The sequence below is a fragment of the Phragmites australis genome, chromosome 13, assembly GCF_958298935.1.
Source record: "Phragmites australis chromosome 13, lpPhrAust1.1, whole genome shotgun sequence".
NCBI classification, from domain to species: domain Eukaryota; kingdom Viridiplantae; phylum Streptophyta; class Magnoliopsida; order Poales; family Poaceae; genus Phragmites; species Phragmites australis.
In genome coordinates, this window is record NC_084933.1 from 17366363 (window position 1) to 17496620 (window position 130258).

A 130258-nucleotide genomic window follows, 5' to 3' on the forward strand; every position below is an offset into this window, starting at 1 on the left:
GACGGTTGACATGTACTCATCAGAGGTTTGCACTGGATGATTTTTTCCAGAGAGCAAACTCCCTGCAAAGAATTGTCCTTATACACATCGGATAGTCCGATGATAACGTAGCTTTAAGCACTGGACTATTTGGTGTATAAAAAATTTATCTGTTTCATTTTTTGCTATCAACGCTACCAAATCGATGCGTCCTCTTTATGTTCAACCCTTATCGATGAAGAAGTAAAGAAACCGCAGCTCATTCCGCTGTACACGCATGTAATTCGGCTTGTTGCTACCTAGGAAGTTATTTCGGCTGATCTCTTCATTCCTAGCTCCCTATGTTTCACTGCCGGCATCTGTCAGTATTGTGATCCTCCGCGCTGATTTCACAAACGCACTGCAAATGATAGGGAAAAAAAAAGGCTAGGTCACGACCCGCATTCCTTGTAGCCCAGAGGTTTCCTGCCATTGCCTGGCCACCGATCTTCATGTAATCATGTTGCCATCGGTGCCGACGACAGCAATTTCACCAGCGCCTGCGCATGAATGATGTGCGTGAGATGGGTTATTCCAATGGGCGCACAGACTTCTGTTATCAAATGCGACCAACCATGATGTGTCGTTCAATCGGCTGTCTCATCATGCTGCAACCAGAGTTCTCTTTGTTGCTAGTCTGTGAGTTGTGGAGCAGCTTCGTTTCAACTAGAACCCAATTAGCCAAATGAATATCCTGAGTTTGTGCTCAGCTTTGGACCTCTTTAAACTGTGGAAGTACCATGTTTCTATCCTAGATTGGTGTTTATTTGCCAGATTGTCAATCGTAAAGGCAAGTGACAAATGTTTTTTACGAAAATAACATTTTGTCTAAATGCTATCCTGGATTCCTGACGGAGTAACAACCTAAAATGTGTTTGACTAAATTCTACAAAAAATAGTGTGTTTTAGTTAAAATGAATTATAATAAAATGATCCAGCAACTACTTAGTATGAGACTGAACTCCCAACCACAATCACATGGACCACGTGCTGTCTCACACCATATTAACCTGGAAAGATTGTACACTTGTTCAACTTGGATTTATAGTAGTCATGTGATGTTTTTGAGGCACAAACTAGAATGATGTGATACTTCAAGTTTGCCAAGTGGCCTTCGTCACTAAAAATTCAATCCTGCATGGGTAATGAGCGCCAATATCTGGCAGCACGAAGATGCGCCCGTATTAAAGATCTCACTCGTTCGATCAAGCTCAAAGGATTAAATACTGCAGCAACGGCACCCCCCCCCCCCCCCTTCTCTCATAAGAGGAGCCAAGACATCGGCTTCCACAAGTTGTCAAAGACATGTTTTCCGAGAGCCAGACGCATGCAATTGCTCACGTTTCCGATGTGAAATCTAGGTAGAAATGAGAGGTGTCGGGAATTTAGCTACCTCGTTATATTAACTTGGCACAACAAAGAAGGAACGCCGGGAATCACTTTTCTAAATTACCTGAACATTTTCGTATGGCTGCTGTTTTGCTGTGGCGCATGGTATTATTTTTAGGATAACACACGCACTACAGCTACCTAGGGAAAATCCCCGCGTGTGCATCCGTATCACCTAAAGCTCTAACGCTGACCGGTGAGGTGAGACGATGCCAGAAACGCCCCACCAACGAACTACGTGCTCGTTCACACTGTGGTACATGGTATGTAAGCACCACCATGATTGCATGCCGAAAATTCTGAAATGATTGTTATGGATAGAATGTTTGGGATCAAGTATCAGAGGAAAAGGAATAAGAAGAAAGTCTCGGATCTGTCTGGATCAGCAACCAAATTGGTTTCAGCTGAACCTACGACTGGATGAGATATGCATATTACTATTCCTGCCCTGTTCTCTGTGTACCATAATGACTCAGGCATCCAGAGAACTAGTGCCCTGTTTTACCATCCATGACGCTCATTCAGCAGTTCTGCTGTTGGTTGCTACGTTATATTTACATTGTTAGTTGTTGTTGCAAACATGTGAATGTTGATAAAACCTCCGTTTACACGTGCGGTTATTTAAGGTTGTAATTTTAGTGTAATCAGACATATAGCAGTGGTTTTATTCACTGTACAGTCATGCAAAAGTTGGGAAGACATCTTTTAGACAATGCAAAAATAACAGTATCATTCCTTATGTAAGAGTAATAATTACGTGAACAGATGTATTAGACTGCCTGGTTTATTCTGGATCACCAAAATTCACAAGATTCACCACTGTTAGTAGAAGAGAAGATGTCTTCTATGAATAAAGTGTGGTAAGAGTTTCTTCTAGAGAGGATACTTAAGCTTGCAGAAAAAGTAGAGAGGATGGAGAACTAAAAATGTGTTGATAGTAAAAAAGATTGGTCATTTGCTCTGATGGTTATATGTCTATATTTATGTGTCGTTCAGAGTGTAAATGTGTAAGCATCCCTTACAGAGATAGCCATATAAACTATTACTATACCACAGGAATCTAGGGCTAGTCGAATCGCACAACATGGGTCTAGGTAGGATGCATTTACCCATAATCAGAAGATATTATCTATTATGGCAATACAGTGATGCAAGTGGTCCTAAGGGTGTGGTACTCAGCCGGTCGCTTATTGCGGCGCCGCACTGTTCAAGGTGTCAGCCTAGCTCCTACTTGCGCTGGGATGTCAGAACGGCCTCCACTTGTATCGGTATTAAATGCCAGTCACTTCCTTACAGGTGGAGGATGGCTGGCGAGCCCCCTCTAGCTGATCTTTCTCCAAGACCCGATGACTCACCCCCTAGTGCTCCGAAGGACTGGGGCTCCAGGAGGCCGGGGCTCCGGAGAGTTCTGAAGCCCGGAGATCCATAAGGCATCTGGGGACCCATGGTCCACATGCGTAAGCTGACGGGCTAGGGGCGTCGGGGATCCTTAATGACAACCCCCAACAGTAGCCCCTCACGAGGGCGGCCAGCGGAGCGGTCAGCCTCACGATTTTTTGGGAGCAGGACCTCTGGCGGTTCCTGGCTCCATAGCCGATGGCTTATGGTCGTTTATATTGCTTGAATTATTTTGGAAGTCCAGTCCAATTGGTTTGAACTGATCGTCCGATGACACATTTGAGAGGGGGCATTAAATGCGACCCGCGGTTAGTGATGTGGTTACGCCTTGTGAAGCAATAGTAGAGCATGTGGTGCCTCATCATTGGAGGGTCGTGGGAGGAGGGGCGGTTTCACTCCCCCACGATCATGGCCTCGTGGGTAATAGGACGGGGTGCACGCACATTTCCCTAGAAGGAAATAACCCCTCCCTTAGCTTTATTAGGAGAGGGTCTCGACCAAGAGACCGCCTTGCTCTGCACCTCTGCTGCCATTTGCATTTGCTTCAGTCCGCCCGCTCTATCGGCCATAGCACTCCCATCTTCCACCACCGTCCAACGCTTTTTGCCACCTCATAAAGACCCTCATGGCTAGTTATGGTGCTTAAGGCAGGGCTAACATGTCGTCAATGAGCGGGGTCGTTGATGTGCGTGGGGCGGTAGTCATTCAGGTGGCGCTAATTCCTTTGTCGCTGCCTGGTTCACCGCTAGGCGTGGATCTCCGCCGCGCCAGTCGGAAGTATCCTCAGCTGACCATCTGTTGGGGGAATTCGTCGTCACCGAGACTGAGCTTGACCGGATGGTCGCAGAGGGGAAGATCCCCTCCAAGTCCACTGCCCGGGCTCCATGGGGCGAAATGGTTCTGAAGCCTTTGGGCCACGAGACCGTGGTGTTTGAGGCCTTTTTTGACGCGGGCATTGGCCTTCCAGTCGTGCTACTCCTCGAAGAGGTGCTTTACTACTTCTACGTGGAGCTCCCGCATTTGTTGACCAACGTCATTGCCCACCTAGCCATCTTCGAGTGGGCCATGCGGGTAGAGGGATGCGAAGGGAGAGCGGACCTTTTCGCCTTCATTCATGAAGCGAGCTGCCAACCGAAGGTACAGATGGAGGACCAGGAGAAAAAGACCCTCAGCTTTGGCAGCGTGAACTTCCAGCTATGGCTGGAGTACAACGATGCGTTTCCAGCGAAGGCTATCAACAATTGGTGGTACATCGGATGGCTGGACCAGTGGTTTTATTACGATGTTGGCTTCGGATCCCCCCTCCACTCTACGAACTGGGCCATTGAGTACGTTCAGACCCCAGTGGCGAATATCTCCCATGCACAGTTTGCTTCAAGGTTAACGCTTCTCCAGAAGGTGGCCCAGAGGATGAGTATGCGTGATCTCACGAAGAAGTTCACAATGCTGCGCGTTCGACCCCTTCAGGCAGGCTGGAATCATGTCTTCAAACAAGGTGGGGAGGACGAGTTGAACGTGTACTCCGGGCCAACCATCAATTTTTGTGAGTCCTCTTTGTTGTTTAGTTTGGAGTTCGTAGATGTGAAACGCCCTTTTCTTTAAAAGAATTTCCTCTCACTGGAGAGAGCTACTGAAATCATGGAGGAGTTTTTGGGCCCGCCAACTGTCATGGAGTGGGACTGGCATATGGAGTTGGTCGAGAGCTGGGAACGGTACAACCACATCTGTCTCCACCTCGGGGTGGCGGCTCTGCTTGGCCGGGCCTGGCGGAGCCCCGGGTCGTCGGGAAGCGAGGGCGCGGGGTTTTTGGTGTCACGGCCTTTGCAATTCCTGCGAGCTCTCTCTGGGCTCCGCCCCCGCCTGCCTCCGAAGGTTCACAGGCTAGCTCGGCGGCTGAGTCATCTGAGGCGTCGTTGGAGGGAACGAAGCGTCGGAGGCAGGCCGGGAGCACCAGAACTATAGGCGGCCCGACTGATGTCGAAAGGGCCTGGCTCCTCTGGACCCTTCCAACCACGGAAATTGATTTTTGATCAGCCTATTCAATCTGATTCTCGACACTTTATTTTTATTAGTTTTTCAAACCCCAACCAAACTAATAGTTTAGCACACTCTTTGTTGCTACTATGAACCAGCGAGGGAGGTGGTGGAGCCACCCTGGACTTTCACGCAGCATGAGGCTTCACCAACATCTTCGATGATGAGGATGCTACAGGCTCTTTGTTCTCTAATTATAAAAAAGTATTTGTTTTCTAATTATCAAGAGAACGTGAAAGGAAGAAGGAAGAGATGAGAGAAATACCTTCAAGATGTGAGAAACTAAGTGGAGAAGTGTCTTGGTTTGCATGAGATGAGGTATTGCAACAGTTGATGTGTCTTGAACTTGATTAGCACATTGTCGGAGGGTTAACTCCTGTCGCAGGGATCCTGAGGGACCCCTTTTTAGAGATTCGGCCGGGGGATGATCCTGAATAAGTTTTCCGGAGAAATAAATGGATATGAATGCGATGGCTGGCGGGGTGAAATGATCTAATGCGAAACGAAGTAAATGCACTGGGGGTTTAGACAGGTTTGGGCCGCACGGAGGCGTAACACCCTACTCCTGTGTGGATGCTATAAATATCCTGAGAATGTCTCTCAGGAATGTGCTAGTTACAAGAATGTTTGTCTATCCTAGAGCTTGGGGCTCCTTGTTCTTCGGTCTATGTGTATCTATTGGCTTTTGGGTGCTCTTGGACTTCTCGATCTTCTCTACTTCCTTAACTTCTTCAACCGTGCAGAGTTTGCCAGGCTTTTTCCGCTTGTGCACTTGTCTTCGCTTGTCGAGAGATTGTCTTTGTCCGTGCTGCCGGCTGCTTTAAATACCCGCCGGCAGTAGCATGCCCCGAATGGGAGGGCACAAGTTCCAAGGCACCATAAATGGAAAGGGAGTCATCATAGCCTCTGTGCGAAGTGACGGGGGTTAAAAACACGCCCCGCGCCCGGTCATCAGTCACCATGATGGCGCTGGCAACGGGCGCCGTGGAGAGAGCCCACCGGGTAGCCGCAGAGCGGCCCGACGTGCCCGTCCTGTCTTGTTCTCCTGCCACAGCAGCGCGGTAGACGGAACGCCTCGAGCCTTGCGATGCTATCCCGAGGCGCACCGGATGGCGCGGGATGAGACCCATGCATTTAATGTCCCCACGCCCTTCTGCCAGAATATGGCAGGAACTGACACCAAACGTGGCGGGAGCAGTTGGAGGTGACAGGCCACGCGCGCTCTTAAATGCGGCCTCGGGCCTTTCACCTATTGACACCTCATCACTGGACCCCTGTGGGGGCCACTGACGGAGGGGTTTCCTGGGTCGTCGGGGAACCGAGTGCTCGGGGGTCACTGTTCACCTCCCCGAGCACTCTCTTCCGAGAACGCCCTTCCTTGGTCCTTGGGGAACCGAGTGCTCAGGGGCCACTGTCCACCTCCCCGAGCACTCTCTTCCGGGCATGCTTGTATGGATCCTCGGGGAACCGAGTGCTCGGGGGCCGCGGCTCGCAGCCCCGAGCACTCTCTCCCGGAACTTCCTTCAGTGGGTCCTCGGGGTACTCGGGTGCCCGGGGGGCTACTGCTCGCAGCCCCGGGCACACCCCTCCCGGTACTTGGTTTTCCTGGTCGTCGAGGGACTTGGGTACTCGGGAGTCACTATTTACCTCCCCGAGCACTTTCTTCCCGTCACTTATTCTTCGCAGATCATCGGGGAACCCGGGTACTCGAGGACCACTGACTGTGGCCTCGAGCGCCCTCTCCCGGGACTTAATTTTTTTTATCTTGCGAAGGTGACCCCACGGGATGACGCCACGTGGCGGATTGCTGGCCTGGCCTCGGGATTCGGGGACCCCTGGTTCCTGATTCACCGACACACATGTTTGTAGATGCTTATTCTTGTTTTTGTCTAACTCGAGTTGGCGGTGTTTGAAATTGGCGAATTCTTCTATATACACAGAAATTTTATACACATCGGATGTTTCGGTGTTCACCGAAAGTTCCAGTATGGGCAGGGTGTACTCGTCGAACTATTTCTTGCAGAGAGTAACTTTTCAAAAAAAATTGGAGATCAATGCATCGAAAGGTCCAGTGAATGTGGTGGCTACACCGAAGGGTATCACCGGAGCATTTTTAGTGTTGAAGCAGAAATGAAAGCAAACACCGGATGGTCCGATGATGGACTTTGAGAGCGTCAGAGTATTTTCTGCAAAACGGAGATTTTTTGCACCAAGTTTGATTATATACACCGGATAGTCCAGTGCTGAGATTGTGAACACCGGAGAATTCTCCAGATCTTTTGTTGCAAAGAGGTGGCAGAAGGGTGGTTCGATGGATTGGCACATATCGGATTATTCGGTGATGGATATGAGATCACCGGAAGCTTTCACCAGATCTTTTTCTGCAGAGAGCAAAAAATTTCTAGAACAGATAATGTTACACTCACCGGATGGTCTGGTGTTCAGGAGCATAACACAACGGAATATTCGATGTTTACGTTTTCTGCAAGATGTGCTCTGAGTTGAAGTTTTTGATTTTGTGCTAAATTGGAGATGTTTTGGAGTGTGGAGAAATGTGTTTGCTTGTTTCATGGTGTGCAGGTGATGGATGTAACTTGGCAGTCGATGACGAGTGATCAGGGTTAAGTGGGTGGTTGGTGCCAGATGATCAAGGAGGACCAAACAGAGTTAAGGGTGATGCTAGTTGTACACATGAAGGTCAAGCAAAATATAAAACGGAGGATGAAGATGGTGTGTTGATAAAGTCAAGCGAAGGGGATACCGGTGCAAGGGGATTGAGAGCAGGAGAGACTTGCCAGCTGTCAAGATCGTAAGACGGAAAACAAGCGTCATCATCAGAGCGCTTACTTCAGGTGGAAGCAAGTGAGAGCTAGTCACACTTTGAGAAGCGTGTTAGGGTGTCGTGGTTTGACATCAAAACTGTGGGAGGACTAGAGGTGTACGTGGCACTATCGTGAAACTTGCATTGAGGCGAAGCTAAGTTGTAAAGGCACCGCAGTCATTCGATGAATAGAGAAGAAAATAGACTAAAGTACCATCGATGGTAGATAGAAGTGTACTACAAGAGAGTGGTATTTTGAGAAAAAGTTAGGAAATTTGGGGGTCAAGTTTTCTAAACCTATAAATAGAGGGGTAGGACTATGAGAGAGGAAGAACCTATCATTTAAGCCCCTTGTGCTACCTATATTAGAGCATTGTGTTAGAGTTTTAGTGGAGATGAGGATGAGTTCTTAGCCTATGTAATATGTGAAAGTTTTGAAAGAAAAATATTTATAATTCACCTAAAATAGGGCTGACATTTTTGAGTAATAAAATTTATTTTGTTTCATATGCTTGAATTCTCATCCTTCTAGTTTCCCTCTCTTGGTTCCCTTGCCTTGTATGTAAGTTTTTTTCTTTTCGGTTTTGATTTTGTTTTTGTTTTTGGGCTAAAATTTTAGCATCTTATGAGATCATTCTTCTTATTGCTGGAGGTATAAAATTCGTATACATATGCTTATGTGATTGTGTCTAATTCCCTTACCTCTAGACAATCAATTTGAAGAGTTTCAGTTGCTCGGTGTTTATCTTTTCTTGTTTCTTTGCTAGTTGTGATCTTTTAAGTGCTAAGACACATGGATTGATCTTAAATGAAACATATGGTTTGTATAATATCTGTGAAGTCATGTTTGTCTCGATTTTCTCTTGTTAAAACTTCTCTTTATTTTTGCTTCCGCTTAAGTTTTAAGGTGTGTTGGATGATCCAAATAAGAGAAGACCATCGATTTCGTAAGAAATTTGTATTCACCTTCTTATAGTCGCCGATCTCATTCCTACAAGATGCCAGACGTTAATTTGCAGCGGATAAGTTTGTGCAATATAGCATATAAATAGTGTAGTGGTGCGATACACATATAAAGATCTATTGCTTGATTTTAATTTTGTTAAATTATTATATACTAATATAATCTTGTATAGCGTCCGTGAATTTTGCTTATATGCCCTTCAACCAAACACTGGGGTACCGATAAGAAATGAGTGCGTTCGAGAGAGAGATTAAGTTCATTGTAGGCTTGGGAAGCATTGGGATTCTAGGTTCTGCTGTGCATGTAGCAGACTGTGCCAGAGGAGTTTCAATTGCTGGTCACTATGGCTTCAGAGAATTCAAGACGCCTGGACACATGCTTAGGTTGTCTTTGAATGGATCGAATGACAATGGTAAACAAAGCATTACAGTCAAATGGTGACCACATATTTACGTTAACAAATGGAAAGTTGTATGTGACACAGCACTGCTTCTTCTCCTTCCACATTTCAATTCGCCAGCTCTAATCTAATGGATGACAGTATGCACGCATAGTATAGGATGACGTGCTCTCTTTGGTGTATCATTTTGTCTCAAATAGACTGGATTACAGAAGGATTAACGACTCATTTGGAAATTTGGACAATTAGCGAAGTCTCAGGACAATAGGAATCACAGTATCTCGAAAGTGGGGCTGAATCAATTAGCGTCACTTGTCATCCATTTCAGTGAGGGAAGGAGAGTAGCTCAGTCACTCCACATACATAGGCGTTGCTTAATTTCCCACCCCTTCCTCTGCATTGCACAGCCCGCCGTGTCGGTGTTTCAAACGCCAACCACGGTAAAATCACATACTTATGCTCCAAATAACCACAAAAAATTCTAGAAAAATTAGTAGATACGTGTTGAACGGTGTTTCAGAATTCTGAAAAATTTAATACTAAAAAGGGTTGGGCAGAGGGGAGAACAAATACTGGGCAGAGCCTGGTCGATGTTTCAAACACGTACCACCAATCGTGGCAAAATCATTTCTTTACGCTCCGAATGACCACCAAGAATTGAGAAAATATTTTTCTAAGAACGTTAGTTACATCTGACAATCGTCCTGTCATGCCAAGAGAAATGTTGGCGGGACTCTGGTCGGTGTTTGAAACACCCACGAGGGTAAATCACTTCCTCAGTTCCCTACTCTTCAAACCACCATATGAAATTCTAGAAAAAGTTCTAGGAATGGATATTACATAGGAGAATTAGTCACAGGGAGAGGTGAAAAAGGTGAAATTTTGGCCGCGCCTGGGGACCAGGAAGATCACACATTCCTCATCTCCAAACCACCACACACAATTTACAATTGTCAGACTATTCTTTGAAATTTCAAGGTATAATGAAATAGGAAGAGGAAGGAGTAAAAAAGAAAATTATTGGAAACGCCTAGTCGATGTACCAAATCTACTGGCCTTGGATTCATTGTGCCTCTGGGACTTGGAAGAAAGCTACGATGGTAGTCACACCTTGAATATTTAGGTAGGTGAGTATAGCGTATAATTCTTGACGTTCTAAATATAACACCCCCAATAGAGATGGAAATGGATTTTGACCATCCAAACTTTATTTTTTTTACCATAATGGGTCAATTTTGGTCTGGACGAAATTAGCGAAATTCGCAAAAAAATTTGCCGATTTTTTCCCTTGGCGGAGACTAACACGCTTCTCGTTTTGATTGTTTTGGGGATTGAAGGAGTCGGCCAAGTAAGTGATCGCCTGCTAGATTTTTGGATTACTGATGTGAGAAATCATTTATGAAACGCACGAAATTCGGACTAGGATTTCACCCTGTCATGTTGAACAGGAAAAGGGAAAAAAACAGTAGAATGCAAGGACTACGTGAGCAAGCTGATGAGGAGGTAGAAGAAGGACATGACAAGTGGGCCCGAGGGCAAAATGGACTATCTACCACGTCTCTTTCTCCTTTCCAGCTGAAAATGCTGATTTTAATAAGGGTGGTGGCCATCAGCAAATAACCACAATTCGGTGGTGTCTTCCCTCAACCATAAAAAAATTTAGTGACTGGAGCTGAAACCCACTATAAGAAAAATAAGCTTTTGCCACAAATATATTGCAACAACACATGAAGTATGGCAATAGATAGGTGATATTTCCATGATTAGAGTTTTCGTGGCAATAAGTTGATTATATTGCTACAAATTTTTAGTGTTATCATATTTTTAACTTTCGTTGCAAGAGGTTGACATGTATCACAACAACAACAAAAATATCGTTGCATTAAGAATTGTTGCAATATACAAATACTATTACCATGATTTTTAACTATTGACATGTTTTATATTCATTCCCATTTTGAAGAGAGGATAAACTGATATTATCTACATTCAATATATAAAGAAATAGCTTTGGTGTGGTGGTAAAGTATTGTGCTTGCAATGGAAGGTCTTAGGTTTGACTCCTGTTCATAGCAGCGAAGGCAACCATAAAATTCTCACAATTTTAATTTACAATAATTTTATTGCTACAAACAAATATCGTTGCAATAATGATTTTATTGCCATACTAAAGATCGTGGCAATAGTATTTTTGTTGCCATGATAATAGTCTTTATAAATGTGGCCTATTGCCAAGTTGGTTTAGTGGCAACGTAAACAATTATTATAACAAAATGAAAAATGTGGTAAAACTTTAGAGCACGCTACTACTTGCCACGGCTGCCAACGATTTTGAAATCGTTGAAATATGCACACATTGCCACGATTTTGACCGTTTTTGCAACGATTTTTCGCGATGGCAAAAGCTAGATTTCCTTATAGTGTCGAGGAGCAAAACTTGCCTGCCAAATATGTAGCATCGTCAAGAAACCAAATCAGTACAGGTAGTAGTGAAGTTAACATGGCACGCTGCCGCAGTGCCAGAGATCATGAGTCATGGAACTACCTACTACCACAGTTCACTCATTAGGCAGCCGTGTTCCATGTAGGCCTCAAATGGATGGACAATTCTAGTGTATACTACATTTATGTAGTTCGCTTTGGGTGACATCAAGGTCGATCGTCCTTCCATAGGAAATCGAGAAAGTAGCACGGCCAAAGGAGAACATGTACTCCTGATGTTCTGAGCCATGCCTATAAATTATACAAGCTGAAGAATGAGTAGTATAGTTCCAGATCGCTAGATTGTCAGCAAGGCACTTCACTTTGTGTTGGACTTGGAGCACAAGAACGAGTTAGGCTGCCAAGAGGAAGCATTGATCAAGCTGAGCGCATATACATGCCCAACAAAATGCAGCAAGAGAGGCATTTAGGCTTGAGAGGCATCAGGAATCGGCAACGTGCAGGATGGTTCTCAATATCTTTCACGTCTCTACCTGAGAGAGGCACACTAGCTTTCATAAACACTAGCATGTCACAGATCACAGATGACATAAACAGTAGCACAACCTGATGTTGTAAAACGTTTGGTTGGTGCTGATATCGGGTGGAAACTGGGGTGAAGGTGAACTGCGGTCTGCATGCTTTGAGTCTAGTTGAAAACTCGAGGTACGAGTATTACGTGGGGTTCAGTCACATCTGTCTGCCACCTTTTTTTTTCGATGAAGCACACCTGCCTGCCTGCTCGAATGTACAACTCGGGCAACTGAAACTAAACGTTATTTTCTTTGCTCTGAATTTGGCGTAGCCTTGGTTTTAGCACAGCCAAATTTTGGCTTGGCTAGTTTGGAGCACAAACCAAGCATGCCCATTCTGCCTCGCATCATATAATTCTAGACCGTTGATAAATATAGCACAACTTGAATTTAATGGGCTGTGTGATATTTTTTAGTTGTAAAGTGGAATGATGTGGAGCTTAGGTCTGTACCACCAGTTTTCAAAGTGAACATTTTCTTTAATTACTCAAAGCCTGGCATCCTCTCTCAAAGTAGAACTGAGTTAAATACCATCGTCCAACTTCACAAATTCAAGTGCTTACGAAGCAGTCCTGCAGCAAGCACTGACTGCAATGATGTTCACTAAATCGAGTCCAGAAAGTAGTGTGGTCGTTTTAGTAGCATTTTGCCGCAGAGCGCATGTGATTTCTGAAGTTTGAGACGCGTGGACGCGTGCAGTTGCATGATTTCTTGGAACAACTATATCAGCTACTGTAGCTGTACATGGCGATTGAGAGGTCAATTGCGTGGGGTGGGCAGGACCTACGAAGAGGGATACAAGCTGGGGGTGGGGGTGACAAATTATCGGAAATTCAATTGTATCATTACTTCTCTACAATGCGAAAATGTGGCGAGACAATGTGCTGGATAGGCTTAGGAGCATCGGAAATTCAATGGTATCAGTACTTCTCCACGATGCGAATGTGGCGAGACAATGTGCTGGAGGCAAGGCATCGACATGTTTTGCGTTCAAGATGTAGAGCGTGCTCGGTAGAGCAGTCGAGCACCACCGTAGGCAAGTTATACCGATAGAATCAGAAAAACAAACACAACAGCAGGCAAAGATAGAAAGGGGGGGGGGGGGTGTCATTGTACAAAGAACAAAAAACAGAAAATAGACAAGACAAAGCTAACCAAAAAAAAATAGCAGGCAAAGATTCTACATCCAAGTACAGAACAAACAACGAGCTCTCTTTTGCAAGGCAAGGAAAGCAATAGCCAATCAAGCGGATGCTATCTTCTCGTTTCAGCATTGGATTTTTCATTTGATTGCCGCCCTTCTCCTCCCTTTTATGTGGAAAACATATACTAGAAGCTATTAATCAGTTCTTACGTATTTCAAAAAAAACATACGTATTTCAAAAAAAAACATTTTCACATGTTGCCTTATTTGAAGTATTCTTCTAAAACTTAGTTGAAGTCGGGGTTCTCTGATTTCTCAACGAATTCCTCTGGTTCTGCAAACGCGATTACGATTAACGACAACCTATGCTAGAAAAATCAAATAATGCTAAATGAAAAACTAAATGAGCCCTAAAGGATATCACACTATGATAGAAAGATAGATCTCGAATTTAGATGAATTTAGGCAAAAGAATGGCCGGAATCGAAGTCAGAACAGAGAAGTTATGATTCCCGGAAGATTTAATCTAAAATTAAATTGAGAAATTACAAAATAGTACTATTCATGTGTGGACCCACAAGTGGGACCCACTGAACTATCTTGGGGGACCCACTTAACAGTAACTGTGTGGGGCCCATTGTTAAGTGCCATGTGGGTCCCACTGGCTCGGGTTGGACTGTGCCTTAGCTCGGGCTTGCGTAGAGACAGCCCACGGCTATCGTGGGCTTACGCAAGGTGGCCTGTAGACTTGGGCAGGTTGTGCCAAGCCACACTACTAGGCCGACCAGTCAATGGCCGAGCTGGGCTTGGCCTGCACGGCAGCTCACGCTGATGCAGCTAGTGGCCCGTGTTGACCGGGAGGTGCACCGACCCGGTGAGGATCCATGGCAGAGCTTCGTCAGACAATTCACTGGAGAGAGGAAGGGTGAGCCTAAGAGCGACTAGGGCTTACCGCCGGGGAGCTCTAAGGGATGGGGAACTTGGTCTGGGGGACCTCAACGTCGGCTGGGCATCGGAGAAGGCCCATATCGTAGCCGGAGAAGCGGCAATGGTGCAAATATTGGGTAGAGCCTCCCCTACACTACAAGCATCTCACATGCAGAAGAAAAGGGCCTAATGCCCTGGGGATCCTTGGCACGAAGGCTAGCTCACACAGTGGGAGGGAGGAGGGTGCTGGTGGTGAGCTCTCTCGCCACCAAGGGGACCCTTAGCTCCAAATCAATGGGGGAGTCCGCATGAAGGCAGAGAAGGTCGAGCTACGGAACTAAAACAAAGGGAGGCATGGGCTACCGGAAGCTCATCAGTGCTTGGTCGGGAAGGGTAGAAGCTAACAGTGATGGGGTTAATGGCGGTGGTGCAGTGACTTGGCTCTACAGCGTATGCTCCGCACAACCATTAGGCGAGGAAGGGTGGCTCGGATGGCCTTCGAGCTCCTCGGGTAGTTCTCCTCCTCTCATTGGCTGCCGGTAATGGCGATGATGAAGGATTTAGGCAGTGGCGGTGGATTTGGGGGAAGAAGGAAAGGAGAAAGGGGGAGGCCAAGCTTCATCTTATATAGAGAGAGGAGGGAATAAAGAGGCGGTGGCTCAGTGTACAGGGTGGTAGTGCCTACCAGAAATCACATAGCGCGTGTGATAGCGCAGCTACCAATCGGATTGTGGCATCGGGCTAGCCCACGACTTGCACGTGCTTTTTTAGTGAGAGGGAGAGAGAACGAGAGTGCGGTGAGAGCAGAAAGATGAGTGGGCAGGTGTTGGGGGTTGTCATCAAGGACCCCCGATGCCCCTAGCTCCGCCAGTCTAGGCCTGAGGACCATCAGGCTCAGGACCACTCCAAGACCCCATGGCAAACTCATGGACAGTCTCCTTCTTTCTTCTTTCTCTTTCCTCCCTCTTCTTCCTTCTTTCCTTCTCTTTCTTCCTTCTCTTCTTTCTTTTTTCTTCTTCGTTTTTCTTCCTTTCCTTCCTTTATAGCTGAACAACCCCTCCACCACAGCCCCCTCCCACGCCCCCTGTACCTCCCCCCACTACGCTACCAGCAGGCGGCGCTCCGACCGGCGACCAGTTGAGGGGCAGTGCGACGGAAGGCTGACAGCACAGCAGCGAACCGGGGCGGCGACGACTGGACGCCACAGCGAGAAGCGACGACGGCGGTCGGGGGCTAAGGCAGAGAGGCGGCGGCAGCGACCAGCGGGAAGGCAAAGGTGGCGACGGCTAGGGTTGGAGACAGGTGCTCAGGGCCGTCAGGCCGAGCAAGCGGCCAATGTGGGTGGTAGCCTATCCTACTAAGTCTTATCCTTTTTCTATTTTTTTAATTTATCCAACGGTCTAAACTCATTAGGCTCATCACAAATTCACCGAGTGCCCAAACGTGACGTTTGATAGCAAAATGGAATTATCTCGATAAGATCTACGCATCGATGGTCTTCTATCGTCCAACTGAGCGACAATTTAAAAGGTCACATTATTATTATTATTATTGAGTATTACAGTTTTCTACTATATGAACTGCAGAACTGCAATAGAAAAGTGTTATCTGCAGCAGTGTTCACTGAAACTTTCAATTTGAGGTGCTTCGGTAAAATTAGCAAGCCCTTTCGATTGCAATTTTTCCATGGAAGGGGATTTGCGTGGACAAACCATGGGTGGCTACAATGAAGCACGCTTTATTTTTGACTGCCGGCACAGGCAAAAAAATATATCTGAACTATGCAATTTACTTGAAAATGAATTATATTGTTTGTGTCAGAAATTGATATGCTCCCATGTCAATTGACCCAACCTCAATAGAGCGCCCTGCTGGCTCAGCTATAAAAAAGGGCTTTGATATGCTGCAGCTTGGCCTCAGTGGCCTTTGTAAAATTCACTTCAAATTACTAGATAAAAATGAAATCTATAAATTCTGAGTTATAAAATTCAAGTATAATTCATGATTTTAAAAAATTACAGCATCCTTACATAAGCCCAAATTATCTTGAGTTTTAGGTTTCTGATAAAGGCGAACTGAATTTGATCTGAGTTCCAATATCCTGTGCAAGTGCATTACATTGTGTCAGTGGTGCAAGTGCATTGTATTGTGTCAGTGAGTAAATTCAGATTTGCTGCAAAGAGTCATGGGCATTTATCTTACAATTGCTCGGATAAAAGAGCCTGTCCTTAAATGTAGCGGAACAGCCGATATATACTGAGAAATCAGAACATCGATTTATTCGTCTACGTGAGAGCAAGTAGGGCGCTCAATGCTATGAATTTATCCGCCAGCTCCAGAGCCATCAGGTGAATATGTGAGGCCAAAGGTTGTAACGGCTTCATCAGGAGTCTTATGGTATTAGGGCTGGGAGACGTAGGGAATCACGACTTGCCGCAGATGCACTGCATTGCCTTCTTTCGTCTGCTTCACGTAAATGTGGCTCTAGATAGTCAACTGAAAGGTAAACCTGTTGTAGGATTCGCGTACATATGCCTTAGTTTTTTTCCTGAGGTCGAACAGCGTGAATTTTTTTCCTTTTATCAAGAAGTAGAGGGTGTGAACTGTTACAATAAGGTATACCTAGCTAACGACTGTCTCAATTGCACCTTGGTTTTTTTTTTATAGTACCGGATGGATCCTCGGGGTCTTCATTAGAGACCTTTTAACAAGGTGCGAACGTCAGGGTTCGAACCCACGGCAGCTAATGAAGGCTCCCGTACCTTACCACTGGGCTAAGAGTCCGTTCGCACCTTGGGTTCTTATTACCCCTGTGATGCTGCCTATGTGGCCTGGAAGGAGGACACTTCAAGTATTCTCGTCCGATTCATCTCTGCTCTGAAGCCACTCTCCCCAGACTGTGTACATGAACAGCAAGGAGGTCTCCTACTCTCTTGTCGTTGCCTGGTAACCCATCTTCCTGCTGCCGATGTCCACGGTTCCAGCAGTTTTTGCGCCACGAAGAAATGGTGTGACATGGGCTGATAATGGACAACCGTGCATCGTGCTGTGGTTTCTTCTTGCGCTATTGTTCTCTTTTTGTTGGTGCCGGCAGCATATGATTCAACCCCTCCCCCTCCCCCCCCCCCCCTCCGGCCAAAAAAAAAGTAGCGCGAAATGGTATGCTTAGTTTTCTTGGTTTATTGGTTTATTGGTTTATTGGGTGGAACTATCCGTAGGCTGGCTCATTAAAGTTAGTCTGAGTCTCAAATATCTATTATTTATATAATAAAATTTAATAAAAATTTAGATCCAAACTCAGGCTAAAGCTCAGGGTGTAATGGACCTGGTTCCGCTCCTGATGTCAATCAATCTCATGTGAAGTCTTAATATGTGACCGAACTCCAACAACAATCATACATGGACCACCTTTTACCTCGCACCATGAAAACTCTAGCCGGATGATACACTTAACACAGCTTGGTTTCTTCGGTGAGCTGTGTGACATTTTTAAGCGGATAGTAGATGCATATGATGCTTACTCTGGTCCACCAGCTTACCAAGTGACCGTTTCCTCTATTACTCAGAGACAGGCTACCCTTATGCAACTTACAACTGGATAATTTGATCTTGGACATGTCACCGCTGCTATCATCACCAAACTTGATGAATTCAAGTGCTTACAAAGGCATCTTGCAACAAGTAGTGTGGTAAGTATGAGTAATGGCTTGTCACTACAAGTTGTCGCAGAATGCATGTGCCTTCTGAGGTTTGTGATGTATAAAAACGAGTGGTGTGGTATGTAGCAGCATATTGCACTGAACAAATATATCAACACCTATAGGTTTAAAAGGTAAGTGAGAGGCAAAGTGCGTGCAATGGGGTACAGGATAGGGCTTAGGAAGAGTGACACATGACAAGTTGAGGGATGGCAAATTGCCTATGGAAAAGCTAGGGATTTGCCATGACCTATATAGGATTGGAAGGTATCAAGAACTCGATTATATCAACGATTTGCCCTGTCTCGAATGTGGCGAGATAATGCGCTTAAACCTTGTTGCAGCCACGCTTATGTACAGGGTGATTGGTTTTTCCATGAGACCGTGATCGGTTTTCTAAAAAAACTGCCAAACCAGCCCCAAAACCTACCAAAACCTTCTCTGTTCGGGGACTTGTTCATTGTTGAGAGAGAGCTAGGGTTAGGAGTGAGTTAAATCCACTAAATCTAACTATTTGAGAGTGAAATTCATGGGGGATTTGGATCCTCCCCTCACTTGTGGGTTCCCAACTCTTGTTCTTCATTTTCATAGTTGATTGTTTGCTTGTCGTCGCTAGTGGTTTTTTCCTGTAAGGGGTTTTCACGTAAATATTGGTGTTTACTCTTAATTCAGCATTGCTCTTGCCATACGTGTTGATTGCTCATAATCTTGCTTGCTATTAGTGTCATTTGATCAAGTTTATGGTGTATGTATGTTTGGCATATGAGGTATGAATGTGTTCTTTGATATGTTGATGTTAAGATGATGAGAATTAATGGTGTAGTAAGTTAATTGCTGCAAGTATATTGTTGTTGATTCATTGAACAGCTTGTGGTATGTTGGTTTGAAGCATAGGTGTTGTTTTTATTTATGCGAACAAGATGTTGGGTGAAATACTTGTAACATAAAGCTTACTAATAGCTACCTTCCGCTTCCTCTCTACGCTCACAATACCAGATTGCGGAGGCAAATTTAGCTACAGGACTGTGGTTTTAGTCACAGGATATTGAAATTTTTTATCCGAATAATAGTTATTTGCAAACAGACATCACGCTCATTAAAATATTAATATTCTATTGGACAAGAGGGAGAAACACAGTAAAATGTCAGGTTTGCCCTTGGGCTCATTCGTCATACTCTTCTTCTAACTCTCATTTCTCTCTCACGGCACGGGGGGCGGCCTCGCTGGAACCCGGCCGCCATGCACGGGAACTGCCCTCCTCGGCGTGATCAGGCCGTCCACCGGCACGACATCACCGTATTTGGCCTTCCCTTCGCCGGAGCAGGAACGGCTATCCTCGGTCCAATAATCGTCCATGTTGTGTGGGCAGGTTCCATTCAAAGAGATGGCCGTCGGCGAGCTCGTCTTGGCCCTTGGTGAACCTTGTTAAGGGGAGGGCGATTGAGCCTGGAATGGTGAGAACGACGAGGAGTCGATGATGCTTTATTCTCGTTTCAGTATTGGATTTGTCACTTGTTTTCCCCTTATTAATGCGAAAAACAATAGACTTGTTAAACAGTATTTATGCATGTCCCCAAAAAAATCATATGTTGGACCGTAGGCATAAGTGACTGCTAGCATTTTGGTGCAAAGAAGACTTTCCTAGAAAAATCAAATTGCTTCAGTGAGCTCCAGAGAAATGAGAAGCACCACGAGTGACCTTCTATTCCACTAGAATCATTCCAACTTGCATCCAAACAAGAGCAAAGCACGACACATTTCAGTGCGCCACTGTCAGGAAGAGACACATATAAACAAGCAACAGGTACATAAATGGGCTAGGACACTACCCAGAAATCACTTGCTGATGAATATTCAGTACAGAGGAACTCTCCTTTCCGGCCAAAAGACAACCTAATCATTCAGGTATAGCTAAATATCGTCTCAGAGATAGGTATCTTAAGATTTGACTAGAAAAGCATGGGGCACGCGAGCAATAGAGGTCATCAGTGCTCCAGGTGGAAAACACATTCAGTTAAACGCTGCAGCTTGCTTGCATCGAGCTTCTGGTTGGTCTGACCCTTTGGTTTTCTGACAGTAAGCATCTTGGTTGCCGCATCCAAACTCCAACCATTTTGAACAACATCTGCATTAGCGATAAAGGCAATTATTGTCATCAAATTCTGAAGTAGGAAAAGACCAACTGAATAGCATTAGCAGAATTTGCATAACTAGCAGCACTACTATTACAGAGGCCCTCCCCCGCATAGTGGTTCGAAGATGCTTCCGCATTTAAAAAATGTTTTCCCAACACAAGAACAGTAATTTCTATTGGCAAACGCAGCAAACTGCAAACCAAAAAAGGTAGCACCCACTAGTCCCTCTGACTTTATGCTCCATGGCAGACTGCCAGTCAACAGTAAACTGAAACAGATGACAGGGAAGGCAAGTGGATACTGGTATACCTCATTGCCGATAATAAATCATACAATCCAAAATTTCTATCGTTATAAAATCAAAGAAAGTTAGAGCTAGTGTACAATACTATTATCATCCCAACTAAGAATGTGGGCCACAAAATTTAGTCTGTGAACACAGAAAAAATAGCAGCACTTCATACCATGCAAATTCAAAACAAACTAAGGTAGGACAATATGGATTTAGTGTCACAAACGGAAGCTTTCTACTTTGTGGTAAAATCCATTTAGAATGACCAAAATGCATCAGCTGGCCCAAAGAAGACAAATAACTAACCGATAACAAGTAATAGATCACTAGGTTGACATGAGAAAATGTTTTTAGAGATACCATCAGAAACCTAATGAAGCATATCAAATCACAACAAATGTAAAACACACTACAAAGCTGTCCATATCAGAAAACATGCAGAATACACATGATTTATGCATAAACAGTATAAAGATCAATAGGTATAGGAAGACTAATTCTGTTATCTATTATATTTAAAGGACTTCTCAGAAAATTATCGGATATATAACAATCCCGTTACATCAGCAAATATTTATGACTAGAAAGTATGAACTCTTCAATAGTTCAGATAAGCATCAATAATTTAGCTTCCCAACTTAAGGAAAACACATTTCTAGTCCAACGATCTAATCTAAGCTAAGTAGAAAAGCAGTGCCAAGTGAGAAGGTACTCAGTATATCCCAACTAGCAACATTAGGATAATTCCTAGTTTTGCACACTGGAACTTAGTAAAAAGGCAATCAATCATATTCCAATTCCCAAGTCAACATAAAGGAACTTGATAGCCAGCTGGGTGGATCGAAAAACATACAGTTTGTAGCATCTTCTTCACTCATCCCCATGAAATGAGACACATCAGCAATGCTGATTGTCGAATATGCAGAAGTCAACAGCTGGAATATCCTCTTTCTGTAGCTTTCTGCATCATAAAAAACAAAGATCAAATACCTACCATAACTAATTACGCAATCATAAAGAAATGGTAAGTGTGTAAGTGCTGAACAATTTCCTCCTTATCAGGCAAGCAAAACGAAAGCATTCACCATGTTAACAGCCTGGAAATCATTTTCTTCTGGCATATGTCAGTGGAAGAACATCATAAAATAGTTTAACCTCTTTATTTGTACCACAATTTTTGCCTTGATGTTGTATTAAGTGCTTTTCTTGGCATTTTAATAGCCACATTTGCCAACTCTGGATATAATAGCATTATATTCAAAAGCTTCTCTCGAGTAAACAATAGCTATGCATTACTGCATAGTATGTGTCACAATGCATCATCTCTGCAGCTTCATCTATGCTGTCGCTTTAGAAGCAAATGGGTATAAAGTTGCAATATTCAGCATCAAACCACAGTCATCATGGGGAACATGATTGAAATCACTAGGCACTACAACGAAAATGATTAAGACCAGCTGGCTGTGTTGCCTTGGAGATATTTGGTAGACAAATTTAACAACCAGGGTATCACACCACAAAGTTCCCCTACAAACTTCTCCATCCTCATTCATTGAGGATGTCTAATTCTCAGTGTAGCCTTAAAAATTTACAGGTAGATTTCCCTACCATTAATAAACAAGGACCACATATTCATCAGTCTCTCCCCAACCCACGCCACAAAAAAAAAATCGATAAAGAAAGCTTTATTAACTCTTATACACCACAAAATTATCACAATTCTATGGAAGTGCAAGAAAATCATGTGCCATTCTAAAGATTAAAGAGTAAACACAAGTGCAATACCTAGGAAGGCGGTGATGAAGTCAGCAAGGTCAGGGCCCCACTCAAACCCCTGCGCAGCCGTGTAGACACCAGCATAGTCACGGTTCCAGAGGCACTGGCCGATCCTCCAGATAGCGGCGAGCTCCGGCCGCGCGTCCTTCACCTCCTGCGGCAAAGACTTCCAGAGGAACCTCGCACTGTTCCTGCTCACGGCGCAGCCACACCACACAGCATCGTCATTCACGAAACCCTAGCCCCAAAAAACCCCAGAAAAGATAGGGGCAAAGAAAAACAAGGGGACAGTGGATCGCATGCATACAGGTCGTTGAGGTAGAGGTGGGCGAGCAGGTGGACGGCGTAGGGCCAGTCGTCGGTGGCGGCGCCCCGGGACGCGGCCTGCGAGTCGCATCGGGAATTGCGTGAGGAGGCGGGCGGTCAGGGAGGGAGGCGCCCCTTCGATTGCCCTAATGCGAGAGGATGCCAGGAGGGGGGTGGCGGGTACCTGGAGGAAGTGGTCGTCGCAGAGGGGGGCGAGGTCGGAGTAGGACTTGTCGAAGAGCGCGGCGCGCACGGCGGAGATATCCATCGGCGGCGGCGGCGGAAGAGGAGATCCCAGCGGCGCAGCAGGGGAGCGAGAGGGTTTTGGCCTTTGGGATTGTGGAATACTGGGATTCGAGTGGACGCAAAAGATAATTTCTCCCGAATTTTAGATGAAAAAAATTGGAAAAAGAAAAAACACATAAGCCTCGTATTTACCTCTTATATGGCCTGTACGGCCCAACCTGTATAGGTGGGCTTAAAAAAGCCCATCTTCTGAATCTCAGATTCTCAGTGCCGGGGCATAGAATAGATCTCTAGACCATTTTCCTCTAAGAAAAATATATTCCTCTGGTCATAAATACAATGGCTAAATATATGTGTTGCAATAAAAATATAAATATTAGATACGATAATATTAAACACAAACTCAAGGTATGAAGATGTTAATATGGTATGAGAGCGTCGCACAAACTCAAGATATGGAGATATGAATGTCGCACAGGAGCATCGCTAAACGAATATGTCGGGAGCAATAACGTAGTTTAATTTCAGATGGGATCCGAAAAAGTAGAAAAAATTATCCACTAATTCTTCTCCTAATTTATTTATTTATTTTTATTAGTAAAATGAGTCTCATATTCATCGCCAGTAACGAGGTAGGGAGACTGTAGGACGAGAATGGATGATCATAGGTAAATTATTCGAATTTTAAGGTTTTATTATATAGGATGAGTATGAGAAGAGGTGACGTAGAAATCAACTCGTGTTTTATACAGTGAGACATGTTCTTTTGGATAATACATGATTTTTAATGTATAGATTTAACCACTATTTTTTATTAAAATATATTTATAAAATCCATTGAATTTATGATATTATAAAAATATTTTTCAAGATAAATCTACACATCTAATTTTAAAGTTTACAAACTAAAGATTTTTAAAACTATTGTTAGTCAAAGTTTTAAAAATTTAATCAAATATTTTTCTAAACGATATGTATTTATGATTATATGGAGTATGTGGAATATTTATTTGGTTTATGCTTCGGTTGCCATTGCCATAGTATTTTTAAGTACTCCCTCCTATTACGAATATTTTCTTTTGTACACTGAAACAGTCCTTAAAGCACATCTTTGGAGATCAATTCTATTGCCATTCTATTGTGATATGTATATAAAACCCAATACATTTTTAACATTGTGCAACTATTTTTCAAGGTAAATCTACACAAATGATTTTGTTTTATGTTTGTAATCTAGATATTTGAAAATATCCTGTTGACATTTTGCAATGAGTTTTTAAAGAATGGTTCATGGTCGAAGTTGTGTCCATATTTGTGACCATAGGTAGTACTTTTTTTTCTGCTACTTCATATTGCAGTGGGTTGTAATCATCTTTTTTTCGAGATATCGAATACTCTTCCTAAAATAAACAAAGACTCACATAGTGACACGATAATCGCAAGCTACCTTAACTAGATTGGAGCTTCCACTCAGGAAAGAAAAATGGTTTCTAGCGTGTGCTGGATATCGCCAGAATTTGGTACGAAATTTGGTGACTTAGATGCAAAACAAAACAATCGACACCAAAAATCTCACAAACCACAAATTTCACGGAGAATTCAAACCAAAAATCTCACAAACCACAAATTTCACAGAGAATTCAAACCAGTAAAGAAGCAGGAAAAACAAGAGCTGAGAAAATTCCTTGTAATCCCATACGACCCGTTTAGGGCACGGGAAAATTTTCCCAATCCCTGCCGGGAACTGAGCCGTAAAATTCTTGTCCCATATGACATAAGCCCTTCGTATAGCCGCTATGTGAAGCAAATAAGCAAACGCCAGATGCTGAACATGACGCAAGTAGATGTAAGTTAACACAGAAAATACAAGACGATGGCATCCAACTCGGAGGGCAATTCAACAATTACGTTTCCACATTCACGATTTCCAACCTCATAATGGAATCTTCTGAACAGGATTTGATGATGACACACTGAGGCTACAATGCACAATTTGAACGGTATCATGTTTCACAAAAGAAAATGGAAGAATAACCTAGCTACAAAATCATAACTAGCCTCATCCCCCACACTGAAGTCACTATGTCAACTTTAAACATAATAAACCTAAGCAGATAAAGTTATAGCGGAAGACAACATTAATCTTGCAATAATGAATGTTATAGCATTCCGTCATTGGTAAGCCAGCCAATCTACTCCTGTGGAGGAGGTCCACGGCCTCGGCCTCCACGTCCGCGACCACGCCCTCGGCCCTGACCCCTGCCCCTGCCACCTTCTGCAGTTAACAAAAGATTGAGAGATAGTTAGAGGAGAAAAACAATTCTGGAGATTACGAAGGTACTCCGATTTGAATAGCTCAAAGAGGAAAAATAGCATAGCTTTAGTTGCTGAACAAACCATCTTGAGATAGAAGCTGGACAATGCAAAGAATAATGGAAAAGGATTCATTGAAATAACATCACTTTCTAGTTTCTAAATGAATCCAAAGCAGAATAATGGCAGAAGTTGTACAATGAAAGGTTTATAAATATATTTTGTTTGGGGTTGCCACCAGTAGCAAATTACTGGTTTTGCACATCTCATGTACAATTAGCCATAAGAGCATGTACAAATAACCTAAAGAGCATATCATAGATGAAGCAAAACCAAGAATCTACCAAACACACAAAATACCATTTTCAATCACAAATTAATTATATGTGGAACTAACAGCAATAATAATCCATATTTGATCACACAAGTGCAATTAGCAAGAGATATAGAAAGTATAGTCGAACTAAACTAACAACATAGGACAGATTAGAATGCTACACCCAAATCAAATTTAAACAGAACTAACCATATCCTTGCGCAGGCGGTGCATTAAACTCCGCATCATCATATCCACCAGCTTCTTCCATTGCATAACCATCACCGCCATAACCCCTTCCAGGCCCAAAGGATCCACGCCTTCCACGTCCTCTCCCTCTGCCACGGTATCCACGTGGAGCCTCCTCTGGGTATCCATTCTCATCATCATAATCTACACCTCCATTGCTGAACCCTGCCACACAATTATCCCAATGCAATGTGGATAACAGAGATCAACACAGGGACCAACCATAATTTGCAGAGACGTTAACTTTACAGTCATCAAGCGGAAATAGGCAGATATTTACCTCTTCCCCTGCCCCTTCCTCGGCGACCACGTCCCCTTCCACGCCCACTTGGTACTGCTTCTGCAGAAATTTCCAAGGAAAAAATGTTGCGCTTTATAAACAAAAGTGAGGGAAATGTAAGTTTGCTAATTAACAACAAGCATACCTGCATCCTGATCAAAGTCAGTTACTGGCCTGACCTGATCAGCTGGTATCGGTGGCTGGTAACTGCAAAATACAAAAGTAATTTTCGTGTCACATATGTTTCACAAGAGATAAACAGCATGAGAATCTGTACAGAAGAAGTTCATAGCAAGGTACTAGCAGAAACTACTACAATGGTCAAAGTAGGGGCGGGGTAATGTTTGCAGTAAAATTGCCTATGTAAATCTGAGATTACAAGTTATTAGCATGTATAAGTGTACACACTGTCTACTAGCAGTCATACATTTGTAACTGAGAAAGCCTAGAAAAAAATTTGAGACAAAAAGTATGTGATACAATGAATCCTATCATAAACAACTTACTCTCTATATAAAAAAAAGAGCTATTCATGGTAATAATTCAATCTTGCTACAATGGAGGATACAGTTGAACATAAAAGAAATCATATGAAACTACAACTCTCCATTAAATTTTGAACAGACACGAAAAAGGGGGAAAGCGCAGTTCTACTAACCCAGGAGACGATGTATCCAGCTCTTTCTTTGACAACTTGATGGTAATTAAGGACACATGACGGGTGGTCTCAAGACTGTCATGAACACACAAAGGAATCATGTCAAAAACAAACCATCCCTTCCAAAACAGAAGGGATTATAAGGAAAATACTGAATGCTCCCTACGTGACAAGGCCTTCTTCTAATGGCTCCCAGGTGTCAGTTATATCAAGTGATTCAATAGAGGTATTCTGATGGAGACCAGCAATCCTTCTCTGCTCAGGGATAGCATAAATAAGTCAATATAACTGACATAATTATGCAGTGTATCTGGTATTATGAAACAATTTTACTAGTTGTAATTCCACCTTAAGAAGCTCCACAATGACAACGGTCTTGTTGATCGCCCTTCCCATAGCTTTGATAACGATTTCATCTGTTGCATTGTCCTATAACAGATTGGGAATGAGAAACCAAAACAGTTACTAATTTACTATATAATTCAGGAAAAACAACAATAGATGTTCTACGTAATTCAAAACATGTGCATATTCCTCAGACGACAGTTCTAAAAATTTAAGAAGTCAACGTGCATAAGCCAAGGGGCAAGATGTTTTGTTTCATGAGCCCAGCCTCGGCACATCCTCATAATGCTATCTCAACGTCCATAAGGAACAGTAATAAATAATCCTACTGCCATGAATCCTTGCTCGATAGTACCCATCTCAAACAGCCATAAGAAACACTGGTGATTAAATACATGACAAAAACTCATCTTATGGTAGTACGTTAATCCACTAAACCCAAACTGAGTAGCTTAATTAAGTAGTGGATACCTAAAAGATGCATCTGCAAACAGGGACCCCACATACCCACCATCGACAACGGTGAAGCGAAGCATCGCAAGGGCAAACAACCCCTGCCTACACAGTCCAAAATAACAAAACAAAAGGTGCTCCGCAACCAACGCCTACAGATAGTTGCTAGTAGTAGCCTCTTAACGGGGCGCGTAACCGCAATCGAGCCCTAGAACAGTACAACATCCGAATTCGAAACCCCAACCACAAGAACGCCATGGCTACACCTCCCGGTTCGCGTCGCACGGCTCGCACACCGCAACGTGCCGAACCCGCACTAAACCCTAGCCAAAATCAGGTGGGAAAAAAGGCGCGATTTGTTTTTCTTCCTCCACCTAGCATAGACCGAACGGGGCAACGAAGAAGAGAACAGCAGAGCAGACTCGAGCGGGCGAACCTGGAGCAGGGCGAGCGCGTAGGTGATGTAGTTGCGTGGCCGCCCCTGCGCGGTGATGCGGATCTCGTTGGCGCCGATGGGGGACTCCTCCCGCGGCTTCTCCACCCTCTGGTACCGATCCATCGCCGCCCCCTTCGAACGCCGCTGTTGCTAATCCCTCCTCCTCCTACTACTCGCCGCGAATCCTCTCCTCGAATCTCCCTCGCGTGCTCGACGGTTGGCTTGGGAGTCGCGGCGTTGAACTCGTGGTGGTTTCGAGGCAGAGGCGTGGCCGTGGTAATCTAGGCAAGGAAGGGGGGGAGGGAGGCGGAGGCGGAGGACGGGGTGGATAGGGTTTCCTTGCTGGGTCGGTCCGAGCGGATCCGACAGGGACACCCGGCTTGGGAGTCCGGGCCCGGCACGCCCGGTCCGTTGGTTGGCCGGTCGGCTTTGGACACGTTTGGTTCGTTGGGTGGGGGTACTCTGCGCGCCTGGCACGCGTCGCTGCGTGCTGGGGCGTGTGGAATCCGAGGCGGAGTGGAGAGCCGATCTGGGCCGTCGGTTCGGGATCGGATGGTGGGCAAGGGAGTTGTACTTGCCTCGTCATGACTAAGGGTCTGTTTCGTTCTCTCATTTAAATTTTTCGTGAACAGTGATTCTTTAAGTAAGTAGCTTTATGACTGAAATTTATTTTCTAGTGATTTTCTATGGAACTGTTTTTTTCATTAGCTTCTAAGTTAATTTCAAAGAATTTTTTATAGACTCTACTCAGAGAATAAAAATTAAAAATTATTATTTGACAAAGCTCCTTCTAACTAAAATCGAAAAACTACTTAAAAACTCTGCTAAACTAACAATAAGCAAGCATCCTAGAGTTCGCGAACCGTGAAGGTTACACGGCCGTTTCTTCGCCTGTCAGACGGTGGGACACGTATCGTAGAGACCGAAACTGACATAGCGTAACACGGATTAGGATTACAGAGCTCGCAGAGCCTGTCTGTAATGCTCCAACCGTGGCTCAATTCACTGTTACAAATCCAGATCCTATTTGGGACGCACAATCCACTCGGATTAGCAGAAACTTTATGCAACCAAACAAAGCCATAAGCTGGATCTAAATATTGTTGATGCATAAACCAAAACAAAGGTCAGGCGTCGATCCAAATTTGGCGAGAGGAGAGATCATGTCGAATGATCATGCTCCTTGTGTACCCTTCATGGGACGAAAGGTTTTGGTGCGCGCGATCGATGAACGGCTTAAAAACACAGCGGTTCACGCATGCCTGCTGTCGTTTTAATTAGTCCCGTACCGGGGAGCAAAGCAGCCGCGGCTAAACTCAAATCGGGAGCCGAGCGCACGCAGGACGTGCCGGCATGACGGCGCAAGCAGAGCGCGAGGTCCTATCTTGTGTGCTGCTGGCATGTTGTGCGGCAAGCGCACCTAGCGAACCAAACATGAGAATTGAACAAGCCACAGGATCTGACCTGTTAGACGCATGACACATGCGCCAGGCTAATTCGCTATTTTTTTTTTTGAGCTTTTCTTGAAAAAACGATTTTATATGGTTTTTCCTTTAAAAAGATTTTATATGTTTTTTTTACACCAACATGAGCAGAGTAGAGCACTAGCATCTCACAAGCCATATAAGGTCACACCAAGCCTGGTCCTGACATTTCGGTGGTCCGAGGTAAGATTAAAAATAAGGCCTTATTATTAAATATAAATCGTTCAAATCTAATTTTTTCAGTTTGCTTTTGAACCAATATATACAGTATACATATACATATGGAGCCTTTAGATTTTGAGGACTCAGGGCGGTTGCACCGCTCGCCCCCCCCCCCCCCTCTGGACCGGTCCTAGGTCACATCCAACCGTTTTTCTTTGGAGATGAAAATCTCGTTGTGGGGATTTTTATTCTTTTCAGCGTTTCAACGGTTTTCCTTTACAATTCCCGTCACGAAAGAATTTTCGAGATTATTTACTTCAGGACGGGATTTTCTCTATTTTCACTTTGTGATTTTCCTTAAAGCGAAGCAGTCAGACATAAAAAAAATAAAAGAATAGGAACGAAGAAGAAAATAAAAAAATAAAATAAAAAAATAAAATAAAGAAAATATAGTTAGAGATAATCTAAGATCCACGATCGGTTGACCACAGGAACACAGAACCTTTGCAGCGCGCCTTCAGTTGTTAATCATTTTTCTCCTCTCAGCAGGTGCAGTACTTAGCGAGGACACGTGGAGATTAACGCCATTGGGCCGGATACAGAATGGGCCTCCATGAGGAAAAAAACATGTTAAGATTACAAACGGCGACACGCAAGTATGTTTTTATCAGATATCTACTACACAAGTTCATTGATATCAAGTACCAGCAGCAAATACACACAATTCCCTATAACCAAGGAGCAGCCGCCCATTTCTTCCGGTCCTTCACCAAGTGCCAACAATCTATGTACCTAGCCATTTTTGCCCTATATTACACAACAATCTTGTGTAGAGTATCGAATTCGTGCTCCAATTCTTTATCGAGGAAACTTGGCTCGTTCTAGCTGGCTCCTTTCTTCGCCATCTGTTTAGCTGTGTGTCAAGGAGCTAAGAATATATTGCACAACGGAAACCCATCTTATCCTTCCACATGGCTACCTCTAAGATATTAAGAAGACAATAAAAACAAGAGTACACATGAGAAAATATATCTTTGATAAGGCACCCAGAAGATATAGTACTCGTAATAGAGACAATCCTTAAAGTGTATTTATTTTACAAGAATCTATCTATTCCTGATTAGAAATATAATAGACATTTGCTGTAAAAATACTCCTTTAGGTCTTGATTTTTTCGTAACATTGGCTCCTTTCTTTGCCATCTGTGTAGTCGTGTGTAAAGGAGCTAAGAATATAGTGTACAACGGAAACCTATCTTCTCCTTCCACATAGCTACCCCTAAGATATTAATAAGACAATAAACCAAAAGTAAATATGAGAAAAAATATCTTAGATTTTATGAAGAAAATTGAAAATTTGAACACGTGATAGGAAGGAGCACCGCTTATACCACAGTGCATAGATCATGCGTGTGTCCCTTTTTTTCACACACGCAGAAGATATATTACTCGTAATAGAGACAATCCTCACAGTGCATTTACTTTACAAGAATTTATTTATTCCTGATTAGAAATATAATAATACATGAAAGATATTTTCTTTCTGTCATAAGATATTAAATTAATAACAAACCCCTATTGTAGAACGGTTTGCAACCCCTGAATGAACTACCGAATAATCTAGCAAAAATAGTACAAATCGCCTAGACTACTGATTTTTGGTTTGTATACTTGAACAAATAAAATACAAAAATCCTCAGCTAATCTCCATACGTGCTATTACTGCTCTGCTTCCCGCCATCACCACGACGAAACAGAGGAGCGGAGGCGGTGCCGGCAGGCGAAGCTCCGGAGCTCGACGGCGGCGGCGACGTCCCGATGGTCCGTGAGCCCAGAAAGCGCCCGTTCCCGTCGCCGCTGAGGAACCCGTCCATGATGGCACTCGTCTCCGCCCCTTGCAGGATCCTGGAGTACTCCAGGTAGTCCATGACGTCGCCGGCGGCCCGCGACTCCAGCAGGGCGGCCGGCGCCGCCGCGCTCGCCGCGGGGGCGGCTTCGGCCGCCTCGGCGTCCCTGGATCGGCGCGCGGCGCCGTCCTCGGGGAAGTTGAGCTTGGCGCGGCTGCCGCGGAAGCGGAGAGCGGCGGCGTCGTAGGCGCGCGCGGCGTCCTCGGCGGTGGCGAACGTGCCGAGCCACACCCGCACCGCCTTCTGCGGGTCCCGGATCTCCGCTGCCCACTTCCCCCACGGCCGCCGCCTCACGCCCCGGTACCTCCGCGCCGGCGCCGGCGCCGGCGCCGGCCCCTGGCCGGCCACCTCATCAAGCTGCTGCTTCTGCTGCTGGGCGGCAGCGTCCGCGCGCCACGGCATGACCAGCGCCGGCGCCGGGCGCGGCGCCCCGCGTCCGCTGGCGATGACGTGCGTGAGCGCGGACACGATGGCCGCCGTCTCCGCCGCGAGCGTGTGCTCCGAGCACACCGTCGACGTCGGCGGCATTGCTCTCTCCCACAACCTCACTGCCGCGCGCGCGCACAGCAACGCTCGCCGGCGCAGCGCGACGATTCCTACTTACACACCCTTTCCTTATTCTCTCAGAAAAAAGCAGAGACACGAATCCCCAGCCCTTGCACGCACACCAACAGGATTAACGCAACCAAAACAGAGCATGGCGCAGAAGCGAACTTGGATTAAACCTGCAACCAGCAGGCACGGCACGAACGACGAGGCATGCAGCGTCCTCTTCTTGAAGCTACCACTGCCAAAGGAGAACATCACAAGCCGACCTGGGCAGACGCTGCTTGGCGACTAAGGATGCGATGATCTGTACGCGTCAGAAGCAGACGAAGGCAAGATATCATATGTTTCTTAGTCGGCGACAGAGCATAGGATCATCTCTCGAGGAAGCGAAGCACTCGACGTCTCGACTTCGCTTAGCAGCGAAAAAAAAAATCGCTGTTTGTTTAGATTTTTTAATTTACGGGAAGAGGAGATGTTCTCTTGGTCTTCATTTTTTTATTATTTCGGAATTCTCATTTTCTCACAGCAAGAGGCTGACCACTGCTGACGTTGGAGTGCATACGTAAGCTTTCTTTCCCCTGTCCTTCTGAGAACCGTCGACAAGTGGGTGACGACGTGGCAGAGGAGCCAGATTTTTCACTCTTTTTCCGGGATGGGAAGGAGTTGGGGAAGTAAAAATTCTGTCTTATAAAAAATTCTCTTTATCATGATATATATCTATTTTTTATCTTTTCTCTTTAATCTAACTATTAAATCATAAGATGGATAATATAGATATGATCTTACAAGGATTTTTTTTGACAGTACCCTATAGAATTTGCTTCTAGAAGTTGGAGGAACACGTGATGAGTAACGGGTGGTCCGCCTATGGAGAGCTTCACAGATAATTAGTGCGGAATAGATAAGCACTCCCAATGCTTAGGCATTAAATATACTTCAAGTAGATAAACTCTGATGTGATAAATAATTAAAAGAGGACAGAGAATAAGCTAGCATCTTATGAAAGAAATAAATTAGGCTCAAAATTCAAGAGACAAGAAATAAATAAATATGCATCGGAGAGATAGTGTCATCGGTATATATTCTCATAATTATTTATTGGTTATAGAAATCTCTTTAGGTACAAGTTATAGACATAATGTATTGTGAGATTATTTTTTATTATATGTTTATTGTATTTTCTCTTCTTAAAAAATAGTTATAGGCATCAAGCACTGAGAGTGACCTAATAATCGCATTATTTAGATGGTAATCGTGTGATGATCATGGATTGCGCGCGTGACGTATCTGTTTTGTTTGGATTTTTCTTCTTCTGTTTTTTTAGAGAGAAATACCTTTTTCTGTTCTTCTGTGATCGGAGGCCAGTGGTGCGTGTGTAGGTACGTGCGATATGATGCGTTAATCTCTACGTACTGGTCATGAGTTGCTCCAATAACTTGTTAAGAAATTGCTAAAATTTCACTAAGAAGAATGGCACTAAAAGGATATCATAGTTCCACTCCAGGTTCCGATCAATAGAATGCCATCCTCTGTTGTTTCCTCTTTTCCTTTGTTTTTTCGAGCTTTTTTGTCTGCCGTTTTCTTTGCTGCACATTTGTCTTTTTTTTTATCCATAGCGAACTTGTCGCGACATCTCAAATCTTCTGGTCACCACCGTGCACCCCTACCCTCCTTTCTTCTTTTCCAATTCCAATTCGACGTGAGCTCTGATCTTCAGCGGAATTGATCTTAGCATAGCTCAACGCCTCGATGTTTGCATCCGCCGTAGAAACTCCGTGGATGCAACCTTATGTTGGTTCCATGAAGCTTGGGGAGGCCTTGCTGTCTAGCCTGAGCGAGCTTCACCTCAAACTAAATAGGCAGCTAGTGTTGAGCCGACGAAATAGTCCGGGTGACGTACGGAAGATTCTGATTTATTTCGGATTTTTTCAGTTTCTCTGGCGTGACGTTACAGAAGAGATTACGACGTGCTCGTCGTCTACGAGATTCTTGTTGGACCCTGGTGATCTTTGGATGGACGCTTTCTTCAAGCTGTGTGTAGTTGTAGGGCTAGTATGTGCGTGCGTTAGGTGTGTGTGGAGTGGGTGCGTGTGTGGAGTGAGTACGCGCGTTCATGTTCAGATACTACAGCTGTATTCAGTGGTGGAGAGTCAAAAAAAAGTAGCTAGTACCAAATAAATAAGAGTCTCCTCGGTTTTGTTAGATATGTTCTTCAAATGATTAAAAAATTGCCCACACCTTGCATGCATGTTTCTAAACCTTGTCAAACAAAGTACTACATCTGTTCTTTTTTATTTTTTTTATGACATTGACACGATCTTTAATACACATGTTTAACATTACTTTTTATAATTATTTATTAGTGAAATTTGTTAAATATATAATCATATGAAAGTATTTTTTATGATGAATCCACTCATATTATTTGTATGTGTCGAATCCTAACTATTTTATGTGTATTAATAGTCAAATTTTCTAAAACAATATTTATTTGAAAAAGAGGTAGTATAACAGTGAGATTGGCAGAGTACATCACACATCCTAGTGCTCTGGCTGTGCTATTTAGCGGCCAAATAAGGCAAGTCCCGGTCCCTCCTGTTTATTCTTTTTTTACCTTTTTTCTAATAAAAATTGTGTTCCAATCAAAAAAATTCAAAGAAAAGTTAGGGTTACATACCTACCCGATGCACATGGCCCTAGCCCACATGTGGCAGAGCTAGAGCCAGGTGCGACCTCTGTGGGGGAGGAAGAAAGGAGATTGGCACCCTCGTTGGTTGCCGACACTGCTCTGTGAACTCAAGGAAGGAGGGAGGGAGGGCACATGCTAACAAATCTAGATTCTCACCATGATTTTTTAAGAAAGCGAGGGGAGGAAATAATAGGAGGAGAAACGATGAAAACATGGTTTAGGGCCCATGGGAGGGTGTTGGCAAGAGAGGTGGCCAGTTGTGCACGGTCGAGTGAATAAGCGCAGATGCTTAGAATAGAAATTTTGTAGTGCTCCCTACCCTCTTACCCATGGGTCATGATCCTCTGATTTCAGCCACCATGACTTCAGTTTCATCTCAATCATGCGTGGGATCCAACAGAGGAAATGGGCTCAGTGCTATTCTTATGTTTGGTTCGTGCTTCCTCTCTCTCCTCCCGTCAATCTCCTTACGAGTCACGAACCCCCTCGTTTTTTGCTACAAGGCTTCACTACGAGACTCCCCAAATTTCACAGAGACAGACCTCACGCACGCATGAACACCATGGTGCCAGCCTCTATTGCCCTGCTCTTGTCCTTGCTCCTACTCCTGCTCCCCATGGACACAGTGGCAGCGACGACCATGGACCTAATCGAGAGGGAGATGTTGTTCTGTGTCATGAAGGCTGTGTCCTCAAACCGGAACTAGCGCGTCATGACCGGGGCTTGAGTGCAAGCCAATCGTCCCTAGTGCGAGTGCAAACTCAAGCGCCAGCAATGTGGCCACGGCGGCATGCATGCACTTCACATGGCTGGACTTTAGAGTGGTCAACGCGACGTGCAAGGATGTGACCACCTTCCCTATCGAGGTGTTCTCCCTACCCCACCTCCAGTCTCTCTTCTTCCTCGATTGCTTCACGAACCCGCCCACCACCACGACTCTCACCTTGTCAATGCCCCGTCATCCTCTAGGCTTTCGGTCTACAACAGCTCAACATTAGGGCAAACCCATCGCTGTCTGGGACAATGTAGTCGGAGCTGGCCAGCCTTCGATCTCTCCAGGTGTTCACCATCCCCCAGAGCGGCCTGGTCCCTGGCGAGATCCCACGGGGCATCAGCGGGCTCATGTCACTAGTGTGCCTTAACCTCAACTACAACTCGGCACTGGGCCAGTGCTGAGCCAGATTGGTGAATTGAAGAGCTTGGTCGGTCTGGGGCCTAAGCTACAACTTATTGTCCGGTCGCATCTCAAGTCGGATTGATGAGCTACAACAGCTGCAGAAGCTGGACCTGGACTCGAACAACGTCACCAGCGGCATCCCGAACACACCATCACCAACCTGACTTCTCTCACCTTCCTGGCATATCTATGATACGAAACATCGCGGTCACGAAGAAGACGAGGGGAAAGAGGGATTTTCCTCCATTGAATCCTACTCATAGCTATGATGAAATTGAAGCCACGGTGACTTCAATTTAGCTGAAGTTAGAGGATCTTAATCTCTTATCTAACCCCGAGGAGGATCAACTCCTCCCTAACTATGACAAAGATATCATGTATTCAAATAACTATGAAAACCATATAATTTGCCAATAGCGAGATTATCTCAGGCTGCAACAGGATCCTTGTCATTGTCAACATGCAACCAACAATTGGATATGAAGATGACAATCAATCTAGCCTTGATAATCGTTGCCGCAACGTCTCGGTAAGGAGATATCTGAAGTGAACAACTTTAAAATAACAAATGGAACGAGAAAGTTAACACTTTTAAATGACTTTTAAATGGTACAATTACTTAGTGTGATGTGATTTATTTTTCTCATTAAAACTCAAGCGAGAATTTTTGCGAGAGCCACCAAACCGAATAATTCTTTTGCAAAACCATTTGATATTCCCCTGAAATTTCAGCAAACCGAATAAATCTTTTGAAGTTGAACCCGTGTTGCTCTGACTCTCTCGCCGTCTCGCGGAGCAACTGAACTCCGTTCCTTCCCCATCTCGCTCTCGCCGCCGTCCCCCACTCGCTCTCGCCGCCGACCCATCTCGCCTTTGCGGTCGTCCCCGTCCCGCCATTAGCCCAGCCCAGCCCGTCCCCATTCCCCCTCGCCGCCGTCGCGCTCCTTACGCTCGCCGTCTCGCCGTGCCGCCCCGCGTTACCTCCCTCCGGATCCTTATTCTCTTCCTTCCGGCCGCCAGCCCGCCACCACCACCCTTCTCCACACCCAGGCCCCGGCGCCAGCCTTTTCTAGAGCTGAGCGCGACCTCCTCCGCTGCTGTTGATCCGGACGTCCTCGGTATGCCGTTATCTCACTTCTTCCCGATTCCTGAACCCACGGTTCCCTTCAGTTTGTCTAAGATTCAACATTCCACCACTGCGGCATGCTAATTGCACCCCCCAATTGATCAATTTCTGTTTTTTCTTTCAGATCGCTGTCTTGCCGGTCCACTGTCCAATAACTAGCGTCGCTAATGGTATTTAGAATCCATTTCTTGATATCTTCTCAACGAGCGTGTCCGGAAGCAATGCCTTTTTTTGTGATCTTGTGATATACATACTGAACTCATCGAATTATTTGGCTTTTAGGAGGAAGAACACATAGAGCCGCCGTCGTACATCCACATCGAGAGCAATGATTTCTCCTATAGAAGGTGAGCAGCTCTACGATATGTTATTTCTTTCCAATTGGCCCACGGCGGTTTTATCTTTGATGAGACTGGTAGTGGTAGGCATCCGGTCATGTCGTTTTAGATTGTTACGCAAATCTTGTACTTTGTGTCTTGCTGTTTGTAGGCACAAGCGGCAGAAAGAGGAGGATATAGCTGTGTGTGAGTGCCAGTATGATATCTTGGACCCGGAGAGTCCGTGTGGGGAGCGGTGCTTGAATGTCCATACTAACACGGAGTGCACACCTGGCTATTGCCGCTGTGGTGTGTACTGCAAAAACCAGGTTGGATTTTGTTGTCTTGGTATTAGTGTTATCGTTGCGAATTTGTTTGATACTGTTCTGAATTATGATCTGTATTATTTGATGTTTGAATCCTTTTATCTAGGCTACTGCGATGGAAAAACATGTGGTGTCTATGAACGGTTTTTTGCTTTCTTGCTTTTGCTGATCTGGTCCTTAGTTAGCAGCATAGTTGCTAATTTGGGGAGCCCTAATATATAGTCTGATGATTTGTAGGATAATATAGGAAGAACTCAAATATTGTGACTTGATTTTGAACTTTTGTGATATGAGAGTTAACCTTTGAGTTCGTTGACTTCACATGTCACATTACTGACTTATGGATTCAATATTTTTGACTTTTGAGATGCCCAAAAAGCCCAATTTTGGGGATCAAATTCTAATTTCAGAAGTCCTGGCCCAGTTCTACAGATTCAAAATCCAAATAGGGTGCTAAATTGCAATGCTGGGACAGTAATTCGTTTCTGTACCTATGTGCTGCATCCACTATTGATTCATGCATGTATTATTTTTTATAACATGGTGCAGTGATGAATTTTTTCTAGTAATTGTGTTAATGTTTTGTATGAGTTGACATAATTTGTTTCCTAAAAGCAACCTTATTCTAGAATGTTCTGTATGCTATTCCTTATTTTACAGTTTAGTGATAGTTGTGTTGATACTTCGTCAATCTTTGTGTTGGAAGCGGTTCCAAAAATGTCAATATGCTAGGACAAGGCTGGTAAAGACTGAAGGGCGTGGATGGGGTCTTTTGGCTGATGAGAATATTATGGTGACTGAATTATAATCGATTTTTATTTTTCTTATATCTTCCTATATACTCAAGTAAATATGCTTAAATAAGTGGCTTAATGACAATTTCAGGCTGGTCAATTTGTTATCGAATACTGTGGAGAAGTGATATCATGGAAGGAAGCCAAACGGAGATCTCAAGCTTATGAAACCCAGGGTCTGCAGATACTATCCTTCTTTCAATGTTTGAATTGCGGTACCTTTTGGTTAGCTATAACATTTGTCTGCTATTACTGCTAGGTTTAAAGGACACCTATATCATTTACCTCAACGCTGATGAGTCTATTGATGCAACAAGGAAAGGGAGTCTTGCCAGATTCATCAACCATTCATGGTAAGTTAAGTATCAAACGCACAAGATATTTGTTTTACTCTTATTTCTTGTGTGTGTGATTTGATCATTGAATTTTCCTGTCATTGACATTAAAGTGATTAGATCTAATAGTTTCTTATTGAAGCATACAGCCAGCCAAATTGTGAGACAATAAAATGGAATGTCCTTGGGGAAGTAAGAGTTGGAATATTTGCAAAGCAAGACATTCCTTATGGAACAGAATTATCCTATGACTACAACTTTGAGTGGTTTGGTGGTGCGATGGTGCGGTGCCTTTGTGGAGCTGCCAGCTGTTCTGGGTTTCTTGGGGCTAAATCACGTGGTTTCCAGGTGGGTGAACAAATTATGCTGTCTATATATCTTCAGAACCAAAGAGAAGCACACATTTCATGCTTGACACTTGGATTTGACAGAAGGAGACATTGCTATCCGCTTTCTGACTTTCCGATTGAAGTATCGGGCATATTCTCTAGCTGATATTATTGAAGATTGCAATGATTGTTGCCCTTTTGTTTGCCGCATTTGCACATGTGCTGGCATAATGCATTGAGTCTTTGTGCAATTGTGCTATCTATTATTGGTTGGAAGATTGACATTCTGCACTATGGTCTGGTCATTGTTGCATTTCTTTGTAACTTGATATTTTAAATGTGCAATACTCACCTAATGTATGCTTTGTTGATTGGCATGTTGCAGGAGGCCACATACCTGTGGGAAGATGATGATGACAGGTTGGCTGCGTTTGTTTGTCTTTATGTTAGCCTCTGTAGAATATAATAGTTGACGCAGCTGTTGTTTTGAAAATTTGTTTGACATGGCCTGATGAGAAGCTTTAATTTCCCCCACCCAGTCAATTTCTAAACTTAGGTTTACTTGAATAATCTCTGAAAGAAGTTTTATGTGCTTGTCTCTGATAGTTAATAATTTTATTTAGCAATACCATGTTTTTGGTTGGTTAAGATAAATAGGAAGAAAGGCAGAAAACTTATTGAATGACCTTTGCAGAAACTCACACCTGTAAACAATATTAATTCTATTGCATATCTTGATTTGTCATCACAGAGAAAAGATACTATTTGTGAAGACTATGCATAGCTCCGGTGTCCAAATCTACTTATCCTGACTAGTGAATCTTTATCACGTGATGTGCTGAAATGTTGATGGATGCAATGATTTTTTTTCTTGAGGGATGGATGCATTGATTTTGAGTACCAATTAAGCAGCAACTACTTCCCATCTTAATTGGCAGGTTTTCTGTTGAGAATATCCCTCTATATGATTCTGCTGATGACGAACGTACAAGCATTAGTAAGGACATCCTCTTAGCAAACAATTGCCCAATTACCCAATATGGCAACAACAACACGGTCCATAGTACTGAGACTCCTGTGACTGCAAGCACGAATGAATTTGCACCAATGGTTGTTGAACAATTGATTGCAAGCTCAAATGAATTAGCCCCGATGACTGTTGAACCATTGACTGCAAGCTCAAATGAATTCACACCAATGACTATTGAACCATTGAATGCCATTCCAATGGGAGCTGATTTTGTCGAGAATGGATCAGTTGAATATAGTGCAGAAGACGCTCGGGATGCTCCTCAAAATTCAGTGCAGAAAGTTGCAAATAACCAGAACCAAACTGAGTCTCAAAACAACAACCATTCAGAGTTGGTCCCTGTGAGATCCTCACCCAAACTTCCTGGTAGAAAAGCTAAACGTGGCCCTCGCAAGCAACTGAATATTACAGATATTTGTGACCGGTTAGCATCATCTGTGGCGCGTGAAGAAATTTTGTATTGTGAGGTAAAGATCCATGGTTAACTTCCTTCTCTTGAAAAAGTATAGTGGTAAATGTGAACTTTAAGATGCTTATGACCTTCGATCAACCAAAATTTTCAGGAAGTGAAGAACCAGGCTGCTTCTGAAATCGATGCCTTGTATGACGAGATAAGGCCGGCGATTGAAGAGCACGAGAGGGATAGCCAAGATAGCGTTTCCACAAGTCTTGCAGAGCAGTGGATCGAGGCCAGCTGCTGCAAGTACAAAGCTGATTTTGATCTGTATGCTGCGATAATCAAGAACCTTGCCTCCACACCTCTAAGATCGAAAGATGTGACCCCGAGCGAACAGAATGGATTGAAGTACTTGGAAAACGGTCCATGATTCAGCTAAAAGTGTGACTATGCGACCGCATCCTGACATAGTTGAGGTTTTATTTGTTTGATATTTATTTAGATAGAGAAACGATGTAAGGCTACAAAGTTATATTGTTCGAATCATACACCTTCTATCTCATTTATCGGTAATGCTGAAAGTCATTGCCAATCTTCTGTTGTATTTCAGTTTGACTTCCATCGATTTTGGTTTGACCAAATGTCTGCATATTCTTATCTGGTTGTGCTCCTTCTGCCCAAGCTTTTGGCAGGATCTTTTATCGACGGGAAACTGAAATGCACTTTGTAAACATTTCTGCATTGCAGCCTAGAATCATCGCTGTCCAATGCACATGACGACGAACAATTATGAGGAACGACATGTCTTCAGATCAGTTGCGAATAACTAGGTCGATCTGCTGGGGTGTGCACTCATATGACAGAGCAATCGAGCACTGAATAAGCAAAAGAATCTCTTCGCCTAGGTGAGTCGCAACGCATGCAACCATGTCATGCACCTAGGTGGTGAGTTCGAAATATAGACCAACGGCAGGAGTGGATTCATCGTAGAAACATTGGAATTCTGTAGTCATGATCAACTTTTCTAATTCTATTAGGGATTTTTTTTTATCTGTACTACTTAAAAAATACATATTAGTTTTTGTACCCACATGTATCATGCCTCGATGTCTTGCCCTGCCCTACATTCTACCCTCGCTCCTGGCCTACGCAAGCCTCCTATAATTACCCACCACTGTCATTACGCGTACCCTCAAAATATTATTTTTCTTTTCTCCTACCTCTCCTATTCTCCTGCGCCCGACTCTTCTGTTCTTCTACGTCTGACTCCCCGCGACACCCGACTCGTCCCCACCGTCGCCACCAGATCCCTTGCGGATCCTCCCCACAGCCCTCGATATCGCCCCCGCCGCCGCCCAGAGCCCACTCCTTGGTGCCACCACCCCGCTGCCCCCGACCCCGCCGCCGCTGCCGCCGCCCAAAACCCCGGTGCCCCCTCCTCGCGGCCAACACCGGTGCGCCCCTAGATCTGCGTCATCTAATGCCCGTTGAGCTAAACAGACGGTTTGGTATGCTTCACGAAGAAGGGAGCCACCTACTGTGTGGTGTGCCGACAGGGATGTGCCATCGAGGTGGTGGTTGCGCATGGAGGTGCTTCACCGATGGTGAAGACGCGCATGTCGAGCGTTAGTCGTGCGCGGCGACACGCACTAGTGCGGTCTCACCCGGCGCAGGGGCTTGAGTGCAGACTACAACCATCAAGCGCGACGCATGTCGGAGGATGAACTCCTCAAGCGGGGATCCGGAGGGACCTCCTTTGAGATTCGGCCGGGGGATGATTCTGAATCTACCTCATACGTGAATTAAATGGGAGTATATGGGAGATGCAGGCGGGACGGATGATCGGATGCTAGAGGAAATAAATGCTCAGGGGATTTTAAACAGGTTCGGGCCGCACGGAGCGTAATACCCTACTCCTGTGTGTATGTTATAAATGCTCTGGGAATACCTCTCTGAGGATCTCTTGTGTTACAAGAGATTTCTGTCTAAGTCTAGAGCTTCGTGTATCCTGTCTTCGTTAGCTTGTCTGCGTCTGTTGAGCTTCGTGAACTCGTCTCCGTCTTCTAAAACTTGTCAAGCATGTTCTTCTCCGGGGTGCCCACCCCTTCTTATATCCCGTCAGGGCGGCCTGGCGTGCCCATAAAGGAGGGTGCGAGTCCCAAGGCGCCATAAATGGAAAGCAACCAACATGGGCTGTAGCTTGACGTTACGGGGTTTTGAAAATGCGTTCCTGACCGGTCCTGTCGTCATCATCCCACTTTTTAGCGGGTGCAGCAGGGAGGGTCCACCGAGCAGCTATCGAGCAACCCCGCGTACCCGCTCGGTCAGAGCAAGCCTGACACAGCAGGGCGGCAGGCGATATGCCTTGAGCCCAGCGACGATATCTCCAAACCGCACCGGATGACGCGCGATGGGACCCGTCGTATTAAATGCCCCCACGCCTCCCTGACGGGAGTTGGCAGGGACTGACAACAGGCGTGGGGGGAGTGGTTGGAAGTGTCAGGCTGCGCTCTCGCTTAAATGCAGCATCGGGCCTTTCACCAACTGACACCTCACCGCTGAGCCCTTGTGGGGTCCACCGGTAAGGGGCTTCTCAAGTCCTCGGGGACTACTGTTCATAGCCCCGAGCGCCCTCTCCCGGATATGTCTCTTCTCGGTCCTCGGGGAACTCGGGTACTCGGGGACCACTGTTTATGGCCCCGAACACCCTCTCCCGGAATTGTGCCTTCTCGGGTCCTCGGGGACCACTGTTCATGGCCCCGAGAGCCCTCTCCCGGAATTGTGCCTTCTTGGGTCCTCGGGAAACTTGGATACTCGGGAACCACTGTCCATGGCCCCGAGCGCCCTCTCTCAGAACTGTATCTTCTCGGACCTCGTGGAGATAATCCCTGAGGGAAAGCGCCACGTGGTATTCTGCTGTCCTGGCCTCGGGACTCGGGGACCCCTGGTTCCCATGTCACCGACAATGCCCAAAATGGAGAGAGGCCAGACACACATGGCAGAGAAAATCAAAACTCGCACGATTGAGGAGAGGTGTAGAGGTGGCTGGCGGCGTAGGTCATGCACGCGTGGCTCTACGGTGGTGACCTTGCGGGCGAGCGCAGTTCGGTTTCCCTGGGTCGATTTGGAGAGTGGCCATGGTTTGCAAGCTCCGGTGAGAATGATGAAAATTGCTTTGGCCATGAGAGACGGGAGAAAGGTGCTGGCAGTTGCCCTTGTTTTGAGAAGATAAAAAGGAAAGAAGGAAGGACATGTGGTGTCGATTTTTCTACTAGCGTGATAGGGAGCTGAACGGTGTAAAGGGTGCTCTGCAGCAAGTGGGTGTTGCAATGGAAAAGATAAGGGATAACAGCAAGTGGCATGTATGTGTGGGAGAGAGAAGAAAAGTGCATGTGGGCTACCGACTAACCCAATTGATGGTTGTTTGCACAGGCTCCCGTTACAAGCTCTCAATTGACGATGATGGCTGGTACCCATGAATTGGGGTGATTGTTTGCGCAAGCTACCAATTGACGATGATGGCTGGTTTTAGAGGGGTCAACAATGTTATCGTGTGCAAATTTTTGGCTCCCGTTATAACGCACGGACATTCAACTAATTCACAATAAAATCATCATCTCCAAACTATAAGTAACATCATTTGGTCTATGATCACCTCTGGACATTTCATTGAAAATTCTAATCAATAAAGTGGTGCTTCCTAGCCTCCCACCCTCTCCTGCTACCTATCTAATAAAAAATTGGAAAGAAATTCTATCTCCTCTGACCCCCTCTCACCTAATAAAAACCAGAAAAAAACCAATTACATCACCCCCAAACTCATCCAACTGTATCCGCCGCAACCACAGCTCTTCGCAGTCACCCCCACCTCTTCACTGCTGCCATTAGATTCGATTGTCGCCCCCACCTCTTCACTGCCGCTCTTTTCCTATCCGGCGAGCCATCCTCCAACTCCTACTGGTGCACACGAAGCGTGGTTTTTGGCTACAGCTTGAAACCATACACTGACTCCTGGACGCGCACACCTAGTGCAGGGACTTGGGTCGTGCCATGCCGGCATAGCCTGACCCCATCGTGTCTCGTGCCATGCTTATTATGCACGATTGGCCTATCGTGTCGTGTCGTGTCGTGCCGGCACAAGTCAACTCCAGGACAGCCCAAGCATGGCCCTCGGCATACCGTGCCATCGTCGTGTCGTGCCGGTCTAGGCACGACCCTACTCCATGTTGCCTGACAATGCTTATATATTATCTTTTATCATCTCATACTTATGTCTCTCATGCTCACACATGCTACATGTTGCTTGATAATACTTACATATTTATCTCTTACCATCTCACACTTGTATCTCTCATGCTCACGCATATCTCTTAATGTCTCATGCTTTGTATCAAAGAGATTAGAAGATACCCACGAGAAAATGGTCATACAGATTGTGTCATGCCGGCACGTGCATAACCCAAACCATCGTGCCATGCCGGTACGCCCACCGTGATAAGGTCCTAGGCACGGCACAGCCCTCATGTTCATGTCGTGCTGGCCCAACCCAAAATATTTTGTGTTGTGTCGTGCTTTGGGTCGTGAGCGGCTCAAGAATGGTATGGTCCAAGTCCCAGCTCTACATGCACCTAGCCAACCTCCCTCTGGCGCGGCCTCCCACATGTGCTGCTCCATGCGCGTTCTAGCGGATTGGAGCGGGCACCCAATCCGGGCGTGGATCGTCTTCTTCTTCCATCGGTAAATAACCATACCTTGCTTGGGGGTGGATTCCCTTATACCCAATCAAGTTTGAACCTTTCGATCTCCATTCAGTTGGTTGTGGAATTATGTGGTGCATGGTACCCTAGGAGTCCAATCCATCCATTCATATCTTGATTAGGTTGCTCTGCCTCTTCTTGAGCGCGCAAGGTTGATCGATCTCAGTTGATGCCACATTGTTGGTGTCCATTTGAGGTGTTGGTACAATTTGTCTTCCAATTTTTTTGGGTTTTAGCTTAGAGTCAGCCCCTGATTGCATCTCGTGGTTCTCTCGTTGGTGGTGCATTCGCTCACCTTGGTTTTGTGCCTAGCTCACGCCCTCTCTGCCCTTATATTTGGTTGGTATCAGTTGCTATTATCTTGAGAAAATTTAGGTTATTACAATGTTATTGTGCTACTACAGATTTTTGACTACATTCAAGAGGTGCCGCATTTAGTGGGGCACCAAGAAAATATTGGGGAACGGGTAGGCTACACTAGCACAAATCAAAATTTCTCTACCATGTTCAACCAAGAAACCATATGAGTAGGGGATCATAGATCGCTACCACTAGATGCGCAAAGCAACGAAAGAAGAGTTGGAGTAGACTGATCCAACTTCGTGTGCATCCTCGACCAGCTCTGACCACATGCACCACATCCTCGACCAGCTCCAACCATGGACACTGCGTCCTCGACCAGCTTCACGACCGCGTAGAGGAAGTAGTCGATCACGTCGATCACCTCATCGACCACGAGTGTCCAAGGTTAGTCCCTGATAATGATTTCAGAGTATGCTGGACAACGGATGCATGAACAGCTTTTGAAGAATCGATGTGTGCGCGTACAATAGACTCAGGGACACATGGAGTTTACAGGTTCAGGCCTCCCAAAGGATAATAGCCCTATATCCTGTGTGTTGTGTTATGGAGGATCTCAATTGGTTGCAGAGATAGTTCTACCTGGCTACCAGACTTGATCTCCCACTCCTTTACAAATGGGGTCCTCATCCCTTTATATAGTAGGGAGGAGAAGAACTTGTGTGTGGGTCCAAACAGAAGACCCTCTCATCCTGATATCTAACCCAAGCCATTATTACATAGGACCGTCCCCAACCACTTGCTTAATCGGTCTGTTGACAACGTCCCGTCTGTCGTGCGGTGCCACGTCGACCTGCAAAAGTCCCACTCTGTAGCATTTAATTCTATGAGACAGGACAAGGCCCCTCTACGCCGTCCATGACTTTGTCCACTGTAGTTGGCGCCTGGGGAAGGAAAAAACTTGACTGTATGTCAATAAATGCAATTGGACATGTTGTGTCAGATCTGGTCCTGCGACCAGTGAGGTCGATCGCGGGTTTATGTGATAGTGCACGGAGACTGATCGTGTGTGCCTTGTACTGGTTGTGGAAACCATACCCTAGTCATGTGACCAACTAGTTTTAGGAAATATATGCCTCTAGCCGTTATATCCCTCGCGGGACTTGTTAGCAAGGGTACCCCTTTACTCAATACATCGATAGTAGCCCCGAGCTTCCTCGTGACCGTGGCCCGGTCTGGTTACACCACTTGGGCCCCGGGCGGACGTAGTCTACCTAGAGAGTGGTCATTGACGCCGTCAATCCTCATAGTGCAACTCTAAACTTCGCGTCACATGGGGAGGTTTAAATGTCCCAAGAGGGAAAAAGAGGGTATGAGAGAGATATTGATTGCCATTGGACCTGAAGGACTCTTGGTTCCTTCTGTGCGCCCCCTCGGATTTTGAGCGGTTTTGAAGGCCGCGCTGGTAGGGGTGTCGCTGCGATTTAAAAAAGGAGGAGTGCTTGATGGCCTTTTGAACCACCCCCTCTCATTCCTTCTCACCCTCAAGCTTTTAGTGCCTAGAGTCCATTCGCCTCCATCCTGTCCTGCATTTTGCCCCGTAGTGTCTTCAGGCCCTGAGGTCATGGCGTATTCCCCTCCCTCATCGCTGGAGAGGTCGATGACCTCATACGGCTTGGCGGGGTCAGAGTCAGCTCCGACTCCGGATCCACTGGTCGTGGTGCTTCTGGAGGTGGCGGTTTCCACGAGCATGCTTACGAGGTTGACGCCGGCGACCATCAAGCTCACGCCCTTCCAAAGAAGGCCACACCCTCCGGTCCGTCTCGATCTCCTGCACAGGCGGATCCCTCGGCCGAGGTCATCGATATCTCCGATGACGAGAAGGGGGTCGATTGGAACCTTCTAGAGAAGGAGATCGATGAAGAGGAAGAGTCGGAGATGAAGCAAAAGGGAGGTCTACAGGGTGCGTCGGTGCCGGTCAACAGCCCCAGAAGGGTCTTTGCATCGGCCACATTCCCTAGACCTTATGCCGATCATCGTCCGATCCCGGAGTGGTGAGTTGCTGCTCTAAGGAGGAGTACAAGAGATTCCTTGACTCATTCAAGGGCAAATAGAGGCGAGAGTTTGGCGGACCCTTTCTGTTAACTTTGCGCTAGCCGCTTGAGCCAAGGAGGATAAGGCAGGCATGTAATAGGATAGTTAGTCCGATCTGATGCAACTAGTCAACCTGTAACCTAACCTTTCCATGAATGAAAAAGCATGAGGGTTGAACGCATGTTCTTGTTATATTCACATGCTACTCAGGTTCTTGGTGCGCGAAACAAGACACGGCTCGGCAAGTCTGTTGGGGGGCGAGTAGCGCTCGGCCCTAGTGAAGACTTGTGGTCTAGTGGTCATTGTCTTCGGCCTCCTGGTCGTTTGGCATCTTGGTCAGTAAGTTTCGTAGTGTCCATCGAGCGTGGTCGCGTGCTGTGGTTGGCGAATCAATATGTCGGTAGCTCGTGGCTTGGTTGTGAATTCCTGCAAAATAGAGAGTATGGGTTTTCTTTTTTTAATTTAAGAACTTACAAGTTGTATTTCACGCTTATCCGGAAGATCCTACAAAATAGAAAGGCAAACCTGTCTTCGAGTGACCCTACACATAGAACCTGCGTAACAAGGCGATGTTTCAGGAATTATGTAATTCACGGCCGTCCTCCATGGCTACCTTGATCGTGCCAGATCGGGTGATGATGACCAAGAGAGTGGTCCCATGATATCGAGCCCTAGACAACGAAAAGCCAAGAGAGTGGTATGGTTTGCAGTGCCTAGACTGGTAGGTTGGTATTTCGGTCATGGTACTGACACGACTCGCACCGTTTCACCAGCTCGCAGGCATCCTGGAGGGCAGTGGGCCAATAGAAGCCTTACCGGAATGCTTTTCTGACCAGGGTGCGGTATGAAGGATGGATACCATATATGCCTCCGTGGATATCAGAGAGCATTATGATCCCCTCTTCCCGAGTGATGCATTTTAGTAAAAAGCCGTTGCTCCCTCGATGGTAGAGGTGTCCCTCTACTAGGGAGTATCTACGGGCTTACCACGATACCTTTTCTAGTGACACATCATCGTTAGGGACTGCTCGATTTTGAAAGTAGTCTAAGATCTGATCTATCCAGGTCGTGCCCGAATTGAGCAGGACGACCATATAGGACAACAGCACCGAAGGAGGCGTTGCCTCCAAAGGTGTTACCTCGAGTGCTTCGTCTCCGAGCAGAGCATCCCATTCACATTGGCCTAAGATCGTGGTGGATGGTTGTGAGAGTCTTTCTTCAAAGACTTCGACCGGGACAGGTTCATGAGAAGAAGCTAGATGAGCCAGGTCATCGGCTAGGAACTTGTCCTTGCGAGGGATGTGCTTGATCTCAAAGCCGACGAAGCGTCACTCTAGTCTTCTCACTTCAGCGAGGTATATCGCTATTATCGGGTCAGAGTACTAAAACTCCTTTTGCACCTGGTTCATGACTAATAGCAAGTCCCCTATCGCCAATAGTCGTTTAATCCCAAGTGTGGAAGTTGCTCGCATTCCGAACAAGAGACCCTCATATTCAGTAGTGTTATTAGTGGCTGAAAAATATAATTGAACTACGTACCTGAGGATGTCGTCGGTAGGTGAGGTTAGAACCACTTCAACCCCGACTCCCTTTAGTGTGAACGATCCATCAAAGTGCATAGTCCAATGTCCGTCTGCCTCTGGTCGCTGCACCTGCTCGGGCTCAATGGACGACCACTCGGTTACAAAATTAGTCATCGCCTAGGACTTGATAGACGTTCAGGGGATGAACTGGAGATCGAATCCCTCGAGCTCTATTGCGCACTATGTTGTTCTTCCTGTCACATCTCTATTATGGAGAATTTCTCTAATTGGGAACGAAAAAATCACCTTGAATCACCTTGATTTTGTGAGCCTAAAAGTAGTGTATGAGCTTGCGAGAGACCATTAGGATGGCGTATAACAGTTTCTAAGCCTGTGGATATCGAGCCTTCACGTCGTGCGGGACCCCACTAACGTAATACACTAGTCGTTGGAGACCTTCTCGCTCGACGACCAGGACCACACTTGCGACTTGTGGTGTTGAGGCAACATAGAGCAAAAGCTCCTCGTCGGGTCGAGGCACGGTCAGTATGGGAGGGGAGGAGAGGTACCTTTTGAGCGCTTGGAATGCCGCCTCTACCTCCAGCGTCCACTGGAAGTGGTTGTTTTTCTTTAGTAGTTTGAAGAGCAGCAATCCCTTCTTCCCTAGCCTTGAGATGAACCTACTCAGAGCAGCAATGCATCGTGTTAGTTTCTGAAGCTCCTTTAACCTGGTCGGGGATCTCATCTAGTCGATGGCCTTGATCTTGTCAGGATTCGCCTCTATCCCTCGATGAGACACGAGGAATCTGAGCAACTTCCCTAACTGAACCCCAAATGTATACTTCTCCGGGTTCAACTTCATGCACTACTTTCAGAGATTATCGAACGTTTCTTAAAGGTTTGTGACCGTGTCTGTCTTGGTCCTGCTTTTGATAACAACATCATCCACGTATGTCTTGATGTTTCTTCCGATCTGTGGTTAGAGAATGAGTTGAATACATCATTGGTTTTTAAGCCAAAAGGCATTTTTACATAGCAAAAGACCCAAAGGGTGTAACAAAAGCTGTATTTTTCTCATCTTCCCTAAACATACTAATCTGATGGTACCTCGATTGAGCATCTAAGGAACATAATAGACCACTGCCAGCCATTGAGTCAACTAGCTGGTCAATTCGGGGAAGAGGGAAAAGGTCATTGGGGCATGCCTCGTTAAGGTTGGTGAAGTTGACGCACATTCTCTACTTGCTATTGTGCTTCCAGACCATGACTGGGTTAGCTAGCCATTCTAGGTATTGCACCTCCCGGATGAAGCCTGCTTCTAGGAGCTTGTCGATCTCCCTACGAAGCACTTCCTTTCGGTTGGCTGCGAATCGATGCGCTTTTTGCTTTACTGATCGCACAAACAACTTGTGCTCGATCACATTCCTGGGGACTCTGGGCATATCAGACGTATTCTATGAAAAGACATCCGTATTCACCCAAAAGAAGGTGATGAGTGTGAGTCCCTATTTAGGGTCTAGTGCAGCCCCTATCTGGACTGACTTGGTCAGGTCGGTGTCATCCAGGATCACTGCCTTGAGCTGATAGTCTAGGTGGCAACAACATGAACCTGTACTGGTCACCCGCTGGGTTTAGTGGTCACAGGTTGCGATCCAGGAGTCAGCTCGACCATGTCAATGCTCCTCTTATCGCAGTGCAGGGCCGTTTTGGTGTTGCCAACAGTGGTGATGGCCCCTGTTGGCTCAGGGATTTTGATTGCTTGGTATGCATAGTGGGCAATGGCTATGAACTGGGTTATCGCCGGTCGTCCGAGGATCGCATTATACGTGGTCCCGAAGTCGGCCACATCAAATAGGATCCTTTAGATTCTGAAGTTGTCCTGCGAGCCGAAGGTAACGGGCAGCTTGATTTGCCCTAGAGGCTTAACCGAGGAGCCCGGGGTGATCATGAAGAAGGGTGGAGATGGCCTAAACGAGCTCCTCGGAATCTATAGGGTGTTCAGCGTGTCGGCGAAGAGGAGGTTGATCGAGCTCCCTCCGTCAACGAGTACTCGGCCCAGCCGGATGTTCTGCACCGTGGGTTCGACCATGATGGGTAGCGACCAGGGAGTCTGACGCACGTGGGGTGGTCGGCCTGGCTAAAAGTGAGCGAGACCTCCGACCACTTCAAGCGCGGGTTCGAGCCCAATGCAGTCGCCCACACCTCCCGGACCATCGACTTATATTCCCTATTAGAGGAATATGTCGCGACGCCTCTAAAGATGTGGTGGACCATGTGATCCGCCTGCTGGTATACCAGTGCCGACTGGTCGGGGGTGACCCCATCCTCATTGTCCTTGCCGTGCTTGTGCTTGCGCTCCCTGAGCTCTTAATCGATGATGCCTCGAACGACCTTGCACTCGGTCCGGTCGTGGGTGTCTTTACAGTGGATCGGGCAGTAGCCCTAGCCCTTTTCCCGTCTTTCTTCTCGAAGCACCGGCATGTTAGGCCAATTTGCTCGACCGCCAAGACCTCGGGAGGTCTGGCCTTGCACTTGCTCTTCTTGTCCTTCCGACCGACCCCTTTGAAAGAGGTGGGCTGGTCATAAGCAGGTCATGGCATGGCATCGATCTACCACTCTTGGGCCTTGGCGCCTTGCGCACACTTGTCCTTGAGCTCGAAGAGCTCGATTGTGCTTCGGATTACCTGGGTGGGCAGCTTCTCGACCATTTTATGGTATTTGACCCCTTGCTTGAATGCTATGATCACAGATTCTCCCGTGATCCATGGAATGGTGTTCCGGTGTTCGGTGAAACGTCGTATGAAGTCTCGCAGTGACTCTCCTTATTGCTATCGGACCTGATATAGATCGTCCTCAACCCCTGGTCGGGCATAGGTCCCCTGAAAGTTGGGACAAACTAGCCGCATAGGTTCTCCCAGGAGTGAACCAACCTATGGAGGAGGTTAATCAGCTAGGACCGGGCAAAATCGGTCAAGACGGTAGGGAATTAGTTGGCCATGACCTTTCCATGGCCTCCCGCAGCCTACACCATGGTGGTGAAGATTTGCAGGAACTCCTCCGGTTTGGTTGAGCCGTAATACTTCTCCGCTAGGAGCGGCCAGAGCTTGTCCGGCCAGTGCACCTCCTATAACCGGGCGAATAGGGCATTACACCCTGTCCCATAATGGGGAGCCACTCGTTGTCTGGCGATGGCACGGGCCCAGGGGGAGAGACAGCAGTCTCGAGGTTCCGGCGATGGGGTGGAGCCATCCGATGCCTCCCTGCAGGGGGAAGATGTGCGATAGGTATGCTTGCCCCCTTTCTTCTCCCACCTAGGGATGAAAACGGACAGGATAAATCCCGTTCCGTTCCGATCCGTTTTCTATATTTTCTTGTCCGTTTTCGATTCCGTTTTCGAAAGAAAATGTGAAAATGAAAACGGTTATGGGGTTTTTCCGACCGTTTTCGGATTTCCCGTTTTTAATCTAGAATTTCCCGTTTTTCTAATTGAGATCAAACTTCACAAATCACAATGTAGCCCACATACCAAGCCTGGTCGGCCAATCCAAACATAACCTCTATCCCAAAGTTTAACCAGATCCCAGTGGTCCAGTCTCAGTCGGCTGCTGACCTATCGATGTTGTTCAAGCTCTTGCACCACCTACAATCCTAGTCTTTGTATGATTGTATGTTATGCCGAGTACTCGAGTTCGACATGATAGTTGTTTTTCAGTTGATATTTATGTCATTATGTGGTTTATCTGTGTATGATATAAATTACTTTTGTTGGTGTGAATTAATTATGTGTCGCGCCGATGCTTGAAATCATTATTCCACGGATCAGTGTTCTCATTTTAAATTATCGGTTCCTGACTGATACCCGTATATTTATGTTCGGATTGGTTCGTTTTTGATATCCCGACATTCCCGAGTTCGTACCCGTTTCCGGCTTTCCCGTTTTCGATTTCGTTTTCGAGAGAAAATGTGAAAATGAAAACGGTTAGAGGGTTTTCCCGACCGTTCCCGTTCGTTTTCATCCCTACTCCCACCTAGCCCGATCCTTCTGCTCTTTAGTGGCCACCTGGCTCTGGATCATGCCACGGAGGTTACGTTGGCAAAGAGAGTTGTGCTGAATGGAAGGTTGGTTGTCCTGATGTGGTGGTGGTCCACTAGTACCCCCTGTGGTTGAGGGAGCATGAGACTTATTCCACCACGAGCCCTGCCGTGACCCTTGGCAACCGTGACCCTCACCGGCCTTTGCAATGGGCACGGTGCATGTTGACGCGGTCTGATGTCGAGCAGTCTCGACCAGGAGGGCGAGATCACGCACTCACGGTGCCACAGACGAGCCCTTCGGTATATGTACCGATGGGTGGCTAAGGAGCACTTGCAGGGTCTGTAGGTTCTACGCCAACGTCATGGTCTCGTAGTTGAGACGGTGGGTGCGGAGCGATGATAAGTCGCAAGGGGGGAGCCCCCAACGCTTGGGCGGCGCGATGGCCTAGGCGATGACGTCACTGTAGACTACGTCCTGTGCAGGGGCTCCTCGGGACGGCGTTGGGGATGCGAGGGCTGTCTCGAAGCACTTGCCTATCCGGTGGCAGACTGGTTTCCCTCTAGGCATATAGCCGGGGGTTCACCATCGGCGCTTGGGATGTGAGGGCCTCTAGCGCCCCCTACTGCATGGTCCGCCATGCAGATCTCGCGTTGGGTCTCGGAGCTCCCAGATTCTGTCTCGGTGTCCCATGCCTAGAGCACACCAGGTTCATCTGGGTGGTACCCGATGACGAATACCTTACGGTGGCTGGGGTCCTCGAAACGGGGCTCAGCGGTTGCCGTGGATCCCACCATGGGTAACCTGATCAAGCTTTTTAAACTTGATGAAACGACGAAAATGTGCCCATACCTGGCACGCCAAATATTGAGGGTTAGTCCATGACAATGATTTTGTTGTATGCTGGACAGCGGGTGCGTGAATGGCGTTTCAAGAATCGATGTGTGCGCGTACACTGGAATCAGAGAAATGCTCTCATGGTATTAATTGCTTGCCCAACTCCTACAAAATTATTTTCACTCCATCGCTATCTTGCAGTTGAGAAATTTAGTATGGGCGACGATGAGGCATGATGTGTATCTAATGTCATACTATTATGTGCTTCATTGGTCAGCATTGAGTTGTAGAAGCAAGAAATCATTGATCTTCAGGGACGTGTTTCTCCATGTGAGGTACAATGTCTCTTACAAATTGTTATATGAACTTAGCATTTTTCTACTCTTTAGGATGGTTCAAAGCATTGCTGATATTGATCTCCCTTGTATTTTCAGGCTAGTCCACACGAAGAAACACATCCCTGATCTGACCCTCTGCTTCATTAGAGGTTTGCAATTGGAGGAGGCAGCTGCAAAACTGAGATTACCAAAGGTAATGTGAAGTATTTGACTAATTATGTATGTAGCTAATTACATGACGAATGTTGCTACAAAATTGCCACTTTAGAGTGTTAATGTCATGTAGCAATGTTGTAGTTTGCACATGGCAGATTCATCATTGAAGATATGTGCGTACATAAGTGAAGAGAATGAAAGTAAGAAGAAGAGATGGAAGTACATGTCACCTGTCTTTCTTGCCACGACTGTGTATGTAGTTGCACATGTATGTTTTGAGAGGATGCTAAAGGAGATTGGTGAATTTAATGATGATGAAGAACAATATAGAATTAGTAGGTGCTTGTTGCGAGATACATACGACAGGTCGAAAGTAACTTGTTACGATCAGTTATGAGTTACTAAACGCTCATTTCATAACTTGTGTGCCATGTTGTGAGAGAAATCTAGGCTCTGTGGTAGTGTGCACATAAATGTTGAAGAGAAGGTGGCAATGTTCTTGCATGTGCTGGGACATGGTGTGAAAATGAGGGTGCTCCGCACCACATATAAGCAGTCCTTGGAGACTATTAGTATGCAGTTTAAGAAAGTGCTATGAGCTATTCTCTTATGGAGTGTGGATATTATCAAGTTTCATAACCCTTCAGTTGAGAATTCTGAGGATTACAAGTGGAAGTGGTTTAGTGATGCCCTTAGAGCACTTGACAGGACTCATGTTTCAGTATGTGTTCCATTATCAGCTCAAGGGAGGTATAGAAATAGGAAGCAACAAATTACTACTAACATGTTTGGTGTTTGTGACAAAACATGAAGTTGTGTATGTCTTACCCGGATGGGAAGGTTTTGCATTTGATTCAAGAGTATTGCGCTATGCTATGACTCGACAGGATCCTTTTGTGGTACCAAGGGGTACAATCCTTCTCTAGCTGAATAGATAATTAATCGCTTTGATAGTTTTCACGCTAACTTTGTTTGTTTCTGTTAGGGAAGTACTACTTAAGTAGATGCTAGGTACACAAATGGGTTTGGATTTCTAGCATCATATCGGTCCACTCGCTATCACTTGAAAGAGTGGGCTGCAAGTAACAATGAACCTAGAACATAGAAAGAATTATTTAATTTGCGACATGCTTTAGCTAGAAATGTCATAGAGAGGACTTTTGGGTTCCAATAAAAAGTCCTCTCTATGACATTTGGGTTATGGTAGAAGAAATGGGCTACACTGCGACATATATCTTTCTTTGATATTAAGGATCAGGTACATGGCACGGCAAGGTGCTTTGCAATATAGGTTCCAATAAAGAGCGCGTTGCAAACTATTCTAGGTTAAATGATGTATCATGTGGTTGTTAATGCAGTATATCAGTTCACATGTTAAGTGTTGTCTGGTGATGCCAGAGAATTCAATGAACGAAGCAAACAATTCCAAAAATAGTAGATCCAAACACGTTCAGAAATTGAATTGCATCAGGTTTCCATTAGGCAAATTCAGCTTGCAACCAAATAATAGAATTAAAATTACAGACCAATTCTAATTCCTCAAAAATTGGAATTGGTTTTCCAATTCAGAAAACCAATTCAATTCCAGAAACCAAACATAGCCTAAGGATTCTAGTTGATACCACTTTGTAAATAGAAAATCGTCTTAATTAATCTTTACTGTATAAAACACGAGTTGTTCCTATGTCACATCTTCCTCCTACTATACTTCAATCTAATAAAACCCTTAAAAATTGAATAATTTACCCTCGTCCACCCTTGTTCTCCAACCTCCCTCGTCCTCCGACCTCCGCTCTAAAAATTGAATAATTTACCCTCGTGCACCTTCGTCCTCCAGCCTACTCTCTCGTTGCCTGCTATGGATATGAGATTTGTTTTATTAATAAAAATAAATGAAGAAATTATGAGAGGAATTATTAGATAATCTTCTTTTCCGATCTCATTTGAAATTAAACTACGGCATCGTTCTCGGTGTATTCGTTCGATTGTGCTCTCATGATGTAACATATCTCCGTACTTTAATTTTGTGATTAATACTACCGTATTTAATATTTATATTTTTATTGCAACCTACTGATATTTTTTTCTTGCATTGATGGGATTAAGAAAAAAATTAAACAACTGATATGAGCCCGCAAGTCAGCGAGAGACCGAAAAGTGTCTTCTTCCTATAAGCCCCTACACGGAAGAAATAAATTCCCCTTAGAACTCTTATTCCTCCGCCGGAGTCTTCTCTCGTCGACGAGCGTCGCCCCCCTTCCTCCTCCTACCGGAGTAGCGTGGAGTGGAGATCCATCCGGACTTCGATTGCTTCCTTATTTTGTTGGTAAGTAACCCTAGCTTGCTTGGATGGATTGCTTTTTCGTTCCGTTCTGGTTTGCTCGAGCAACTAAATCCGCGTCATTATTTCCCTCCACGCGGTTAGCTGCGGATTTGTTTGCCGCGTAGTACCCTACTAAGTACTAATGCAGACCATCCATCATGGCTGATGTCTCGATTAAGTTCTTATATTTCTTGAGCGAGCAAGATCAATCTCAGTTGACACCATTGGACTTGGTCCCAATCCAATGTGTGGGTGCAGTTTGTGTCTTTTCAAAATTTTGGGGGTTTAGGTGATTAGACCTGTAATCTTTTAGAACCGGAGTGTTAGGTACAAGTACAACTAACAAGCGATTTAGATTGCACACTTTTGCTGCTGTTAGGTGTTTGGATTAAGTTGATGTAGTACTGTCTGTTAGGCAAATGAGATAACCCGATGAAGTTTTGGATGAAAGGGTTTCAGTGTGGGATAATGGCACTATCGATTTGTTGACTTATAGCTTTGCTTGCTGATTGTGTTGAAATTACTATTTAATACGCGCACAATTCCGTGTGTTATTGTTCGCTGCCTTGCCTGCTGTAGTAGCGCATCTATGCCTGGCTGTTTCTGGGTGAGTTTATCGTTTTTCTTTGTTTTCCATTCTGGATATTAGTAAATTCGATGGAGACTGTTAATGTTGGTTCAGGTCCAAATCATGGGGAAATTTATGCATGGACAGCCACTGATATCTCATAGTGGTGTAAGTCGACATCACTATAGTCTTGCAGCTGTTGCTGTTGGCTTGGGAATAGGAGTTGCTGGGTTATGCAAGGTACTGCATAGCGGTTTGGCCATACCATGGGTTTCTCCGAGGAAGTTCTTTTCGGGGACACAGGAAGTTTACTACGTTGGAGGTCTACGAAATCTTGGCAACAATTGCTTTCTTAATGTTATCCTGCAGGTAATTCTTTTACGCTTACATTAAACCCATAATACATTGTGCTTCATGTGTGGTATTGTCATCGGTTGGAGTTAATGCTAAGTAAGATTATGTTTCCTTGGCAGGCACTTGCTAGCTGTGATTGTTTTGTTTCCTTTCTAGATAATTTGATCGGGACTGATGACTTGCTACCTGAGGAAAAGACTGAAAGAATGCCTCTTATCTTTGCTCTAAGTTCCCTATTGGAAGGTAATGTTGTTCATACGGACTATTGAACCTTTTATCATTTTCTAGATTCCCACTTTCTGATCCAGTCGCAAATCTAGAATTAGTGTCCATTGCCCAATACAGCCCCTTTAATGCAGGATATCTTGGGGTCCTTCTATAGAGTTTTTGGGACTTGTATGTAAATCTGTACTGTACATGTGTTAAGCGCAAATATCTAGTGGGGTCCTGTGTCCCATAAGCCTCAGAGTGCATCCACCAATGGTCTAATCTTTACAGTTTGTAATTTTTGAAAGTCTTATCCCCAATGCTTTGCATCTAAATGTTCCCTGACCATGTTAGTGTACTCGCCATGGTTGAGTTGAGGGGGCACCCTGTATGCTAATTGGGCTTCGAGGTTGGCCCAAAAAAGTGGTGGGATGCTCTCAAAACCAATTCACTTGAGTGAGACAGAGGAGAGTGGAATTTCGTGTGTAGGGGTGGAATCCATAGATCTACTTAGTCAAATTTGATGTAAACTGTTTTCAATGTTGAAAACATCTTCGAAGAAATGAAAAGGTACCCTAAATCATTAGTATCCACATATGCTCCTGGCCCCTATGAAGAAAGATGTCAATTCCCAAAAGCAGTAACAATAGCAATAGCTGTAGCAGTAGCATTAGGAATTAAAACCGTCAGGCCTCGTTCATCAAAGTTGCAGTCCTTAGGGGCCGTAAAAGAGCCCAGATTCCCCGCAATTTGATGGACCTCATGTAATTTGCGTTGCTTGGTAGTTGGTACGATGACTTGCTTGCTGCTCATAGTTTAATCCGCATGATGACGTATTTGCTGCTCCATTTAATATCAATATTTGAGAAAGATTAAATGGAATTAGCCCCAGTGCTAGATAATGTAAAAGTATGACACTCTATTTTCCTTGTTGTCCACCAATTGGTTGTAAACACCTTTGGGTTTGTAACTCATAAAAATTGTATTATTGTACTTAAGATTTGCATGTTGCAGAGTTGAGCATAGTGCGAGATGAAAGAGTTGTATTGAATCCACAAGGAGTAATGCATGCTCTGAGTTTATATGTTAGTCACTTCAATTTGACCAGACAGCAGGCATGATATTTACCTCTGTATCTTCTCAAGATCTATTTTTTTCTTTACCTTCTGTATAAGATGTGCAATTGTCTTGATAACTATTTTGCCCTCATAGGATGCTTCCGAAGCTTTTCTTCATCTTCTGATCTCACTGAGGGATGAATTTTCCTGTTGTTATGTACCACATAGTTCTCTGGCAGACATCACCCTGTCTCACTCCAAAGTATACAATCAAAGGGAAGGTAACCAGCCTGAATGCAAGCGCTGGAAACAAAATCTATTTGGCCCCTTTGATGGGACTATTGGCAGCATCTTGTCTTGCAGAAATTGCTCGTCTGTGGTAGACTCCTATGCTTCTTATTTTGTAACTATTAAAGTGTGGCTTATAAACCAGTACCCTGTTGTTGTTTCTGTAGCCGGATACATTTTATTCCCTCTGCTACTAAATACACAAGACATTGACACAATCTCCAACGCGTCGCTCTATTTTTTCAGTTTTTCTAGCTGTGTAGTAAATATCATTAAAATTGTTATTATGGAAGTGATTTTGATGAAAAAGCTACTGATGTTATTTTCATATTACCAATCTAAATAATTTTGTACATTTTAACAATCAAAATTTGAAATTTTTGACTGTTCTCTATCATGGCATCTATTTAGTAATTAGGATTTTCTTTAAGTTTGGAAACTTAAATAGTCCTTTCTGTCATAACTGTTGATGTTTTGCCTTTGTTGTTGTTTATGTATTGCACAGCTGTCATTGGACTTTGAGAATTTTCACTGCTTGCCTCTCTCACCAGTGCTTAATACAAATGGAGATATTGTATGTCTGAGTGAACCTTCCTTTTTTTTTTTTAAATTAGGATACTTCATTTGCTACTTTTAATTCATGCATTACTCGTTCGTGCTTATTAATATTACTTTTGTCCGTTTCGTTTGTCTTATGGCATGGCATTTAGATCAGTGGGTGTAGTTTGGTGGATTGCCTGAAGTACTTCACTGTGGTGGAGCATCTTGACAATTATCGCTGTGATCGGTGTTGGCATATTGCTGCTGCCAAATATCTATCGCATAAATCAGAAGTTGATGAGGTAATTCTTTTCTACTTGATGTATTTTAATTCTGTCTGTGCACTGGAAATTTTATGACGCCCATCTTTTGTTATGAAGTTCCAATTTGCTTTGTTGAGTTTCACAACTTAACCGATATCTTTGTCAGGAAAAAGTTGACAAACTTCACAACTGTGTCGACTATGGCACTTGCAGTTGCAGGCATATGTTTTCCCCAGGGGAAATATTATGTTCGGCATCTTCACAAGGAACGAAGCAGTTGATTATCAGTCAGTGCCCGAAGGTATCCACAATCGAAATACTTGTTGGGACTTACATGAACTGTCTTAAAATGGCATAACACCTGCAATACTAATGTTTCCTTCCAGATTTTGTGCATTCATTTGCTACGTGCTTCAGTCAGTCTTGATGGTGAACCCGTCAAGCATCAGGTATGCACCGCGTGACATGTGAAATGTGGTCACTTCATCGCTTCATATAAATTACCTACTGAATGGTCCGTACTTTGATTGCAGGGGCATATTTCTTTTCCTTTACTTCTCAATCTATCCCCATTTGCGGGGGGTACATTGAGCACTGGACAAGGATTTGGACCTTTGGCAATGAACGCGCATAGAGATGGCCAGCAAGCTCTCCATCTGTATCGGCAACTCAATATGCGGATGCCCTTGAATGTGTTACCTACTGGTGGGAACCTATCAAGTCAGCCGTGTAAGGAAGAAGGAACAAACAATAGTGGTGGCTCAATTTATGTGGTTGGTTAATCTATTTTTATACAAATTATGATGACATTCACAGTTAGCTCTTGATCAAATTTAAGCTGTGTGGTAACTTCATTTGACCTCTTGTCATTTTCAGGGAAACATTCATGTGGCTAATAGTTCGTCATCTTCATCACCACCGCTGCCATTGCCATCATCATCAAGGAGCAAGTTATATGGTCTCTCAGCCGTGGTGGAGCACTATGGGAAATGCGGAGGAGGGCATTACGCTGTTTACAAGGGAATAACATCGAATTCTAATGCTAATGATCCAGGGCGACCTCCTGCAGGTCTTGGCAAGCGGTGGTTTTACATCTCAGATGGTCACGTATCGCAAGTTTCAGAGGATGATGTTTTGGGTGCGGAGGCCACCCTCCTTTTCTATGAAAGATTGTAGAAACTTGTTGAGTAGCAGATATACTCGGAGATGCATCATAGAAATTGTAGGGCAATTTTTTTTCCAAGAGTCTGTTTTTTCATTTGAGCAAATTTTGTTGGGTGGAGAACAAATTAGGCCTTGTTTCGTGATATTGTAAGCGGCAATCCACAGATTGTGTAATTTTTTTCCCCAACAACAACAGAGTCTTTGTACAAAGCTAAGTTAGGGTAGATAAGAGATGAAATCTATAATATTCAATTAAAAAGATGATAATATAAGATACTAGCAATAGTAAAAAATAAAGTAGTAACGGTAAAAAAGACTAAAGTGTAAGTTATGATTTTGATATATGTATTTGCTAACTTTTATATGCTTCTATTTGTGGATAGTTTTTTAAGAATATTCTATTTTTAAGTTTTTTTTACAAACTTATCACATATTAGGTTTGATCGATCACTGTCTTTCTTCATATTATCAGCGCGTCTTAGTATTTCGCTGTGCATAGGTGACTCTGGAGGTCTTCATTGGATATATCTAAACTATCTCAACTGATGTTGAATAAGTTTTTTTTTCTATTGGTGCTACTTTTACCCTATCACGTATATAATCATTTCAGATCGATACTTTCTTGTATGGCTACAAATCTATTGCATCATACGCATATCTGCTATACTTAATTGTTGGATAGACTTTTAGTTAGCCAACATTCGGCGTCATACAACATCACGGGTCGAATCGTGGTCCTATAGAACTTACCTTTCAGTTTTTGTGGTATCCTCTTGTCACAGAGGATGTCAAAAGCTTAGCGTCATTTCATCTATTCGGCTTTAATTCTATAACTAACATCTTCATCAATAACATCATCCCTTTGTAGCATCGATCCTAAATATCAAAAGATATCCTTTTTAGGAACCACATCTCCATTGAGACTAACACATTCTCCCTCATACCTAGTATAATTGAAATCGCACTTCATATACTCCGTTTTGGTCCTACTAAGTCAAAAATCTTTCGATTCTAAAGTATATCTCTACAACTCTAATTTACTATTAACCCCTTATCCTACTCTCATCAACTAGCACCACATCGTCAGCAAAGAGTATACACCAAGGGATATATCCCTGAATGTCCCTTGTGACATCATCAATCACCAAAGCAAATAAATAAGGACTCAAAGCTGATCTTTGATGTAGTTCTATTTTAAGTGGGAAGTTATCGGTGGCACCTTCACTTGTCCGGACACTTATCACAACGTTATTGTACATCTTTGATGAGGATACTGTACTTTGTTGGGACTTTGTATTTCTCTAAGGTCACCACATCATATTTCTTGATATTTTATCGTAAGCCATCTCTAAGTCAATGAATACCATGTGTATATCTTTCTTTTGTTTCCTATATCTCTTTATAAGTTGCCTTATCAAGAAAATCGTTTCCATGGTCAACCTCCCAGGCGCAGAACCAAATCGATTTTTAGTAATGTCCGCCATTCTTCTTAGGTAATGCTCAACAACTCTCTCCCATAGCTTTATTGTTTGAACATCAACTTAATTAATTAGTACAATTTGAATATCTCCTTTATTTTTGAAGATTGGTACTAATATACTTCTCCTCCATTCTTTGAGCATCTTGCTTGACCAAAAAATTAGGTTGAAGAGCTTAGTTAGCCATGCTATCGCTACGTCTCCAAGACATCTCCACACCTCAATGGGGATACTATCAGGGCCTATCGTCTTGCCTCCTTTCATCCTTTTTAAAGCTTCCTTAACATCAGCTTTATGAATCCTTTGTACAAATTTTCTATTGGTATCATCAAGAGATTTGTTCAGTTCAATGGTAGAGCTCTCGCTCTCCCCGCTGAACAGTTCATCGAAGTACTCTTGCCATCTAGTCTTGATCTCATTATCTTTCATTAGAAGTCGATCGATCCCATCCTTGGTACATTTGACTTGGTTGACATCTCTCATCTTTCTTTCACGGATCTTGACCATCTTATAGATGTCCTTTTCTCCCCCCTTTGTACCCAACCGCTGATAAAGGTCCTCATAAGGCCGACCCCTTGCTTCGCTCACAGCTCGCTTTGCAGTCTTCTTTGCCACTTTGTACTTCTCCATGTTGTATGAACTCCTATCAAGGTGTAAGCATCTGAAACATTCTTTCTTCTCCTTGATATCCTTCTGAACATCCTCGTTCCACCACCACGTGTCTTTAGCTTCACACCTACTTCCTTTGGTCACCCCAAACACCTCTGAAACCACCTTCCTAATGCAAATTGTCATCTTCATCCACATGTCATTTGCATTCTCTCCTTCCTTCCAAGAACCCTCGTTAATAACTCTCTCCTTAAGGTTCTGTGCTGTCTCTCCTTTGAGCTTCCACCACGTCATTCTTGCAATTTTGGCGCCCTTATCCCGCCGAACACGTATGCGGAAGTGAAAGTCAGCCACAACAAGCTTATGTTGAGGGAAAACACATTCTCCAAGTATCACCTTACAATCTAAGCAAGCATGTCTATCCTCACTTCTTGCAATGACAAAATCAATATGGCTAGAGTGGTGGCTACTATTAAAGGTCACTAAATGGGATTGTCTCTTTCTAAAGAAGGTGTTAGCTATTATCAGATCGTAGGCCACACCAAAGTTCAAGACATCCTCTCCCTCTTGTTTCTTACCGTCAAACCCAAAGCCCCCGTGCACCCCCTCAAACCCTACATTAGATGTACCTATATGGTCATTAAGGTCCCCTCCTATGAAGAGCTTCTCACTAATAGGCACACTACTGACCATGTTATACATGTCTTCCCAGAATTGCTTCTTGACGCTCTCATCGTGACCTATCTGAAGGGCATAATAACATTCAAAATCAAATCTCCAACAACCAGCTTAACAAGGATAATCTCTATCTCCGTGCCTCATGACGTTCACCACTTCGTTCTTGAGGCTCTTGTCGATCAGGATGCCAATTCTATTTCTACTTGTGGTCCCCGTGTACCATAGCTAGAAGTTGGTATTCTCCACATCCTTTGCCTTCTGTCCCTTCCATTTAGTTTCCTGGACGAATGAAATATTTACACGTCTCCTAACCGTTGTATCACCAACTCTCGCGACTTACCTGTTAGGGACCCCACGTTCCAACTACATAAACAGATCTTACTTAGCTCGGCTAGCTTTCTTACCCTTCACCCGTTGAGACAAATGCAAAGATCCTTGCTCATTTTTTACTACACTTAGACACGCCACTAAGGATGCGACGACCCGATCATTGCCCACCTATCACTGTATCTAGATCAAGAAACAGTGCGTCACCAAGGGGGTGACGGCCCGACCCTTGCCCATTTAACACCAAACCCAAGTTCAGATATGGCGCGTCGCTAAGAGGATTACGCCTCAACGGATTTCTTTTAGGTTTCATCCCCATAAGAGTGGCTAAGTTTTTACATTGGCATGCCAAGTCTATCACAACTCTCCTCCTTATCTAGGCTTAGGACCGGCTATGTTGGTACAACCTTTGTTTCATTTGGTGGTGTTCTGTTCACTGTGCCAGCAATGCATGAAAAACGAAGCCTGCTTTTCTCTTTCAGTAGCAGCTGCAGCATGAAAGGCCAAAATGCAGTTCCACCGCAAAAGAGCCCCCTTTTTTTCAGAAGCAGCATGAAAATACAAATGCAGTTGCACTGGAAGAAAAAGAAAGGGTGATGCTTAGCAGGATGGACACCAATCTGACTAAGCCCATTGATAAGCTGTTGCCTTTTTGTCATGGCTCTCCTTCTAATCTCTCCTTTTGGTAGCAAGCGTTTCCAAGAGCTGGAAACTGCAGCGCTGCAAGGCAAGTGCTTTAGCAGCCCTTCACACCATGCAGCCGCAGGCCCAAAGCCGATGCTGCATGTACAAACCTTTTTAGATGTTTCCAGCATTACCTACCAAATGTTTGGTGAGCCACAGAAGGTGCTGAAACATGTTGTTGCTGGAGTGCAAGTCTTTTCTGTGTGCAAACTGCAAAACTGCATGCAATTTGTGTTACTTCTTGCTGGTGCAGTTTCTGAATCCTTCACTCCGTCACACTCTCGCCGCTGCTCCTGGCCTATCCTTTCGCCTCTGGCGCCATGGCTCAGGAAGGCGTCAACCCGCCTCAAGACATCGAGGGAAGCCATGATCGCGCCACCTTCCCAGGCGAGAGCACTCCCGCTGGTGTCGGGTCGGCGACGTCTATGACGGCCGGCTCCAAGTCCAGCTCCGTCAAGCCGGCCAGCGCCGAGAACAACAACGCCGAGTCGAAGCCCGCCAGCCCGGAGGTGGCCCATGCCGGCGAGAACAGCGCCAGGTCGAAGCCCGACAGCCCGGTGGTGGCCCATGCCGGCGAGAACAGGGCCAGGTCGAAGCCCGACAGCCCGGTGGTGGTCCATGCCGGCGAGAACAAGGCTGGGTCGAAGCTGGCCAGCCCAGCGGCGGCGGTCAACGCCTGCGAGAACGACGCGGGGGAGGTAAAGAACGGCGTCGCCGGAGAAGAAGGTGGCGGGGACGCTGCAGCAGCTGGCAGCGGCGGCGCCCGGTCCAACTCCAGGTCGACCCAGAGCTCGTCGGACAGCGGCGTTCACGACGTCGCCAAGGATGCTCCCGCGGCCGGCGGCAGCAGCGGCAAGGGCAAGGGCAAGGGCGCCAAGGAGGCTGAGGCGGAGCACGCGCTGCACATCTGGACGGAGAGGGAGCGGAGGAAGAAGATGAAGAACATGTTCAGCAGCCTGCACGCGCTCCTTCCCCGTCTTCCCGACAAGGTCAGCATGGCTATCATGGTTTTCTTGCAGATCAACCATGCAAGATGGTGTGCGTGAGCAATCTGCAAACTCTCCCCCTGATTTTTACCGTTTGGTGAACACGCCTCATAATCTTCAGCCGTCTGAAATCACGTGCTCGATTTCACACGCCTATGTGAACGCCGACGATTGTAGGGCAGGAGCTAGATTTTGGGTTCACCCGATTTCACACGCCTATGTGAACGCCGACGATTTTAGGGAAAGAGCTAGATTTCGAGGTTCACTGGAGGTTCACTGGTGACTCCAGTGGTTAGAGGGAAGTTAGGTTGGCGACTGGATCGGTGGTGGGCTACGGCGATGGCGCTGTTGGACCCACGAGCGGCAGACGAGCGGTTGGAAGGGTTAGCAGAGGGGTAGCTCAAAAATGGATTGATTAGCGTGACTACGGGCGGTGGCAGCGGATCCGGCGATTGGGACACACCAAATACGCGAGGAGATGGACGACGCGGAGGCGGAGCGGCTAGGGCAAAGCGTTGGGAATGAGAGGTAGAAGAAAGGATGTGGACCGTTGAATTGAGATTGAATGACTCAGATTCGTCGTCTAATAAAAAGGAAAAAAATAGGCGCCTGATAAATAGCATCTGCCTTTGGTAAATCGTTATGTGAATATGCATATCACCACTTGCATGCGTCGTCTCGAATTCTAACTTTCACCTCCTTGCATTGGTCATGGTTAATGCGTGCATTTGAGAGCACAGTATGAAAAGTCAACTAGTGATCTAACCTAGTGCTATCTAAATTAGTCTGTCAGGCTTGCTTGGCACAGATCCAACTAGGCACGGCTCGACATGCCCAGTGAGTTTAACAGGTCATATCATGCTGGCCCACGTGCTGCGTCCTCGGCCTATGGTATAGCCCGTGAAACACAGTATCGTGTCGAGCTGGACCGGGCACAGTTACGGTACGGCGGGCCATGATGAGCGGGGTGGCCAGAGGCGACGTGGCCAGGGCGGGGCAGGCAGCGGCTAGGGCAGCGATGGTGGTGCGAGCGATTGGAGCAGGGCGGGACGGGCCGTACTGTGTCTAAATTATGCCTACAGTGGTGTAACTCGTCCCGGTCTAACAGACACGGGCTATTTAGATAGCTCTAATCTAACTGGCAAGGTCGCCTTATTGGTCAAACCAAAAAAGCAGTACTTAGCCATTTCTAATAAAATTTAATTAGAATTCTAATTTTATTGTTGCTATTTATCAGACAATATAACATAATACATATTTCTACGCGGATTTTTTTTACCAAGAGTGAGGTTAGCCCATCTAGCTTGCCCGGACGCGTGTAAGGGGTGATCACAATGTCGATCCCATGGCCGCAGACTGCACCAAAGTCCCCACCGGTTTTTTATGAATGCTGAAGTAGGGGCTAAACCAGGCCGGTCCAGGCGCCGGTTTCGGATACCAAGAGGAGCAACGAAAGGTTAACCGAAGGCTCGGACCAACTTTTTTGTATTGCCGGTCGTTTGGCCCGGCTGTGAAGCTGGATTCCTTTGCTAGAGCAAGAAAAAAACAGCCAAACACCCTAGTCGTCTCAACTCTCGGAAGTCCAGCTCACAAAATGAACAGAGAGGGAGAAGTACCTATCTGGCAACCAGAGACGAAGCTAGAAGTTAAATGATCGTGATGCCAAATATACATTTCAAAATAAATATTCATCCTAAAGTTTAATTTACCTTAATACAAATATGATCAAAATAAAACAATTACTACTAAAATTTTGATTTCCTGTTGCATTGCCACCAGGGACCTCTACGTAGCTTGGTCCGTGCTGGCAACTCTCAGGACCTGTTTGTTTTAGGTTGTTTCTAGCTTCTGTTTTTGGCAAAAGTCTTGAAGCCAAAAGCTCAACCAAACTGGTTTGTTTTTTGGATAAGCTAGAGTCTATTTCTGAGAAAATAAACTAGAAGTTGATAAGCTAGTTGAGAGTAGCTTTTCTGAGAAGTAGTGTGTTAAGAAACCAAAAATTATTGTAAAATTCAACAACTAAAATCTAAAAATAACTTCTAAAAAAACTAAAAACACAGCTTTTTAAAAAGGGAGAAGCAAAAGGCTAAACAAACAGACACTTAGTTGGTAGAGAGACAACTTCATGGCAGGTTAGCTTCGATAGCTTAAACCGAAGCTTGACTTATTGGGCTGTCACCTGTCAGTGTGCATGATCACATTAGGCAGATCACTTGGACTTTGATTTCTATCAGTTTTAAATCAGTATTCTACAGATTTTGCTGCCGTGAAAGAATTGTGGAACGTGTTACTTTTAGCAACATAATTTACCAGCATTTTTAGTCACCTGTACCATAAAATTTGGGAGAAAAATAATGAGTAGTAAATATGGAGATTAACGCTCAAGTACTCTAGTTGTAATCCAAATGTAAATGGAGATTTTGAGCATGCTTCTCAATTATTACCATGTTTAATTGTTTATCAACCTTTTCTTTTCCTCTTACATGTAATGATTCTCTCTACCATAGCATTAATTTGCATGTTAGCATGAGTATAAAGAGAAAAAGGGAGAAGGGAAATGCCTCGAATTTTAAAATGACTTGTATTTGAAGAAGAGCTAAATAAATGACTTATTTTTTTGTTTGTGTTATATGAAGACCTAACCGTTGACTGATTGGCATTGGATCCTAAGTCCTTGCCATTTGTAATGTGGGTGCAAATGATTCGCATCCATTTACATTTTATGAGCATGATATTGCTTATTGGCATTTAATTTTGGTTATACCTATAGCCAAGCCAAGTATGATTAGGAACTTTTTTAATTACAAACAATCTGATGTATTGATGGTTATCAACGTTTCTGTCAATTTGTATTGTATCATATACTATGAATGGTTTTCGAGATAGACATCAATCGCCTCAAAAACAGGTCTTCGATTAATCATGCAACTAGGCTTTCATGCATCACGCTGATGTTTAGTGCAATCATACTACCTTACTGCTTACTTTAGTCAGAAAATTGTGATGTTTCGAATGCATAGCGTCAAGCGATCTATAAATTTTGGCTAGCGATATAACTCCATAAATATTGATATTGAACGTATGAAAATGATGTGTAGCTTTATTCCAAAAAGGTGCCTTTTTTCGTAACGTCAAACGGTCAAAACAACATTTTTTTTGCATAACAGAAATTTGCATTATTTTTACTTTTACTTTTATGTACAAATTGATGTCACAGGCTGACAAGGCTACCATAGTGGGGGAGGCCGTAAACTACATCAGGGTTCTCGAAGGCACCCTCCAGAGGCTGGAGAAGCTGAAGCAGGAGCGCATGCGCGCGGAGCAGCTCGGCGTCGGCGGCAGCATGGCACCCGCTTCATCGTCTACGCGCCATGCCGCGCCAGTGCAAGCGCCGGCGCCGGCGACGAGGGAGGCTGTCCTGGCGGACATGGTCCTGGCCTGGAACGCGCAGCAGGCGGCCGGGGCGGGGAGCTCGGCCGCGCCCCCGGCGGCGTTCCAGACGTGGTCCGGGCCGAACGTCGTGGTGAGCATGGCCGGCGACGACGCGTTCATCAGCCTGTGCACGCCGCGGCAGCGGGGCATGCTGATGAAGGCTCTGCTCGTGCTGGAGAAGCACTGCATCGACGTCGTGGCGACGAACGTCTCGTCCGACCGGAACCGGTGCATGTTCTCCATCCATGCGCGTGTAAGTCGACGGCCCGTCCGATCGGGGAAACAACAGTATGAATCGCGTTTGCGTTTCAGTTTCTTCTCTGTATTTGATAGGAGCCTTATGAATCTTTGCGCGTTTGCAATTTTGCGTGAGCAGATCAACGGGACCTCCGCTCACTTCCCTGAGAACCTGACGGCTGAAGACAGGTACAAGCTGGCGGTGTCGGAGATTCTGCATTGGCTCGCCAAATGAGACGAATGCTCGTGCATGACCTGCAAGTCTTCTCCGAGCTGAGCTGCTCCTGCCTGCAATCGGTCCGGATTCGTAATCGCGGATTTTGAAAGAGAACTCGTTTTTCCATCAAGCTTTTAAACTATTGTGTTTTTGCAATAATTTGGATTAAAGTTATGAAATATCTTTTTTCATCCTTCGTAAATACAACATTTATCTCGCAAAGATATGAATGTATAAATTCTAATATTGCTAAATTTCTCTCCTCGACTGCGTGGTGAGACTTATGAGGTTGCTTAAATTGCACACAAGTTTAACACTTAGAACCTTTAACAATAGAAAAATTCAGGATTAAATTCAAGTTGAAAGACCGAGTCATACAACCAAAATTTATCTGATATAACCGTGAGTGCCAAACACTAGCCTCGTCTCTATTAATATTGCCACAAATATTGTTTACAGATTTGTTGTATAAATTAGAAAGAGAAGCACAGAACAAGCATCCGCAATCATAGCATTTACCAATAAAAAGTCCATGTTTCGATATAAGTACTTTATTGGACTCGAGTGCCACCTTAAACTCGTCTCTACAGAGAAGAGAATTTATAACTAGATTCTTATTTATTGAAGGAACATGTTACACGTTTCTCAGCTGTATGATCTTTCATAAAGTAAACTTTAGATCTAACATGCTAACACCATAAACAGAAGTATGAGACTCATTCCCTATTAAGACGGAAGAATCCCGAGCGACCTGATAAGAAGAGAACATTGAACTGTCAGGACACACGTGTACATTAGCTCCAGTATCAATCCACCTGGTAGACTGATTCACTAAAATAACAATAGGTAAATTAACATACCCAATAGTTCTATCTCCAGTGCCAATGGTCACATTGACAGACTTGGTGTTCTTCCCATGATTAACCTTTCTTCCTTTGCGATCTCGGCAATCTTTGGCCCAATGACCAACCTCACCGCACACGAAGCAAGGGTTGTCATCTTTATCATCATCTTCTTCTTAAAGTTGATAGTTTGTTTTGCTTTGTTATTTTTCCCGTTGTACTTGTCATTAGAGAACTGTTGCACCATATTTGCGCTAGACTGTCCATCACATACTTTGTTATGCACATCCTTAGCTCGAGCTTTCTCCTCAACATCAAGAGATACGATCAGATTCTCAACAAAAATCTCTTGTCTCTTATGTTTAGAGCAGTGAAAAAATTCCTCCACGAGGGATGCAATTTGGCAATAATACCCCCAGCCATAAAATTTTTGAGTAAAGTATACTCTAGGAGCTCGAGCTCTTTTACAATGTACTGAATGTCATGAGCCAGCTTGACTACTGATCGATTATCAATCATCTTGTAGTCATGATATTGCCCCATAATATAGTTCACTGCTATATCTGAAGCACCAAATTTTGCATTAAATGTGTCACATAATTTATTTATGTCCTTTATGTGCATGTATACATCACAGAGACAATCGGCAAGAGCACTAAGAACACATCCTACCAAGAGTGTGTTGGCTCCCTCAAACTTCTTCTCATCAGAGGTAAGAGTTCCTTCAGGTCCGCCAGACGCAACCCAGTAGCAGTTCATAGCCGTAAGCCACAAAGTGGCTTTGACCTGCCATCTCTTAATGTGCACACCAGTAAACTTGTTCGGCCTTAATGCATCGGCAAAACCAGTCGTCGTTAAATCAAAGTGCCTATAATAAGGTTTTTATATTGTTGGAAGTAATAGTACTTTCAGAGTTAATTTAATTTAATTTCTGATGTAAAATGAACAAGAACATATGCAAATAATCAATAATGACTGTGTTCTGACTATCCTCGACTAAATTCAACTAGCCTTGAGTAGGATTCGATAAGTCTCAACACACTTTGACTAGAGCATGCCCTCAACAAGATATTCAATTAGATACTCGACTAGCAGATGTACTCGACTAGGTACTCAAGTAGAATTTACATATGTACCTGATAGCGACGTGAGATGCAGACACCCTTGTAGTGTGAATGCTCGATGCAGTAGATGATGATGATGATGATGATGAAGTTGATGCAGATGCCACCGTGATGTCGGTCCAGTAGGCAATGACAAAAATAAAGTAGTCGAAATAGATCGCGATGATGTAGAGAAAGCAGATTGTGAGCAGTCATGATGAACGCTTCCCAAAAACCTTATTCGCCCTCTCCCGATGCAGGATCCCAAGGGCGACGAGTTTTGAAGACCTGCTCTCCCGTTCGTCAGTGCATGCCGGCACAGCGGGATAGAGTAGACTACGTGTGATAGCGTAGCGGAGAGAAATTGGCAAAACCCTAATTGTGTGTACGCAACTCGCGTATCCTCTTTGTGCGACGGCTATAAGATATATATAGAGGGAGAGTCACGCGATTGAGACGCCCCACGATCGAAGACGGTTATGCCGCCATGATCGGAGTCTTGACCGATACGATTTTCATAAATTTATCCGTTTGCCCATACAGCAAAAGGAATAAAACCGTAAAAGGAAGCCAGGCATGTGCAAACAACTAGAGCCGATTTATGCGGACCATTCACGCAGGTGTCGTGTACCCGTGCCCTCCACTCGCGCCCCCGGCCCGACCTGGCGAGGCAAGTGAGCGCGTAAGTGTGTTTTTCTAATTATCTCATTCACACATGCCAAGTGGATGGAGGAGAGAAACCATTTTAAGTTGGTATCTATCCACGTCCACTATCAAGGTGGGACTAAGAGCATCTACAAGAGTCTCTCAATTCCACTCTCGATAGTTAAATTTAGGAAATTTCACCCTAAATTCTAGCTCTAACAGCTTCCCAATCTCAATCCTAATATTTACCAACCCTCAAAATCGTCCCTCTCACTGGCTAAATATGGGGAACGCTCTCTCACTCCCAAAAATGTCCGACCACCCTAGACCCACCCTTTGTCTGTCCGCCGGAGCTCAGTTCCGCCCTGCCCCTGCTCGACGAAAACAAATCGCTGCTCGCTACTGCTTTGCCACCTTGGTGCGCCTTGAAAGACCCCTCCCCGTGCCCAAAAGGGGCACCAGAGTTGGAGACGAAGGCATTGCGCGTTGATTCGGTGGTGAAACGACATCATCTATGCTGAAATATCTTGGAGGAGTGTCGCTTGACCTCGCTCCCTTCTTTGCTTAGCTTGGGCTCACCGAATCTAGTCAAGGTTCATCGGATTCGACAGGATGAGCGCTTCATGGTGAAGTTTGGCTGTGCTCCGTGCTCGGGCGTGAGGACGAAAAGGGCCTCGGTTCGGCAAGGACGCGTGTGGAAATGGGGTGAGCAGCTTCACACGACAATCCTGTAGCGGATGGAGGCTCGGTTGGGGAACCTAGGCTCGGTAGCGATGAATTTGGGTGGCGTCTGTGGTGGAGCTTAGCAGCTATGCGTGTCGGTGTACTCTGTGTGTTTATGTCTTGGCGTGAGAGAGTGAGGGAGAGGATGAGCAGGGCCGAGCCAAGAGCGAGAGGCAGGAGATGGAGTAGGAGAGAGCACGGGCGTGGACATGGCGGCACGGTCTTGAACCTACATTACCATGCTTGGAGCTTCTTGGGACGATGACACAAAAAGAAAGGGAGAGAAGAGATATATGGCAGCTAGGGTCCACTCATCGGTGTCATAAGAGAGGGAAGAAATTCTGGTCTTTTGAAATATAGGGAATAGAGTATTAGGAGCTTGTTAGGGAGGAAGAAGATTTAGGGAGTAAATTTTATTAGAAAGACTCCCTATATAGAGATATTTGGTGTGAGTTTTAGAGAATCTTTTTGAGATGCTCTAAAGAAATACACCTCATTTATATGGTTCGGTCTTTGAGATTTATTTAAAATTATGCAAATATAATAGGTTAAGTCCATATATTCTAACAATTGTCACTTTTAAGAAGTGATAATTTATATTTTCACTAACATGTGAGATCATCTAAGTCACTAATAATAATATAGCGTGGCGGATTTGTTACCACTCACCATAAAAATGATAAATAATTAAATATCTCTTTAGACCATCTCCAGTAGCTACCTCAAATTTTCATCCTCAAAAATACTATTACAGCATTCCCTATCACTGTTACAGCATCCCTTATTTTTTTCATATCCAACAGCTACCATATTTCCTATCTTCTATTATTTTTTCTCTCCCTCCTTATCCCGCTGTCCCACTACTGGAGTTGGCCTTATAAAGAGGATCAACCACAATGTCCCTACTTACCTAGCTGTACGATGGAGGATCGGTCACTCTAGAAGTACCATATGATGTCATCAAGTAACCGTTCCAGCGGATGCTGCAATCGCCTCTTCTTCTTTAGGTGGTCACACAGCTAGTTTTGGTGGAGCTTTCTCCAGCGGCCTGCAAACACGGACTATGTGTGGATCGATGGCGCTCGGAGTCCAGAGATTTTTTGAGCTTGGGCACGCGGGCTGGGCCTTCTACCTTGCTCTAGGCCTCCTCATCGTTTCTTTGCCACTGTACGAGCCCACGTCTGGGCCTGTCACACACGCTAGGAATCTATTGCGCGCTTCCTCGGCGACTGCGCCCACCAAGCTACGTTCCCCCCCCCCCTCTTTTTTGCTTTATTGTACATTAGTATTAGTTCATTGTGGTCTAAGTTTGTAACCTTTTGCCTTTCCATGCACTCAAATATGAAAGCAATTGATACAAAAGTTTTCTTAACCCAAATTTAACAATTGGGAAACATCGTGCAACCTTTTGTTAGCCTGCCTAACATTTTTTAAAAACATTTATGACAATTTGCGAAACCTAATTCAATAATTTGCAAAATATATATCCAATAGTTTACATGATATTTGTTGAGAGGGTGTACTTGAATTGACAATTTTTAAATACATAAAAAATAAATTTAATGTGGAACTTATTATATTAAATTAATTGTGAATAACAACAATCCAAACATGTTTTGAATTTGAAAACTTGGTTTGGGAGATAACTGTGCTTCAAATTTGAAATTCGAACTGTTTTTTACCATGGGAAAAAACTATTTTACTACCCAAACAATTTACTTTTTTCGTCTGAACCCCTCCCCCCTTCCCCAAAAAATAAAAAAATAAAAACCTTGACTCGTTTTAGTACCTCAACTAAAACTTGACTTGATTTAGTCCATTGAACTATTCGAATGCGGTCAATTTACCCCCTAATAAAATTTATTTTTTGTTTTTTATCGTACAAGTTTTATTTTAAGCTCATGTGGGATGATAGAAGACATTAAACTCTGTTTTTGGGGGAATGGTACATGTGGACCCCTGTTCATTGACTACGATCATAATGATCAAATTCCGAAAACCAAAATAGAGAGACTGATTTCAAAGTAGGGATAGTTTCCTTCATGTTTTGCAGGAGTTAAACTCGATAAGTTATAGCAACCCAAGAAACGAAGCTCGTAGGCAAAGCCCCGAGAGACCGAAAGGGTGGGACAAATCTTGAAGGGCGAAGAGCATGATACCCTTTGAGATACCTGAAATATTTCTATCATTAGTAGGAATATTTCTATAGATAAGGGGTAAATATATAATGACAACATGAGTGGTTGAGGTATGACTATAAATACCTCACTTATCTGATGTAAAAAAAGAGGAACAATTGTCACACCAATAGTTGCTGCATTGTTTCCTGTGTTGCGATTACGATCCCAACGCATGTGTTAAAAAAATAGGATTTTTCTTTATTATATTCATAGGTTAGGATTATTTGATATTGTTCTAAACCGTGAGGTACAAAATTGCAAGAAAAATAGGGCAAACAAATGTAAATATTTTCTAGCATCCTACAAAATTTTAAATTAAAACACAACTTGTACGAGAAGAATAAAAGATAAATTTTATTAGAGGGTAAATTGACCATATTTAAATATTCGGTGGAATAAATCGAATCAAGTTTTTTTTTTGTCAAGGGCTATTCGTTCAAACGAGATGGTTGAGGGGAGGAACCGTTTACCTTTCCCACCACACATGTCACCCAGCAGCCCTGCACCCGTTACTCACACCAATTGACGCATAGCCCTAAAAAAAGCAAATTGTCCTGCAAATAAGGTTTACAACGTCGATTAGACAAATTTGAGCTGGCAGATTCGGGATTCGATAACTTTGCAATGACTACAAAAAATTATTCCTACAACAAAAGGCTCCAGAATGGCAGAATCCAGTTGATACCCGGCACATACGGTCATGCTTCGCTAAGTACTGCCACTACTAATTTACTCATCATTCGGTCTCTTCCCAGGGACAATGGTCAAATAATGCAGCCCGTGATCTAGTTCAGGCTACAGTGCTCGCAATTGGCGTTTTGCTTCCAACATGCAGCCAATGCTTCATAAAAATAGAGATGTCACACATTTGTCTGGTAGTTCATGTGTGATCCTTTTCACGTCACTCTTTTGAAAGCAGGCGCATCTTTTTTTTCCCAAACAGTGCCCATCCAGTGATGATGAAGCATGTACATGCCCCTAGCGCCGTATACAAACCATAAGACTACCCTAACTATATTCCCTTCATTTCATTCCCTTTTCCGATTCCTTTTCATGTTCCCATTCTCTTTATTTACTTTCATCTCCAACAGCTTCCCTTCGAGAGGAATCGTGAAGGAAACGGAGAGAGAATCCTATCCTAAAGGGAATGACCTGAGAATCCCGTCGTTAAGAGAATCGTGAAGAAAAACCGTTGGAGTGCTGAAAAAAACGAAAATTTCTTCACAACAGAAATCTCCCGTACTAAAGGAACCCGTTGGGTTCAGTCTAACGGCAAAGGCTAGCCACTGCATATGAACCGTCCGTACATTTATCTGAAGGCCCAACACGAAATACTGAATACTTTTTTCCTTTTCTCCAGGGGCTCCTCGGAGAATTTATTATTTATGCTGAAGTCCCAACACAAAATACTGAATTTTTTTTTCCTTTTCTCCGGGGGCTCCTCGGAGAATTTATTATTTATGCTGAAGGACTTGGTCTAAATTTCCTTGTGAACGACCGGAGGAGAAGGAAAGAAGGGCAGCGGAAAGATCATGAAAGCTGCCATACATTCTATGGTTGAGAAATAATTTGAGGGCTGCTTTTGACCGTGACATGGGTCGATGGTGCATTAGTTTATACGGATAAAATACATCTGATTAAGACATGCCACGCAGTGGCGGAGCCAGGATGGCCCATGGACAGGTGCTGGCCCAATAGGCAGGTGCTGAGCTAATAAAAATTTAACTGAATTCTAGTCTTTTGGGCTTACTATTACACATATTTATCTTTAGTTCACTGGGCTAGGCCCGTGCTGTAGCACCCACAGCACGGGCCCTGGCTCCGCCCCTGATGCCACGGAGTGAAAATAACACGAACCAATGCGGATAATTCGGTTTTGTCGTGTACGTTTAAGTATGTTATTTTTTCCGATTGCAAGATCTCGTACATGCACGCACATCACTATATTTAATTTTACACACTTCATATACTTTAATCGTTTGAAAGTGGTGCTCCATATAGTTGATGACAATTTCAATATATCGGCTAGGCTAACAATGAGGTTTGTGGTTTAGGGAGATTATCTGTGAGATTTACTTTGTTTCCAAGCTCATATGAGCTCCTAAGGAGGTAGGCAAATCTGACGAGACAGCCAGGGCAGCAAGAACGTTCAAAGACATGCAAGTTTATACATGTTAACATATCATATTATAACAATAAAGTTTGTAGTTATATCATATCAAATAGTAACATATACTACTTAACAATTTCTTGATGGTGCCTGCATCGCCGATCGTTCCAACCTTCGAGGTTGGGCTTTGCATTTAAGAAAAGCTGTTTGCTTTTCTTTTCCTGATGCCGAGAAAGCTGTGCCTGTGCATTCCCCGTCATAAATAGGGGGTCCCGCGGCGGCGGCGGCGGCCGCAGAAGATCCCAGCCGGCGACGTCGAGATCCAGGAAGATTCCTGCAGCCCACCAGGACGAAAGGGCCATGCATGACCCCGAAAAGAGAGCCGCCACCCACCAACCGCCACCTGGCACCTCCTCCACAAGTTCCTACCACGCAAGATCTCTCTGACAGGGCGGCCCCTTATACTGCCGGCCCCACCTGTCATGTGTGGGTAATTTGAATTATGTATTCTTTGCAAGAGTAGAAGCAATTGGGAAGGAGGAAAAGGAGAAAAACGACCGTAGATATCGTCCAAAAAGTCAGCAGCGGGATAGTCGGAAACAGACATCATCAGCAGGGAAATGATTTTCTGCTTTGGTCCTCAACATATCGAGGAAATGCATTTTGATCCAGGGATTTGGTTCGAAGTTTTGGTAACCATATTTGGGTGAATTCTCTCACGATCAAGGTCGATTTGCAGAGCAGGCACAAACTCACGATGAAAAGTAGGTTTGGATAAAGAATAATAAATTCAGATAATCGACATTAAATTTGCAGGGCAGGCATAAACACGATAAAAAGTAGGTTTGGATAAGAACAATAAATTCAGATAATCGACAATAACTTCTTGAAAGCTATGGGATGACTAGAACTATACATCGCTGACGACCTGGAAAGTTTGAAATTGAAAGCAACCGACAGAGAGGAAGAAGAAAAGTAAAATAGCCATTGTAGTTCCCAATGGAGTACAAACAGAAGTCCATGAACTTCAATTTCATTTTGATTTGAATGCATTCATGGTGCAGTTCTTATCTACAATATATGTCCACATATTCTGCAGATTAGCATCTGTAGCACAAAAAATGGCAGGTTGCACCTACGCTTCCCATGAAGCTTGTTGGTTTACAAATTTCCTTGGGACAAAAATCATGTCATTCGATGCTTAAAAGATTTATCCCAAAAGATGATGGTTATACGTTTCATACTTTTTTCCTCGGCTACTGTGGAGCCAACACATCTCCACATCTCTTTGCGTTGAAATACTACGCTTCTAACCACCCTGACATTTATTGAGCATCCACCAGGCTTTTTCCTAAACTTTGCTAATTATTGCACCCGCTACTAGGCCCACACCTTGCCATACAACATCAAATAATAGCGCTAAAATAGCCATCGTGGCTGTTTTGGCACCAAATAAGATATCTCATATAACTTATAGATCTAAGCAGAAAACAATACAAACCTGGGAAAAAGTTGATCAACTGAAGCATAGCCAAATTTTCCCTTTTTCCAAAAAAGTGATCTTGCAAATGCCAAAGTGACGCCCAGCAGGGGCATCCACATCATTTTCCCCTTTCCGGTGGTACACCTGTAACTCTCCCACCGTATAAATCCCGCCCGGCTCCCAGCCAAACTTGCAAATTCCAATCCGGCCCCTGGCGTCGCCTCCTCCGCCTCCAATTGTCTCCTCCCGCCTCCCTTCCCCTCCCCGCGAGGCCGTCCCCCACCCCGCCTCAGCCACGCAAACCCTAGCGCGGAGCCCCCTCCTACAAGCTCCCCGGAGGCCAGGATGGCGGCGACGTCGGCGCCGGCAGCGAGCGCCGATGCCAACGGCTACCCGGCGGCGCGGGTGGGGGCGCCGACCAACCCAATGGCGACGGCGCTGCTCACCGATCAGTACCAGTTCTCCATGGCCTACGCGTACTGGAAGGCTGGCAAGCACGCCGACCGAGCCGTGTGAGCGCCCTCTCCCCTCCTCTCTCTCTCCTGTCCCGCTTTGCTTGTGGTGTGCTTGGTTTGGCCGTAACGATTGGATTGGATCGGAGAAGTGGTGATCTGGCGCGAGGGTGGTTGGGTGCTCGATTTGTGCCGGGTTAGGTTCTGGGGGCTGAGCATGCGACGTGAAACTTTTAGGGGATGTTTGGGCCGCGTCGTTCGTGCGATTTTCCTGTTGTTGTTGCGAATGCGATGCTCTGTGTTTTGGTTCTAATCCATGTGTTAGTTTTTTTCTAGTAGAATTAATTGTTTAGTGCTGTCTAAAACTTTTCACAAATTTTCTCCACTCTAGGTTAAAATGGCATAATTTTTTATTTTATTTTTGCATAGATAATTGATATTGATTGTCAGAGTATTTTGTTTTCGAGTTGGTGCTCTTGTTTTGCTTTGCGAGCCTCGGTGTGTATTCTTATTTTCTTCCTTGGCAAGGGCGAAATTTTCAGCATCTCTGTAGCTCAACTCCTCTTTCTCTTTTTATGTCGTTAGCTTTCTATGGTCCTATGGTTCATGTATGTTAATCGGTGGTATTCTTCTAATACGATGTTATTCATGACAAAAAAAGAGTTCTTGTATACAAACGTCTTGTTATGTGTTGAAGTTGGGGAACTTTTGCTTTGTGTAGATAGTGTATTTCCTAAATGCCGACGTAATTTATTGATGGCCCAGAGGAGACAAATGATGGGGACATCTGAATGATGCCAAATAGACCTATGACTATGAGCTTTGCTACTTGAGTGAACAAATGACACTACCGGATGGTTCTTGGATTTCACGTTTGATTGCTTTGGCCGTTCAAGGTTTGGAATGTGTACTACTGCATACATATGCAAGAAAACAATGTTTCCTTGAAAAATATACATTCTAGGGGGTGGATGTGTCTGTCTTTTTGGTGATACGTCTTTTAGCTTCAGAAAATGGGAAGGTTCAAGGGAAAAAAAAACATTATATTTTTGTCAATGAGGAATATTCTGGGAGGTACATTGAGATTTTCAGTTTACTTTTGAAATTGCACTTGGCGTTTTTGTATATTGCTCTGTACTACATCACAATGCAAAACTTTGGACCTATTAAGTACAAGACATATTGATTAAAATTGAGCTAAACGAGGAGTCTTTGAATGAAGCCATTTTCTCTATGTCTGTATTGAGTGTAATCATGGTTCTGAATTAGGGCGTAAGATATCACTTATCCTTGATTAATGGCCATATGCGCCTCTGCCTCATTATGTTTAATCTGAATGAGATAGACTTGCTTTTATACATAGTATGTTCATTCACAATTTTGGATAATTTGTCGGCTTCTGAAGATGCAACGCTTTTCTCTTTTTAACAGCTCCGTAGAACTCATTATAGATGTATTTCCATGTGCCTCCAAAACAACACCTTTCTCAGATTGCTTCTTTTATTTTATTTTGATGCGAACTTGCAAATGTTAGGTTCATGCTATGCTGTGACATAATCCAGAACCCAACCCAAGCCCAAGGAATTAAAGTAGGCCACATAGGGGAATATATTTCCCTAGATTCTCCTTTTCTTGGACGATTCCTCCTTTGTTATCTCAATAATACTATTGTACGCATTTCTATCATGCAGTTTTGTACAAGATTCTACACCACAGAAATTGTTTATTGCATGTTGTTTGTACTATATTGTTTCTCTAGTCAAGTGTGAACAACAAAGAATAAAAAGGAAAGAAGAGCACACAATAATGATTAGCATCATAACATGAAGCTCTTTACTTGTGGAAATAAAAACAATAAAAAGTATTGATCACTGCAGTTGCCAGGGCTTGGGTTCTTGTTGTTACCACTTACCAGCATATGGCAGCCATAAGTGGAAAGATAGTGGCATAAGGATCATAATGGATTTGAGGATTTCCGGTGTGCCCCTTTTAGGTCTGGTATGTCTTGGGAATTAACATGCTGGGTACACGGGGCTTGGACTTGGGAGTTGGAGCTTATGGTCATTGATTTCAATCTGCCTTAAAATTTGCAAAATCATTCTTCTAGAACTAACCGGTAGTGATAGAAGAAGTATAATCTGTAACTATTGTTTCCTTGCAACTCAAGGAGTCTCCTTTTGGCGCAGCATAGAAGCAATTCTTGTTAAGTACTTGTACTTGGAAAAGGATTTAGGGAAAACCATAACTCTGTTGGAATATCTGTAAACCTTTTTGTGTCCGTGGCACTGATGCTTAGTAGCAATTTGTACTCAAATGTGGTCCTACATGGTGCATTTTTAGAGTATGTACAATAACAAAAACACTTCTTATGCCCACTTCCTCTTGGAAGTGCCACTTCTCATGAACCTTTTTCAGTAAATCTAGTTCCCCGTGTCTTTTGATTTGATTTTAGTAAATGCAGAGCTATGAATGGGAGTGTATTACAGCTAACAGCTCTGAGCCTCCGACATTATCCACCTCGTGCTGATTTCATTCCCTTTTCCTTTCACAGGTTTGACCTGTACTTTAGGAAAAATCCATTTGGTGGAGAATTCACTGTTTTTGCTGGCCTTGAAGAATGCATCAAGTTTATTGCAAATTTTAAGTTCACAGAGCATGATATTTCTTTCCTGCAATCAGTCATGCCAATGTGTGAGGTATCTTCTGAGCCATAAATACAACAGTCTTTATTTCCTCCCATGATTTCAGTGAATAGCTCTTACATATGCTGCTAGGATTGGTAGCGGTACAACTTTTTGTTTCCCAGATGTATAGATAGATGATTGACTCAGGCGAAAAAATGGCAACTTCAAATGGGGGATGGAAGGATACAAGGAGTAAATTAAGACTGCATGCGATCTTCCTTGGATACTTTTTTTTCACCCTCCTTCTGTGAAAACTTCCTCATTTGGTTGTTTGCTGTATTTTTAGAATACACAGGGGAACTGCATATCTTTATATTAATCCTTTGGTTGTTTGCGAGTTCGTTTAGTTTAGTTTCCAACATGTATAGATAGGCTGAAAAAATGGCAACTTCAAATGGTGGAAGGAAGAAATAGATTAAGACTGCACCCAGTGATGCAGTCCTCCTTGGATACTTTTTCTTCACCAAACTTCTAATAAAATTTCCTCATTTGGTTGTTTGCACTGATCAATGCTCATTTTACTGATGTGATCTACGATTTCTAGGGTGGGTTCTTTGATTATCTCAGGGAAATTGACTGCTCTGATGTGGAGGTGTACGCCATTCCTGAGGGCTCAGTAGTTTTTCCAAAAGTACCCTTGATGAGAGTTGAGGGTCCAGTTGCTGTAAGTACAAAGCCCTCACTAGTTGTTGTGCTAATACATGTTGGTCAAAACTTTTTGAGCATTTATTAAAATCTTGAATTGTTTCTATGGTAACTGACCCTTATTATAACATCACCAGGTGGTTCAACTGCTTGAAACTCCATTTGTAAATTTCATTAATTATGCCTCTTTAGTGACTACCAATGCTGCGCGGCACCGTCATGTCGCTGGAAAGTCAAAGGTTCTATTGGAATTTGGTTTAAGACGAGCACAGGTGTCTTCAACTATCCCTTTTCACCTGTCATTATAACTTTTTTGGGAAAAACAAATAGCAATTTTTGTACAGTTTAGTATTTCTGTGTGTTAACTATAACTGTGGCTTTTTTTTGGCAGGGACCTGATGGTGCAATAAGTGCCTCAAAGTATTGTTTTATGGGAGGTTTTGATGCAACCAGGTCTGTTCACTTTCAAATTTTGTCTGTTAAATATCCAAAACATTTGTGGTCATTTCTCTTTGCAATATTGCTTGTACAAACCAATATTTTGAATCATATTTTCATTGCTTAGTCTTCTTTTTATTCTTACAAAAAGTGGTTATTTTCTGCCCAAAGGTATCAATGTTTTCACCATCTGTTTAATTTCTTCTCTTCTTGTTTTTGCAGTAATGTCTTGGCTGGAAATCTCTTTGGCATACCACTTCGTGGAACACATTCTCATGCTTTTGTTAGTTCGTATATGGTCAGTAATCTTTCCTTCTTGTTATCACCCTCTGTTCATACTGTAGCTGCATTGGTCAATCAAATTCTTTTATCTTCACTACATTGGTTGCTGAGCCCCACTGTTATTTCAGGATTCGAGTTGAGTATTGTGTTCTCTCTGTTAGGAAAGTAGCACTGAGATTTTGAAATCCTGGTGAATCATCTAGTCTGTTGTGTGATGGATGTTCAATGTTTGTGTATGGATGATCAATCTCTGTTTCGCTGAATAACTAACATTTTCATGCTTTTTTCTTGCCAGGACAGTATTTTGTTTCCTGTTCCTTTCTAGTATCTGATCTGAAACATATGGATGATCATTCTTTGAACGTAGCAACTCTTTCCTTGTGTCATCTATGTACTTGACCTGTCCCTTGCATTTACATCTACATAAAATCGTTCTTTGATACCTTTGATATTTTGGAACATCCATTTGTTGTCAACTTGTTATTTGGTTGTTGCCTGAGTTAGTGATCCTTATAATTTAACCCTTCCAGAGCCTTGATGAGATCCCAGACAAGGCCCTCAGGAGTAAAGATGGTTCAAGAGTCTGCAAGGATTTTGTTAGTTTGGCGAAAGAGTGGCTTCAAAAGATTCAGGTATAATTGCAGAACCTTGTTGCATTGCTTTTATTTGTCACAGTATTCTTATGTTACTTTCTTGGTTGATTTCAGGCAGTAGATTCATTATGTGGCGTGTTTGGTGAGACAAATCAAAGTGAGCTGGCAGCATTTTCATCATATGCATTGGCTTTTCCAACCAACTTTCTTGCCCTTGTGGACACATATGACGTGAGTAGTTAGTTTGTTGGAACGTGCAGCTTTTTCTTGTGCTGTTTTTACTGTTATTCATGTCTGAATGAGTAGGTCTGAAACTCTTTTTTGAAGCGGACAGCAGGTCTAAACCTCACATGTAATACTCTGTCAGTGCTGACTTAACAAAACTTTTGCGTTTGTCTTTCCAATTGCTCCTCCTTTTTCAATGTTGATATTACAAAATCATTATCTTTTCTTTCACTGTTGAGCTTGTTGTTACTTGGATTTTGAAAATTGAAGTGCATTCAACTTTCAGCATAGACATGTTTAGATTTTATTGCTGTTATTTTGGCTTGATAGAGTATAATGATTGGTGTATATCCTGATTCCTGAACAAAATGTGTTATCACCGTTAAATTAAAGGCCATTGACCCGGCACTTGTGCAGGAGGCATAATTGATTCTTAACCGATGCATGTATACATTTAGCTTATGCTTTGTTTCATATAACAATTAATCGTGCATAATTGACATGCTCTCCCTCTCTTCCATTATATGACACTCTTCACTCATGGGGTGTAGATATCAACTTATTTATGCTGCACCTGTTTTCCAGCAATATCTGGGGCATAATTGTGCTATCTTTACCTTTCAGGTTATGCGAAGTGGAATTCCAAACTTCTGTGCAGTGGCTCTAGCACTCCATGAGTTGGGGTATGTCAAAACCTTGGGAAATCATTACTTCTGCATTGGACTACAGACCTATTAGATAAAGCTAAAATTTTCATGGAAGCCTTATGTGCTAGAATATCAGAAAAAGTTTTTTTCAAGAGAAAAAATAAACTAAACTTTATCAGAAAAGTCACCCCAATAGCATCGAATTTTGGATGGTCTCAGCTTACGGCCACTTTGCAGTAATAAACTAAAACTCTCTCAAACATATTCCTAGTCATACTGGTGTATCACTTGCAACAGAAAATACTTGTTCGGTACCATTGCAAGGATGCCTAAATTGGAAAATACCGTTGCATGTAAGGTTGACAAATGGGGCCCTGGGTTCGCATGTCATTGATACACTAGTGGTATTTTCCAACTCGAGTTATGTTTACAATGGTATAGCTTTGCAAATCTGACGATTACAACTATTGTTGTACCTAATTGTTTTAGTTTTTTACATGTCAATGTAAGTGAAATAACAAATTACTGGAGCTTGTGCCCTTTGTTTCAAAAGTTTTCAAAATTCATTTTTCATAAAGATATCTTCTTTTCTAGGTACGAGGCATCTGGTATTAGATTAGATTCTGGTGATCTGGCATATTTGTCTATTGAAGCTCGAAAAGTGTTTCGCTTAATAGAAAAGGAGTTTAATATACCATATTTTGGGAAGACAATCATTACTGCTAGCAATGATCTGAATGAGGAAACAATTGATGCCCTCAACAAACAGGTAATAAAGTTATCTTGTAACTGAGTTTGCAATTCATCTAGATTTTGTCATATTTTTTTATGGCAGTACTTGTGGTGCCTATGTTGTTTGATGCATGCTAGTGATAATTTAGACTTCAGAATTTATCTTTATTCTAAATCCTTCCGATTGCAGATTCAATTAAAAATTTCATTTTCTTTGCAGGGTCATGAGGTTGATGCCTTTGGAATTGGAACATATCTTGTAACATGCTATTCCCAGGCTGCACTTGGCTGTGTCTTTAAGCTAGTTGAGATAAATAGTAAACCTCGTATCAAACTTTCCGAGGACGTGGCAAAAGTATGAGTAATATTTAACGTTGAAAAAATTGCCTTTTGTTTTTTTTTCAATTTTCTTATGGTGTCATAATATGTGTCAGGTCTCCATTCCGTGCAAAAAACGGTGTTTCAGATTGTATGGGAAAGAAGGCTACCCACTGGTAGACATCATGATTCGTGAAAGTGAACCGTCACCTAAGGTAATGACACATCTCTGTTCTCTCTATTCACATGTGAGTTTTGGCCAGTGTTATCTAGACATGGACACGAGTGTCGGAATCCGACTCGAACTTGGATGTCCGGTTCGGCAAAGAAAATTTGGACACGCGAAATACAACTCGGAATCTGACACGGTTGTCGGAGTCTGACTCGGATTCGGGGTGTCCGATTCGGCAAATAAATTTGGACATGGGTGTCCAGGTAACACTGGTTTTGGCTTCGCCACAAGATTTTCTCAATTACCAAAGTACAGAATAGTATAATCTACCTTAGAATCGAATATAGCTGAGATATTACTTGAGTCATCACATGCTTTCTAGTGAGTCCTGGTAAAGCTCCCAGACGGCCTATTTTTTTTTTAAACGAGGTCCTATCTGTGTCATCCAACCCTGTTCTGCTGTCATATTTTGCATCTTTTCTTGACCTTTAATCTACAGTATCCTTCTATGCTTAAACTGAATTTCATAGTGTTAAAATGGTCCAGGCTGGAGAGCGAATCCTCTGTCGCCATCCATTCATTGAATCCAAGAGAGCATATGTTGTCCCACAGCATGTTGAGGAGCTTCTTCAGTGCTATTGGCCTGGGAGATCAGGTACGTTCTTGTAACGAGAATTTTGTTAGTAGTGGTCGTAGATAATTTGGAAACTATTAATTCAAAAGGACGTAACCCAGCATCAGATTATCTTTAAAAATCTGAAGGATCCTCCTTCTGCACCGTATTTTTAAGCCACGGAATCTCTAAGAAGAATGGAGCAGCGTGACAGACTGAAATCTTACATGAAGCAGTTAATCCTGCACATTTTCTAGTGCTCAGTCTTGATATTTTTCCTACACGTGATGATCAGCAAGAGCAACAACCTCTCGCATGTTGCTTCTGGATTTTCCTTAAACACACGGAACACCTTTAGCAAAAGTACATCATCAAACATTGAAATATAAAAAACTAATTCGGATCATAAAAGGAACGGTTTAGACTGTAGTGTCCTCTAACTCAGTTTAGTCATTTTCTTGTTATGCATTAATATGTAAAACTGTGTTTCCCTGCAGATAAACCTAGAGTAGAGCTACCCTCTTTGGAGCAGATCAGAAGCCGCTGCATGCAACGGCTTGAAAAATTGCGGCCAGACCACATCAGACGGCTAAACCCGACACCTTACAAGGTTTGTTACCTTCTTTCTTCACCTCGCTTTCTTATATGACCGTGTCATAACCCGTAACTCTTCACATTGATCAGGTGAGCGTGAGCGCAAAGCTGTATGATTTCATTCATTTCCTATGGCTGAACGAGGCACCGGTAGGTGAATTACAATAGATACTTGCAGAAGTTTGAGTCGTCTTGGAAGCATAGCAGCAATACATACAAAAGAAGGAAAAGAAATCTAGCGTTCTTTTGTACAACTTCGTCTCCCATCCTGTAGGATTTTGCTCCCCAGTGTTTATTTATACAAACCAGTTATCGGTATAGAGGCAGGTCAGGATACCTGATTTTATACATCCCTTGATTGGCGGGATACTATATATACGTCATTATGATGTAACATCATCTGGAGACTTGATGGGAAAAAGTCATCCCCAAAATATTGGCATCCTGCCGCGTTTGTTTGTCCCTCCCAGCGCACACATTTGCAGGTCATTACTTGATTGAAAAAGCCCAAGCAGCAATGTAAAGTTGGTGCAATGGCAAACTTCCAAGGCGGTGCTTGGGGGGATAAATTGCCGGTATCCTTTCTGGCTGTTCTTCGGTCTGCTTATGTCTGGACTGTCGCTAGGTGAGTCCAATCGATGCAGTCAACAGAGTGAGCAGAAATTGGTGATGTGCCAGCCAACTGCCTCTGCATTAACGCAGCACAGTGAACAAACTGGTTGGTATTTTTGCAAACATGGAACGGATTAGTTGCTTACTTTTGTTTGGCAGTCATGGTTGCTTGCTCAACTATGTGCAATTCTTGCCGAAAGAGTAACGTTGCAGTATGCCGATTATTGCTGCGAGTGCGGTATTTTTGCTAGATGTGCCGACTCCCTCCGAAAGCAGCGCATGATTCATGGATGGAGAACTTGCAGGGATGGAGGCCCGGTGCACTAAGATCAGACGTAGCACAGTTAAGGATCGAACCGAATTCTTACGACCTGTTTGGAACGCGGGAATTCAATTAAAAAAAACTTACACGATAGTACTCAATTCTCACGAACCTGCCATTTCCCGGAATTACCAGGGGAGCTATTTAACTATCTGAAGCTGCATTAGCGGAAAAAAAATTCATGGAAACATCTGCAGGTCGCAACGTTTAATCCGACGAATGTGATGTGATTATGTAAACGTAATCCTATCCCATTTGCAGATGGATTGTTGCCGAGGTTTGGTCCTGGCCTGTGAGGACGACGAGGATCACGTGGCTGAGGTGTTGCGGTTGGCAACCGAAACGACGGTGTTGTAGTGGCAGGCAGCAGCCTCCAACAATGTGGTACGGTATTGAGCTCAGTATTTGGACTAGTTCGTTTAGATTTTATCCAACCATATGGATTTATTTTCGTCTGGAAGAACTCCCCAGATTTTAGAGCATCATTTTCAGACAAAGTTGGACATTAATAGGATCAGGGCAACAAAAAAAGGAGCTTTCTAGTAGTTGTAATAGCTGGATAGTAATGAATAGCAACCAAAAAGATTTTACCATGATTCCATAAGACTTGTAAAATACAAATTTTGTAAACTGAAGAAAAGATTGATTATAGTCTTATTGATACTATCTTTGTCTTAGAAACTGTAGTAAAGTAGTTGAATATGAAACATCTTAAGCGAGAAACAGTGCTGGGCAATGTAGGCCGTACATAAGAATCTAATGTTATTCATTTATATATGTCAAGAACGAAGAGAGTATTAATACGGTTTTCCATATCATTTGTGATAAATTTAGAATATCACAAACTTACCAAGACGGTGCCTGATTCTTCTATCCTAAGTCACTGGTCCACAGTGGCAAGTAGGAACGGCCACATAGCAAGAGGACCAAGATTGAGGAATTACAATCGCTAAGTTAGTGTTTGGTTGTTTGAACAAAGTTGAACATGTACAGGTAGAGTGTTTGATTGTCTGTATATGGTGATACATATTTTTGTTTGGTTGGTTATATAGTATGGTACGAGCTCATACAAAATCATGTTTGGTTAAATGAATGTATGCTACTATGGTTACCTTCCCCGTATAGGGTAGCTTTACCTCCCTACCAAAGGTCTGCCCAAAATTGACAAATTGTGAGCCAAATCAAGCAAAGGTCTGTCAATTTATTAAAGGTTAACGGTTTCATTGGGGCCTAATACACAGTACGATCTGTGAAGCTCTCTTGGAACTGAACTGCTTGCAGCTGACACCTTTCCTCAAAATATTGCTGCCAAATTAGATTGGAATTGCACCATTCATCCAACCTTGATATGTAGAACTGCACACATTCATCCAACATTTCCTCAAAATCTTGCTGCCAACAACTGATTGAAGTGTTGTTTCAGCTTAGAACGATCCCTGAACTCATGTTTCTGCCTTCCAAACCATGTGGCACATAAGCATCAGAACTGAATTGCATGCAGCCGAAATGTTTCTCGAAATCTTGCTGCTAACAACTGACTGAAGTGTTGTGTTGTTTCAGCTTAGAACAATCACAGCAGAACATCACCTCACAATCACCTATTTGAGACAGTTCACCAAATCCACCATGAAATTGGATCTTACAATCAGGCAATATACATCATAACAGAGAAGTATAAAACTGACACCTCTGATAATTAACCACATCTGATAAAAGTTGTCGGTGATTAACATTTCAAGCTTAACATCAATATCTGCACATCCGTTACCACGCGGGTAGACTAACGCTCAAGCAACCAAAGCAACTCTGCTGAAATTGTACACTTGTGTGTTCATAGGCATGCACCAAACAGACCAAGCTTAGATTGCTAATTAATGTCTTCAGTCCTCACTGTAGCAAACCACTAGTCCACTAGTGACCTGAATTTATGACCATCTGGTGAAGAGACTAATCGAGGGAACTCAACTCCAAACCCCTAGTGAATAATCCAACACTATTGGCACATCAAGAACTGGGGACAGGATTAACATTTGGAGCTAGCTCTTGGTCTTGTTCACTTGAAAGGCCATGGAGATGATGTCGTCGTGGAGGCAGAAGTGGTCCCAGCAATGGCAGCTGTACACCCGCGGCCCCACCAATTCCGCCATCGGTGCCCCTCCCTTCCCATGCAACCAGTGGTGACGTTCATCGCACACTAGGGAGCTAAACGTGCGCTCCGAGGGTACATGGCCTAGGCGAACCCAACTTGCAAGTTCCAGGTCTCATCAATGGCGGTGGTCAAGACCTCGGCAACAGAGGTTGATAGGGTAGGGATCAGCTACCCGAGGTGGGGAGAGGCCGGCTTGACGATAATGGATGCGGGCCGGCTAGGTCGAGTGCTTTGGGGCGGGTGATGTCTCGGAACGGCGGTTAGAACTTAGAAGCGCAGAGGGAAAAGGGCGGTGGCGTGGCGAGCGGCGCTGTGCGCGTGGGGCACCAAGGCGGAAGGAAGGAGATGGTGGTGGGGATGAGAGTAGACCTGGGACTTGCGCCGGGCCGGGCCGGGCCGGCCCTGCCCTTTGGGCCGTACCAGATGGTATGAGAAGTTGTTCGGGCCATGCCGGGCTGGCACGACGAGCCTCCAACAGGCCTTAGGCATGGCACGAAGGCACGATGTAGCCGGACTGGCATGGACCTGGCACCGATCTTGACTGAGGGCCAGCGCGACCGACAGGACGAGCGCGGCGACACAAAGCGAATGCCTCCATGGCCGAGGCCCTACACGGTGGGTCGCCCCATGCCCAGGCCTCCGAGGCCCTCTGCAGCGCCGCCATGGCCTTACTCGGCTAAGCACCACGACACTGTGCCCTCGCAGCGGCACCGCTCGTCCGCGTTGGCGTCCTGCCTCGCAGCGGTCGCGTTCCTCCTGTTGTCCGCTGGCAGGGCTGACGCGGCGTTGTTCCTCCTCTTCCGCCCTCGCCCGCCGGGCATCGTAGTGGCTGTCGTGCGGCTGCCGTCCTTCGCCGCGGCCAACGGAACCGTGGCCTTCACCTTCGAGCAGACCACTGTCGTGCTCAAACTCAACCGCTCGCGGCGCGTCCAATGGTTATCCGGAAACCCCCCCCCCCCCCCCCACACACACACACACACACATGAGGATAAATATTTTTCTATGCGCGTTTGTTGCAGCGCTCGTCGTCCAAACATATCAGCGACTAGTATGAGCGCGGGTGGGCAGCGGTCGGGCTATTTTCGTGTTGGGTTGGTCAGGCACAATCCATTTTTCGTGTTAGGTTAGGTCATTCATCGTACCTTATATTAAGGTTCAGCACGACCTATAAATCCTGCTGGCCTATATGTGCTGCACGGCCTATAAATCGTGTTGGCCTTTTTGTGCTCGTGTTGTGCCGTGTTTGGGATGGGGCAGGCTGTCTTGCGTTTGGGCCAACCCAAAAAAGCACGGCCGAGTCCTAGCTATAGATGAGAGTGGTCACTTGTTTGCTAAACGCGCACCCTCGTCGGCTAGACTCTAGACCGTGTGAGATATATTGTTAATTAACTTTAGATATATTGTCAAAGGTCGATCAATTTTGAAAAATATAATTATTTTTTTCCTTCTTTCTCATCGATTTGCAATTGACAAAAAATAAAAATAAAATCTCCCTTGTCGTTGCATCCCAACCTCAAAATATCCTCTTGCATCTTAGGCTGTCGTCATTTTCCCCGTGCTACAGTGTAGAGAGGCGATTTTCCGAGATATCATTGTTTCAAAGCCAAATCGAGCCACTCCCCTTCCGTCTCCGGCTCGCCGGCGGTGTGGAATAGGGTGAAGGTCCCCTTCTAGCTTCATCAGTAAATTTATGTAGTACAATAGCTTCTTAGTTTTAGCTAGGTTTAGGTGTTGGATTTTGTCCATGGCGGTGCGGCATTTACGGTGTGCCTGGGATCGGCTTTGTGTCATCCTCGTGAAAGGGGTGCTGCTCCATCCTGAGCATCTCCATGCTTGGTGCGCTCTTGACCTTTTGGTTCGGTGATATGGTTGCACGTATGAGTATGTTTGTGTGATACAATGGGGTGGCATGTTCTTCTTCCCCTTTGTGTTTCGTTGTGTTTGGGTTGCTCGATTTTCATCTGTCATATGTGAAGTTATTTTTTAGGCCTCCATCTTCGTCGTGGTGCGGTGCATAGGTGGGGTGGCTGCAAGTAGTGCAGTGGTGTGGTGAGTGGATATGGTCTTCTTCATTATCGTCTTCGGGTGGTGCAATCAATCCATGGCCAGGTGATTTGCACAGGGTGCATCCTCGACTGATGGAAATTCATAGGCTCTTCGTTCTCGTCTTCAGTGGCAGGATACTGTTGCGGCTCACTTGAAAACCTTTGTGCGATAGTGCATCATATGGTCTCGGTTTCCTACCTGGCATCTTCTTTCTTCTCCGACGCGCGCACCGACGGTGAGTGTCGGTGGATGAACACCGCAAGCGGGGATCCTGAGGGACCCCTTTTGAGATTCGGCCGGGGGGTTGATTCTGGATCTACCTCGTACGTGAGGTTAATGTGAAAGTATGAGGTCTAGGCGGGACGGATGATCGTCGGCTAGTAGGAGTAAATGCACAAGGAATTTAGATAAGTTCGGGCCGCACGGAGCGTAATACCATACTCCTGTGTGTCTGATGTGCTATTAATACTCTTGGAATGCCTTTCTCTGAATCTCTGTGTTACAAGGTTTTTTATCTAAGTCTTGAGCTTCGGTCTTCTTCTTGCTTGTTGAACCTCAGTTTGCCTTTTCTTCTATCAGCCTCTTGGACCTTGTCCTTCTACGAAGTGCTCCCCCTTTTATCCTACCGGGAGAGGCTCGGCGTGCCCAGAACGGGGGCACGAGTTTCGTAGGCCATAAATGAAAAGCAATCATTATGGGTATACAGTTTGATGTTACAGGGGTTGAAAATACGTCATTCGGTTGGTCCCGTCGCTCATTACGCTCCAACTTTAGCAGGTGCAGGGGGCCCACCGAGCAGCCGCTAAATATCCTTGCGTGCCCGTCTGGTCAGAGCAGATCTGACACGATCTGACGCGGCAGGGCGGCATGCAATACGCCTCGAGCCCATCGACGATATCTTCAAGCCGTTTCCTTTATGGGCCCTGCAGGGTGCCGTGTGATGGGACCCATCGTATTAAATATCCCCACGCCTTCCTGCCATACGGTGGCAGAGACTGACGTACTCAGTATAGCAGCCGTTGGGGAAGTGGTTGGATGTGACCGGCCACGCTCCCTCTTAAATGCAGCATCGGGCTTCCCACTGAATGACACTTACTGTGAAGCTCTTGTGGGATCCACCAGCAAGGAGCTTCGCAGGTCCTCAGAGACCAACTGTTCATGGCTCCGAGCACCTCCTTCTGGACTTGGCTCTTCTCGGATTATCGGGGAACTCTGGGTACTCGGGGACCAACTGTTCTTGGCCCCAAGCATCCCTCCCGAAACTGTCTTTTCTCGACCCTCGGGAGATGACACCATGTGGCATTGTGCTGTCCTGGCCTCAGGACTCGGGAACCCCTGCTTCTAAGGCCATCTCCAACGGAGTCTCCAAATTTGAGGATTCTAGTGCTACAGTGTTTTGCGGTATACTGTAGCACTAGAAATCCATCTCTAACAGATCCTCTATTCAGTGATACAGTACTGCTACAGTGTTTAGGGATAGAGGATGCTGTAATAGTGATAGGGGATGCTGTAATAGTATTTTGAGGATGAAGATTTGAGGTAGCTGTTAGAGATGGTCTAATCCCCCACGCATGCAGACGCAGATACGCTGTTCATTGTAATGCATACGACGATTACACAAAGCTGCAACACTCTGTCACTCGCTGCTGCTCCCCCACTGGTCTTGTAGCTGTAGTCCACTCATACCTGCAGAGTACTGATTCCTCTCCACACTGTCAGCTCAGCTGAGCTCTCCACTCCACATTTCTTCTTGATTTGGGATGTGATTGGCATCTAATGATCACCACCAACCAGCACCCCACACCCTGACACCACCCTCCTCCCACCAAAACCAAAATCCAAGCTAAATCAGCCACCCCTCACTCTTCTCATCTCACCCCAGAAATAATAAGCCAATCCTTGCCCCCACATTGCCCCCAAATCCAACTCTTTTGGGCCCAATCACCTCCCAAATCCACCTTTTATCATCGCTCCATCCTGTCCTAAATCCCCTCCCCTCCAAAAGTCCGACCTTTTCCACTGCATCCTTTTCAGAGACCAACCTTGGCCAGTGGCCACTTTGATTGCCAGTTTATTGGTCCCTGTAGAAATCCAGCCTTGCGGCACCGCATCCCCTGCAAAACCGCGATCTTTTTGTGTTCATTTTCACTAAAAATCTGATCTTTTGTTGCGCTCAATTCTGCTCGGAATCCGGGAGATCCACCGGTGAGCTGAGCACCAGTAAGAGCTCCGATGTCGGACTCGGAGCTGTCCCAGGGCACGCTGGTGTTCGGGCTCCACCTGTGGGAGCTGGTCGGCATCGGCGTCGGCGCTGCCTTCGTGCTCCTCCTCGTCCTCCTCTCCCTGCTGTGCCTTCTCGCCTCCCGCCGCCGCCGACGCCACCGCCGGCAAGTCCCGGCTACCCCCGTTCTCTACCTCGCCGCCACTGCGCCCAATGGCCACCCCAAGCACCCCGCCAAGCCCGCCAAGGACATCCAAGAAGTGGCCTCCCGCGCTGCCGCGGCTCCCACGCCCCCGGCCAAGGCGCCGCTCGCGCAGGTGCTCCAGGCGCCGCCGCCAGACTCCATCCAGATCGAGACGGGGAAGGAGCACCGCATCACGTTCCCGGAGCAGCCGCCGCCACCGCACCACCAGCGGAGCGGGGGGCCGTCGTCGCGGGGCGCCAGCGGCGAGAGCCGCGGTGGAGGCGGGGAGCCAGGGGTGCCGGAGGTGTCGCACCTGGGGTGGGGGCACTGGTACACGCTCAAGGAGCTGGAGGCCGCCACGTGCATGTTCGCCGACGAGAAGGTGATCGGCGAGGGCGGCTATGGCATCGTGTACCACGGCGTGCTCGAGGGCGGCGTGCAGGTCGCCGTCAAGAACCTGCTTAACAACAGGTACTGATGCTACCTGTAAACTGAAGCATAGCCGTATTTAGAAGCGTGTTTGTTGAATTGTCTTCTCTTTTTTTTATAAAGTGTTTATTAAAGTCTAAGCAAGATGTATACAAATGGTCAATGGAGATGTTGACAATTCAGAATGGGACATTGTGAAAGAACTCGATTAAAACATGACCAAATCGCGTTTTCTTATGGTTCATGCTTAGTGCGAAAGTTTGCTATTTATAGATGAAATTTGTGTCTGATGTGTAATGTGCTTTGTATCAGTGTTTTTCTGTTGCCAAATTTTGTAAAAAGTGATATGCTCTGATCTTTTAGGGGGCAGGCAGAGAGGGAATTCAAGGTGGAGGTGGAAGCGATTGGGCGGGTGCGGCACAAGAACTTGGTGCGGTTGTTGGGATACTGTGCTGAAGGGAACCAAAGGTATCTTCTTAAACGAATATCAGCTTTAGCTCAGATTATGGAATTGTAGACCCGAGTTTATATCATAAATTTCATTTATATGGATCATTTTCAGGATGCTTGTGTATGAGTATGTCAATAATGGAAACTTGGAGCAATGGCTCCACGGTGATGTTGGTCCTGTGAGCCCTCTTACATGGGATATCAGAGTGAAGATTATTCTGGGAACAGCAAAAGGGTATGCATGTTTCAGATAATCACTGTAGGCTACATATTTTTTTGTGACTATCTATTTACATTACTATACTTAATTGTGCAGCTTAATGTATTTGCACGAGGGACTTGAGCCAAAGGTGGTTCACCGTGATGTCAAATCGAGCAATATCCTCCTTGACAAGCATTGGAATGCTAAGCTTTCTGATTTTGGGCTAGCAAAGCTTTTGGGTTCAGAGAGGAGTTATGTCACAACCAGGGTCATGGGGACATTCGGGTTAGACATCAGGACACTAATTATAAAATTAGGATCACACAAGATAAACAAGAACACAGTGGCTTATTTTTATGTTGTTACTTGCAGGTATGTTGCACCAGAGTATGCGGGCACTGGCATGTTGAATGAAACTAGTGATGTCTACAGTTTTGGAATCCTTATTATGGAAATAATATCTGGTCGGGTACCAGTTGATTACAACAGGCCACCAGGGGAGGTTAGTAACGACCTTGCCAGTGCTAAACTAAGAAATCGTGGAGTTCATTTATGAAGTCCGCAGAGTGATGTTTTCAGGTTAATCTTGTTGAGTGGCTGAAGACAATGGTCAGCAACCGAAATTCTGAAGGGGTTTTGGATCCGAAGATGAATGAGAAGCCTACATCAAGGGCATTGAAGAAGGCTTTGCTAGTGGCTCTACGGTGTGTAGATCCTGAAGCTTGTAAGAGGCCAAAGATTGGGCATGTCATTCACATGCTTGAAGTTGATGATTTTCCTTACAGAGATGTAAGTCAAGATGTCATGTGGATCTTTTTAAACTTACTTTTCAGTACTATTATTTGATGATGATTTACATTGATTTTGTTACCCCTAAAATATTATTGTCCGCCAATTCTGAAGCAATAAGGAGTTAAGGACATCATGATGAACACCTTGAGTTTCATACTCATCATTTACAGTTGGTTTCCGGACCAACACTACTTCTTTTTATTAACTGTTCCTGAAGTATCCCTATGGGTCATTGCAAGATATGCGCTGAATTTCTTGTACTTACGTTTTCCCTTGGTTATCACAACATATGGGTTCCCTTGGTTATCACAACATATGGGTTCAGATACCTTCTTTCCCAGTCTGAGATACCCTATCGTTTTTGCTGTAAATTATGTGTGTCTTTGCCTCCGAAGCCTTTGTTAAATGCCAAGTCGTTTTTTCTTAATAATTTCAAAGTTCATTAAAAATTAACGTTTTCAAAATTGCACATACTTATGTTGCTATCTTTTTGTCACTCTTTTGCCAGGAACGTCGAGGTGGCAAAGCTCCAGCTCAAGCAAGATCGGTCGAAACACCTGCCAGCGATCCTGGCGGTAGCAGTGGGAACAACACACCGAAAGATGCACCGAAAGGAGGAGAACCTTTCAAATGGAGACATCAAGAGGCCTAGCCATCAAGAGAGTGTTGCCTATTTCTAATCCTCACGCCTGATCAAGAAGCTGGACGCTGCAAAGTTGCAAACAGCTCATTTGCTGTTTCGCAGTCGGTCGGGTGTTGAACTGCGGAAGGCACCTATGGTGATCATCATGACAGTATTTGTACATTGCCGGATTAATATATTAGCCATAGAGATTTTTTTGTTGGTTTCTTCTGGGTCATATTTATGTGAGAGATGATTTTGTATGATAAAGGCGTGTACCTTGGATGTAAAAGTTTAGCATTGCTATAGTTGAAACCATTTCAGTAGGACTAGTTAGGTGGCCATGCGTTGTAACAGAATTCATATTTTACACAAAACGGTTTCATGTTCTACATAAAACAATTGTTTTGGATTCATATATGCACCAAGCATACGAATTTGTAATAACGGAGTATTTGAAGCATTCTAACATTTAAACAAACTTGCAGGTGAGATTGCTTTCTATAACTTTACATAGAAGAGTATCATCGTCAACTATTGTACTGGTGAAGTATACCTATAATACTAAACATTTTTAAAATCAAGGATCTCATAGACAACATAGAAGCAACTATCAAAAGTACACATATGAAAAACTGCTATTAAGCTGTTCAGTTTTTGTCATTGAAACCAATAAAAACCATAATCTAACAACTAATAACTTCTCAATATCAACTCATTTAACAAAATATATCTTGGCTCCACCCCACGGCTAATACACAAGTGGATAATCCATTGTGATCTTACAATGCTGAAATAACATAGAACAACATGGCGAACTCAAGCTATCGACTCAAGGTGTTCAAATAAACAAATGGAGAATTGCCATAACCTCGCCATGATCGTGAGCTCTGTCTATGACAAAGGGTCTTTACCTTCAAAACAAAATTCACTGGAGGAACAAAGCCAAAATTTCTAACAGTCAAACTGGTTTGCTCATCCTTTAATGAACACAAAAAAGCATAATATAACAGAATAAATGAGTACCATAGTCCAATTGCCATTTTTATTCATCGCCCTATCACAACTAAATAGATTGAAGAATGTGTATGCACCTATGAGATGTTGTAATAGAAACAGACATGCAAATAACAGCAGAATAATATGGAAAATCGGTTCCATCCATCACATATATAACCACAATGATGTGTTGATTCAAGCACATTTGCTCAACACATGACAAATATCTAAATATGCAACACCTGCACACAGATCATATACATAACTGTATGATACAAATTCTTGTACATCATTACAGAATTAAAAACGCAGGTGCACAACCAAGGGGAATTCTCACCATCCTGCGATCACATTGAATGCCCTCGGAAGCAACAGGAATTCTTCTAGAGTAAGCTATATACAATTCTGAAACCTAAACTTTGCAACTAATGTGAGTTACCACATACATGGGTAGGTTGCCCTGTTTGCAGCGGAAATGCAAAATTATTAAGTTATCAATTAGCCCAATTTGCAACCAAAGCAATTGTAAGAATTCGTCAAATCATCAATTAACATTGTTCTTTTATTGAAAGGAACGAAAGCAAGTTGTCTGCGTGTTTCAGAGCTCTTTGCTTATTTAGGTGCTTTCCATTTATCTTACATCACTTGATATTTCCAGAAGGCTTTAGCGATACCCAGAGATAAGCGAATCGGCTTCGGCGAATCCATGGGGTCTGGTGGTCGAACCTGGTTATTACTGAGCCGCCAATATTGTAGTCGCTGATCCGGTGGAGATCCATTGGGGAGAGGACGGGTCGTAGTAGGGAGGGGAGGGCGTCACCAGTCATGCCGATGCGGAGGGAACTGTCATCGGCTCAACACGTACGAGCTCGCGACGACAGATTGAGGCGGCGCAGTCGCACCGCGAGTGCGACATGGCGGCAGGTGGCTCGCGACGGCGGGCGCGCGCGCCGAGTGGGTGCTTCGGGCAGGTGTTGGCGCGACGGCCGTGGCGGCGCGCAACAAGCTTCGGCAGCGCATGCAATGGCGAGCGCGTGGAGTCGGCCCGGTCGGGCGTAGCTCGGGTGCGATGAGCGCGTGGCGAGCCTCGGCGCGGCGGCCGGTCTTCAGGACGGCGGCGCACGGCGGCTTGCGGTCGGGCGCGGTGCTACTGATGCGGGGGCCTGGGCTGAACTGATTCATCTACGGCGGGAAACCGCCCTGCAGTGGTGGCGGCGGTGCGGTTGGGCGGGGGCAGATCGAAACCGGGGGGGGGGGGGGGGGGGGCGGGGGCGCTCGGGAGGAGCGGAAGTGGGACCGTGAGGAGGACCCACCTGTCACTGTCAAACAGAGGGAGTGGACGTTAAATTGGGACTGCCAGGGATTATTCTGCTGGCTTGTAAGACCGTCTCAATCATATTCTATTTATTTAAGTTTTCTTTACGATTTCCTTATTTATTATTATTTATTATTATTTTTATCTCTAATAGTTTTCTTTTGAGAGAATCGCGAAAAGAAATAAGAGAGAATTATGTTCTGAAAGGAATGCTCATGGAAATCCAGTCGTGAAGTGAAACCGTTGGAACGCTGAAGAAAACAAGAATCTATTCGCGACGGGAATCTCACCCGCTAAGGGAAGCCTTTGAGCGTGGCCTAACCACCGTGTTACCTTGCCAACATACTATGTATGTACTATTTATTTTTGAACTATCGCTATATATATTTTTTAAGTAGTATAGATTGGTCCGCGTGATATAGAAACTTGCTGTTGGAACCATCTCCTTGACATATAGTGCTTAGTTTCGATGTCATACCAGTGTGAATGCTCAAGTGCTATGCAGCTTGTGCTGTTCCAACTGATTGGAAGATCAAGAGAGAAAACTCAGAGAAAGGAAAGGTTGTTGCAATCTGAGGGACTGGCTCTACCAGCACATGATCACAAGAGATGATCGGCGTTTGACAAGCAAGGTGCAAGGAAACAAACAACCGATCGCACAGTGAGATGTTCACAAAAATGTCAGGTCCCATGAGCAAGGAGGAAACATTCGGTGCTGTTACTAGAGATGACAGATGAAGGTAGCAATGGTAGATGGAGCCTGTGACGATCCGGGCATTGCGAAACAGATAAGGCAAATTCGATGATGACCAATGATCAAATTCGACTGCAGGACTGGAGAGGAGCTGGACTGCTGGAGCCCAACGAGTGAGGGTCATCTTCGACGTCCCCAACGGAATCGCAGTCCTGACCCTGACGGTCACGGGCTGGCCAAGTGGCCATTGCCGTGCGTCCTACGCCGGTGCCCTGGAGCCTGCCTGGACGACCAGCGCCGACAAGTTGCTGTCGGCGGTTAGGCCGATGTGGACGGACGATCTGGCGATCTGTGTTTGCTCCTGGAGCAAGCATTCTCGATTAACCGCTATAATGTCGTGTAAGTATCAAATTGATATGACAGGCGGAAATAGTCTACCATAGAGCGTTGTTCGGATCCTAGAGCTTCCATTACGACTCACTCTACCATTTCAATTTCGTTTAAGCTCATTTTCCTCTAATCACTTGAAAAAGAAATTGCTTTACGCATGAAATCGAGTACGCCGTAGAGGAGCCTTTTGGCCTGAGTTGGTTAGGGTCTGTTTGTTTGGGTTTTTGTTTTTGTTTTTTTTTAAAAACTGTATTTTTTGGTTTTTTAAAGCTATTTTTTATTTTAACTGTTAAATTTTATAATAATTTTTTGATTTCTCAGTCATTTTGTTAGAAACAATCTTTTGATTTCTTCATAAATTATTTTTCAACAAATTCGTTTGTTTAAGCTTTTTAATATCATGGTGGTGGGCTAGCCAACTCAGATTCGATTCCTCTCTTTTACAAAATTATTGGAAGGGGCATATATCCCTTTTTAAAAAATTGAGTACGCCATGCAGATAATCGTGCCTATATATCGTCCTGGCTGTTCGATGCTTTTTCTAGCATGGCACATGGTCTTTTTCTGCACCCGCGGTGTATATTTCGAGTTGAAAGCTCAAATTCTAAGTTAGGTCATATTTGGTTTAGTTTTTACTGACTTTTACTATCTAGAAGTAGAAAATTGAATTAAATCATTCGTTTTTAAAAACAGCTTTTGGAAAGCAAAAGCAGACAAAAAATGTCATTGTTACTAGAAGCCAGAAGCTGATCCGAAGAAATGTTTCTAGCTTTGTGGGCTATATATTATACATTTTATCCGCATCAAAATTCATCCAAAACATTTTTTCTATAAACAACTTTTCAACAGTAACTTTTAAAAATAAATTTTTAAAAAACCTCAGTCCAAGAAAACACGCATTTACAAGTCCATAGATCATCTCGGTCAGGGGCGAAACCCGAACCGTTGCAACCTAGGGTTTGAATCTAAATTTTCATTAGATTTTACTATATAAATAATAGATTTTCTTATATATTTTTTTAAACCTAGCCTAAACTTGGGCGAGCCAACCTATGTTGATTGTTCAAATCCGATGTTGTGTTTAGGATATATATGAGTAATATTTTGTGGGGGAGGGGGCAGAAATATGAGTTGGATTGAAATTTATAAATGATTGGGTTCAAAATCTGTAGAGAGACACGTTCTCAGAAAAAAAAAAGTTTTGTAGAGAGACGTAGGCCCAACAAATCAGGCCTAAAAGGCCGTGTGGGCCTCACACGACGCAGAACAGGCCCACCCATATGGGCTCATGGAACTGGGCCTAAAAGCCCAGATGCTGCCCCATTTTGACATTTCTACCCCTCACTCGCTCCCCCAACCAAACCCTACACCCCGGCGTCTATATAAAAGCCTCACCCGACCCGGTGCTAGGGTTCTTCTTCGTTCCGCCTGCACTCGCGCCGCCACCTCCCCTCGCCCGAGCGCCCCCCCGCACTCGGTTCCCGAGCGCCCACCCGCCGCCCAGCATGGTAAGCCAGTGCCTGAGGCCCAACCAGCCGCTCCTTCTCTGCTACCGTCTGTTACGGCGTCGGTGCTAATCTCGCGTTTGCTTTCTCGCAGATCATTCCCAAGAAGAACCGCAATGAGATCTGCAAGTACCTCTTCAAGGGTAAGCGATTTTTTGCCCCTTTACTTCTCAGTTGATGTAAAGCATGTGTTGAGTGGTTTGTTCGTATTCCGGAATAGAAAGTTCTTTGATTCTCCCAACGAAACCACTATGTTTTGTGCAAAAGTTGTTTTTCTTATGAAAACGAGAGTAACCTAGCACTTCAAGATCGATTTTTTGGTGCAATTTTTAGCATCCCTGAAATTTAGGAATCAGATGTATAGGCTTAACAGGGCATGTTTGGATCTGATTTGTTGTCGAAATTTGTGCGTGGACAAACTAGAGAAACGAATATATGCTCTCGTTTGTTGTTTGATTTCCAACACCAAGAATTTCACAAAATGCAGAGGGGGTGCTGTATGCCAAGAAGGACTACAACCTGGCGAAGCACCCGCAGATCGATGTGCCGAACCTGCAGGTGATCAAGCTCATGCAGAGCTTCAAGTCCAAGGAATACGTCAGGGAGACCTTCTCCTGGCAGTACTACTACTGGTACCTCACCAATGATGGCATCGAGCACCTGCGCAACTACCTCAACCTGCCATCGGAAATCGTGCCTGCCACACTCAAGAAGTCTGCCAGGCCACCTGGCCGCCCATTCGGCTCTGGCCCACCTGGTGACCGCCCAAGGTATACTTCTTCTCTTGAGGCTCAATGGGGATGCCTGTGAGCTATCTGAAATGTTGTAAGCAAACTTGCAGTATATGACATTGTGTTTGCCACATATTTATGTCTACTGAAATGATTTGAATGTGAAGGATGCTCAAATTAGATACATATGCCATTTTATCTTTTGAAAGTATAATGTAGTAAGACTTTCTTGCGATAGCATCTTGTTGTGATGTGTAATTGTGTATGATTTTTGTTACACTTAGTTCTTTGTTAGGTTATATCTTTTAGGAATGTTGTGGATGGTTATAACGTGGCAAGGACAGTTTTATAGTTTACATCGCAGGCGTTGGTTGTTGCATGAGAAAAAAAAACTAAAAAAAGGTCTCTAGTCAGAATTTTTTATTTTTGCAGTGACAATCTGATTGGATCATAAGGTCTTTTGGTCTTGGATTAAGTACTGTGATTTAGTGTATCATTTGTGCATGTGCTCTTTTGCTGCATTGTGCCTTCTTGGTTTTGCTTGTAAAGTATAAAAAGACAAGTTAGTTTGCTTGTGCAAATAATTGAATTTTAAAAATTACAAAAACTGCTTGTGCACTTGCCTAGGAATTGAGGTCAACTCTTCAACTGTTTTCTCTTTGCCTGTGATGTATGCAGGGGCCCACCTCGCTTTGAAGGGGACAGGCCAAGGTTTGGTGACAGGGATGGATACCGCGGTGGTCCTCGTGGTGCTCCCGGTGACTTTGGTGGTGAGAAGGGTGGAGCTCCTGCAGAGTTCCAGCCGTCCTTCAGGGTAATCACTTGTGTCCTCTAGTGTTTCAGTTTGTTCAATAATTTTGAGTGTAACGAGTTGCAATGAAGATATACCATCTAGAATAATAGCAGATTAATGTTGTCTGGACTACTATGGTATATATCCATTACATTTAGGTGTCTAGACCACAAACTTTTTGGAACACTCTGAATTAAACCGTTTTTATGCATAGTAGTTTAATGCCAGACTTTTACTGTTGGCTGTGCCGTAGCTAAGCTCCCCATCCCGCATAATGCACCTGTTGTAGTCTGCATTGCTCCTCTGCAACTATTCTTGCCCTGCATTGATGTCTTTGCATCATGCAGCGTGCAGCCAAATTAGCAGTTCATGAGGGGAACGCAATTTGCGGGATGTGTGAGGATGGTGTTGAGATAAGAAAATTCTGTTAGAAGCTATTTTCTCTTAGTTGGGAAGTTTTTTCCCTAGATTTTTCTCAGGTTTTAGGGATGTTAAATGGAGGTTGGATTTTTAATACTACTGTAAAAGATGGAGTTGGTGGTTGATGGTCCCTTTGACATCCCACAACCCCTACAAACAAGACCCATTTATCCCAAAGCCTCACCTTGAACTAATATTAATTAAAAAGAGTTAGCAGCAAGATCCCATGTCTGTTATGTGCAGTATTAATATCGATGTTTGGTTTATAATTCTACCTCCATTTTTTATGCACAGTAGTACAATGGCTGTTGTAAAATTTTAGATTCTCCATTGTTTAATGTTTAGCAACTTAGTCTCAAATTTATTTCGCTGATATTTTTACGCCTCAAATTTGCAGAGTTCTGGTGGTAGACCTGGCTTTGGCCGTGGCGGTGGCAGCGGATTTGGTGCTGGCCCGACCTCTTCATCTATGGAGTGAACTTGCCCCTAGTTTGGACATGATGTTTCCCTTCGCGAGAGGCGTTTAATTTTGAAGGACAGTTATCATGTACTAGTTATGTTATCCGGATCGGCAAGTGCTGACACATGCAAAAAAATTTGCTATTTTGGTACCTTTGTTCCAGTATAATATTCTTTGCAAACGCTTTCTGTTTCGTGTTTGTAGTTGTCACAAGTTATACCTTGTTTGCCATCTTGATTCGAGTTTTTCTCGTTCACAGGGTGTCAAGAGCATGGTTTGGCTTACTGAGTTACTGTGAAAATTTAAAAAAAATTGGATAAAATTTATTTGGTAAAATTTGAAATTTGAGAAAAAAATTGTGATTTTAGTTGCTCGGTAATCGGTCGGTTTGGATCGGTTATCGATATATTTTCTTTAATTTTTCGTATTGTCGGTAATTATTTGGTTTTCTGGGTGACTGTTTGGTTTTTTTGATTTATTAAGCGGTTTTTTAATTTTTAGTTAAGTTAAAAAACCTAAAAATTATTTTAATCCTGTAAAATCAATAACTAATATAAATTTATATGATAAAAGAATTTATACTCATAAAAAAGTTTAATTTTTTTTAAGAAATTGTATTATTTAAATCAAGTTAAATACATACTTTACTCTTTGTTAATTTAAAAATCATTAAACTAATTTTATTAGTCTTTTTATATAATCTTATGTCTTTTAAAAATATGTTAACTCATGAATTAGTTATTATAATACGTAGAATTGTGTAAATGTGTGTTACGACTAGATTAATTTATAACTAACTTATTACACTTTAAAAATTAGTGAAATCACTTTTATTAGTTATACTATAATTTATGTAGAAAAAATAATAGTAGATATGAAAAAATTAATTACAGTGTTGTTTCTTAACTTATTCATTTTATGCTTGTGAACTTTGTAAAAATTATAGAGAAATTAATAAAACTCTAAATAAAATGAAATCAATTTTAAAGATTCTTTTAAGATACATTTTACACAAGAAAAATATGTGTTTACACGTTAAACTTTTTCTTAACATGAGTTAATAACTGAGCTGCACGCTTTAATTTTTTTCATTTTTTTAAACTTTCTCCTTATAAAATATGATGCAAATGACATTATTTTAAAAAAAAATCGCAGAAGATCTTAGAATTGTGTCTAGTTTTTTATAAGATTTTTTTGAATTTTTTTAATTCAAATTCAGTTACCGTTCGGTTTCTGAAATCAGACCGAATCGAGATGATTAGTTATCACGATTTTTTTCGATTACCGTCGGTTTTTTAATCCTCGTCAAGAGTCAACACTCTACCCTACTCGGTAGCAGGACGTTTCGGTCAGCCGAGAGCCGAGGCCGGTGAATGTTGTACTTCTGTTGATGTTTCTGAAATAGCTGCTGCTGTTTGTAACAAATGGGGCAAGTATAATCAATCAGCTGGTAGCGTACCGTGTGCAATTGGGCTCAGCGGTCAGGTGGGGAAGCTAAACTGGAGGGAGGAGAGGGCGATGGTCGATAATATTGCTGTCATGGTAGCCTGAATGCCTTCATGCGCGGTTGTCTTTGCTTCTTCGGATACATGAGAGAAGTGTTCATGATGTTTTTGCAGGTGTTCGACCAGTCGAGATGCCAATCATGTTGTCAGACGATGATGCTCAAAGCCCTGCAAGTCCTGCATTTTAGAACCTCCTATGAACAGCGCGCAAATGCCATGCAGTTCGTAGAAACGGTTAGGATTCAGAGTCAAGAGTGGCAACGGGACTGCGAGGGCTTCTCCAATCTGAGTTCCATCTATGTAATGCACTTCTGTACCGTATATTTTCAGCTGTTGCATTACTGCTATGTTACGACAAATCTCACACAACTGTTCTTTCCTTTTGTTTAGATCCTGATCTCATCCAACTTGATTTAAAAGGAAACGAAAATACCGGCAACAGGACGCTAAGCTACGAGCCGAGTCGTATTTTTTTTAATCATTTTTGTTTTAGAGAAGCGGAGTCATGTTCAGTTTCGATCTGGCCATTGGGCTACCTACCAGTTCCGAGGCCCAAATCCGCACCTTAATGAGTCACGGAAACACTAAGCACCCATTTTTAGTCCCACATGGAGGAGCAAGAGCAGGGCGACGGCAGGAGAGGCCAACAAAACTAGAGGCAGAGCACAGAGCAACTCATACCTTTCTCGGCCTTTTGGCTAAGATCAAGTGTAGTATCTGTTCTTATCTGATATATGGACTATGTGTTCATTTTGATATTAAATTTATTTTTTATGGGAAAGAGTCTATCATAGTGGCTTGCCACTAGAGCTCTTATGTGTCGCTTAGGTGTTGCATTACTGCTTGAGCCTGGCACACCCCAACCAAATCAATCTTATGGAAATTTTCAGTCACAATGAGGATCAAACGCATCTTTTAACAACTGGTATGCTAGTGTAACCTAACTAAGGTTCTTGCCGGCTGAAACGAATCTATCTACAGCAAAATCTGACGGGTTTACAGGCACAGAAGTAGACCGAGGAGAGCAGGTAGCAGGACGAGGCGTTGCCATTGCAGCACCGGCGGCGGCCGCCACGCCGCGGCGTCCGACGAGGCGTTGAAGATGCCTTTGGGCGTCCTGCCGTGCCGAGGAGTGCATGTGCCGTTGGCCTGCTCAAACACACCGGCATCTCGTTAATCTTGTTACCAGATCCAGCATAAAATCTGTACTCAGCAGTAAACACTCTGCGGCAATGTTATTGGCAACAGCAAAAGTACACGGCAATACAGCAGCACGTTGTCAAGAGCATGTTGAGCATGCAAAGGCAATTCAGATTTTGGCGCCTCTTGCATGGCATGACGCATGTTTGTTAATGTTACTCGACTTTCAGAACCAAAGTAGAGTCACTATAAAGACCAGTTCGACATTTCACGCAAGCAATGCAAATGCAAATGCAAAATATCTACAGGTTTCTGCAGGAAGGAGGCATTACGTTGCAAGCAGATATGCTCCCGCACCCGCAGACCAGGCCGCCGTTCGCCTTGTCCGTGGCCTCCGCCGCGCCGCCTCGATCGCTCCTCTGCATCCAGAGAAATTCAGAATTCAGAACCACGGACACCGGCACATCGTCCCGACCGTCTTGGCCGGAGTCGATCGAACTGACCTTGTAGAAATCCACGGCGATGAAGTTGGCCCATCTGTCCGCGGACTTGGCGTGGCAGGTGGTGAGCATGTCCAGCAGCTGCACGGAGTTGTCCTTGCACGCCTCCGGGAAGTTTGGGAGGTCCCTGAAGTAGTTCACCAGCACCAGCGACCTCGACAGGTCGTTCATGGCGGCGGACTCCGCGCGGTTTTGGCACGACCCTTTGATCATCCCCTTGCTCCCGTCTGCACATCAAGAACCCATCAGAATTTGCCATGCACGTCGAGGACGATATGTATTTATATGAATTTGATCGTCATAGAGGCATACACTGGTTCTCGACGACGTAGCGCCACTCGTAGGGGATCCCCTCGGCGGCCTCCTTGGCGGATTTCGAGGTGAACACCAGCAGGCGGTGGTTGTCGCGGACCATGTCGCTGAGCAGCGGCCAGTCGCCGCCGTTCTTGGGCATGCGCCAGGCTGGGAAGAGGTACTTGGCGAGGCCCGACGCGTTGAGCACCCTGGTGAGACCCATCGGCGACTCGACGTAGTCCTCGACGAAGACGGTGACCACCTCGGAGGGGTTCCGCGACAGGAAGCGCTCGACCTCCCGGAGCACGTTCACCGCCGGTTGCTGTTGGAACCCAGAGCTCAGAGCTGGTTCGTGAAGGGAAATGCGGCTTGCGACGACAGAGAGAGCTACGGCGCTTACGAAGGCGGTGAAGTTTTGGCAGATGCCGCCGTAGGAGTGGCAGAGCCAGATGTCGTTCCGGAAGTCGTACATGTCCAGCATCAATCCCCTGACGCCGTTCTGCGAAAGAGTGCCATGACAGAATGCAGCAGATGATAGAATGCAGCAGATGTCCTCGGTCGTGAAGTGCAGTCAAGTAAAGTAACGCGCGCAATGCAAGTTTGCACTAGCAATGTCTAACCAGAAAGTCGATGTTATTTAGTGGCGAAACATTTCTCATCAGCTTTGATCTTCACAGAATGCGCGCGAGGTTCCAGCTCGAAATGATGCCAAGGAACCATGGCGATTGGCGAAGCACTGAGCCAATGGTGAATGGCGCTCACGCTTACCACTTGGGGTTTGATTGAAGTGAGACGACACCCAAAAATGACGTGTGAACAAAACTTAAAAATGACGTGTGAACAAAGCTCGCGCGCGCACGGAGAGCAGAGTAACCAAGACTCGGACAGGTTATCCGGCTGTGCGCGCTCCTGCCATGCCATGTGTTCCGTGACCACGCTTGAAGCAACGGCGCGGCTACGCACGCAGCTCCGTGGGAGAAAGGAGGGCCTCCCCGCGCGGCCGCGCCGTCGGGCGTGCCATCGGCGGCCCCGCCCCTTTGCCGTCTTGCGCGCGCAGGCATGGAGGCGGAGCCGAAGAAACGTTCTGTCCTACGTGGTAGTGTCGCGTGCGTGGCGCATCGCCGGACCTAGTGGTCAGCCCGACAAGCGCGAGGACGGCAAGGGAGGAGCAGCTCTGCTCTGCTCTGCTCAGCAGCTGAGGAGGGAGGAGGGAGACGGGGCGTGGTGGGAACCTCACGTTGAGCTGTTCGGTGACGGTGTCCTGCTGGTTCCACGGCGTGGCGATGGCGACGCCCGTCTGCGACCGCTGGCCGAGGCGCGCGAACGAGTTGTGCGTCGTCAGCCACGAGTACCGGTTGAACGGCAGCCCCCGCGCCTGCACAGCACGGCGCAACCCAGAATTCCGTGAGTGGGCGGGGCCGCCGCGGCTTTCCCGGCAATCCGGGCGCGTTTGGCTCGATCGAGCGGGGCGACGGGGTGCGTCCGTACGTACCTTGGTCTGCGGGTCGACGGGGGCGACGCGGGTGCAGCGCGGGCGCACGTTGCCGTCGGCCACGCACGTCTCGCAGTGCAGCCCGGCGTCGCAGTTCCGGTCCAGCGCGCACGTCTCGCCCACCTTCCGGGCAGACACCACGGAGGCGCGGGGGGAGCACAGCAGGAGCACGGCGACGGCGACGAAGGGACGAAGCAGCGGCTCCTCCCTCGCCATGTGTCCTTCGATTCCTGCCGCCGCTGCTTCTGTCCCGCCTGGTGCTCCCGTTCCTGGAGACCAGCAAGGCGGACTAGGTTAGGTAGCTACCGCGCAAGTGTTTGTGTGGCTTGCAAGGCCGGACATGTCTGCCGTTTTCGTAGACGTTTTGTCTTCCCGCCGCTCGCGGATCTTGGCCATTGGTGGGGTACGGTGCTCATCCGCGGTCGGTCCCGCCCGTCATCTCACGGGACGGGACCGGGGGGAGGTGTACGGACGCGGCGAGCAGGTGGGTCCGTCCGGTTGAGGTTGCCGTTGCGGTGGTCCGGCGCTGGTGCTGGTGCTGCCGCGGGTCCAACCGCCAGGTGAGCTGGCCTGGCCGCAATGGGAAAGATGCCCCAACCACCGCTCATTATTCATCAAGATCGTGAGTTGGTTCTTGTGATTACAAGTGATGAAACAAAGGATATCGCCATTTTTGGACCCTTAAGGAATTTGATCGGACCATGATTTTAGGATGTTAATTGGAACTGTGGGTTTGGATACTCATAGGTTCTGTATTTGATGGGTGTAAATTTGGTTCTAGATTTTCGCCTATGGGTTTGATAGGTCAAATACCTGAAATATGTTAAGTTGGACTCGGGTTTTCAGCTTCACCTGCGGGTGATTACGGGTCGCTAAAATCCATGCCCAAGGCCAGGCCAACTCACACGTCTGGTCTCCCTATGCAGCATCCTCGATGCCCAGCCTCCCCACCGCCGCCCCACTTGACCTCTCTGGTCAGTGAGCTCCTCGACCCGACGGGCACTGTCGGTGTATTCAGAACCAGGGGTCCCCAAGTCCCGAGGCCAGGCCGGCCATCCACCATATGTCACCACCCTGCAAGGTAAGAAGAGGCTAAGCCCCGGGAGAAGGTGCTCGGGGCCGCCGTCTCTGGTTCCCGAGCACCCTAGTTCCCCGATGATCCGCAGAGCCCAAATACTAAGAAGGAAGTGCTCGGGAGAGAGTGCTCGGGGCTGCACGTGGCAGCCCCCGAGGACTCGGTGCCCCGAAGGTCCCACCGAAGTGCTCGGGAGAGAGTGCTCGGGGCTGCACGTGGCAGCCCCCGAGGACTCGGTTCCCCGAAGGTCTCACTCAAGTACTCGGGGGAGAGTGCTCGGGGCTGCACGTGGCAGCCCCCGAGGACTCGGTTCCCCGAAGGTTCGCGCAAGATCATTCGACGACCCGAAGGGTCCCGTCGTCAGGGTGTCATCCAGTCAAAGGCCCAATGCCGCATTTAATAGGCACGCGCGGCCTGACATCCCGACATCCTGACATTCTCAGCTGCCCACGCCCCAGTGTCAGACCCTGCCATGCACTGGCAGGAGGGGGGCGTGGGTCCATTAAATGCACGGGTCCCGTCCCGTTTCATCCGGGTGCCTCGGGATAACGTTGCCAAGATCGAAGTGCTCCATCTGCCACCCTGCCATGGCGGAAGAACAAGACAGGGTGGGCGCCCCGGACACATCTGAGGCTGCCCGGCGGGCCCCCTTTATGGCGCCCGAGGGCTTCCACAGTGGCGGGTGGTCGGATGCGCGCCGCATTTCTCCACCGCCCCTGTCACTTCGTCGAGATGAAATGATTACGCCTTTCTCCGTGGCACCTTGGCATTCGCATCCCCTCTTTCCCATTCAGGATATGTTGAGGTCGGCGCGCCTATAAAAGGAAAGGATGGAGAACACTAAAAGAGAGAGGACCCCCCGACGAACAAGACCGAAGGAACCGAAAGTGTGTGAAGAAGAGGACGCAGACGCTCGAACCAGCTCAAGCCAAGCTAGAACACGAGAGCCTCAAGCTCTTTGTAAACGGCTCTCCCCTTAGAACCAGATACATCATTGAAGAATTCCCTTCAAGGATAAATATAGCGCTCACACAGGAGTAGGATGTTACGCCTCCGTGTGGCCCGAACCTGTCTAAACCCCGGTGCACCCACTTTTTTCTCGCATTAGGGCGATCATCTCCCGCCAGCCATCGCATTTGTTTCCGTTCCCGCTTATTTCCCACACAAGCTTTTCCAGGATCATCCCCCCGGCCGAATCTCTAAAAAGGGGTCTCTCGGGATCCCTGCGACAGGAGTTCACTCTCCGACAGGCACACTGTGGGTACGGGTTTGAGTTTTAGTTTTCACCCGTTTGTCATTTCAGTCTCATATCAGATTGAGACTGTCGTGTTTTAGGTCAGACATGGTTTTGCCCCACCTGGCCTCTTGCCGACTCTTTGTTATCCATACATGATTTGGGCACTTGGAACTTGGAAGAGATGGAGGTGTGGTATAATAAGCACTCTCTCTGCCTGTCTCTACTCTTTAGGGGATCGGAGTGCTACGAACACAAATGCAATGTAACCAGCAAAAAATGCTTAGCACTTGAGATTGCGTAATTCAAAACTCAAATTTCACCTTGAAATATAGATTTTTATTAACGCATTTAAACTGTTCAGCTTTAATAAAAAAAGTCTCGAATAGGGAAATTGTGTTTAGCATCGATTTACTCGGAACTTTCACCTAGTATTCAAGAAGAGCGGCAAGGAAGTACAACAAAACTTGTGGTGAGGTTATGAGGCGGTGGCACACTCAGAGTGGCGGTAAGACGATGCATGACAACATCCTTTTGCTTGGCCCATACATGCAACGATTACTTCGAGCAGTGGCGAGGCGATGGCAATGGCATAGACAAGGTACAACGACTGTGGTGTTGGTAAATACATGGAGCATCAACGGGGAGTCAAAAAGATGAGGGATTGAGTGAGATGGTCTAATGGGCGCTATTACAGCGATCTAAGGTTGACAAGGAAATGATACGTCCTTTTCATCGTACTGTTGAGATTAAGGGTCTGTTTGTTTCAGCTAGAGATTGTGAAAAATAGTTTGTAGATTGTGGATTGTAAGAAACTGGATTGTGGATTGTTACAATTTGGTGGAAGGCAGATTGCTGGATTGTTACAATCTGTGTATTGGATTGTAAGAATCCACCTTTTCCAACCAGCTGTTTGTTTCAACTTTTAGATCGTGATCATAATCCAGCTGTTTATTTCAACTTTTAATTTTGATCATAATCCAATTTTTACCATCCGAAACAAACAAGCCTTAAGTTGATACGGATTTTCGCCAACTATGGATGGAGAGATTTGTGCCTAATAATTCCTCATATCCAAAACTATGTTGGTGCTTCATTTATGTTTACTCCATCACGGTATGTGTGATGCCGCCAGCCTTAGTGATGAATCTTAGTAATAATTAACGGTTTGGTGTCTCTACGAGGCAGAGTCCAGGATATTTTATTCCATTATCTAAAGAAAAATGGGATGTAATGTATCTAGCGTACCCCGTAAGAGCTTAGGCGATCAAGGTACCTCACCCTGATGGAGGATGGTAGTATCCATCATTATTTGCTGGCATCCAGATTTGCACAGCCCACTAGTTCACAAAAATGAACTTTGAAGGAGCAATCTAGGCTTTGTACCTGTGAACCTCCATTTTGTACCCCTTTATCCTTGAGAAATTTTACGGTGGTCCAAAATTAATATGAGCCATCTATTTTTAGAGTCCAACGATCCAGATTAGTCAGAATACTACTCATTTTCTACTAGTAGTATAGGTAGTATATGTGAGTAGTATAGTAGTATTAGGGTTATTTTGGGAAGAAAAATACGTTGCATAAAACTAATTAACTGCAGTTATGTGTCTCTAAATAGAGTAATATTTCATTGTTATTTTAACATTTTAATCTGTCTTCGGCATGAGAGTTCATTTGCTACCCATCGGCTAGGGTTAGCGATTCGATGTTTGCGGCGTCAATTTTTCTATTAGCAAAAGCATGATAGTTAATTTTAACAAAATTGCCATAATTACTAAAATATCCAATTATATAGATCGTCGGATTAGATTTATACTACCTCTTACCTCTAGGTAGTATGGACCACCGTAAAAGAGCTCTTATCCTTTTAGATAATCATTTTCAGTTTTTGTGGGGATGTCTCTCTACTAATAATTGCACACCATGATGGAGAGGTAAGAGGAAGAGGGAAAATAGGAGGAGGACAAGAGTTTGCAGAATCTCTCGTACTGATCGATTATCATTACTGAACACATTATACAAGAACTAACAACATCTCAATCGAAGAATTCTTACAATATATATACATTCTCTATGTACTCCTACCTTGAGTCCATGATCATGTCAGCTTACCCGAGTCAGGGCACTGAATTCATAGCGGATTAATTATGTCCTAGTGAGCCATTTGCAATAGCAGGGTTCCTTGCGGTAAGGGCAGCCCTATCGAGTCATAGACTCGAATTTTATGTACAATCCAAAGTTAGTTGTGCGTTAACACAATAATCATCATTCTAAACACCAAGTACACAAAATACATGCAAGGTCTTCTCTGAAACAAAGATGCGAGTGCCAAGTCATCAGGTGGCTGGTTGCAGGGGAAAAAAAAGTGCTGTACAGCGTACACCGTTATTGGAAGTTTGTTGTGAGTTAACATAGTTATCACCATTCAAAGCGAAATGCAAAAGTCTTCTCTTGAAGAAAGATGCAAGTACCAACCAAGTCATGATGTGGTTGGTTGTAGGGAGAAAAATGTCATACAATGGACACTATTATATCAGCTACTAGTATACATCGACTGCTATGCTGCTCTCGTATTTTTTGGTTGAATGTGAACACATGGGCGAGCTTTGCTATTCAAGACAATAAATATGATTTTCAGACATGTGGTATTGTTGTTTATGCGTGGTCAATTGGAAGATAGTCAAAAGGAAACAGGCAGTTGGGTGTGATACCGTTTGTTAATCGGGCCAAGAGAGAGGAGAGAGAAAACGCTAGCGCCACATCAAGCGTAATCGATAGCACGTGCTCATCGTCATTCATTGCTCATATTTGTTCTTCAATCATGCAGATTGTCCTTTGGATTTGAGTTGGCCCAGCTACGGACTGATAGCTTCTGTGTGCTCGGATCAAAATGGACATTCGAAGTGTTGCCGTTATATCAATGCTGTTCTCGCGGTCTCATCTGCCAGGTATGCAAACGCAACTGGCACTCTTGGGGTTCCATCTGAATTTTCTGATGCCTGCATTGTCAATATCTCTGACACATTGGTGTCGAAAGGAATACTGCCCACTGCCGCCTCGCTTTGTGGCCTTGGGATTAAAATTCAAGTGTCATATCAGTGTGTTGGGATGACTACCATTCCCCAAATGTTGCATTCTCCAAATTTTGGTGATGTCACAAGAAGCTGTGCAACCACGCTTTCAGATGATGGCACTTGCAACTTGCAAGAGGTGCTTAAACTCTGGTCTGTCATACCTCCGCCATCTTGTGGGGGAACAAGATAATGTCACACTGAACACCTGCCGTGATGCTGCTTTTGTTGCATTTGTGAGTCAAGGGAATATATCTACTGTTGATGTTGCCAGTTGCTTTTTTAGCGTTCAGGGGCTTAGTTCTCTTCAAGGTTTGCATATTTGATAAAATGAATTTACCTTCCTGTTCTGTAGAATGACCAGTGTCGTTAATAATTTTGTTTGGCAAAAATTCTTTTAGATTCTGTGACCTTAACCATGAAACCTTTTCTTTCCTGACATAAAGGAGTTTGCTTTTAATTATGTGGAGCATGTCGCCTTAAGATATAAGCCTGGCACCATATAGAATCATTTCATAGTTTTTATTTCGATCGCTTGATGCTAGTACATTGCAAAAACACCAAATGACTGCTGTGAACACTGCTTCTATTTCTGTGAAGCAAGTTATCTATGTTAGTACCTTAATATAAATATGTTATAGTAGGTATCCATCTTACTCAAAACATTCAAATAGGCATTTATTAGAACCAATCATCAGGAAAAATCCATATTTCAGATGTATTTTGATGATATCTAGCGCTTGTTGTAAAAATGGTTCATTTGAACATACAGCTTTATTTAATCTGTGTGCATTCCATATTATAAATTGTATTTTGATATATTGGTTGGTAAGGTGAGTAATTTTGTTACCTGAAACTGTGTTCTATTTTATTGCCATATATCTGCTTTTGTTATGCAAATTTGTAGTTGTATTTCTTTTACTTATTGATATGCTGCTTTTGCTTGGACGAGTTAGGTGTATTAAAATGTGTTCTCCTAAAAGTATTTCCTTGTTGTAGTTCAGTAATTCATAACTTGTAACTTTCTCCAAGATGTGAACTTCTCAGTGCTGAATATATAATGCAGTGAACATCTCTGGGCCATCCCCAGCTGGACTTCTCGCACCAGATATTTATCCTAGTCCACTTACAGTGCAAGTTCCTGTAGTGCCACCCAAGCATCATCGCAGTTACAAGCTTGTTCTATTCCCAGCAATTGGGGCTTTGGTTACAGGGCTAGCAGTTCTACTAATGATAGTACTGATTTTGCTAATCCGTAGAAAGAGTAAAGAACTAAAAAAGATTGAAGGAAATAACCCTCTGGATGCTTGGAGTTTCTCCTGTGTCAAGAAGGGCCAAGAAGGTAAGCATTTCATAAGTTGTGATTGTGCTGTTGTTATTCTTTAAGTTAAGGAGGTTAGATTGCATACAGGTGCTAGATTGCATACAAGTGCTGCATATTGGCTTTGGTTATCGTTTATCTGCGGATATGCATGATTTTAGATAACACAGAAACTGATTTATGGCTGTGGGGTTTCATATGATAAGGGAAAGGGGTCAGAATGAGAGTTGTAGCCTCTGGCAAACATGACAGGGAAAACATAAGGCCCTTGTCCCGGTCAATATGTTGGCTACTTCCATGCTGTTCAATTAAAAAAACATCTCTTCTTTATTTTCGTTTTATTTTCCAAATACCATGTAAACATCAATATTTCCTCAATTAGGTACACTTGGTATGCCATTTTGTAGCCATTATACTGAACTGTCAATCAGGAATATGACAAATGATGTTGTGGTCTGATGTTTTTCTTGCTGTAGGTGTACGGCATTATAGTTCATACCATGATACACTAGCTCCTGCAATTTATTGGATGGATTGATATCTGAGGCTGAATCTTCGAATTACTTTACAATCAGAATCAATTCAAGAGTCATTTCAATTTATTTGCCTAACAGGATTGTTTTGCAGGTAATTCCACCATTTTTGGCAGGTTTAGCTACAAAGAAATGAAGAAGGCAACAAGGAACTTCAGCACGGTGTTAGGAGGAGGTGAAAATGGTACGATATTCGAAGTCCAACTAAATGATGGAGCTGTGGGTTCTATCAGACGCATGGAGAGCTGACTGAAACAAAGTCAGTACGATTTTCGTAAACAAATGGAATTTCTTGGGCGGTTGCATCATCGACATATTGTTGGACTAAAAGGCTTTTGTTTAACAATATTTGAGAGGTAATTTTCATTATATTTAAGTTAAGAAAAATCCACCGATTTATGGTTTTTTTTACAACATCCTGTCATCCAGGTTCGAGGTGTATGAATACATGGAAAATGGAAGCCTTAAAGATCACCTGCATTGTAATATGTCATGTTTCGTTCTCGTTCTTCTTATGCTGCATTATTTGTCAAATTATGTGCTGAATAACATTTTACTCTTTGCAGCATCAGGTAAACATCTGCTGCCATGGAAAAATAGGATCCAAATTGCCATTGATGTTGCAAATGCTTTGGTAAGCTTGAGTAGTTCATACTTCATACTAGTGTTCCTTATTGTCCAATGTCGGTGATTGGAATAGTTAGTGCTAGCTAGACTGGTTAGTTCTTTCTTGAAACTCGGTCAGCGTACACCAGCTTCCATCGATCACTACCATGCTTCTTGTCAACTTGTCGTAAGTCATAACACTATATATATATCAGATGTAATGTTAAAGTTTTACGGAGGTGATGATCAACTACTTACTATGAACTAGTTTGGTTGCAGGAGTACCTTCATTTCAACTGTGACCCTCCATTGTAACATGGAGACATTAAGCCTAGTAATGTCCTAGTGGACAGGAATTACCTAGCGAAGGTACTTCATGCAAAACTTTCTCACAATTCAAACAATCCCTACTATGAAGATACTAATTGGTTGCTTTTCAATAGCTTGCCGGTTGCGGTCTTGCACACTGCTCAAGTGTTGGTGATACTAGTGGTAGCTCCACCCCAGTGAATGCCAAGATCAAAGCAACTGCTGGTAAGGCTTTCTGTTGCCAAGTTCTGCTGCCTTTTTGTCATGACATGTCAGACAAGTGAATCAACGCCGCAACTTCATCAATCTGTACAATGTACTACATAATCTTAGTACCGATCTTCATCAGTCTGTACAATGTACTAGTGTAATCTTAGTAGTGATCTCATCAATCTCTCTGCAGGCTACGTAGATCCTGAGTATGTTGTGACTCGGGAGGTGACCCCAAAGAGCGACGTCTACAGCTACGGCGTCCTGCTGCTGGAGCTCGTGACGGGGAAGCCCGTGATCCAGGACGACAAGAACCTCGTGGAGTGGTCCCACGGGCTGATCGGCACCGACTACCGGCTCCACGAGCTGGTCGACCCGGCGGTGGCCGACGCGTTCGACCTGGACGAGCTGCAGGTGGTGGCGGACGTGATCCACTGGTGCACCCACAGGGACGGCGCCGCGCGGCCGTCGATGAAGCAGGTGCTCCGCATCTTGTACGAGCGGTTGGACCCGCTGTCCGGCCGGTTCGCGCGCGCCATGGAGGGCGAGGAGGGGTACTACTACTACAGCGGCGGGCGGGCCAAGGGGAAGGCTGGTGGGGAGGAGCACCAGCATCAGCGCCACCAGGGCGGCGAGGTGATCCATTTCAGCGGCGAGGCAGCGCGGTCGTGGCTGCCGTCGTCGTCGAGCACGTCCAGGTCGCACTGCTGCTGGAGTGCAACTCGCCGGAGCCGCAGTCCCCGGCCCACGCCCCTGGCATGTTCTTTGTCTGAAGTCCGATACGACCGGTGCTGTCCGGTTTTTTTTTTTTTTGGGTTAGTGTAGCTGGTGCTGGCAGCTGCCTCCCATCCGTTGCGTTTGCGTCGACGATTTCTGCAGGCCTGGATGACGCAGTGTCAGTTGCCAGTCTTGAAGAGACTATCCATGGTAGGGATCCGTGCATTGCTCAGGATCACTCTAATGGTGGAGCTACCTCTTATTTAGCAGAAATGAAGGAGAGAGAGGAGTGAGTAAAGTTGAAGATAAAAACTAGTAGTTGTTAGTTTTTATTTTGTAGATGCAGAGGGGAATCTTGGATTGCTAGTTTTTCATTAAAAGCTAGCTCTAAACAGGAAGCATGCTTCATCTTAGCACTTTTCTTCTTTTTAAGGTATGTGGAATTTAGAACGGTGGAACCTAAATAAATTTAGATAAGTGTGCTCTAGCCATTGGAGCTGCCCTCACGGTGGTTTGTGATGGCGCAGTGCAGGATCCTGCGAGATCGGCCAGCGGCCCAGTGATTGCCTGCAAGAGAGCTGTGTAGCCAGTCCAGTCAGGCAGGGTCGGAGAGTGAAGCGAGACGCCACGTGTGGAGTGGCCGCTGCCTGTTCCGTTCCCTAGGTGTGGCTGACTGTTTCACTGATGGCATCATTCATTTGCTCCGGGAACATGGCTACACATTCGATTCGTGATACAGGCTTTACTGAGACCGGCGTACTCTGATGAGCAGTGACCAATCTACGAGAACCCGGTGGGTGGTGAAGTCAAGGTAGGCTGAGCTGGACACGCATGCGTGCCGCGTGCCGCGTCTACGAAAACCGGGTGGCGACTGGATCCGCATCCCATGGGCCTTGTAAGGTTGTGGGCGGACAAGTCGCCGCTGCGAGGGGCGCCATCCACCGCAGCTGTGCTGCTACCCCTGTGAAATCAAGCGACCTGACGATCGAACCATACTCTTTCGCCACCACCCGACCGCACGCCACGCAGTAGGTCCTGCACGTTCCAGTTGGAAGTGTTTGACTTTGCTGTCGAATACTCAGTAGTGTTTTGCCACCGGAGCTGTTGAGCTTCGCAACATGAAAGAAGTTTGAAATTTGCTCGAGTTTCAAGAGTTCGAACGTGCACGGCACGGGTTACATACATCTGCAAGCATTTGGTTTTGCAGAGCTGGACGCGAGAGCCAAAGGGAAGCGTTTTCCAGTGAAAAAGATATAAGCGAGCGAGAGATGGTCCACCAGCCCGCGTCGGTAGGTTGGTCGAAGTCATGCTCTAGGGGTGGCGTCCCACCACTTGAGGTCCAGGACTCCAGGCGCGGGTTCAGTAGAGCACGCACGCACGCACGCAAGCACGTGTGCTTGGCTGCACTTGCACCGGAATCGGGTCGCTGGCCAACGCCGTGGGGCGCACTAGCAGCTTTGCCGCTCGGCGTGCGTGTGGCTGCGACAGCCTTGCCGCGCGCAGCAGCGAGAGCCGGAGTCAAGTTGCAGCGGCTGACGTCCCTCGCGCGCGTGTCGCAGAGCAACTCACCGTCGAATCACCGGCGCTGGCTGGCCACCGCCGGCGCACGGGCAGGCACGTACGTCTGGCTCTGACTCCAGCTGCGTGCCTGGTGCCAACTAACAGTCTGACACTCGCATGTTCATCGCTGCCGTTTGTATACTAACAGTCTGACACTCGCATTTTCATCGCAGCTGTTTTCATCACTAGGTAGTAAGTACTACTGCACTAGGTCGAGGTCATGTGACTCGAGATTTATCATCCGGCAAGCCGAGCAGAGAAAGATCACGATCTGATCGTTTGTTCCCGTCCCCTGATGTACGCCTCCACGACCTCGATCGCCAGGAGAGCAGAGTTGAACGCGACCGTCTGTTCAGGGATCAGGGCCGGCGGTGTCTGCATCGGCAGAATACAAGTCAAAAGCTATCATCAGTACCACGCCCCACGACGCGCTGCACGCGGTACGCTTCAACCGGTTCGCGCGTCGCGCCACCACAGAAATGGTCACCGCCTGCGCCAAAAGCCCTTGGTACCTCTACACCTTGCCGTGCCGTCGTTCACATCGTCTTCAGGAGCAGGTAGGCTTCATTTTCAGACCACAACCAAACAGTGAAGAAAGTTGACGAAGCCAACAAAATCGGCTCCTCATTTAGAGTGTATTTGGTTTTAAGGTTTAGCCTAATCCGTGAGATGTAGGGATGAAAGGATTGAATGGTCTAAAAGGGAATAGGTGAATTAGACCTTAATTAAAACTATTTTAACTGAACTCTAAAACGAGTAAACAAACTTATCCAATGTAAATAGTAAAGCAACTATAACAATCAAATTTGATAGAAAGCTAAGCAAAATCGCATACAAGCTACAATAAGAAGAAAATAGCGAAACATTAGCGTGTAAGAAAGTAAATGCAAGAAAGTAAAAAGATGGTGAAGAAGACACCAAATTTTTTTCTCATGGTATCGAGGAGTTAGCACTCCTCTCTAATTCCCGTTGGAGCATCCACTAAGAATATCGTACACTTAAGTCAACAAGATTCAATTGCTCCCTAGTGATAGCCACTCATCCATCTTCGAATTTGCGAGCTTCAAACGAATCACAAAGCTTCCTCTTGTAGCTCCCACAAGAACTCCAAGAAGACACCTATAATCACCAAGACAGACTAGGTGTTGTCAACCAATAAGAATAACAAGTAAATAGCTTCACTTGACCCAAATCAAGCCTAAACTATAGCTATATGTACACTTGCTACTCTTCTTGCACTAATGATATCATTCATCTTCAATTAAGAGCTTTGCAAATTAATCTAGCACGATCCCTTGCCTCTTGATTACACACTAAGTATTTCAGCTATTCTGAATCACAAGGTTACTAGGGAGATGAAATGTGGGGTATATATAAGCTAGAGGTCCAAGCCTAGCCACCCATAGTTTTTGTGAACACCGGATGATCTGGTATTGTCGGTGACATGGGAACCAGGGGTCCCCGAGTCCCGAGGCCAGGACAGCAGAATGTCACGTGGCGCCTTCCCTCGGGGACTATCTCCCTGAGGTCCGAGAAGACCCAGTTCCAAGAGGGGTGCTCGGGGCCATGAACAGTGGTCCCCGAGTACCCGAGGACCCGAGAAGGCAGTTCCGGGAGAGGGTGCTCGGGACCATAAACAGTGATCCCCGAATACCCGAGTTCCTCGAGGACCCGAGAAGATACAGTTCCGAGAGACGGCGCTCGGGGCCATGAACAGTGTCCCTGAATACCCGAGTTCCCCGAGGACCCGAGAAGACACAGTTTCGGGAGAGGGCGCTCAGGGCCATGAATAGTGGTCCTCGAGTACCCGAGTTCCCTGAGGACTGAGAAAAGACATATCCGGGAGAGGACGCTCGAGGCTACGAACAGTAGTCCCCGAGCACCTAGAGTTCCTCGAGGACCTGAGAAGCCCCTTGTCGGTGGATCCCACAAGGGGCTCAGCGGTGAGGTGTCAGTTGGTGAGAGGCCAGATGCTGCATTTAAGAGGGAGCGTGGCCTGTCACTTCCAACCACTCCCCCCACGCTTGCTGTCAGTCCCTGCCACCGCCTGGCAGGGAGCCGTGGGGATATTTAATGCGATGGGTCCCATCGCACGTCATCCTGCGCGGCTTGGAGATATCATCGCTGGGCTCAAGGCTTATCGCCTGCCCCCCTGCTGTGTCAGGCCTGCTCTGACCGAGCGGGCATGCAGGGTGGTTCGGCGGCTTCCCGGTGGGTCCCCCTCCTGCAAACGGCTAAAGCCGTGCGTAATGGGTGACAAGACTGGTCGGGACGCACTTTTCAATTCCCCGTAACATCAAGCTGCATCCCATGGTGGTTGCTTTTCATTTATGGCTCATGGAGACTCGTGCCCTCCTTTCTGGGCACGCCAAGCCTCCCCGACAGTATAAAAGGGGGGTGCACCCCGACGACGGGAACAAGTGGAAGAAGTCTAACGGACTCAAACAAGCTAACGAAGACAAGACACACGAAGCTCGAAGCCGAGCAGAGGTTCTCCAAGACCGAAGCTTTAGACTTAGACAGAAAACCTTGTAACACAAGAGATCCACAGAGAGGCATTCCCAAAGCATTAAACAGCATACACACAGGAGTAGGGTATTACGCTCCGTGTGGCCTGAACCTGTCTAAAATCCTCTGAGCATTTATTTCCTCTAGCATTCGATCATCTGTCCTGCCTGCATCTCATTTACTCTCATTAATTCACGTACGAGGTAGATTCAGAATCATCCCCCCAGCCGAATCTCAAAGGGGGTCCCTCCAGATCGCTGCTTGAGGAGTTCATCCTCCAACAGGTATGCACAGGCTCCATACATCGGATCATCCGGTGTGTATCGTCCACCAAAAACTAGCAATTACTAGCCGTTACCAGCACTGAATCCTCCAGCGATGCCTCTGATACGTAAGCCAGACCATTCGGCGTGTATGAGTCCATCTTCTAGAGACCCAAAAGAAATTCATCTAGACTTTACTCCGGCAAAACCTCCGATGTGTATGTCAGACCATGCGATGTGTTCAACTTGAAATCTCTCTTCTGAAAAATACTCCAGCGTTACCAACTTCTCTTCGCAGGATCATTCGACGTGTACAAGAGTGCCAAGATAAAAGCTCTGACGTGTACTACGCCTTCACCACCGGACCATCCAACGAGTATAGAATTTTCAAAACTTATCAAATTCAAACTTCTTTAAGTCCTATCTTCTTTGTAACTCATCTATGAACTTCTCTGAGCTACCTAGTGCAAGAATTTAATGAGTGTGCATCTAACCAAATCTAAACTCAACTAGATCAAACTACTACTCTTAACCCCCTCTTTATAGTACGATCAAAGAATAAAAGAGAGCATATGCTACTCTAAGTGTCATTTATCTTCTTGTGATACTTAAAACTAAAAGGTCATTAATCTTGACGTTCACATCATTTGATCACTCAACCATTTAATTAAGCGACTAAGATCACCCAACAACATTATGAACTAATCTTTTAGTTGTCCTTTAAAACAAATTTGTCATTAATTAACGAAACATTTACCACTTATCTGGAGGCCTAGAGGCTATAAGGGAGCAGCTGTTTGGTTGCTGCATGAACTTTTGGACCTGGTTCGTGGGATGCAAAAAGGGATTCTCAGCTTGGCTAAGTGAAAATGTAGAAATTGGTCATTTCTCCGTAACTAGACTCACGGATACATGTATGCGCTTAACAAATGATGATACGAATATATGATTAGTAAGTGTTCACTCATATTAGTATATTTTAAATTAGATTAAAATTTAATATAATTAATTAAATATTATACAATGTATTTATACAAAATAAACATCATATTAACACTTATTTTTTTATATTTCAATCTCATATAACATGTACTCGTATAAATAACTAAACACAATATTTCCTCGTAGACTAAACACAACTCGACGATGGAATCGATCATCACATGTTTGGCATTACCTGACCTGCCCCTGGTGTCCTTCCCTTTGCCTGAAAACGAAACGAGCAAAAATAGGAGCAGGTGCAAGGGGACAATAGACAGACACGTTTGAGGAACGGGCACGTCAGATCAGATAAGACCGACCAAACGGATTTGAAAACAGACGTATGTGGTACTAGTAATCCAGGCGGCGAACCTTTTTAATTAGCGGTAGCCGGGAAGCAAGCAAGCAACCTGCACATGGGCAGGTGCTGCCAATTCTCCCCTTCCTCGGCGGCGGCGGCGGCAACGGCATTTGAGGATCCTGACCTCCAATCCTAAACGTTGATTAATCTGTGTCCATCTTGCTCGATCATGCCCAAGAACAAAAGCTGATGGCACGATCGTGCCTGCGACAGCCCTTTGGTCTTAAACTCTTGACGTGCTTAGAGTAGTACTCTAGCCAGTGGAGTACGCCTGTGCCGTGTGCCGGCCATCGCAAATGGAGCGCACGGCTTTGGAAGATCCGAGCCGTCGATCAGCAGGATCCGACGGTCCAGATCCCAGAAACACTCCCTGTTCACCGTTCATGGTTTAGGCTCACCAACCCTGCAAGCCGCCAAATATAAAACCACGTAGACTTGTGTACATATAACTTATCTTAGTTATTTTTTATCATTTAATATTTATTTATTTATCAATTCTCTTTATCTATCTTATAATTTATTTTTTACCTCTATATAAATCTCCTAACAAATCCCTTATATACGCATGCCTCCCACCGGGCGCGTCCTCGGAAAAGAACTCACAGCAGCCCACAGCTAGCGAGTCGGCGACCCCGAGGTCAGAGGGTGGTGGCCGGTGGGCGCGCACCACGGCTGGTCTACTGCTACTCGGCTTCCTTCTACTTGTACACACACACCCACCAACGTCGCCACGACCGCGACAGAGCCACGCGGAGGAGGCGGCGGCGAGACGACCACGAGCCGGCAAGGCAACGTCCGAGCCTCCGAGGAGCGCGACGAGAAGGCGACCGCGGCAGCAATGCAGCAGCAGCAGGCGCCCCGCCACGCGAAGACGGACTCCGAAGTGACGTCCAGCATGGCGCAGTCGTCGCCGCCGCGGGCGGCATACTACGTGCAGTCGCCCAGCCACGACGACGGGGAGAACAAGACCGCCGTCTCCTCCTTCCACTCCTCCCCCGCCGCGTCCCCGCCGCGCTCGCTGGGGCGCGCCTCCAGGGACTCCTCCTCCTCCCGCTTCTCCGCCAAGGGGCCCTCCGCCTCCTCCTCCCGCCGCGGGGCCGGCGGCGAGCCCGGCGCCCGCGGTCAGAACGGGGGCCGCGGCGGCACCCCGTGGATGAAGGACGCCATCGAGGAGGAGGGCCTGCTCATGGACGACGACGACGTCGACGGGTACGGCGCCGGCGGGGGGCTCCCGAAGCGGTGGCGCTACGCGCTGGGCTTCGTCGGCGCCTTCTTCGCGCTCTTCTTCTTCTTCGCGCTCATCCTCTGGGGCGCCAGCCGCAACCAGAGGCCCGTCGTCGCCATGCAGAGCATCACGTTCCACAACTTCGTGATCCAGGCCGGCACGGACGCGTCGCTGGTGCCGACGGAGATGTCCACGCTCAACGCCACGGTGAGGCTCACGTTCCGCAACACGGGGAGCTTCTTCGGCGTGCACGTCACCGCGCAGCCCGTCACGCTCTACTACTACCAGCTCCTCATGGCCTCCGGCAACGTAAGCCACCCTGCCTCACCTCACGCATGCATCCTTACTCCCTTATCAGTAGCACTTGCAGCAGCAATCTGCTCGTTCCTGATCGATGTGCATGCTCCCTTCAATTAGCTCAAGAAGGGTTTGCGATCGATTGAGTTGAATTTAGATCCTTAAATCATCAAAATTTTAGAATACTGGAGTAGCATGGTACAAGATCTGCCACTTCGATGCTGTTGGAAGCTAAGGAACTGAACTGAGCACGGTCGTCGTAGCAGCTGATTCTGAGTGCCATGAAATAAGCTAAGAGAAACACTGAAAATTCGTCACTTTCATGCTTTTTTCCAGGACATGTTTGCAAGATTCTATGTTAATCAAGGTGTTAGGGGCAGTTTAGCTTCAAATCTTTGAATAAATCGCCTAATCTGGTCATAGTCTATGAATGCACACTGCATGAAGTAAGAACAGGGCACCGGTTTTTTCAGTCTCTTTGCTTGTAGTAGCAGATACTCGCATGAAGTATTGAACAGTGGCCTACAGCTGCACTTTGACCCAAACAACACGCGTAGCAGTTGCGATCGATTGCGAGTGCCGATGGCAACACGAAAGCACAGACCAATCCGGATTGAGATCCTCTGACGTTGTGACGCGTGACCACGTCCCTTTGGTCCAGACCGTGGAAACTCGAGCAGACACAGGCACACAGCTCATTCAGCTCTCTCCATTTCCTCACACCATCTGAAGCACTAGCTGTCATCCGGCTCGCTCAAGTCGCATTCCTGCATGGTTGCATCGCATCGCCCCATGCATAAAAAAATCTCGCCTTTCCTTGACAAAATTGACCGACAGCGACGTGCTGGTGCTGCGTGCAGCTGAAGTACTTCTACCAGGCGCGGAAGAGCCAGCGGAGCCTGACGGTCGCGGTGGCCGGCGACAAGGTGCCACTGTACGGCGGCGGGTCGGGGCTGAGCAGCACCCCCACGAAGCTGCCGCCGGCGAAGAAGCGCGAGCCGCCGGTGGTGGTGCCGCCGCCGCCGGTGCCGCTGCAGCTGGCGGTGCGGGTGCGGTCGCGCGCGTTCGTGCTGGGCAGGCTGGTGAAGCCCAAGTTCTACAGCGAGGCTCGGTGCAGCGTGACGCTGGACCAGACGAAGATGGGCAAGGCCGTCTCCCTCAAGAAGGCGTGCACCTACAGCCACTAGCGAGCCATCTGCTACCAGCCTCCTCCTCCTCCTCGTCGCCGCCGTCTTCTTCTTCTTCTTCGATGTTGTTGTTGTTGTTGAATACTACTATACACTGCGTACCTGAGATTATTTGGATGGGTAGATTACTATGTACAGTTAAATTTTGCCGCGCGCGCGCGCGCGTTTGAGATGGAATAAGAGTCGCACGTTTCTGGCTACGTTTCGGAATGGTGTGGTGCGACCTTTGGGAGGTGAAACGCCGGTGGTGGTGCTGGCGTTGGAAGTGCGGTCGCCATGGAGCCATATGCTGCTCCCATTTTAATTCTGGCGATCTGCAGTAGTATCGTCTACTTGTTCGGATCTTCAGTATGGTGGTGGACACTGGTGCTGCATTACTGTCAGTCCGTAATGATCCCAAGCTAACGATCAATATCCACCCAACACCGATCATTCAGACGTTGTGAGTGTGGTGCTTCAATTTCAGGAGCTCTGCAAATAGCTTGGTGATGTGTTGCTTCATGTGAAATCTGGTTCTAACAAGTAGTAGTATTTAGGATATGTTTGGTAGGGCTCTGATTCTGTGGTGGAAGTGATTCTATAGTAGAAGTGATTCTATTTGTAAAATCTTTTGATATGCTAATGGTGGAAGTGATTTCTAAGAGAATATTATATTAAAATCGAGGAGAATCAGCCAGGAATCAAATGGAAGCTAGATTTTTCAGTTCTCACCTCGCAATACAAATCATAGAGTGATTCTTGCACAAAATCTGTTTCTAGGCAGAACGTTTGGTAGCGCGAGAGTTAATTCCCGCACAAAATCACTCTACAAAACGCTACCAAACGAAACCTTAATGGCCCTAACAAAATGCAATACCAACAAATGATCCTGATCCCTATTGTAATGAGCACATCCGTATCACTGTTGCAAGGTAAGTAGGAGTAGGAGTGGAGTACAAGATGTGAGCGACACATCAATCAGCTGTGGTACTGTTGCGGTGATATCCGAGCAATGAAGTAGCAGGGTTCAGAGAAGGCGTCAAGCGAGAGCTCACATGGACACGGCCAGACAGTCAGAGATCCGAATTCATACTCGTTCTCAAGATAGACAAAGAGAGACAGAATATAGTTTTCGCCTTGGCGTTTATGTATGTACGGAGGTCTGCTCTACATGCACCGGACGGTACAGGTCGTACAGACTTAACCTTAGTTTACTACGTCGACGAGTTGAACCATGCGTCGTCAGGGAGGGGAGTTCTTAGTTCACAAGGACGGCGAAACGCGTTCAAGGTTCACGCTGATCGCTCTTTCTGAAAAATGCTCAGAAGATTGCTTTTTTTGAGAAAGCAATCTCTCTCTCTCTCTCTCTCTCTCTCTCTCTCTCTCTCTCTCTCTCTCTCTCTCTCTCTCTCTCTCTCTCTTATTTTTTTTTCGAAGGGCTGAAGTATATTAAAACAGTGAACGGTACACCCCTGGTTTTACAAAGAGGGCCTTGAAGAACAACAAAATTACAACACAAACACGCATGTTCTTCCTCCTAAACGGTCGCCGCATCTGTCGCGGGAATCCTGCAGAAGCCGCCGGAATCGACGACCAGCAAGTAGCGACGACAAAGAGCAGAGGATCTACCAAGCCCAGCCCAAGAGACCTCAAACTTTGAGCAACCGCAGAGAGAAGCATGCACACGAAGAACTCACTGGACGCACATCACTCCTGATTTTTTTATTTTTCTATTTCTTAAATCGAAAAATTATAAAAAAGATGTTTGTTTTGAAAAATCGCACATCAGACTACTATCGCCGGTCAGAAGGACCATATGTTTAAAATAAAAATATTATGTTTTATTGCTCTTAAAATTCAAAATACTATCAAAATTATTATGAAAAATTCTGATTTTCTTTGTATAGAATACTATAATCTAGCTCTAAAAAATTAGAAAAAATGATTTATAATAAGAAATAAAAAAACAAATTTTATTATTTTATTATACAATGAAATTTGTATTTTTGTTACTCTGTACAATGAAATTTATCTTTCTTGTTTCTCATTGTACAAATCATATTTGTTTGAGTCAATTTTTTTTGGAGAGTGAGATTATATCATCCTCTACACCATTCATTTTTTCAGTTTATTTTTAAAACCTATCGCGCGTTGAAAGGGAGACTTATGCTTGTCGCCTTTCCAACAGGCGGCAACAGTCTAGATATGTCATTTTTCAAACCAGACCCATATTTTTGTAATTCTTTATTTAAGAAATATAAAAATAAAAAATTTCCATTAGTCGTCATCTTCGTTGTCGTGGTAAATCGGAAAACCAGCATTGTCAACGAGGCCAACAACCCGGGAAACACCAGCGCCGGCGAAAAAAATATTGTTGTCCCAGAATGCTCCAGCACTGTCGACGAAGCCGACAACCTGGGACACACCGGCATCGATGAAGGAAACCTCTACAACTTAGAGTCTAGAGCACACCGCCACCACCGAAGGTGGCCTCAACGATCCAGACAAAACACCCACATAGGAGGGTAGATCCTTCCAGTCCCTTCGCAAAAGGGCTAAGGAAAACCGACTTCATGCTTTCTTCACTGGAGATGGCATCGTGCACCATGTTGTAGCCAGAGAAGAAACGGAGGAAACAAAAAGCTCCCATTCGAACTCATAGCCATAGGAAATCCTAACCCTACCCTAACTAACCGGAGATGGTGTCGCGCACCATGTCGTAACCAGAGAAGAAGAGGAAACAAAAGCTCCCATTCAAACTCATCGCCATAAGAAATCCTAACCCTACCCTAACTAGATGTAGGCTAGTAATAGGTAGTATACATACCGGCCACCGAAATCATGGTTCCCCTCCCCTCCGAAGTGGGAGGGGCTGCTGTAGCAATCTGATCATCTAAAAGTTAAAAGTCAATGGCAGATGTAGTTGGGGTAGCTATCTTATCATCATCCTTTTCTAATGTCTTGAGAAAAAAATTGGTACGGCCATTATGCTCGGTCATGTTGAGCGTGAAGTCTTCATGTAACCACTTCTACAATTCAGAAGTTCATGACTAAAACCGAGACACATATATAAAAGAAAAAACAAATTGATACACTATATGGTACCAAAGCACAAACAAATGAAGCATCAGATCAATTTAGAGATGTAAGTGGGTACCAAATATGTAGTTCTAGATAACTACTTTAATTTATTTACTTTCCCAGCTTAAGTAGGTGGAGGTGCTTATTTACAAGTTTATTTATATTTTCTAATATTAATATTTAAATAAATAGACTTATGATGAAAAAAATTATATAAATAGGCGTTTACCACCCTCTGAAAAAATGGTTAGGCCGAGGGCGGTAAGTAGTTTCCGGCTCTTACCGTGCTAAGTACTGTTCACATCTT

The 130258-nt window shown here is 45.0% G+C and overlaps 11 protein-coding genes and 4 pseudogenes across 16 annotated transcripts; 10 read left to right on the forward strand and 5 right to left on the reverse strand.

Moving 5' to 3' along the window:
• Positions 1-19487: 19487 nt before the first annotated feature.
• Positions 19488-22697, reverse strand: LOC133889755 (COP9 signalosome complex subunit 8-like). Its single transcript, XM_062330219.1, has 5 exons — positions 22502-22697; positions 22319-22395; positions 22021-22202; positions 21089-21196; positions 19488-19933 (listed from the first exon to the last, which is right to left on the reverse strand). The coding sequence occupies exons 1-5, from the start codon at positions 22583-22585 to the stop codon at positions 19794-19796; spliced, it is 591 nt and encodes a 196-aa protein (XP_062186203.1). The 5' UTR covers positions 22586-22697; the 3' UTR covers positions 19488-19793.
• Positions 22698-24459: 1762 nt separating this feature from the next.
• Positions 24460-27983, reverse strand: LOC133888796 (uncharacterized). The gene is made up of 8 exons (XM_062329160.1): positions 27614-27983; positions 26728-26808; positions 26546-26634; positions 26380-26454; positions 25867-25928; positions 25722-25781; positions 25403-25606; positions 24460-24838 (listed from the first exon to the last, which is right to left on the reverse strand). Exons 1-8 carry the CDS (start codon positions 27734-27736, stop codon positions 24756-24758), a joined length of 777 nt encoding a protein of 258 aa, XP_062185144.1. The 5' UTR covers positions 27737-27983; the 3' UTR covers positions 24460-24755.
• A 2878-nt stretch (positions 27984-30861) lies between these two features.
• Positions 30862-31964, reverse strand: LOC133889237 (ethylene-responsive transcription factor ERF110-like). Its single transcript, XM_062329731.1, has one exon. The coding sequence runs from the start codon at positions 31691-31693 to the stop codon at positions 30959-30961; it is 735 nt and encodes a 244-aa protein (XP_062185715.1). The 5' UTR covers positions 31694-31964; the 3' UTR covers positions 30862-30958.
• Positions 31965-34956: 2992 nt separating this feature from the next.
• On the forward strand, positions 34957-35773 carry LOC133889468 (receptor like protein 29-like; annotated as a pseudogene).
• Positions 35774-36332: 559 nt separating this feature from the next.
• LOC133888881 (histone-lysine N-methyltransferase ASHH1) lies at positions 36333-40888 on the forward strand. 2 transcript variants are annotated; one of them, XM_062329259.1, is made up of 11 exons: positions 36334-36698; positions 36831-36876; positions 36989-37053; positions 37196-37352; positions 38056-38142; positions 38235-38319; positions 38403-38496; positions 38628-38826; positions 39193-39227; positions 39746-40304; positions 40401-40888. In XM_062329259.1, the coding sequence occupies exons 2-11, from the start codon at positions 36874-36876 to the stop codon at positions 40662-40664; spliced, it is 1548 nt and encodes a 515-aa protein (XP_062185243.1). In that variant the 5' UTR covers positions 36334-36698; positions 36831-36873; the 3' UTR covers positions 40665-40888. The 2 variants fall into 2 exon arrangements, with proteins under 2 accessions (XP_062185244.1, XP_062185243.1); XM_062329260.1 differs by lacking the exon at positions 38056-38142 and having other exon boundaries at positions 36333-36698.
• A 15558-nt stretch (positions 40889-56446) lies between these two features.
• LOC133888935 (ubiquitin carboxyl-terminal hydrolase 27) lies at positions 56447-61401 on the forward strand. Of its 3 annotated transcripts, XM_062329333.1 has the most exons (11): positions 56447-56598; positions 57278-57532; positions 57637-57760; positions 58739-58839; positions 58937-59161; positions 59576-59644; positions 59781-59912; positions 60040-60174; positions 60260-60322; positions 60407-60646; positions 60750-61401. In XM_062329333.1, the coding sequence occupies exons 2-11, from the start codon at positions 57287-57289 to the stop codon at positions 61047-61049; spliced, it is 1635 nt and encodes a 544-aa protein (XP_062185317.1). In that variant the 5' UTR covers positions 56447-56598; positions 57278-57286; the 3' UTR covers positions 61050-61401. The 3 variants fall into 3 exon arrangements, with proteins under 3 accessions (XP_062185317.1, XP_062185318.1, XP_062185319.1); XM_062329334.1 differs by lacking the exon at positions 59576-59644; XM_062329335.1 differs by lacking the exon at positions 56447-56598 and having other exon boundaries at positions 57393-57532; positions 57674-57760.
• Positions 61402-62609: 1208 nt separating this feature from the next.
• Positions 62610-64442, reverse strand: LOC133889470 (uncharacterized; annotated as a pseudogene).
• Positions 64443-78959: 14517 nt separating this feature from the next.
• LOC133888220 (nicotinate phosphoribosyltransferase 2-like) lies at positions 78960-87628 on the forward strand. The gene is made up of 15 exons (XM_062328378.1): positions 78960-79283; positions 81775-81919; positions 82452-82571; positions 82690-82824; positions 82944-83005; positions 83213-83288; positions 83803-83904; positions 83980-84096; positions 84715-84773; positions 85332-85506; positions 85690-85824; positions 85904-86002; positions 86506-86614; positions 87070-87182; positions 87257-87628. Exons 1-15 carry the CDS (start codon positions 79117-79119, stop codon positions 87332-87334), a joined length of 1692 nt encoding a protein of 563 aa, XP_062184362.1. The 5' UTR covers positions 78960-79116; the 3' UTR covers positions 87335-87628.
• A 2894-nt stretch (positions 87629-90522) lies between these two features.
• LOC133889471 (uncharacterized) lies at positions 90523-91206 on the forward strand (the record flags this gene model as incomplete). The annotated part of the gene is made up of 1 exon (XM_062329980.1): positions 90523-91206. A coding segment is annotated over exon 1 (510 nt), but the record flags the coding sequence as incomplete, so codon positions are not given.
• A 2655-nt stretch (positions 91207-93861) lies between these two features.
• On the forward strand, positions 93862-97613 carry LOC133889220 (probable serine/threonine-protein kinase At1g01540). Of its 2 annotated transcripts, XM_062329710.1 has the most exons (7): positions 93866-95171; positions 95493-95597; positions 95692-95814; positions 95896-96066; positions 96154-96283; positions 96361-96570; positions 97082-97613. In XM_062329710.1, exons 1-7 carry the CDS (start codon positions 94528-94530, stop codon positions 97223-97225), a joined length of 1527 nt encoding a protein of 508 aa, XP_062185694.1. In that variant the 5' UTR covers positions 93866-94527; the 3' UTR covers positions 97226-97613. The 2 variants fall into 2 exon arrangements, with proteins under 2 accessions (XP_062185693.1, XP_062185694.1); XM_062329709.1 differs by having other exon boundaries at positions 93862-95171; positions 95896-96283.
• A 4293-nt stretch (positions 97614-101906) lies between these two features.
• LOC133889202 (small ribosomal subunit protein eS10z) lies at positions 101907-104688 on the forward strand. The gene is made up of 5 exons (XM_062329682.1): positions 101907-102101; positions 102193-102241; positions 102586-102868; positions 103508-103643; positions 104440-104688. The coding sequence occupies exons 1-5, from the start codon at positions 102099-102101 to the stop codon at positions 104518-104520; spliced, it is 552 nt and encodes a 183-aa protein (XP_062185666.1). The 5' UTR covers positions 101907-102098; the 3' UTR covers positions 104521-104688.
• A 1996-nt stretch (positions 104689-106684) lies between these two features.
• LOC133889875 (U2 spliceosomal RNA) lies at positions 106685-106870 on the forward strand (annotated as a pseudogene).
• On the reverse strand, positions 106851-109780 carry LOC133889221 (PI-PLC X domain-containing protein At5g67130-like). 2 transcript variants are annotated; one of them, XM_062329711.1, is made up of 7 exons: positions 109434-109779; positions 109179-109316; positions 108342-108440; positions 107960-108263; positions 107651-107874; positions 107480-107566; positions 106851-107156 (listed from the first exon to the last, which is right to left on the reverse strand). In XM_062329711.1, the coding sequence occupies exons 1-7, from the start codon at positions 109647-109649 to the stop codon at positions 107004-107006; spliced, it is 1221 nt and encodes a 406-aa protein (XP_062185695.1). In that variant the 5' UTR covers positions 109650-109779; the 3' UTR covers positions 106851-107003. The 2 variants fall into 2 exon arrangements, with proteins under 2 accessions (XP_062185695.1, XP_062185697.1); XM_062329713.1 differs by lacking the exon at positions 109179-109316 and having other exon boundaries at positions 109434-109780.
• A 587-nt stretch (positions 109781-110367) lies between these two features.
• LOC133889472 (probable receptor-like protein kinase At1g49730) lies at positions 110368-118835 on the forward strand (annotated as a pseudogene).
• A 5891-nt stretch (positions 118836-124726) lies between these two features.
• LOC133889222 (uncharacterized) lies at positions 124727-127090 on the forward strand. Its single transcript, XM_062329714.1, has 2 exons — positions 124727-125716; positions 126565-127090. Exons 1-2 carry the CDS (start codon positions 125021-125023, stop codon positions 126889-126891), a joined length of 1023 nt encoding a protein of 340 aa, XP_062185698.1. The 5' UTR covers positions 124727-125020; the 3' UTR covers positions 126892-127090.
• The last annotated feature ends 3168 nt before the right edge of the window (positions 127091-130258 follow it).

Coding starts and splice junctions, on each gene's coding strand:
- LOC133889755 (XM_062330219.1), bottom strand. CDS start 22,585: ATGGATATCTCCGCCGTGCGCGCCGCGCTCTTCGACAAGTCCTACTCC. Junction 22,396..22,501: donor GCGACGACCACTTCCTCCAG/GTACCCGCCACC, acceptor TGCGACTCGCAG/GCCGCGTCCCGGGGCGCCGC. Junction 19,934..21,088: donor TGAAGAAGATGCTACAAACT/GTATGTTTTTCG, acceptor TCGCTAATGCAG/ATGTTGTTCAAAATGGTTGG.
- LOC133888796 (XM_062329160.1), bottom strand. CDS start 27,736: ATGGATCGGTACCAGAGGGTGGAGAAGCCGCGGGAGGAGTCCCCCATC. Junction 26,455..26,545: donor TTAGAAGAAGGCCTTGTCAC/GTAGGGAGCATT, acceptor TGTTCATGACAG/TCTTGAGACCACCCGTCATG. Junction 25,607..25,721: donor AGGAAGGGGCAGGGGAAGAG/GTAAATATCTGC, acceptor ATTGTGTGGCAG/GGTTCAGCAATGGAGGTGTA.
- LOC133889237 (XM_062329731.1), bottom strand. CDS start 31,693: ATGCCGCCGACGTCGACGGTGTGCTCGGAGCACACGCTCGCGGCGGAG.
- LOC133888881 (XM_062329259.1), top strand. Junction 37,353..38,055: donor GTGTGTACTGCAAAAACCAG/GTTGGATTTTGT, acceptor TTGTGTTGGAAG/CGGTTCCAAAAATGTCAATA. Junction 39,228..39,745: donor TGGGAAGATGATGATGACAG/GTTGGCTGCGTT, acceptor CTTAATTGGCAG/GTTTTCTGTTGAGAATATCC.
- LOC133888935 (XM_062329333.1), top strand. CDS start 57,287: ATGGGGAAATTTATGCATGGACAGCCACTGATATCTCATAGTGGTGTA. Junction 57,761..58,738: donor TCTAAGTTCCCTATTGGAAG/GTAATGTTGTTC, acceptor TGCATGTTGCAG/AGTTGAGCATAGTGCGAGAT. Junction 58,840..58,936: donor TCAATTTGACCAGACAGCAG/GCATGATATTTA, acceptor TTGCCCTCATAG/GATGCTTCCGAAGCTTTTCT.
- LOC133888220 (XM_062328378.1), top strand. CDS start 79,117: ATGGCGGCGACGTCGGCGCCGGCAGCGAGCGCCGATGCCAACGGCTAC. Junction 82,825..82,943: donor TTGGTTTAAGACGAGCACAG/GTGTCTTCAACT, acceptor TTTTTTTGGCAG/GGACCTGATGGTGCAATAAG. Junction 87,183..87,256: donor TAAACCCGACACCTTACAAG/GTTTGTTACCTT, acceptor CACATTGATCAG/GTGAGCGTGAGCGCAAAGCT.
- LOC133889220 (XM_062329709.1), top strand. CDS start 94,528: ATGTCGGACTCGGAGCTGTCCCAGGGCACGCTGGTGTTCGGGCTCCAC. Junction 96,284..96,360: donor ACAACAGGCCACCAGGGGAG/GTTAGTAACGAC, acceptor TGATGTTTTCAG/GTTAATCTTGTTGAGTGGCT. Junction 96,571..97,081: donor ATGATTTTCCTTACAGAGAT/GTAAGTCAAGAT, acceptor CTCTTTTGCCAG/GAACGTCGAGGTGGCAAAGC.
- LOC133889202 (XM_062329682.1), top strand. Junction 102,242..102,585: donor CTGCAAGTACCTCTTCAAGG/GTAAGCGATTTT, acceptor CACAAAATGCAG/AGGGGGTGCTGTATGCCAAG. Junction 102,869..103,507: donor CCACCTGGTGACCGCCCAAG/GTATACTTCTTC, acceptor TGATGTATGCAG/GGGCCCACCTCGCTTTGAAG.
- LOC133889221 (XM_062329711.1), bottom strand. CDS start 109,649: ATGGCGAGGGAGGAGCCGCTGCTTCGTCCCTTCGTCGCCGTCGCCGTG. Junction 109,317..109,433: donor CCGTCGACCCGCAGACCAAG/GTACGTACGGAC, acceptor CGTGCTGTGCAG/GCGCGGGGGCTGCCGTTCAA. Junction 108,441..109,178: donor CCGTCACCGAACAGCTCAAC/GTGAGGTTCCCA, acceptor ACTCTTTCGCAG/AACGGCGTCAGGGGATTGAT.
- LOC133889222 (XM_062329714.1), top strand. CDS start 125,021: ATGCAGCAGCAGCAGGCGCCCCGCCACGCGAAGACGGACTCCGAAGTG. Junction 125,717..126,564: donor TCCTCATGGCCTCCGGCAAC/GTAAGCCACCCT, acceptor TGCTGCGTGCAG/CTGAAGTACTTCTACCAGGC.